This window comes from Melospiza georgiana, chromosome W (genome assembly GCF_028018845.1).
Source record: "Melospiza georgiana isolate bMelGeo1 chromosome W, bMelGeo1.pri, whole genome shotgun sequence".
In the NCBI taxonomy this organism is placed as follows: Eukaryota; Metazoa; Chordata; class Aves; order Passeriformes; family Passerellidae; genus Melospiza; species Melospiza georgiana.
In genome coordinates this window covers 9,653,787-9,797,965 of record NC_080464.1, presented here as the reverse complement: position 1 = coordinate 9,797,965, position 144,179 = coordinate 9,653,787, and the positions used below count along the sequence as shown (strand labels likewise).

The window sequence follows — 144,179 nt, the reverse complement described above, 5'->3', positions numbered from 1 at the left end:
TTACTCCTAAATCAGGAGTCTCTCTAACCCCTCTAGAAATCTCAGCTTTCATTTTATATACACTCCCGACAGTATAGAAAAGGCTTAATAAATTAAATGCCAGAAAGATGGTTTCTTTTAAACTCAGGGGAAATTCAGTATTTTCTAATAGAGATGTCAACAATTTGGAGGAGAAGAAGGAAGACAAAGGCTGAAAAGTCCCTTCCCCTTCTCCCCAAACAAACTGAGTACACAGCCATAACAACAATCCATACATTCCTGAAACAAAGTCCAGCATTTTTACAAACCTCCGACAAATCATCACACATAAGACCAGCCCAATGACTATTCTGGTTAGTGCCCCCCGCTTACAAAAGCTACTTATTAGGGACAACACCAGAAGTATTTCTGGGTAAGGAAATAACCCTAGGGACCACAAAGGTATTAAAACTTCAACAACCCCTAGGGACCAGAAATACCGGCAAACTTCCACCCCAAATGACACTATGAATTACCAATATGCCCACAAAACAACCAAAACCAAAATATTATTGTTATAGGTTTTTTTTTTCCACTGTTTTTGGCCTCCGATTCCTGGCCAATGCACCAAAAAATATACTGTCCTGGTTTAGGACAAATTAGGGGAAATCTCCAAAAGGGAGCCCCCCAAAAAAACAAACCTCCAACCACCCCTCCCCCAATACCGGGTTTGGGAAGGAATTCCTCGGAGGAGCAAAGTGGAAAACAAAACCTATTTATTAACAAGTAACAAAAGAACTCTCCCCAACACAAGAAAAGAAAAGAAACCAGGCAGTGTTGTGGAGGGCGCTGAGCTTCTCTCGCAGACTCCGGGGAGGGCGGTCCTGGACGTCTCAGGTCAGGTCCGGAGCCGGTCCAGTATCTTCAGGGGAGGGTAAGAAAGAGGGAACAAAAGAAAAGAAAAAAAAACAGCGCAGAAAGCAAAAGCAGCAAAAAAACTATCAGCTAGGGGCCAAGGCAGGAGCAAGCAAGCAGCGGCAAGCCAAGCCAAGCAGCCAGAAGCCAAAAGCGAAAGTGCCCAGTCACACTCCCTCCTCCCTTCCCCGCCCCGCCGCGGCAAGAGGCCGGGGGGGGGGGGGGAAGAGAGAAAAGGCACAGCTGCCAGACACAACACACGATATTGGGATAAAGGCTGTCACCCCACGACACTCTGGTAGATCCAATTGTCTCTTTCCTCCACTTGGATGGAGGCAGGGCCCCTCTAGTTCTGCTCATAGTACTCGTTGGTCACTTGTAAATATGAACTAGATCTCCCTTCAAAAGGATTGGAAGTAATATCACCACTTCTATTTTGTCTGAGGACTTGCCCACTGGAAACTGCAGAGGCATTTATCCTTGAAGAATTTTCTGCAGTGGTTGTTCTTCTCAACTGAGGTGCTCGTGCTGCCAGGGCAGAGGTGGATTTCCATCCCACTTCCTCATTATTTCAGGACCTTTCATCCCCAGTACAGCAAAAGCTGATGTCCTCATCACATATGGCTAAGCTAAGACAGAATGGTTTGTCATGTGATGAATTATCTTGGCTGAAAACCTCCTTAGCCAGCAATAAACATCCTGTCTTATGCGTGAGAAAGGATAAGCTAAAATTAGTGACTACAGACACAATTACCTTTACAAACTATAAAAGACCACTACAATTTTCATGAAATCAGAAGTCTCTTATATAATCTCTGTGTGGAGAGCTCTCCTTGATGACCGAGACATTGGTGTCAAGCTACTTCCCCAGGGATTGAGAGGAATTAGGAGATGGTCTGCACACCACTATCAGTCATTGCTTAGTGACATTGGCTCCTAATCTAGACTATTTATTAGCTAGCTGTAACATAGATATCTTTATTATCTTGCACTGTATTTTTATGTAGTAAGTAGTTTGTTTAAAGTTCTATGTCTGTTTTCCTTGGTCTGTTCAAATAAATAATTCATGTTGTAATAGACCTGATCAGTCATCACTAAGAACTTGTGAGCGAAAGTGGGTTTTGGGGTGCTGGCCACCTCAATAAAACTGCTATCTATTGCCAGAAACCTCTCAAAGGCAGGGACTTGTCTAAGCTCTCCCCTCCCCTCATTTATAACGCTCATGCCCTCTCTGTGGTCACACAGGAAAACCACAGGTTACCTCACGGTGTGTTCCCTCTCTCGAGCAGGGGGTGCTTGCTCCCAGTAGCAGAGACTTGTCATCTTATTGCAAAAGCTCCCATACCTTCTCAGTGATTTCTCATGGTCACCTCCTCACAACACTGACTCCTTCTTCTTCACAGCACAGCCAACAAACTCCAATTCTCTTCTCAACCACCTAACCCACTCTTTTGTAGCACTCGTCTTCTTATTGGACACAGCTGTGGCCTATGAAGGGCAGGCCTGCTCCTAATCTTTGGTGATTAGTACAGCTGCAACACCTCAGGTATGAGACTACCTTCTGCACTATCTTTATTTTCTTACATTCTATCCCTCCACAGAGACTCTGGTCCATACTGATGGGGCATGAGACATTTCCTTTCAAACTTGCTTGAGTCTTTCGAATGCCTCCACAGTCTTGGACAATTTTTCCACACCAAGGTGCAGGTTGGTAGGGAAGGAAAAGGATGATCTTCATATTGCTGGAGTTGGGTAATCAGCTGATACACTATTTGCTCTCTTTTCTGTCACTGTTGAGACCGTCGCAATACACAGAGGAACATCATGCATTTCAGAAGACTTCTTTCTGTTTACATCAACAGCATGCTGTCTTTTATACCTTCTTATAAAATTTATACCTATTCATTGGCCACCATAAATCAACATAATGTTCATTGGTGCAGGGTGGTCTCCACCACTGTTTTCCACCAATGTCCAACTACAGGCCACCTCGTTTATCTTTTCTTCCTCTTGATTTCCATGTAGACGACCTTGGTAGAACTCCTTTCAGGGGCAAAGGTGACTCTTATCAGGTTCTCTTCTTCATCTAACTCTTTCTGGCTCACAGACTAGCTGTCAGCACCTCCTACAATTCCCCCTTTTAGTATTTAAGCCACAAAGACAGCTGCTAAGGGGTTTTGCAGGGCCCTTTGCAAAAATCCCAGCAGATGGGAAACACAAAACAATGATTACAACCACCAGCGAAATTAAGAGAACACATTCCAGCAATACTCCAAGCCATTCAGCAATATCCCAACTTAGAAGGAAACCACTTAACCATTCCCATGCTTCATTCACCTGCAGACAACCAACTCCCTCCTTCAACTCTAAAATGCTCCTGTGAACTGACCCACTGTGATCTGACAAACCCATACAACACATGCCCTCAAAATCCTAACATCCATAACCAAACACCAACAGTAAAGAATACACCAACAAGGCACATAGAAAATGGATTTTTAGATATTATTACAGACTCTGCAGTCTCTTAATTACACATTTATGGCAGAATGATGCCTTTACTTTTAGTTAAATAAATTTTCCTCTACACATAGTTGCATTTTTGTGGCTAAAAGACCAAGTCATCTGTCCATTCACCAATTAGAACTGAGTAGCATCCACTTAACTTTACAACTGGCTGCTGCTATCATAATGGGCAACTAAACTAGTTGTTTATGATGTGGAGTTTTAGCTACTAATTCAACACCCTTATGTAAAAGCAACACCTCTCCCCTAGGTACATTAGATTCCTCTATTTTGGGACAGAAAGTGCTATGTAAAGGTACAAGACACATTATTCAGGGCTGACAACCTCTCTGTAGAGGAGTGCAAAGAACTAAAGTAAAGGTAAGATGCACCAATTTAAATTTGGATTTTCAGCATGAGTCAATATCCCCATTGACTTTGCCCTGAATTATATGTTATGGCTCATAAGCATGAGGTTACCAGAACATAAGAAGTCCAAGATGACAGAAAAACCTCAAAGAGCATCAACGTCTAAATAGATAACAGTGGTTTGGTTACGTCTTTCTTTGTCTGTAAAGCAATAGTCTTAACACATCTCCACAACGTATTCTTTGAGGGTCCATGCTTCAATCCACTTGGTCGCCAGTATCATCCACACATTCTGCTTCTCTTGTGGGACCATCCATCCTGTTCCTTCTAGTATACTCCAGGTACGGTTTAACACAGCAAGCAGAAACCCAACAAGAGCCATTCTTTGTCAAGACACAAGTGTGACGATGGTCACAAGGGTTTTGAGGGTGAGAGAGACGAGAATGTTGATTCCATGTTCAGAAGGCTTGATTTATTATTTTATGATATATATACTACATTATAACTATACTAAAAGGAATAGAAGGAAAAGTTCTCAGAATCCTAGCTAAGCTAAGAATAGAAAAGAATGAATAACAAAGATCTGTGTCCTGGCAGAGAGCGAGAGTAGCTCTGCCGTGAGTGGTCAGTAAATCCAAACATCCACAGGAGACCAATCATGGATCCAACCTGTTGCATTCCACAGCAGCAGATAACCATTGTTTACATTTGTTGCTGAAATTTGTCAGCTTCAGCAGGAAAATTCCTAAGAAAGGATTTTAATGAAAAGATGTCTGTGACACACAAGCATATCCCCTTCCCCAAGTAATTAATTCCACTGGACCAGACCACACTCCAGTAAGTAAATCCTTAACCCATACCTTAATGTTTCTATGAAATTTTGGTTGTTTAGAATTCAAAGAAGAAAAATTATAAAATATAGGAGACAATTGTGAATCAGGTAAAGGACACAAAACATTTAACACATAAACAGCTGTGGTAGCTAGGGAAGAGGCGCTGCGGAAGATTTCGCGATGTCACGGGAAGCTAGGACCTTCGGTTCCCCATAGATAAGACCCTCAGGTACTCATAGATAAGAAATTAACATAGGAATGTGGTCCCACTAACAATAGGAATGTTGCCCCACTGAAGCCAGTAACTTTCCATCCCTTACCCAGTACTTTTCCATCCCCTACTAACCATAGGTAAGAAGGACAAACCCCTTTTTGACGTAGAGACCCCTAAGACTATAAGACCCCATGAGAAGAAGTAATAAACGCCTTTTGACCGTCCACCACATTGGTGTCTGCGTATGTCATTGGCCCGAACGGCCCTAGAGAGAGGGCTGTCGAGCTGTACCTCAGAACCAGGTCGCCTGCCTTGGTCTAGAAGGCAACAAACAGCTTTATCTAATCTCACTTGAGGTGGTTCCCATTGCATTCCTGCTTTTTGTTTTTGAACCTGATGCTTTAAAACACCATGAGTGCGCTCAATAATTGCTTGACCTGTTGGAGTATGGGGAATACCAGTAGAATGGTCAACACCCCAGGCACGGAAAAACACCTGCAGTTTTTGTGAAACATATGCTGGGCCATTATACATCTTTATATGTGATGGAAAAGCTAAAATAGAAAAAGCATGGCAAAAATGACAAATAGCATCCTGAGCTGTTTCACCTGCAAATGCTAATGTAATCATGGCATGAGAGAAGGTATCAATTGTAACATGAACATACTTTCAACGGCCTAAATCAGGTATTTTTGCAGCATCAGTTTGCCATTCTTGCAAAGGGAGTAAACCTCTAGGATTAGTACCAGAATATTGTGAAGTATGAGTCGTGAGACAATCAAAACAAGAAGAAATATTTGATTTTGCTTCACTGTGTGATAACTTAAATTGTTGATGAAGCACCTGAGCACCTTGATGAAAAAATAGATGACAGAAAACAGCCTGCTAAAGCACATTAGGTACAGTTTTGACTTCAGTAGCAGGCACAAGGGAATCCACACAGGCATTGCCTTCAACAAAAAATCCAGGTAGCGATGTATGACTATGAATATGCATACTAAAGTAAGAATGCTTTCGATTACAAATAACAGTCCATAATTTCAGCAACATGACAAATAATGGTTTCTCCTTAACATTATATAACACAGCTTGATCAAAATGTTTTACTAAATTAGCAACATAAACAAAATCAGTAACTATATTTACAGGATTAGGAAATGAAGTAAAAACCAAAAGTACAGCACAAAGTTCAACCAGCTGAGGACACCCTTGTTGAATCATCGCTTCAAATTCCCAATGATCATCCTTTTTCCAGGCTACAGCTGCTTTTCCAGTATTCCCTGCTCCATCTATAAAAACTGTTATACCTTCCACTGGAACAGGAGAACAAATTTGTTTCCCCTGAAAAGGAATATCCATAGTCAAAGTCAAAATAGGATATGGTAAAAGATATATTATCTGGCCTATAAAATAAGATAGAGCAAATTGCAATTTATGATTATTTTGAAAACACCATTTAAAATACCACTGTTGTACAGGTATCACAATAGTTACAGGATCATGGCCCAAGATTTCATGGCAACATCTGCGACCCTTGATAATGATATCTGCAAACAGCTCATAAGTTCTGGAGCTGTTTTCTGGGATCTGAAAGATAAAAATATCCATTCTAAAATATGCAATTTATTGTAAGAATCCGTGTCTCTTGGGCTGTTGTATGAGTCCAGCCCGGCTAGCTCGGACCCTAGCCCACACGGTCTTACATGGACAAAGTAAAAGACGAGAAGCGCTCTTCTCCACGTGGGGACAAGTGTCCTATATATTGGCTTGGGAGGAGACACTTCAGGTTCTAGCTACCTTCCACATGAAAAAGAGGATGTGACCTTCTTGCAGTGGACTTTTATACCTGAGGGGATGGGGGCGTGGGAAGAGGACCGCAGCCAATGGGATACCATTGAGGAGGGGCGAGGGGAGGGGTAACCAGGGAACAGACCACCAGGGGGTATAGCAGAGGGGTGCATGAGGGAAAGACTATGTGATGGGGGAAGAAAAATAACACTCGACGTGACATAACATACTCAGTACAAATTTCCAATCACCCAGTGCAAAACAGCAACTAAATAAACTATTTAGTGCAATACAACACCTCCCCCGTTTCTTCTAACCAAAATTAAAAGGAAATGCATCGGACTATTTCTGCTGCAGATTATGAATTTGTCCACCACTCATGATTCATGGGCCTGTCAATTTGCTTTATGTCCACAAACTCTGTGGTTGATTTCTGAGGTTGTGGAGACCACCAAACCATTGATAGCCTTTAAAAGTATGCGACGCAGAATCCCAAACGCTAACAATGACTAGAAAAAGAACAGCAAAAACCAACAAAATTGTCCTAATTATAGAAGTCTGCCACCCCAAGAGTCCCCAGTCTTTGAACAGTCTGCTGAACCAGTCCTCGGATTCCTGCTTGACTTGTCCAATCAGGCTTTTAACTTCTTGGAGAGCCGCATGGACGTTGGGGGCTTTTGATGTCAGGTTCATGCAGCACAGTGCTTCAAATTCCTGGCACTCGTGTCCATGCAGCAGCAGAAGGAAATCTATGGCCACATGATTTTGGAGTGTGGCCTGCCTGGTAATCTCCTTGTCCTCTAGGAGGGAGCTGATGGCCGTGGATGTCAAGTTTGCCTGTTTGACTACCCAGCACTCCAGGTGGCCCAATTCACCTTGCGCTTTGGCTGCTGCAACCCATGGAAGGAACAGGGATACAGCAATTCTTTTTGACTTGGCCCAGTGGAAGATTTCTGCATCACAATTTGGATCCAAATTGTCAATGTTTCTCTTTTGAATTTTGCTGACTGAATTGTTCTTTCGAGTCCATTCGCCAATCGTGGTTTGGTAGGGTATCAACAGGGACAACCATCCGATGGTACATGGCCCTCCTAAAAGCCGAATGGGGATTCCTGCCCATGCCCAGTCCCCACAAATTAAAAACAAACCTTTAGGGAGGCTTTTGGGATGTGAATGGTATGGATTGTCTGCTGCAACATGGCTTAAAGCCTTACATTACCTTTTGGTAGTGAATTCCTCTCAATACTGTTTAATGTTGTTAAAAGGTTTGGTGTTGGAACGTGGGATGAAGAAGAAGTGTATGCAGTATCGTGCAGGGGAGGAGCCCAGCAGCTCTGACTCTTGAGGCTCCTGAGCAGCTCTGGGTAACTTTGGCAGCCACTCTTCTATGGGGTTTTTAATCATTATAGCTCGCCAGTGACAGATGTTGTGTGGTTGTGTGTGATGTGATTTGGGACTTGGGTGAGGTATAGTAATGAGCCTTAATTGGTCTCATCCTAGGGCAAGCTATTACAGCTCCAGAGCTCAGCCCCCAAGGGGACTGAGTGCCAGAGGCCAGCTCGCTCAGACCAAGGCCATGGGTCAGCCCCTAGCAAGCAGGGGATATTCAGCTCTTATAGTGATTATCCAGCTCTTATGATTTCAGCTTTGCTTCCTAGGTAGCTTGCCCTTGGCTTGAGGCTCCAGCAGACGGTAGAGAGAGGAGAAGGAGAAGATGCCGGCTGTTCCACGAGTATGGCTTTATTGGAGGGGTCCGTGAAGGGTCTCAGCTCTTCTTCTTCCGAGTTAGTAGGGGTACAGTATGCTACTTTTATAGCCTTGGCCCGGTTCCAATCCTGACCAATGGCAAAAGGTTAGAGGGACCATAAGTGACCAATAGTAGGGTTAACAAGATACTGCCTAATGTGGTTATAGGGATAGGTTATAGGGTGAATGTCCCTGGAGTCAGGAAACTTGTTTGCTGCTGTGTCAGCATTTCTATTATTCAGATTCTCCATGAGGCCCTGGCTAAACCTTTGGGTTTCACTACAGTATAGGCATATCTAACTTGTCTGTAAACTCTTCAGCTTGCAATGGAATCCCTACCAAGCAGGTAGACATTGGGTCTTTCACTGCTGCTGTGGACAGGCATATATTTTCCTGTTGGAGTGTCTGTGCCAGGGTCACCCAGATGTTTTGGCGTAGCTGTGTAACGATCCACGCAGCTGTCAGACTGCTCAGCGCAAACAGGATGACAACTCGGACAGGGCTCACTGTGAGGTTAGGTGGGAGGAAGATTTTCTTTTCTACAAAACAAAAATAAAAATAAAAAAACATATTCAAGTTCATGGGTCTGCCGGACTGCAGCTCTTTTAGGAAGATTCTTCCTCCTTTTTCTGGCGGAGTCTTCTCTTTGAGGCAACAGCTGCTTGCTTCTTATCCCTGTCTGCTGGAACTGGATTTTTGGGGATGAAAGGTTTTACCCACTTTTGGGCCACTGAGGGCCTGAGGGGGTGGATACACACACATAACCACACCCCTAGGTGATGAGCTCATAAGGACCCTTGGTTTCCCAAGTTTCTGGGTCCTTAATGAGAACTGGTGGACGCTGTGACAACTTAAACCAATTGTTATTACTGAAATGACGTATTACTGGAGGATTCATGTTTTCAATAAACAATTCAAAAAATTGATGGTAAAAAGGGCTTTGCAGAGCTTTTGTTGTGGAGTCATCCACGCTGCAGAACTGCCATGCCTAGCCAGGACTTCTTTGAGTGTATGGTGGGCATGCTCGATCACAGCTTGACCTGTGGGGGAGTGGGGAATGCCTGTCTTATGCTCCACTCCCCACTCCTGGACAAACTCTAGGAACTCCGTGGAGGCATACGCTGGGCCATCGTCAGTCCTAATCTCCCTAGGGATCCCCAGTACTGAAAAGGCTTGCACCAAGTGTTGTTTGGCATGCACAGCCCTTTCCCCTGCGTTGGCAGAGTCATAAACTGCACCTCAATATGTGTCTATGCTGACATGCACATATTTCATGCGACCAAAACTGGGAATGTGAGTGACATCTGTCTGCCACACTTCACAGCTTCCAAGGCCTCAGGGGTTAACTCCAACACACAGTGATGGCACTGCCTGAAGCTGGCAATTGGGACAGGTGGCCACAATGGCTTGAGTCTGACTTTGTGTTAGCTGTAACTGATGGATTAGACCTGGAATATTTTGATGGTATTGCTGGTGACTTAGCTTTGCCTGTTGGAAGACCTCCAGAAAGCGTGCCATTTCTGCTGGGGCAGCAAGGGAATCTGCTTTGCTATTACCTTCTGCGACCTCGCCTGGCAGATCGGTGTGTGACATCACGTGCATCACATAGAAAGGGTGCTCCCGCTGCCAAACTAAATAAATTAGTTTTGAGAGCAACCTGAAGAGATGCTCATTCTTGATGTCTTTGAGAACTGCCTGCTCCGCCCTGGACACTACTCCTGCAACATAGGCTGAATCGGTAACCAAATTAATTGGCTCCGAGAACTTCTCAAAGGCTCTCTCGACTGCGGCCAGTTCAGCGATCTGGGGCGACTGTTGGAGAATTTTGCTCAGAAATGGCTTAAAAGGCAGCTGTGAGGAGCAAATTCTCACAGCCTGTTTCTGTAAACAGCTAAGTTCTCAAGCCTGTCTTCAATAACATGGAGGCCTTGAGAGCTTTCATAACAGGGTGAGAAAATAAATCTTGGTTTCAATAACAAACCACAGGTATTGAAAACAAAAGGAGGGATTAATGTTTTAGCTGTAGCCTATGAGGAGTTCGGATTTTGCAATATGCATGAGTTTAATTAACACCACTCTAAAGTGTGTAAGTAAGATCAATAAATTGGAGTTCGATGCTGATCAACAAAGATGGGTCGTCTCCCTTCGCTTTCAACATAATGGTGACCCCTCCACAAACTCAACATCAGCTTCCCAATGCTGGATCTGGGGATTTCTGCAAGTTATAATCGACTTGTGGGATGCCCCGGACGTGTCAGTGAACACTGTAAGTGCCTTGAGTGGCCCACGACTCCTTTTCTCAGGAGCAATGAGGTGGAATTCCTCCTTAAACAGCTTGTGTGAGGGGGCTTGGACTGATACCTGTCCACTGTAGCTGTCCAGAGATAGCTGGAGACTGGAATTGCTTTGGAGCAGGTGTTTGAGCATCTCTTTGGTTAACCTCTCAGGAGAGTTCTTTTCCTCCTTAGAAAGGCTGACTGGAAGGTGAATACACGGAAAGTCACAACCAGCCAGCTAATGCAATCTTACCCTGGCCTTCCAGATCAGCTGAGCTATTAGCTCCTGTGGCTGTGTGATGGTCTTGGATCACTGGTGGGAGAGGAAAACCCACTCTATGATTAGAAGTGGATCCTTCTGCCCTTCTAACCACTAGAATATCAACCCGTGCATGTGTGGTAACTTCCCCAAAACAATGAATTCGAAAGGCAGCTCGGGCTAAAAACAATGAGCCTGCTTCTCAGCCAAAGCCTTCTGCACTTTTTGGAGGGTGGTTTTTGCCTCTGGGGTTAGTTCCCTGGGAGAGGCTAGCTCTCTCTCTCACTTCAGTAAGTTGAGATGGGTAGCTAGGTACTCGTTGGTGAGGCCCAGCCAAGGCCTGACCCAGTGCAAAGACCCACACAAGGAATGGAGATCTGCTAGTGTTTTGGGATCACTCTTAATTTCCAACTTCTGTGGAAAAAAGATCCGCGCAGTGATTTGCAAGCCCAGGTAATTCCAAGGTGGCATCCTCTGAACCTTATCTTCCTGCAGTTGGAATCCAGCAGAGGTTAAAACTTTAATCATTAGGTCAAGTGTGTCTTGGAGTATTATGTCATCGGGGGCACACACAAGCACATCATCCATGTAGTGCAGGATGATTGCCTCTTTTTTCTGGGTGCACACTGGGGACAGTAATGAAGCCACGTACCACTGGCAGATGGATGGACTGAATTTCATCCTTCGAGGCAATACTTTCCAGCATTTCCAGCCAATTTTGGGGGAGCATCATTGGGGAGGGCATCCCTGGTTGGAGAGATCCCATGTCCACAATTACTTAGTTTATTTCTCTTAAATCATGGAGGAGCCACCACTTCTCCTTCCCTGGCTTTTTTATTACAAAGACTAGGAAATTCCAGCAGCTAGTTGTCTCTTCAATGTGTCCTTTAGCCAATTGTTCTTCCACAAGCTCCTCGAGCGCCTCTATCTTCTCATTACTGAGTGGCCACTGTTTTACCCAGGCTGGATCATTTTTCAGCTATGTTAACTCTTTGGCAAGGCACTCCACAGTGGCTGCTTCTGAAAATCCTGGGATGTCTTAGGGATGACCCATTTGATCCCCCCACTGGGACATGCTGTCTCTACCCCACAAGGGAGCTTTGTAATTAGTAAAAAATGGGTGGACACTGGCCAGTTTTCCATCTGGTCCCTCAATTTGCATGATGCTTTTTGATATCTTAGCCAATGTGACTCCTCCTACACCTTGGATTTCACCAGCCACGGGCTGCAAATCCCAATGTGACAGCCACAACCTTTCAGGTATGATTGTCACATCTGCCCCTGTGTCAAGCAACCTTTCCACGTGGGGATGTTCTGCTCCACACATTAGGTTGCATCCCATAATGGGTTTGTCCTCACCAACCACTTCTGCCCAGTATACACCTGGTGCCTTGTCCTCTACTGAAATTTCTGCTGGAACAGGAATGGCCTGGGCGATGATTTGCCCCTTGGCCAAATAAAAGGGTGGCTGTGGACAGCACGCCAGGAGAATGAGGTTAGGTATGTTCCCCTTGATGGTCATGGGAGCCACCTCAATCTCCATGGGTGTGTGTGCAGTGTCCCCAATAACAAAGTACTCACTGTCCAATCTTGCGCGATCTTTTGTCAAGTTCTGCGAGTCCTCCGGTAGGTCCACTCCAATGAATGTCCACTGGGTAGACCTGAAAACAAAAGCTTTGGTGGTCACAATCTTGAAACTCTTGTGAGGCCACCAGATTTTATCTTGTATACAGTTATTTTGCTTTCCCACGCCCTGCTTCCCTTCCTCCCCCTTTTCTGTTCTGAGGGAGGTTTTCCCCTTTGGAAAGCCCGCTGCATTTATGTCATGGCGCGGGGAAGGTGCGCGCTCACATCGTAGCTTTTTTGGTGTGAAGGGTGTCTTTTGTTGCTGGCTTTGGTGACAGTCTTAGGCAAAGTTTCTTGTTTTTTTGCATATGAAGCAAATAACATGTTGAAGTTGCTCTGGTGACATCTGTTGCCTCCTGACTCCTGGAGATACAACTGCCACAGTCTCTGGGTTTTTTGGCCTTGACCACGCCTCCCGTGCAGTGAAGAGTTCCGCCTTCCTAGCACAGGCTTCCATCATCTCTAACAGTGTAGGTGGAGGGTTGAGAGGCAGTCCCAGGAGCACCCCGCTGCAGACTTCATTTGCATTCCTCTGTGCCATCTCTTTCACTATCTCCACTTGTGTCTTGGGGTCCGTACTTGTCTCTCAACCTGTGCACAGAGTTGGTCGACAAACTACAAGAAACTTTCTGAAGGAGACTGTTTAATGTCAAGGAAACTACCACTGGCTTCAACAGTTGGTAGCTGGTTAAAAGCCTTATTCACAGCCTTTGAAATCTTATCTAGAATGAATTTTGATAACACCCGAGCTTGGTCCTCAGGCTTAGCCCACTCCCCCTCGCCGCACAGATGTTCATAAGTAATGTTATTATTTTCTAAATCTTTGGCACCCTGGGGGGTTTGCTTAAGTTCCTCCAAGAGATCCCTGAGAGATCTCTTCCAGGAGCTTTCCCATAGATAATTCTGACTGGGTAAGCAGGCACCAGAAAATATCTAGGAGGTCAGTAGGAACAAATTCAAGGGATGTTGATGTAGCTTTCATCACGCTTCTAAAAATTTCACTATTTCTCCCAAATTCTAATTTACTTTTATATAACTCATGCTTTGTCTGATATAAAAAGGGCTGGTAGGTTCTCGGGCCGGCCCTACCACCTCTGTATTGAACAGGGGCTACCAAGAGAATTACTTCTTCCTCCTGGTTTTGAACCCCAGGGTTTTCCTTTTCAGCCCCACCCCTGTGGGACCCAGCAGGGGGACCACCCTTTCCTCCTGTACCACCCTCATGGGAACTGGGAAGGGAACCACCCCCTCCCCCACCCCCACTGCCTTGGGAAGCAGGAGGGGAAACACCCTTCACCCCACCCCCATGGGGACTGGGAGTGGGTACACCCCCTGCCTCTGCACCCCCTACCCCAGAGCCTTGGTAACTGGGAGGGGGGACATCCCCTCCTCATGCCCCACCCCCATGGGAACCAGGCAGGGGCCCATCCCCCTAGCCTTTCAGCCCCACCCTCTTGGGACCCTTGCAAGGGAGTATGGGAAACAGGAACAGGCAGGGGGGCAGGGCAACCGTGGGAACTGGGGGCAGCTACACAGGATGACGTCACAGAGGGCAGGGACATGAAGAGAGGGGGAGGAGCATCCAAGGGGAGGGGACAGGTGGACGAGATTGTGGGGAGATGAAGGCTAAGTTGAGGGCTGAAACACGTGGATGCAGCCATTTTGGGCTCCGACTATGCAGTCAGCAGTATCCTGAATGCCAACCATGTGGTCATAGCCATTTTGGGAATGGGGGGGTCAGAACACGAAATTGGGGTAACCGGAGCTAAGTTAGAGGGGTGCAGGGAAAGTGGTCCGTCAGCCTGCGCACAACTGCCAGAGCCAGGGTACTGAGAGGGAGGTGGGATGCCAGGGAAACAGTGTCAGTGCCAGGTACCCTGTGATTGCTCGGGAGCCTTGCTCATCTCTCTCAGTTCAGGGGCAGAGGGTTTGGGAGGAGGGGTAGGAGAAGCCGCAGGAGGGGAGATTTGCTCTGGATGTCCTTTCAAATCCCGCTTTAGGACTTCTTTCTGAATCACCAGGAACGTAGGAAAAAATTGAAACACTGTCTCATCTCCCTGTTCTGCTTTTGCTGTTAACAAAGCTCCAGTTTTGTCCCAGGCAGAAACAGAATTAACATTCTGCTGGGTAAACTGAGGAAAATGAAAAGATATCCAGCAAACAAACTGTTTTAAAACTGCTTTGGAAACCTTAGTGTTTCCACTACTTAGGGTATCTAAAACGAGGATATAAATGCTTCTCTGTGTTGCAGAAAACTTTGCACCCATTCTGATGTTATTTGCTCTCTGCAGCACTCAATCTACCTTCTTTACAGTCAGCACAAACAAAAAACTGAAAGCACTGAGTCCACAGCAAATCCAAGAAAGAATCCGGGCAGCCTCCCTTCCCTTCCTCTCCGGGGAAAAGACGAAACTGCTTGCGCCCAAACCGCATGGCTTTTAAAATAGCGGGCGGTAGCTGCCGGCTCCCCGCGCCACATGGCCGCCACGCAGGTGCTCAGAGCCGCCTGTGCTGGTCCGCCGCCGCCCGGGCGCAACCGCTCACTGCAAAAACACAAGCCGTAGCTACTCTGCCACCGCTTGTGCCACCGCCACGCCAAAAGCTGCCCGTGCTACCGAGTTTACCGCCAAACCTGCCCGCGCTGCAGAATTACACTGCACGCGACGGTGCCGCCGCTTCTTGGAGCTGCAAGCCTTGAGGACCCGACCAATGGAACCATGCAGCCTCAGGAACCTCACACAGGTGCTGCCACAGTGCCAAAGCCGCTCCACCCACGTTCGACCGCGCAGACCCGCAAACCCTCACTCTCGGGACTGGACCATTCCCTGCACCAGGAGCTCACCACCAACCTCTGGGGGGCCCCCCGGGGTCCCACTACCACTCGCAGGGAATACTTACCCCTCTTGGGGACTTTGGTTGGCTGGGACAGCGGTAAAGAAGTCCTCGTCCGAAATCAGTCCACCAGGTGCGCGGTGGGTTCCTGATTCAACCCTCTAGCCTTCTTGCCGACAAAAACGCGATGAAGAAGTCAGAGGAAGGTGAAAGTCCCAAAAGCTAACGTAATCCACTCATGGGAATTACCAGCTCCTTCGTGACCATCGTGGGAGATGACCATGTGGGGTGCCACCTCTAAGAATCCGTGTATCTTGGGCTGTTGTAAGGGTCCAGCCCGGCTAGCTCGGACCCTAGCCCACACGGTCTTACATGGACAAAGTAAAAGACGAGAAGCGCTCTTCTCCACGTGGGGACGAGTGTCCTATATATTGGCTTGGGAGGAGACACTTCAGGTTCTAGCTACCTTCCACATGAATAAGAGGATGTGACCGTCTTGCAGTGGACTTTTATACCTGAGGGGATGGGGGCGTGGGAAGAGGACCGCAGCCAATGGGATACCATTGAGGAGGGGCGAGGGGAGGGGTAACCAGGGAACAGACCACCAGGGGGTATAGCAGAGGGGTGCATGAGGGAAAGACTATGTGATGGGGGAAGAAAAATAACACTCGACGTTACATAACATACTCAGTAAAAATTTTCAATCACCCAGTGCAAAACAGCAACTAAATAACTATTTAGTGCAATACAACATCACTGGAAAAATCAATGCCCAGAACAAAGAAGAGGTGACTGACAAGTGGCTGCACACGTACAAAACAACTGAGGAGGACTGAGGGATTATACCCCAGAGGATCCACTGGTTATAACAATGAGGCTGGGGGAAAAAGGGAAAAGGGTGGAAATTTTAGTTGATACAGGGGCCACATATTCAATTTTAAATAAAGCTTTAGTACCTGTGGAAAATGATTATGTTGTAGTGCGGGAGGAAACCAGCCATTCTGAAAAGGCATATTTTTGAAAACCTTTGAGGTATAAATTGGGAAAACAATAGAGTATTCATAAGTTTTTGTATATGCCCAATTCGCCAAAGGCACTTTTAGCAAGAGATTTATTGGAACAGCTACAAGCAACCATTAAATTCAAAAATGAGGAGGTTACTCTGGAGATGAATGATCAAAAGAATATAGAGGTGTTAAGTTTAACCTTAACAGCCACTGAAATTAAGAAGGAAATTAATAAAAAGGTATTAAGTCAAGTATTTCCTGGGGTATGGGCCTCTAATTCACCAGGGAGGGCAAAAAATGCCTCCCTCATAGTAATTAAGCTTAAGGAAAGGACACAACCAGTGAGAATTAATCAGTACCCCCCCCAAAAAAAGAAGACAAGGAAGGAAGTAGCCCAATAATTGAAAATTTTCTGTGGTTAGGGTTATTGAAAGAATGCCAATCTGATTTCAATACTCCCATTTTACCTGTTCAGAAATCTGATGGGTCATACCAGATAGTACAGGATTTGAGGGCTGTCAATAAAGTAACAGAAGATTTAAATCCTGTGATAGCCAATCCATATACTTTATTAACTTGTCTAACACCTGAACTAACCTGGTTTACATTTTTAGACCTAAAAGATGCCTTCTTTTGCCTCCCTATCCATGAAGCAACCCAGAAAATTTTTGCATTCGAATGAGGAAGCCCTAAAAGCAGGTGCAAAACCCAGCTCACATGGGCCGTGTTGCCTCAAAGTTTCAAAAAATCCTCCACTCTGTTTGGGGAACAACTTGCAAAAGATCTGGAGTCCTGAGACGCTCCACATGAGGAAGGAAGGCTATTACAGTATGTGGATGATCTTCTAGTAGCCACTCAAATGAGGGAAGCTTGTGTGGCCTGGACGGTAAGCCTTTTGAATTTCCTAGGACTCCAAAGATATAAAGTATCAAAGAAAAAGGCACAGGTAGTGAAACGGAAAGTAATCTACATAAAGCAGGAAGTGAGTGCTGAGCAACAGACTTTAGGGCAAGCTCACAAAGAAGCCATATGCCAAACCCCAAAACCCCAAACAACAAAGAAACTCCGAACCTTCTTAGGCATGAAAGGGTAGTGCCGGCTGTGGGTTTATGATTATGGACTGCTGGTCAGACCCCTCTATTCTCTTATTGCCAATGGAAACAGATCTCCAGTGGACAAAGGAAGCCACCAGGGCCTTTCACCAGCTAAAGAGTGCCCTTATATCAGCTCCAGCTTTAGGACTTCCAAATGTAAGTAAACCATTCTATCTTCCCATGAAAGATAGGTAATTGCCCTGGGAATACTGGCTCAGGACTTAGGTCGATTCAGAGAGCAGTTGCTTGCTTCTACAAGCAACTAGATGCAATGGCCAAAGGATGGCCAGGTTACCTCAGAGATGTAGCAGCAGTCGTGCTGAATATTCAAGAGGCACGCAAGTTTACCCTGGGACAGAAAATGACTGTGCTGGTGTCCCACACAGTGTCCGCAGTACAAAAAGTAAAGGGCGGCCACTGGCTTTCACCACAGAGGTTTCTGAAATACCAGGCCATCATGGTAGAAAAAGATGGTGTAGAGATAGTGGTGACTAATATTGTCAACCCAGCTTCTTTTCTCGGTGGAAATCAAGGAGAAGCAGTACACCACGATTGCCTGGAGACCATTAAAGCTACTTACTCTGTGACAGTGTTCACTGGGGTTTTCAGATGAGGGAAGAGACGAGGATGTTGACTCCATATTTCAGAAGGCTTGATTTATTATTTTATTATATATATATATATTACATTAAAACTATACTAAAAGAATAGAAGAAAAAGTTCTCATCAGAAGGCTAGGCTAAGAATAGAAAAGAATGAATAACAAAGGTCTGTGGCTTGGACAGAGAGAGAGCCAGGTCTGCCATAATTGGCTATTAATTCCAAACATCTACAGGAGACCAATCACGGATGCACCTGTTGCATTCCACAGCAGCAGATAATAATTGTTTACATTTTGTTTCTGAGGCCTCTCAGCTTTTCAGGAGGCAAAAATCCTAAGGAAAGATTTTTAATGAAAAGATGTCTGCAACATGTCACCTTTTTTTATTTAGTTAAATTATAAAGAAAAGTGTTTGTAATTTTCTCTGCTGGGCTCATGCAGAGGAAAGAAGAAACACTTGACAGGTTATCTGTTGCCAATCAAACCTCAATCAAGTGCTGATGTGGAATGATCAGGGAAATTCTTCACCCGTAAAACATCAAATTCTATCATATCGCTAAAACAATCTTACAATATAAGAAAAACAATGCAAAGAAAGTTCAAGTCCAAACAGCTGAGTTTCAGGAAAAGTCCATGGACTGAAGATGTTCCCCTTTAACATCTCTGAAAGTCCCTTTTTGTCCTGAAACAGGCTTGCAGAATCCTGAAACAACAAATTGCTAAAGAAAAATTCATCAATAGTTATCAAAAAATCCATTGACAGTCATCAAACAATTTCAAAGAATTTTGAGAAAATTTCTGGAATGTCTTGGCCACAGCCCTTTATTGAACAACTTGAGCTGAGGCTAATTTTTGGCTCTTCAATGCTTCTGAGCTGCTACTAGCTCTTTCAACCCTTTATATTTATTTTTTTCTGGAAAAAGCAGCAGCAGAGAGCCTGAGAGGCCCTGGGGCACCCTGGCCCTCTTGGAAGGATCGGGAACCCCAGACCTGGCCCACAGAACGGTGGCCCCGTACCTGACCGGGGAAGCAAAGCCCCCAAGCCCAACATCCAGCCGGGCGGTGGCCCTGGCCCAGGGAACCAAGCCAAACAGCCCAGTCCCGGCCCATGCGGCAGGCTCTGTGTTCTCACAAACCAGCACCCTGCTGCCAATGGAATGGCAAAACGAGTGACCAAATGCTTCCTCCTCCCCTGACTCCCAGTACAGACCAGTGCCTGGGGAAGAGAAGCTTTCCCGAGAATCGTCATCTCGTATCTGGGGATGGTTCGTCCCCACAGCAAGCGAGTGATGGCCGCTTTCTGCTGTTTCCCCCGCCTCTGCAATGCAAATGAAAAAGATGTTCCCGCCTCCTGCCCCACGGCACCACACCAACCCTCTCTGGGCTCGGGACCAGAGGCCGAACTTTCGAGAGCCACCTCCCCCTCACCGCTGGGCCGCGCGAGGGATGGCAGGGACCTCTGGAACCCCCAAGGGGGAACCGCCGACAAAACATCCACCAACCCGCCAAAAATGCTGAGTTTGAAAGCAGGCAGATGGTGTGCGCCCACACTCAGCTGTCGAGCCATGCCTCCTCCACGGAAGGAGAGGCCGACGCTCCCTTCCTCTGTCCCAGCTCGCCTCGCAAGGGCAGCCCTGGGACAGCCCGAAGAACTTGGAGGGGAAGTTACGCTGGTTGCAGGAAGTGCCGCTGGGCGCAGCGGGACCGCGGGCGACTCTGATGAGGGTCCCGCGGGTTCGGCGCTGTTGTCAGCGTCATCCCAAACCAGGATCGTTTCGGCGGAAGGCGACGAGGCCGCCGGGGGGGCCGGTGGGGGCGGCACGGCCGGAGGGAGTGCATCCCCTGCTGGGCCGGAGGCAGCAGCTGCGTCTACTCCGGGTTCCAGAATCTGCAGCGCAGGCGCAGACTGCAAAAACGGCGGAGCCGACATGGAAAGCGGCAAGACAGCCGGGCGGGGCAGCGGGAGTGTTGCTGCTGCAGCCAGAGCTCACACAGGTTCTGCTGGAAGGGCGACCGCGAGAGGGGCTGCACGAGGAAGCACCCGCGGGGCAGGTTGGGGCAGGTTGGGGCAGCCCCACGGGCCCGGGAGGCGGGGTCACATGGACCGGTGCCGCCTGCGGAGCTGAGCGGGGCGGGGTCCACGGGGCTGGCCGGGGCGGTGCTCGCGGCGCTGGCTGGGGCGGTGCTCGCGGCGCTGGCTGGGGCGGCGCAGCCCACTCAGATCCCCTCCTGAGAGCAATGAGGGGAGGGAAAAGCGGCTCCGTCTGAGCATGCTCCAAAGACATAGAAAATAAGCTTCTTCGGCTGTGGACAAAACTTCGCCCCCCCGCTGCGACTCAGGGGGGCTAGGAAGCAGTAGATCGTCTTCCTACAAAGGGTCTTCTCCCGTGGGAATTGGGGGGAACAGGGCCTGCCCCCTGAAATCAGCAATCCACTGAAACGCAGCTGCTTTCCGTTTCAAGACTGGGAAAAGCGTCCTGTATGACGGATGAATCCGTGGGTACCCAAATCCAAGGTCCACGGCAGCTTCAAAAATGGATTCCATACATTCCCATATGTACATATCAAGGGCGTAGAGCACATTTGTAAGAAACCCATAGAACTTTGCCCATCAAAAAACCTCATAGAAATGTCTCTGCACCATAGGAATTCTGTCCTCTTCAGCCCATTTTTGCCAGAGGCCAATAAATTTCTCCTCTGAGGGGGAGAAAGGAACCTCTGCCTCTGTGGGGACCCTCACCCGCATGTGCAGTCACATTCTGTGAAGGTCAGCATCGTCAGGAAGGGAAGAGTTAACAGTACCTTGTGACAGTGTCCACCACGCTCTGGCAGGCTGCATGGTGCTGCTAGGCTTTCTGGACATTTTCCCTGGAAACTTTTCAAAAGGTTCTCTTTGTGGTCAGCCTTGGCTGTGAACTCTGTCCAAATCAAGATCTTCAGTTCTTCAGCTCCTGGATAGAATCCAATTCTGTGGTCACTTCTGAGGTGACCATCAAGGCCACACACTCGGGATTTACCCAGTGTAGCAGTGCTCCTCTGGAGTCTCACCAAGTGATGAATCTTCTTCAGTCACTCGAGGATCACCATCTGTGACGGTGTTCACAGGGGTTTTCAGATGAGGGAAGAGACGAGGATATTGACTCCATATTTCAGAAGGCTTGATTTATTATTTTATTATATATATATTACATTAAAACTATACTAAAGAATAGAAGAAAAAGTTCTCATCAGAAGGCTAGGCTAAGAATAGAAAAGAATGAATAACAAAGGTCTGTGGCTCGGACAGAGAGAGAGCCAGCTCTGCCGTGATTGGCCATTAATTCCAAATATCTACAGGAGACCAATCACGGATCCAACTGTTGCATTCCACAGCAGCAGATAATCATTGTTTACATTTTGTTTCTGAGGCCTCTCAGCTTCTCAGGAGGAAAAAATCCTAAGAAAAGATTTTTAATGAAAAGATGTCTACAACATTACTACAGCTGCCCAGACCTAAAGGAAACTCCTTTAGATGATGCAGAGACCTGGTTCGTGGACGGGAGTAGCTATGTTGCCAGTAGAAAGCGATATGCTGGGTACGCAGTGACTACATGCAGAGAGGTAATAGAGCCTGGACGTTTACCAACAGGCACCTCTGCGCAGAAGGCTGAGATAATTGCACTGACCCATGCCTTGGAAATAGCAAAAGGAAAGAGAATAAACATCTATACAGACTCGAGGTATGCATTCGAATTTGTGCATGCACATGGAGCCATCTGGAAAGAGAGGGGACTGCTGACCTCACAGGGAAAGAACATCAAACATGCATAAGAGATAATCCAGCAGCTGGAAGCAGTTCAGCTGCCTGAAAAAGTAGCAATTATGCATATTAAGGCACACCAAAGAGTGAGCTCAGAATTGGAAGAAGGAAATAAGCTGGTGGATAGAGAGGCAAAAGAAGCAGCAAAAGATGAGGTAACTATTGAATGAGCCCTAATTCCAGATGGACAAATTTCCCTTGAAGGTAAGCCAGAATATAATGAGGAAGATAGAGAACTAATTGAAGATCAGAAAGGGACATATAACTAAGAAGGGTGGGCTACCATTGAATGGAAGCTGGTAATCCCTTCCCATTTGTTGTGGTCACTAGTAAGGGAAGAACATCAGAAAGCACACTGGGGAATAGATACTCTAAACACCTACTTGACTGAGAGAATCGTTGCTGGGAATTTATATGCTGCTATTACTCAAGTGACCCAACAGTGTGATCTTTGCCTCCAGACTAACCCCAAAAATATGCCCAGGCTGAAACCTGGTCAGATTAAGAGGAGCCATGGGCCTGGATAGCAGTGGAAAATTGACTATTCAAAACTCCCAAGGAAAGGGGCATATTGGTATTTATTAGTACTGACAGATACATTTTCAGGGTGGCCAGAAGCATTCCCCACCAGAACTGTCAAGGCTCGAGAGGTGACCCGGGTATTATTACAAGAAATAATACCACACTTCGGAGCTCCAGCCACAGTATCTTCAGACAGAGGATCGCATTTCATTTCCAGAATAGTGCAACAGATTAGTAGCCACCTGAGCACAGATTGGGAACTTCACAGTCCATACTGCCCCCAATCGAGTGGCCAGGTAGAGAAAATGAATAATTTGATTAAGCAGCAGATTGTACGACTAAGGCAGGAAGTTAATCTACCCTGGCCCCAAGCTCTTCCACTGGCATTGTTGCGAATTCACACTAAACCTAAGGCTAAAGAAAAGCTGAGTCCCTTTGAAATGCTTTATGGAAAACCATATGAAATACAAAAGGGAACGTCCACCCACATTGAGGAGGTAACATTGGCCACCTACATGGTGGCTTTAAGCAAATAGCTCAGAGAAATTGAAAAACACGTGGCTGGAACTCAGAGCAGGGAGCTAGATGGACCAGTGCATAACATACAGCCTGAGGATTATGTATATGTTAAGCCTCTTGCAGAAAAGACTTTGGAACCACAGTGGGAAGGACTACCGCAGGCGCCTCTTACCACCTTCACTGCAATCAAGATTAAGAAGCATAAATCCCTGGATCCATCACTCTCGGGTGAAGAAGGCCCCAGAAGCCCCTTAGAGAGTGACATCAAGAGACAATGAGCTGAGACTAAAACTTACTCAGGCAAAATGAGTATATTGCGGCCGGGGGTAGTTTGTAATTTCATTTACAGAATTGTTTTGTATGTAATTATTGTTGCGGTGTGAAGCAATATCCTGTCCCAGTTCCTCCCTCAGGTGTGCCAACCTCTCCCTTCCCCTCCCCCTTGCCCCCTTCCTAAGTGCTGTCTGTCAATCTTAACATCCCAGCAAGGGTGTCATCTGGTTGGTGAAGTTCAAAAGATGCTCCTCAGCCCTGGGGTCATTGTCCCGTCTAGGTGTCATTGTCCCCTGAGACTCCCCCCCTCCCACCTGGTTGGTGGCACATCTACCCCTTCCCCTCCCCCTTTCCCCAGGCTTAAAAGGACACGGGACCATGCGGTCGGTATTCTGTTGTAGCTGTTACAAGATTCAGAGATCCGTGACCCTGGAATAAAACTCTGGATTAAACACTACGGCAGAATCCATCTCCTTTTACTCTTCACCTTACCTAAAGCCTTTCCACCAGAGGTAATACTGAGTTCCTGCTTGCCTGGACTTGTTCTAAGTGCCTAGCTGCAACATCCAGCCAGTCAAAGGTGTCTCTGAGGTGAAACACCACAGCTGCCGCCTTTGGTCAAGCAGCAAGAGCCAGACGAGCCCAGGCACATTCCATCCAGTAATATTAGGATCTTATTCCAAATTGTTGTGGTGTGCTGTGATGTCCCATTTTGGCCTTCCAGGTCACTTTCCCAGGTGTGCCTATACGTCTATCCCTTCCCCCTTGCCCCCATGCTGAGTGAGTCCTGTCAATCAGGCTAAACGTTCCAGCAAGGCGTCGTGTGGTTGGTCAAGTTTAAAGGATGCCCCTATGCCCAGAGGTCATTGGCCTGTCTGGGTGTCATCTTCCCCTGAGACCCTGCCCCTCTCACCTGGTTGGTGGGTCACCTGTACCTCCACTCCCCCTGTCCCTGAGCTTAAAAAGGTGATCAGACCATGCAGTCATGGTTCTGTTGGAGCAGCTCCTCACGTTCAGACCTCTGTAACCATGGAATAAACCTCTGGACATTAAACCCTCCAGCAGAATCCATCTCCTTTTTCTCTTCACCATCGCCTGAAGCTATCCCTCCTGAGGTAACGGGGTCCCTTACAAGCCTGGACTTGTTCAGTGCCCAGCTGCAACCACTAGCAAGCCGAGGTATCTCTGCGGTGATACACCGCAGTTGCTGCCTTTGGCCCAGCAGCGAGGGTCAGACTGGCCCAGGCACAATCTAACTGGTAATATTGGGAGCCTTTTTTTCCAATATTTGGCGTCCCTGGGGCGGGCAAAGCGACTCTGCAGCCTGAGACGGACCTGCAGTACCTTGGAGAAGCTTCTGGCAGCCATGCATCCAGCTGAAAGGGGCTTTGGTTGCAAGGCCCTCGGCTAGAGACTTAGGGAATATTCCCAGAAGAAGTTTCGTGGACTGTTCGGCGCCTCTGGAAAGCCCAGCTCCTTTCTGGTGAGCAGATTTTCCAGACGGACGACAGGGTAGCCTCTCTCGCCCAAGAGAGGTCCTGTTCCGGTGAAGAGACCTGCCTGTACCCAGCCAGCTACAGCTTCCATTTTGGGTGAGTATCTCTGCTCTCGGTAGGGCAGGAGCTCAAAAACAGACTCTGCCGTGAGTTCTGTTCCTTTTTGCCTTTGCATTTTTGGCTGCGCAGCCCCACAGACGGGAATTCATTGATTTCTAGCTATTAGCTTTCTGCCGCGTGTTTTGCTGTCTTTTGGAATTCGCGCGGGTGCTCTCTGCCCTTCCCCCCGGCTCTGCAGGCTCGGCTCTCTCCACGTGGTCGGGAGATCTTTCTCTCTCTCTCTGTGCGGGGGAGGGGGGGCTCTCGGCTCTCTTGCCGCGGGGGACTCTCTTTCTCTCTCTCTGTGGAGGAAGGGGGATTCTCTGCACACGCGGCGCAGGGGGGGCCCGGTTTCGGCTTGCCACGTGGCGTAGCTGCTCTCTCTGCTCCGCGGGGGGGTGCATTCCACGGCGGGGGGGGGAGGCTTTGTTTCTGCCTCGGCTCGGCAGGGCGTGCCCTGCTGCTGCTGCCCGGGAATTTTAAAAGCAGTATATACAGCTGCATTGTGAAGCTTTTGTCGGCTCGTTATCCCTTTCCATCTGTGGTTTTTTTTTTTTTTTGAAATCGGTAGCTGATTTTGGCTTTGTTTTTGGTCAGGCAGGATTTAGTACTTGGCTTTTTAAATCTAACATGGGTTTGAAACTCAGCATTGTACAAAAAGGAGTGTATTATAATATTGTTAGCATTTTAAATAGTGGTAATGTGAAGTTCTCAAAGGGAAAATTGAAACAGTTTATAAGATGGCTTTTCCTCCACTTCCCACAAATCTCCCCTGAAGAAATCCACAATATTCAATTCTGGGATAACGTTGGGAATGAATTGATAACCTTAGGACAATCTGGAAATGCACCCTCAGCTAAATTTGTGTTTTGGAGTTTACAAATTCGTAGAGCATTGCTCAAACAAAAGGAAATGGAGAAAAAGCCAAATGTAAAGCCATGTACCTCTACTCTCCCTGTTTCTCCCTCTCCTAGTTCTAAAACCCCTAAACCTCTTTCCCCAAAACTTAGTATTTTAAACAGATCAAACTCATTGGGAAGTCGACGCCCAAAGTCTGTTGAAATGCCTGAGTTGCCCTGTCCACAAGGCCCTGGCCAGGCTGCGTGGAACCTTTCCCAATCCCCTGTGTCCCATCCTCAGAAACCCACAGCACGTGTTAGCTTTGCAGAGAGTAGTGTTACCCAAAATGGCCCCCAGCCCCTAGGGGGTTCACAAGATGGTGGATGCCACGTGGCATCTTCCCAAACCTGGTCTTCTTCGTCCCAAAATCCTCTTAAGCATCCCGAAACTCCAGCCCCATCCCCCTCTCCTCCTGTTCCTCGTGATACCTTCCCCCCTCCCTTTCCTGCAATTCCCTCAGCTCCGCCCCTCTACTCCTCCCAGGGGGCGTCTTCTGACGTGATGTCACCAGGTGTCCCCGCCCCCTGCCTGCCCCTTGACCCCGCCCCTTGTTCCCACAAGTTCCCCGCCCCTTGCTGGCCCCCTGTCCCCGCCCCCGGTACCCGTTGCGTCCCCGCCCCCTCCCCGGGTTCCCACGGTGGGGACACACCCACTGCCATCCCCCAAACCTGTAGCTGTGATCCCAGTGCTTCCAATTCAAGGGATACAGAGCAGGGAAGAGCAGATTCAATGCATAGTCCCATGTTGTCACTGGCTCCTGTTACCTTTCAGCCTGCAGCTCAGGGGGGAGCAGCTCCAACTGCTAATTGGAGTTCTTTTGGACGACAATTGATTAAAGAGATCTGTAAATCTCATAAAGAATATGGTCCACACAGTCCGTATTTCCGTGGCCTTTTAAATTCTGAATTGAGTAGGACTGTAGTGATTCCACGTGATTTAAAACAGCTTTTTTCCTGTCTCATGACCTCCACGGAATTTAAATTATGGGAAATAGCATGGAAACAAATGCTAAAAGATGCTCTCCCAGGCTTGCATGCTGATCCAAACACAGCCAAAGACAACAGTGGTAACCCTATCACCATTGAGCACCTCTGTGGTGAGGGCCAATGGTCTTCTCCCTCGATCCAAGCTACTGCAATTCCTGCAGAAACTCTCGAGAAAGTAAAAGAAGCAGCTGAAAAAGCATTCTTTTCCCTACAACCTGAGGGGCCTTTTGAGCCCTATAGTAAAATTAAACAGCTACCATCAGAGCCTGTCGGGAGTTTAGTTCAAGCATGGCTTAAAGAAAAAGGCCATGAACATGGCTTAAAGAAAAAGGCCATGAAGCCATACAATTGAGAGAAAAGTAACAGGTAGCTGTGAAGCAGTTCCCAGCCTGACTTCTATAAACAATTAGACTCTTTCAGGCATCACTGTATAAACAATAAAGTTCTCAGGCAGTCTTCTCATAACAAGTGTAACACTCTCTCTGGGAAAAGATGGCACCCTGAGAACAGATGTGGAAGTTTTGGGAACCGTTCGCATCACAGTGAGAACACTGGTTTTGTTTTGTGTAAACAATCAACGGTGTAGTAAAACAAAAGGTGTGGTTAGAGTTTTCTCTGTTAGCCTATCATAAACCTGTATTTCGGAATATGCATGAAGTTCGTTAACACTATTATTTAAGCTGGCTGATCGATCAATAAACCGAGTTCGATGCATCACAGGATGGTCGTTCTCCCCTCATTTCAACAAGAGCCTTTTTTGAAATTTGTAGAAAGGTTAACTAGAGCTATTGAAATACAAGTTAAAAAAGAGAATGCTAGAGAAGCAATTTTAGAAGAAATGGCGTTTACAAATGCAAATGAACAGTGTCAAGCGGCAATCCTGAGCCTTCCTCTCGAACCTACCCCTACGTTAAAGGACATGCTTCTAGTCTGTAACAGGAAAGTGCCTCTGATGAGTGTGGCTGAAGACACCAGACCAAGGCTGCTGCCAAGACCACCTCAGCGTGTCGCCGTTGCCAGCCCTGCGCCTTTCCCCTCAGCACAGCAGTACCCTGGGCAGCAGCGGAGACCAGCAATGGTTGAGCCCACAAAGCCATGCCTGCTTTGTAACAGCCTTGGGCACTGGAGTAACCAGTGCCCCCTGAAAAGGGAATTTGATGAATTTAGAAATGGCAGGGGAGGAGAACTCCAAGCCCTCCCTGGGGGTCAACAACAACAAAAAAACTGAAGAGCCAGCGCCGGCCTGCCAGGCGCGTAGACACAAAAAGAGCAGGCCAAGGTAATAAGGGTAGCAAAACAAATCAAGCGCGCGATAATATTAATGTTTGTGTAAGTGAAGCAGGTGCTTCAAAGACTGTGTATGATTTAGGTGATCCTGTGTTAACCACGTCTTCTGTCAATGAGCCTTACAGGTTGCAGCTGACTGAGTCACTCCATCTGGAGGACACTGATTGGCATTTTGTGTCTGTAAATCCTGAACAGAAAGGTACTTGGAACCGGATTCATTGTAAGTACATCGTCATTGGGGACACCAAACACACACCACAAGAGATCGAAATTGCTCCGGGAATGACAACATCAGATCCTGAGCAATTCGTTCTCGGCCTGCATTGTTTCCACCCACCCCTGTTTCTTCCCAAGGGACAAATTGTTGCACAAGCTATCCCTGTGCCATCTTTACCTGAAAATATCAAAAAACAAGGGCCCACAGTCGCCCGGGTCCAAGTTATTGGAAAAGACAAACCCAAATTATGGTGTAATGTCAGTGGGGGTGGGGAGTCTAAACGCATTGAGATGCTTGTAGACACAGGTGCAGACTGCACAGTAATTCCAGTACAAGACTGGCCAGCACATTGGCCTTTGCAAAATGTTGCCGGTCACCTTCAAGGTGTAGGAGGTCTGCAATTGGCAAGACAATCCAAAAGCATTATTCAATTTGAGGGACCAAACGGACAATTGGCTAATATCCGTCCATTTGTGTTGGATTATTCAGAACCTTTGTTAGGGAGAGATTTAATGGCCCAGTGGGGTGTCACAATTGATATTCCAGACTCTCCACAGCATATTTGTACAGCAGTCACTGAACAACAGCGCCCCACCCAAAAACTGAAGTGGATAACAGACAAACCAGTTCAGGTGAAACAGTGGCCGCTAAGTAAACAAAAAATAAAGGTGCTTGAAGAACTAGTGGAAGAGCAATTAAAAAAGGGCCACATTGTGGAGACCATGTCCCCATGGAACTCTCCAGTGTTTGTCATCCAAAAAGCTGACAAAAAGAGATGGCGGCTCCTCTGCGACCTCCGACAAATTAATAATGTAATTGAAGATATAGGTTCTCCCCAACCTGGTATGCCATCCCCAACAATGCTTCCCCAAGATTGGAAATTAGCTGTTATTGATATTAAGGATTGTTTTTTCCAAATCCCCTTGCACCCTGACGATGCACCGCGTTTTGCATTCTCAGTTCCTTCTATTAATATAGAATCTCCTATGAAAAGGTACCATTGGACCGTTCTTCCTCAGGGATTAAAGGTCTCTCCAGCTATCTGCCAGTGGTATGTGTCTTCCCTGCTTTCCCCAGTACGTGCAGCCGCAGAGAAGGCCATCATCTATCATTATATGGATGATATCCTTGTGTGTGCCCCCAATGATGATTTACTCACACATGCGCTTGACCTAACGATCGATGCATTGTTTGTTGCAGGGTTCGAGCTCCAGGAAAAGAAAATTCAAAAGATGCCACCTTGGAAGTATTTGGGCTTAGAAATTGGAAATAGGACCATTGTTCCTCAAAAATTAGAAATCAATCCAAGGATCAAGACCCTTGCGGATGTCCACAAGTTGTGTGGGTCTTTGAATTGGGTAAGGCCATGGCTCGGTCTGACTAATGAAGACCTTGCCCCTCTTTTCGATTTATTGAAAGGGGGAGAGGACCCGGGTGCTTCTAGGTCTATTACCCCAGAGGCACAGAAAGCTCTAGAAAAGGTTCAGATTGCAATGTCCACAAGACAGGCCAACCGATGTCGGCCTGACCTGCCATTCAAATTTATCATCCTAGGTAAGTTGCTACACCTCCATGGAATTATTTTCCAGTGGGAGGAAAAACAAACACCTAAGGCAAAGAACACACCAAAAAAGGACCGGGACCAGAGGGACCCTCTCTTGATCATAGAATGGGTTTTCCTCAGTCACAAAAGGTCCAAGAGACTGACAAAGCCTCAGGAGCTGGTAGCAGAACTGATCTGGAAAGCAAGGACCCGGATCAGGGAGTTAGCAGGATGTGATTTTAAGTGCATTCACATTCCAGTTGAGTTAAAATCAGGTCAAAATACTATGAAAATACTGGAACAATTGTTTCAAGAAAATGAAGTGTTGCAGTTTGCTCTGGATTCCTACTCAGGACAAATTTCGGTAGTGCGGCCCGCTCACAAATTGTTCGAACAAGATGTTCAATTTACCTTAAAACTAAGAAGTGCTCTAAGTAGGAGACCTTTAAAAAGGCTCTAACTGTCTTCACAGATGCATCCGGGAGGTCCCACAAGTCCGTTATGACTTGGAAGGATCCTCAAACCCAGCAGTGGGAGACAGACATTGCTGAGGTGGAAGGTTCACCTCAGGTTGCTGAATTGGCTGCAGTTGTTAGCGCCTTTGAAAGGTTCTCAGAACCATTCAATCTGATTACAGACTCTGCATACGTGGCAGGAGTAGTATCCAGGGCAGATCAAGCAATACTGCAAGATGTGTCTAACATCGCACTTTTCGAATTGCTCTCAAAACTGGTGAAGTTAGTCACTCACCGAGAGCAACCATTTTATGTGATGCATGTCAGGTCACACACTGACTTGCCAGGGTTTATCGCTGAAGGCAACAGAAGGGCAGATGCCCTTGCTGCACCTGCAGTGATGGCCACTCTCCCAAATGTTTTTGAACAGGCAAAAATCAGCCACCAGCTTTTCCACCAAAATGCACCTGGCCTGGTTCGTCAGTTTAACATCACTCGAGAACAGGCCAAAGCGATTGTGGCCGCATGCCCAAATTGCCAACAACATGCACTCCCTACAGTGAGTACGGGAGCAAACCCAAGGGGACTGAACAGTTGTGAACTGTGGCAAACAGATGTAACACACATACAGTCTTTTGGACGGCAGAAATATGTTCATGTTAGTGTAGATACCTTTTCTGGAGCGGTCTATGCTTCTGCCCACACAGGAGAATCATCTATCGATGCTATTAAGCACCTCTTAAAGGCTTTTTCTTTCATGGGCATCCCCAAGGAGCTGAAAACTGATAATGGGCCTGCTTACAAATCCAAGGAATTCGGGAGCTTCCTGCAGCAATGGGGAGTAGAGCACAAAACTGGCATCCCCTACTCCCCTACAGGTCAAGCCATTGTAGAAAGAACTCACCGTGATATTAAAAGAGTGCTGGACCAGCAACAACAGGTTCTGAAGGTAGAACCTCCCCACATCCGGTTATCCAGGGCGCTATTCACAATAAATTTTCTGAATTGTTCTTTTGACAGCCTGAACCCACCCATCCTACACCACTTTGGGGGGAGCAGTCATAGGTTAATTAAGGAAAAACCTCCAGTTTTAGTAAAGGACCCTGAGACTTGGAAAATGATGGGACCTTACAAATTGGTTACTTGGGGACGTGGATATGCCTGTGTGTCCACCCCCTCTGGTTCAAGGTGGGTTCCTTCCAAATGGGTAAAGCCCTATGTTCCCAAGGTCTCAGAGAAATCTACAGAAGCACCCCAGGTTGCTCATGCTGCCTGGAGAAGAAAACGCCGCGCGTGTTCTCTGGAGGAAATTCCATTTAAGCCTCCTATCTGGAATAGTTTATAATATATGTTTGTTTCAAGTTTTTGTACCAGTTTAGATCCCACTGTTCGTGTGTAGCCTCGAGACACCATGAGACCGAGCCTGCTTCTCGTCCTACTCGTGATCATCCCACCTGTGACCTCCTGCATAGTTCCTCAGCCCAAACCACATATGGACTACCTTGACAACGGCTCTCAGACATCAACAGAGAAACTGACAACTGGCTGAATGAACTGTTCAAAGGCTGGGGACTCTCGGGCTGGTTGGGATCTATTCTGAAAACTGTGTTTTTAGTTGTGTTTATTTTAGTGATAGTTATTGTAGTTTATAGCATTGTTTTTGGACTAATCAAACGCATGGTGCTCAAGTTAATTTCAAGCTCATCTCCCCCTCCTGAAGTCTACCATTTGGAAGCCCTCAGTGCTCCAATGGATGACCTGGAAGCCTCAGTAGAAAACACTGACCCTCCTGTAGAGGAAGAACTGATTTACCAACCATGGTTTGGCAATCATTCTGCACCACAAACATAGTCCTCTTCTTTTTAAACAAAACTAGGGGGAGATGTTGTGGTGTGCTGTGATGTCCCATTTTGGCCTTCCAGGTCACTTTCCCAGGTGTGCCTATACGTCTATCCCTTCCCCCTTGCCCCCATGCTGAGTGAGTCCTGTCAATCAGGCTAAACGTTCCAGCAAGGCGTCGTGTGGTTGGTCAAGTTTAAAGGATGCCCCTATGCCCAGAGGTCATTGGCCTGTCTGGGTGTCATCTTCCCCTGAGACCCTGCCCCTCTCACCTGGTTGGTGGGTCACCTGTACCTCCACTCCCCCTGTCCCTGAGCTTAAAAAGGTGATCAGACCATGCGGTCATGGTTCTGTTGGAGCAGCTCCTCACGTTCAGACCTCTGTAACCATGGAATAAACCTCTGGACATTAAACCCTCCAGCAGAATCCATCTCCTTTTTCTCTTCACCATCGCCTGAAGCTATCCCTCCTGAGGTAACGGGGTCCCTTACAAGCCTGGACTTGTTCAGTGCCCAGCTGCAACCACTAGCAAGCCAAGGTATCTCTGGGGTGAGACACTGCAGTTGCTGCCTTTGGCCCAGCAGCGAGGGTCAGACTGGCCCAGGCACAATCTAACTGGTAATATTGGGAGCCTTTTTTCCAATAGTTCTAAGTGCCTAGCTGCAACATCCAGCCAGTCAAAGGTGTCTCTGAGGTGAAACACCACAGCTGCCGCCTTTGGTCAAGCAGCAAGAGCCAGACGAGCCCAGGCACATTCCATCCAGTAATATTGGGATCTTATTCCAAATTATAACTGGAATCTTAGAATTAGAGAGTACCTCTATTCAAAGCAATGCTGAATGGCCTTGGTCCCAGGCTTTTAATCAGTATACCAGATCCATGGGAGAGCTTTCTGAGATAATAGATCTAAACTTATCCACTGTAGTAATTCATGAAGATCAGCTATATAAGGAGCAGGAGTGGCAAGAACGAGAACTGTGGACGCTTCAAGATATCAGGAGAGAAGAAATCAAAATAGGGTGCTGGGTAGTCAATGGGATGGCTTATGAGAGACCAGATGCAACTAGTTGACCAGTCTGGCTGTTCGTCTCTGCCTGGTCACGCGTAGGATGGCCTTGGGACAGCCCGCGCTTCAAAGGATGAGTCTGAACTCCTCAGATTTTCAGTCTTCAATATTGTTTATTATTTCTTATCTACAAAATTTTCTTCCAACCTGACAGAGGTCTGACCAGCAAGGCAGCCAAGGGCACTCTGACCTCCCACTGGGTGGTCGTCTATTTTTATACTAAAAACTACATACATCATATTTACCTTTATTTCCCAATACCTTTCACCCATATTAGCAAGTGCACCTTCACCACGAACCAATCCCAAAGTGCCAACATCACCACAGAAAATGGATGACAAGAAGAAGAAAGAAGGACAAGACACACCCTGATTCCTCCATCTTGTCTCCATAACCCCCCTGTACCAAAATCCCAAAATATGTATTTCCACCCTGTGAATACTTAATTCTTACACTATTCATCCCCAAGTGATTCTCTTGTCCTCAAACAGGTGGCACATCCCGTGCAGGGTCAAAATCCAACCACCAAGCACTTCTGGCAACATTCCAGGATTTCCGAGCCCCCCAAGGGTTGTCTCGGTAACTCTGGACGTCCGGAGTGATGTGCTGAGTTCCCACAATTAGTGTCTCAACCTCTCCCGTATACAGGCACCAAGAAGTTTGTGATAGCCTAAGGTCATGGTTTGACGCTGGCGCAATGCCAGTGCCCCCATGAGAATACATTCTCCCTGGTGTCTGCTGTGAGATGTGACCAGGAATAAGCAAAGCAGGCTCCCACTTAGAAATAAAGAAAAAGAAAACTTTATTAACTAAGCTACAATTCTAAGTAACAAGAAACACACAGGGAAAATGAAAACTTTCCAAAAACATTTCGTCTTCCCCCCCACCAAATTTCCAATACATCTATCCCCCAAAATCACCAACTCTCCATCCATCACCACCCTTTAGGTAACCAATTCTCAGTTTATCAAGAAGAGAAGAGTCCTTCTTGTGCCATAGGTTTCCCCAGGAAACACCGTTGAAACCTCGTGTGTTTCCATGTCACTCGTGGCACCGCCCGGAGAAGATCTGCCGTCGTGACCTCTTCCTTTCATGTCCAGTGCTCTCACCACTGCACATGGACCAGAGCTGCTTCTATGGTCGTCTTTTTTAAGGATGCTTTGTCCCATTCCAAAAAGAGCAGAGTCTCACCTTTGGGACACCTTTCCCCCCCAAATTTCACCCCCTGGGGCCGAGGGGTACCAACACTTCACCCTCTTGGCTCCGAGCCATCGCCTCCCCCTGGATGCAGTCTCTGTGTCACAAGGAAACATGGTTCTGTCCATGGCTATAACAAGAAGAGCCCAGCAAAAGCTACTCCATCATCTCTTCCCATCTATCTCTCTTCTAGGAAAGGTTAATGTTTTGCAAAGTTTTCATTGTCCAACAAAAGGGTTAAAAGCTTGGGCTCTGCCCTCCCACAGCGGCCGGACACCTTCTCGCTGCACCCTCCCCCACTTTCTCTGCTGGCCGGGCTGGGGCAGCCAGCACATGATATCAGATTTCAAGGTGGCACAGGATCTCTCTCTCTCTCTCTGTCTCCGGGGGGGGGGGGGGGCGGGGAGGGGGCTGCCCGATGCCTCTCGGTGCTCTTCCACTCTTCCACCCTTCCATCCTCAGGGCCCGGCCTACCTCACAGCCGCATGGCCTCCCCTCCCCCGCCCAGCCGGGAGCTGGGCAGGGGAGGTCTGACCTACTTCCCTCGTCCCCACGGGAGTGCTCTGCTTTTTAACCCCTGTGTTCTCAGAGGCGTATCCATTGTCCCCAGTGGCCACACCAGGTGCCAATATTAAAATCTGAATACCTATTGGTGACCACAGCATATCCCAGAAAAACCTACTTCCTCTCAAACCACGACACCTAAGTGAATCAGACTGTTGGTGTAATTTCACCTTGATACAGCCTGTAGAAGTGACCTGCCTTTAGGCTCGGGATGCTATCAAGCTCTCATTTAAATTTAAAATAGACACTGCACTTTTTACAACAGCAGGACCTTATACAACCCACACTAGTAATCAAATAGTTCAGACCCAACCCTGTTGGGAATTTAGCTGACTAGAGACTGGAAAAGTATAAAGCCGTGGCTAATTCCAAGTCCTGCACCTGCAAGATAGCGTGTCCTTGGGCCTAGCTGTAGTATGATAACAAATAGTGAAAGAGACATGAGAAAAGAAAGATGTAACCCCTAAGGAATGGGGAAGAGCTGATGTTGTGGTGTGGCCCATGGATGGTGTAAATTACAGAATATTCATAAGCTTATTATTTGCTGTATAAGTGTTTGATGCTTTCTTCAATAAACTGGACCTGTGATGAACCATCTGGTGTCCTGGTCCCCTTCCTTCGACACAACCCAAACTTGAATCTGAAGTGTATGAAATAGGCTCCTACGTAGTGAGGAATGTGGGTGAACAACAACTGTTGTTCAATCCAGAATGGTCTCTCAAATGTGTTGAGTTGCTAATGCAAATTAACATCTCAAAAATCCAACCAGCCTGCTCCTCTTTCCTAAGAACATCCTTTGAGAGCTAGACAACGTGGTTACAAAGATAGGTATACCTTAGGAGCAGAATAAGAAAGGATCTAACTGAGATATTAAGGAAAAGATTGAGACTTTTAAATGGAATTGATCAGAAATACTGATTAATAAGCTGGCCACTGCAGCAGGCGGCCTAGCAAAATTGAAGCAGCCTTTACAGTCATCTCTATTGGCATTAGGAACCAGCCAGTGGCAGATTTCAAAAGTACTGCCAAAGTAGGAAAAGGCCAGGGACCAAGACCACAAGTTAATAGAAGAAGTGCTGAGTAAAGTTCAAGATAATGTGTCTTTAGCTTTTAGTTGTATACAAGCACAGTTATAGATGCAAGCAACAGCAGCTCTGATCATATGGGAAAGGGGTGAAGGTAATTTTCCAGCTGAAATTCAGAAAGTTGTCTGAGATAATGCGATTGATTTTGAAAAGAAGTTTCAATCCTGGTGGACTATGGTAAATTTCACCTATGATCCTGCTTCTAATGTGGCCACTGCCTTTGTGCTTACCATACATAATGCCACTGTTTACGTTATCCACCCCATCATTGCACTAAGATTAAATAATGAAAAAAAAGTGCTCTAACCTTCAGAACATAGAGTGTAAGCACGAAAGGTGAATGAAAAGTGGCTAACACTAAACTTAGAATCCTGCATTACTAAAGAACAACTAAGATTCATTTGTGAAAGCAATACTATTAATGCCCAAGATGTGTGTCTAGACACTGAACAGAGTATTTGCCACTTCGAAATTCATCCAGTCTCTGACCAGAAAACTGTGCTTGTATATACTGGTAAACGTTGTGTGGGCCTGAGAACTGCTTGTGCTGCTGTAAAAATTGATAACAACAATGTTATTTTGTCTAGCAGAAATCATTCTAATTTTTGTATTTGTAATTTTGTTAAGATCATTGAGTGTGATTTTTCGTACTTGGCCCCAGTGACATCCCACCAATTTATTAAAATCAATTACACAATGTATCACAGACTATCACCTACTCCTATTAGGATGGACCTCACATTGGTAAAACAATTAATTAAGCACCAAGACCTACTGGGGATCTTGAAGAAAAACCCAAGAAGGCAGAGAGAAAACCCTAATTACACTCCAATATTATACAAAAGAAATCACCAGAATTCTGGAAAGAATAAAACAAAATGCAGATCATCACTGGTAGGATGTGATCTTTGGGTGGTCACCATCTGCAAATGGAATCTTTAATAAGTTGTGTCATCCCATTTTAGTTTTGTTAATATTAGTGGGAACAAGTTTAGGATTATCTATTATATTGCTAATTTGGAATTAGAGAATACTACAGCAAGTAGCTGTGTTAACCTCCTTATGAAACGTACATAGTAAAGCACTAAAGTACGCTTATTGTCATAGGAATTTGCATGAAGTAAAAGAATTTACTTCTTCCTTTTAGGAAAGGAGGGAATGAGGCAGAGTAGAAATTTTTCAGGGTAGAAATTAATTTTGATTTAGGTGGAATTTACATCTTTAAGTATGTAGCTTGCTGTGTAGTTTGACTGCAAAAGCCTAGGCTCAGAGAAACTGCTTCAGTGAAGGACAGAGATAAGGGAGGGGGAGACAGAGAATGATAGAGAGACAGAGAGACTGCTTTGAGAGCAGGTCAACCTGATCTAATAATTCTTTCTGATGAAGAAGAACTAGTGGCAAATGTCACGCGAAATTTTCAAAAATGAATATGTATGAACCTATTGTGAAATTGTATGCATATGTATTTGAGAGGGGGATAAAAAGGGACCTGAAGTTCCCAGAAAGTACATATGTCATTTTAGGGGAATGATTCCCACATGCATCCAGCACTGTAATAAACATACCGGCTTTACAACTTGCACAAAAGTTGTGAAGTTTTGTTTATCTCCGCAAAACACTGTGACCAGAGAGCCCCCACCACAGCAACAGTGTGTTTCTTCTGCTGGCAGTTGGTTGTAAGGTGGAGCTTCCTCAGCATTGGGTACCTGTTCTTGCTCTTCTTCGTCAGTGAGATCAAAGTTTTCACCTTCTGGCCAGTTTGTAATTATTTCCAAGATCCCAGGACGATTTGGGTTTCTAATATGGGTGTGGTGTGTGATGAGGGTAATCCACTTCCTCCATGTGGCATCGGTGGTGTGGTGGGTAGAGGGAAACTTTGCTTTGAACATCCACCCCAGCACTGGTAGTCTGGGTGCCAGGAGGAGTTCGCTTCAGTGCCTATTACCTCCGAGGCAGCCTGGACTCCTTCATAGGCAGCCAAGATTTCCTTCTCTGTTGCGGTATAGTTGGCTTCAGACCCTCTATATCTTCGACTCCAGAATCCCAGTGGTCGGCCCAAGTCTTGCCAGGTACCTTCTGCCAAAGGCTCCAGGAAAGACCGTGGTTCCTGGCTGCAGAGTAGAGCATGTTCTTCACTTTGGTCCTGTCCTGACTGGGCCAAGGACTACTGCATGAGTGATTTCCTGCTTGATCTGGGCAAAAGCTTGTTGCTGCTCAGGGCCCCACTGGAAATCATTCTTCTTGCAGGCGACCAGGTAGAGAGGGCTCACAATCTGGCTGTACTCAGGAATGTGCATTCTCCAAAAACCTATGGCGCCTAGGAAAGCTTGCATTTCCTTTTTGCTGGTTGATGGAGACATTGCTGTGATCTTGTTGATGACCTCTGTGGGAATCTGTCGCCATCCATCTTGCCACTTTACCCCCAGGAACCGGATCTCTTGGGCAGGTCCCTTTACTTTGCTCTTCTTGATGGTGAAGTTGGCTTCTAGAAGAATCTGGATGATCTCTCCTTTCTCAAATACCTCCATTGCCATGTTCCCCCACACAGTAATGTCATCAACGTACTGGAGATGTTCTGGAGCCTAATCACCAGTACCAAGTTTCTGGCTGCAGGCTCTGCAGCAGCTTGGAAAAAACCAAACAGAGACCACTGCTTCTTTTAGCAGGATCCATCTTTATTAGGCATACTTCACTATTTATATGTTTCTGCTATGAGAAAGGTTTGGGAATGTGCAGAAGCAAAGACAAAACAGTCACACCACCAAGCACCCCTTAGAGCAGATGTTTCTGCCCTTATCAGTCATTTGCTCAAACATGCCATCTCCCAGTGTTTGGGTGGTAAAGGGAAACATTCACACATGGTGTTTATGGCTGTAGTCAATCCTTTTGTATGCACCTTTCCCAAGAGAACAGAGAGCCTTTATAAAAGTTGAGATAAATGTGATCGACTGCTGCTTCTACATAGAGCTCTCATCAAGGTCAGGATGGCCTGAGCAGGCTACTGCTTCTTCAGGCTCCTCTGATACAATGAGCTGGCTTAGTTGTCCTGCAGCCAAGGGATTGGTGCAGCACTACACAAGCCTTGGCCTGCTCAGATTAACTGTTATGTGGAAAGGCTTTACCTTGGAACTGGAAGATTACTTGCGCTTTAGGAGATTTAGTATCTCACAAGGACAAAGGAGTCTGGGCCAGGAAAGACAAGAGGCTTTCTGTCAAACTCCTGAGCCCCTTTCTAAAAGAGAACTGAGCCTGAATGCAGGAAATTCTTTTGGGAATTGAAACATGCTTTAATTACTGCTCCTGCATTGGGACTACTGGACTTAGAAAAACCTTCAGAATTGTTTGTGCATGAAAGGTCCCATTTGACACTGGGGGCATTGACATGACTGGGATCCTGGAAGAGCAAAGGATGGCCAGCCTGCATTAAGGCAGTAGCCTCAACAGTCCTCCAAATCCAGGAATCAAGAAAATTAACCCCTGGACAGAAATTTACTGGGTTTTGTGCCCCATATAGCTACAGTGGTGTTGTAACAAAAAGGACACTGGTTATGACCAAGCAGGATGTCAATATACCAGGCAATATTGTTAGAACAAGATGATGTGGAGTTAAAAGTAACTGCCCTTCTGAATCCAGCAGTGTTCTTAACAGCTGACCCAGGAAAAAGGGAAATTGGTCTGTGATTGTTTGCAGACTATTGAACAGGCATACTCCAGTCAAGATGATCTACAGGACATGCCCTTGGAAGAAGTGGATTGGGAACTCTTCATGAACAGGAACAGCTTTGTGAAAATGGAATCTGAAAAGCTGGGTATGCAGTAGTAACTCAGCATGAGGTAATAGAAGCCAAAACTCTAATCCCCCAAACATCGTCTCAGAAAGCAAACTGATTGCACTGATGAGAACGTTAGAGGTCTCACAGGATAAGACTGTAAATATATGGAAGTCCTAGGGGGATGTTATGATGCTTGTATCCTGAATCGTGTATTCTGTTTATATTGGATATATTCTGTGCCCTCAATACTGGCTGAGAGTGAAGGTGGGGAGAAGAAGAAGCACAGTTTTGTTACCAGGGACTGGCCTCCTCCTCCACAGTCTGCTGGAACACTGTTGATGTTTGGGCACAGACGGGGCAGAACACCATGCTCCTTTTGGTTTTTTTTGCTCCTTTTGCTTTTTGCTCCTTTGGCTTTTTAGTTAGTTAGTTTAGCTAGCTGAGGCAGTCTGAGCTTTCCCAGGACTGTTTTTCTTTCCCTCTTCTTGGAACCATTTGAACCTGCTCCAGACCGAGACCTGAGGAAATACTGAGAACACTTTGTAGCCTGCCGGGGCCCACTCTGCAGCCTTTCCCAGCGCCAGAGGAACTGATAACAGAGCAACCACCCACCGGAGAGACTTTCTGAAATTGTCATCTCTTCAGAGCAGCAAATGAGTTTTGTCATCCGGTATTGTTCATTTTGTGTGCTGAGGAGTGTGGCATTCACATTCTCTGAAAAAAATCCCTTCACCCAGGATTTTTCTCCTGGGAAGCTGAGAGGCCTTAGAGAAAAGGAAAACAATTCTTATCTCCTTTGCTTCTCCTGTATTGTTCTCATCTGGAATGTGTTTGAAGATTGTTTACCCAAAGGTGATTGCCTGATTGGATTCTGGTGTGAGTTGTTTTGACCCTTTGGCCAATTGGTACCAAGCTGTGTCCAGACTCTGGAAAGAGTCACAAGTTTTCATTATTATCTTTTTGGCATTCAGTAAGTATATTTTCTGTATTCTTTAGTATAGTATAGTATAGTATAGTATAGTATAGTATAGTATAGTATAGTATAGTATAGTATAGTATTCTTTAATATAATATAGTATAATAAAGTAATAAATTAGCCTTCTGAGAACATGGAGTCAGATGCATCATTCCTGCCTTCATCAGGGCATCCCTGCAAATACAATAGGGGAGTGCTTTGCCTGATAAATAAACAGATTCTTTCCACTTCTCTCTGAGGAATCCTTCCCAAACCGGTTGGGGGGAGGGGCCATGTGGGTTGGCGTTCTGGAGGGGCCCCCTTTGGAGGTTTTCTCCCAAATTTGCCCTAAACCAGGACAATGGACTGTCTTGAAATTTGCTTTTGGAGTGGTCCATGCCCATGAAGCCATTTGGCTGTAAACCTCTCAGGGATCCCCCGTGAAACATGGACTATAAAGAGATTGTTAGAGGGGGTATAGCTACCTCAAAAGATGGCAATAATGCATTCTAAAGCTCATCAATTAAGAGAGACCCCAGTGAATATTGGAACTAGCCTGGCTGACAAAGCAGCTTAGGAGGCTGCCAGTGGAGACATTCTGTTGGTCTTACCTGAGAAATATCGGCATTTGGACAAGGAGGCCTCCGAATATCAGGCTGAAGATGAGAAATTGGCAAATTAGTTAGATGCTGAAAAGAGTCCTGAAGGATAGTGGATTACACCCAGAAAAGAGGTAATAACTCCCCATCACCTTATGAGGAAAATTGCAGGGGAACAACATAAGGTAACTCATGGGGGAATAGAGTCTATAGTAGTAATACTGAAGACTCATGTTTTGAGCATACGAATGACTGGTGTCATTGAAAGAAATTATCCTGAGGTTTGGAGTGCCAATGGGAATGTCATCAGTGAGAGGTTCACACTTCGCTGCTGAAACAGGGCAAAGCCCAGCTAAAACGTTAGGGGTGAAATGGGACTTGTATACCCCATGGGGATCTCAGTTGAGCAGGAAAGTAGAAATAGTGAATCAGTCTAACAGAGTATGTTATATCCCTAGGGAAGGCAGTGCCTTCTCACCACAGATACATTGTACTGGCAGCACCCATGATGCTGGACATCACTGCCCATCTATACCAACCCAGAGACTGGGTGTACCTCAAAACCTTGATTGAAGAACTTCTCTGAGAATGGTGGAAACGACCACATCAAGTGATCAAGTGGAAGATGTGTTTAATTGAATAGCATAATGAATCTCAAATTTAAGTGCAATAGTAAGAAAACTGATTGGCATAATTATCATAGTTTTGATATTAATTGTTGGTTTATGTATTTTATTCCAAATTTGCAAAATAGGATGTAATAGAATGTATAGATCTAACAAAAACTATCTTTCTTTTCTAAAACTGAAAAAGATCTCAAAAAGATGGCTGGCTACTCTGTATAATGGAATTTTTTTGAAAAGTAAGGTTTTTTTAATCTAGTGTTAAGAAGCCTGATTAGTATTGTTAAGGTACTAGATAATTTAAATGTTTTGCCTAATAAGTTTTATTAATAGTGATTATTACATTTTAGTGTCTTAAGTATTGCTAAACACACAATGATTTAAGTGGAAGTAATCTTTAAAAAAGTAATTAAGATCACTTCCAAAGGGGGAAATTGTTGGAAATTATATACATTTCCTAGCTAATTTTTAATTAGTTGTTTTAATTAATTGTAAGCAGCATCCACTTTTAGCCAGCACTAGTTAAGTTTTTTCACAGACTCTTATTGTTACTTTGATCATTAAATCACTGAAACCTTAAGTTTTCTAAACTAACCCCGACAAGCTTCAATAAACAAAGCCAAAAGGATTTGAATACTGGGCATCTGGGATCTTAAATGTATGGCATTTCAAGGACATTTTAACCAAATGAAGTACTAAGGCCTGAACAACAGGCCTTGTGCCAACGTTGACCTCTGGACGAACCTTCCAACCAAATGTTATATGTATCCACTCATTAATGAAGTATTATTAGCAATATGATATATGTATCATTAGTGAAACATGTATATACCTTTCCATAAGTAGAAGCCAGACAAGGCCATGAAATCAGACATCTGGCTTTGTGTCAGGACCCAGGACATCCATCTGGCTGTCCCGAGCAGCCAAGACCCCTGCCAGGGGTCTCAGAGACCCTGGCACAGAGCCCAGAATGCCTGTGGTTTTGATTATGAACCGTGGAGCAAGTTACCAACCTTAGATGAAGATCTGCAAGCCACAACAAATTAAGTAGAATGATAGTGAATTTATCACAGGGTGAAAAAGTAGATTTTTGGGGTTTTTTTAGAATGGAGGTTCAGGGGGCAAGATGGAGGGATCTGGGCGTGTTCTGCCTTTATCCTTCTTCTTCTTCTTGGCCTCCATCTTCTGCTGTGATGTTGGCACTTTTAGATTGGTTTAGAGTAGAAGCTCACTGTCTAACATAGATGATAGGTATTGGAAAGCAATTGTAAACATTGCATATGTAGTTTTTAGTATAAAGACATAACACCACCCCGGGGGCAGGCAGAATGCCTCTGACCATCGTGCTGAGTGGACCTTGGCAGGACAGGAGAAAGAATTTTATAGATAAGATACAATAAACAACCTTGAGACTGGGAAATGAAGAGCTCTGACTCTTTCTTCAAGCACCGGGCTAGGAAAAGAGACTTTCTAACTTTTCTCGGGGTCACTCTGACCAGCTAGAGATCCAGACAGCTTTGTTTGGAGGTGTATGATCAAAGACAACTCCCTTGTTTCATCCTTGAGCCCTGGCCAGGCATTGGGAGAAACCCAAGGGGAGGATGAAACCAGATGTTCCCACGCTAGAAGTTATGGCAACTTGTTTATTCAACAATATAAAAGCTGGGCCTTCTCACAGCAAAGTTGGAAGCCTTGCTTGTGGGTGGACGAACCACACAGGATTTCCCAGTTGCTGGGAGTGGATCTCCAGTCCTTCGCTGTGACAGGAGCTTCCCCAGCTGTTGTGCAGACCTGGATGTAGGAGTTAAGTATTAGGGTAACTGGTGATGTATCTTTCCTAATCACTATAGGCAATGTTTTGTAGTAATTATCATGTGCATTGCTTAGCTTATCCTTTTGCAATTCTTTGCAGCTTTGCATTATAGTAAATTACACTTGTTCCTTAAGTTTATGTCTGCGTCTTTGATGCTGACTCTGCCTACTGGCAAAGCACCAGAAGATACAGAGGAGATTAAGGCCTGGAAAACTGAAGACTCCCCACCTGAGAAAAAGAGAGCAAAAGGATTAAAGAATGTGGACTGGATTAACATGAAGAGGGAGAAATCAATAACCAATTGAGGATAGAATACTAATTAATGAAAAGAATTATGTAACTTAGAACCAATGAATATTAATGTCTTTGTTTGCTGAAAATGCATAAATAAGTGAAAAAGTGTTGTATAGGCATCTGTGTGGAGGCCAGAACTTCGTCACCCCCACACACACCTCCTGGCCAAGAATAAAGTAATATCTTACGCACCAGCATCAAATAGACAGTGGTAGGGAGTCTCATTTATCCCAACGATTTCAGTGACACTGTCACTTGTTACATAGGAGAGAAGACCAACCCCTACCTGGCTACAACCTCCTTTCAGGCAGCTATAGAGAGAGGTCTCCCCTCAGCCTCCTCTTCTCGAGATTAAACACCCCCATCTCCTTCAGCCGTTCCTCATAGGACTTTTTCAGCCCCTTTCCCAAGCTCCATTGCCCTTCTCTGGACACACTCCAGCACCTTAATGTCTTTCTTGGAGTGAGGGACCCAAAACTGAACACAATACTCCACGTAGAGTCCCATCAGTACGGGGGCACGATCACTGCCCTCATCTTGCTGGCCACACTTATTGCTGATATAAGTCAAGATGCCCCTGGCTTTCTTGGCCACCTGGGCACACGTTGGCTCATATTCGGCTACTGTCGACCAAAAGATTCAGGATGTGATCAGGGAAAAGGGGCCTGGTGAGGGCTGGGGGAAGGCCAATTTGTCCTCACCATAGCTGCAGAGACTGTACAGTATTGTGCCCCTGAGGGGTCACCGTGGTTCCCATCCGTACCCGGACACTGAGGGAAGAGGTTTTGCCCTCCCTTATCCAAGGAACATTTAAACCTCGATTTAGTTACGGCTTTATTGGCCGCTTGAGGGCAGGAGGTCCGGATGAACGGAGCGGGGGGGTGGTGTCACCGTGCCGGGCCCACCGCGGTTCCCGAGGTAATTTCTGCCGGGAAACAGCGCATTGCTTTTTTCAGTTCCCACTTGCGCCCGGCACGGAATGTTACGGCAGCGGCGCGCGCGCGCTCATCCTCAGTGCGGCTGCGCGCCTGCGGGTAACCCAAACTTCCGCTCCGATTGTCCTGTCTTTATCAACAACCCTTAATGGGCGCGTGGAACGAGGAGTGATCAATAAGCGTCGCCCCGCCCTCGCCGCGCGGAACACACCGCCCCACCCAACCGGATCCGTCTCTCTTGGCCTCACTTCTTTTTTTTTCTCTTATTTTTTTTTCGGGTCGCGTGCATTCGATCGGCGGCTAAATGGGCCAATCGGCGGCTGGGGTCGGGCCTTGGCAACCGTTGCCCAATCCTCGCTCACTGTTTCTCAAGTGACGAATGGCCGAACCAATGCGGCGCCTCCCCGCCCACTGCTGAGGGCGGGTCTGAACGGGAGCCAATGAGTGTGGGGAGGGCAGGCGCCCAGGGGAGAGCAACGCTGAGGGAGCAGGGCGGCAGGGCTGCTTGCTGAGCAGGAGGTTGGTTTTGGGGTGGTTTCGACGAGCGGCTCGGCCGCACTGTGGGAAGGAGTGTCCCGTCGGCGGTGTATGGGCTAACTAGGTCCGGCGGGAGACGGGGGCTCCTTTCCGCGCCCTCTTCCCCGCGCACCTCTTCACTCTTTGTTGTGGTGGGGAGCTGCTGGCGCTGAGGGCGGCAAACAGGCGCGGTGGGCCTCAGTGGCGGCGGCGTTAGCTCTGGAGGCTGCCTCTCCTGGCGGAAGGAAACTGCCGCGGGGGAGGGGAGGGGGGGGCGGCGGCTCCTGCTGGATGCTCCCAGGAAGTAGGGCCGGGGGCGTCGCTGTCACCTCCTCCGCCTTTCACACGTCAGAATAGCCCTCGACGCGGGGTGTTGAAAGGTGGGAAGGGTTGGCCTGCACCCTCGGTGTGTGTATGAGGGATGAGGGGGAAAAGGAATATATGCTTTTCTCTCCTCCCTCTCTTGCTTGGACTTTTTATCTTACAGAGATTAGGTGTGCAAGACTTCGCGCCGGGGTGGTGGAGAAAGCTAGAAGCAAGTTGGAAAGAAGTGTTTAGGATTTCAAGGTTTCACTTCAGCCAGTGCTCTTCTGTGTATTCCAGAGCCGTGAATGTCAAATATACACAGTCTACATGAGACATGTACATGCAAATTTATTAGTGGTTTTCTTGATGGTATTAGGCTTAATGCTGTGGCTATCCATGCGTTGGAAGGTGGAAATAAACATCATCTGTTAAGTACGTCATCTACCTAGATAAGCACATGGGGAAAGTTGTGTTGTGATAAATGCAAGTAGTTGGTGTTACTGCAGAGTTCCTTTTTGTAAATTTGTGGAGTTCCTATTTGTAATTTTTTTGTAGGGGCTGGAGGGGAAGAGAAACAGTATGACACTAGTCTATTAGTCTTCATTCTGGGGAAATAAAAGAATGCTAAAAAGTGGGTGAGTGAAGAGCTCTTGTGATAGTCTTGGAGAGCTGTTGAATTGAACAGCTGGAATTCACACTGCAGCCTAGTCCCATGTATTTTTGTTTGTCTGTCACAGTTTTTGACTAAAAAAACCCCAACAGGGTTGTTGTGCTCTTTTCAAATCTTTTACAAACAAGTGGATAGCATTAAAAAAAAGTTTCACTTACTGAGTTTACCATCAAACTATTTCTGAGAAGAGCGCTAGTGAATGCTGCAACCTGTATAGGGCTCATGTTATCACAGTTCATGGTTATAAACGAGTCAGATTCCATATATAACAAAAAGTTTATAATAACAGCTTATTAGGAGACTGCACGTAACAGCAGGTTTGTCTTTTCTGAAGTGTTCCTCTTAGCCTGGAGTGCTGTACTTTCAGATTGATTTGTGACATTATTTTTGTGGAGACTGGACTCTCTAGTGAGACTGATTAGTCTTTGCTCTGTTCTCCAAACTGGAAAAAACCCCAAACCAACAAAACCCCCTCTTGTTAAAGTGAAAGGCTTCCCTTAGTCTATACAGCAACGTTGTTCTTCTTTCCTATGCTTCACTGCAGTGTTGGAGCTTGCATTGTGTGAGTAGATTGACTGTGTATTTGTTCTAAGGTATAGCTTTAAAACTTAAGTGTTTACAAACTAGTGAATTAGAGGAGAATGAGAATGTAAGTAAACAGGAGGTTTGTGAGGTCCCTTCCCGTTTGCTTAGCACTATCATGATGAAAGATAGCATTAGTTACAAATGCCTTTAAAAAGAGAAAGGGGAGGGTCTCATTTAAAGTGGCTTAAATTTAACTCAAAGATGAGTCTAAGCACATATTTACGACCATATTGTGATTTTAAAAGAGTAGCCTGGTAGTTGATTGTTGTTCTTCGGTGTTGTGGATCAGACTGAGACTACACTGACAGTCACCAAAAGGAATGAGAGTGTTTGAAGATCCAGTTTTCTTTATGGAAGAAGCTGGGTTTGTGTAATATAATCTTGAAGAAGAATTTGTCAACTTTCCCGAGGTTCTCCTTGATGATTAAAAAGAGGACCACAATTGGAAAAATGACGTTAAAACCATTGGTCTCTTAATTGATCTCTTCTTTTATTACACCCAGAACAAAATCAAATAATTACAGTAAATCTCCAAATGAAAGCCCCTTCTGGGTCCTCTGTTTTCCTGTTCTACTTGATGTTTCAGAAGCGTTGAGCACCAGCTGATATAATTGAGTTTATTCGAGCTCCAAAAAATTCTCTGCTACTAAACAGAACTTAAAAAACCTTCTTTCCACCTCTGTAATCCTTTTCCCACAAAAGTACTGTGAGAACAGGCCTGGATAACGACTCTGATCTCTGCTTGAGACTGAAATAAATTCCTAAGTTTTGTTTGTATAAAGAATAGTGCATAAAAGTTTTAATTATTATCAGAAGTGTTTTTGAGCTTTCAAATGTATTCAATGCTGCCTTAATGATTGTGCATATAAATACCCTGTAATTGAAAGCATCCATTTATGGGCCTGACTTGCTTAGTGAGCTGTAAATTCTGCTTTTCAGATTGGATTTAATTACTTTTATCATAGAGCCATTAACTGATTGTGAAGTGTGCTGAGAGGCAAACAATACCTAAGCTTACTTGCCAAAATATTTGTAATTGTTGATTTGTTAAACTGAATTACTGCAGGTCATGCAATGGGATTATTTTTTTTTTTTTTTGTAATAGAATGGAGAGTACAGGCAGCCCTGTGTTCAGTACTCTGGGCTACGGCAGAAAACCTTCCTAAACGTTCCTCTCCACTTTCAATAGAGAAACTGTTACGAACTATAAGGCTTCATTCCATATGACTTTTTATTATTATGATGGGTGACAGCCATAAGTGGTCAAGTAACACCAAGAGACTGAGAGAGCAGTTCCTGGGTGTCCTATCAGTTTAGTCTGGAACTCAAGCTAAATTTAATTACACTGGAGCAATATGAGCTTATGCAAAGTGAACTCTGCTTAACAAGGGAGATTGTTTGAGAAATGTTTATGTTTGGCCTGTATCTTGCATTAACTAATTGTTAAATGCAATTGTTTGGGCTTTAGTGAAGTGGAGAAGCTGCTAAACTATACAGATAAAAACTGAAACAGGTACCTAGGTACCTGATAATCCATTCTGTGAATATTCCTGTCTAATTTAGCCCAGGAGTATTTATTTTCTAAAATAATGAAGTTGACACTTTATTACACATGAAGCATTTTAGTCAAAATTAATGAGGTAGGGGCTTAAACTGTTGTGGTTTGGAGTGCTTCTTTGGTGCTTTTTGTGGGGCTATTATGGCCTTCTAGTTTTAAGGAGCAATACTGTTAGGTTGTTCATAACACAAAGTGGAAGAAGTTTGCTGCTTTGCAGAAACAGGTGAATTGGCTGACTGCAGTTGTAATTTTCCTCATTTGCAATTCTACGGGAGTTGCTAAAATACCTCAATCCTATTAGTAATTTGATGAAAGGTTAGTAAAATTAATATCTTTCTTGTGTCTCCAGTTGCATGCAATTTTAGTATACCATGAATTAATGTGTTACATAGAGTGGGATTTTCTAATAGCAATATAGCTTTTCATTGCTACATTTGGATATAATTTTTAGTAGTCCTTAGTAATTAAAAAAAATCCAATTTCTGAAGCTTTCATAATGTCACGATTGTGTTTATTTTAGCTCTGTGTATGAGAAATATGAGTTTTCTCATTTGATTCATAAACAAACTTCATGAAGAGAGTGAGAGGAAAAGTCTACTTTCAAAGTAGGTGGGTAATTCTGTTTTCAGTGAGCTAAAGGTACTACAGTTATGCAGAGTTTCAAGATGCATTGCAATATTAGAACATAGTATACTTAAAAATTGAGTATGTTGAGTCTCTGTAGACATGTTTGAAATTCTCATTCTAAAGCTGACCCAGAGCAAGAATTTTCCTTGCTCCTGTCCCCCCAGATCACAAGCAGCCAGCCTCATTGGCTCATGTCAAAGCTCAACCAGGACCATGGCTTTTTACTCCTTGGAACCTGGGGCTGTGAGCTGGCCAGATGGAGCCCCTTTGGAGGGAGCTCTTCAGAGCCACTCCCCACTGCTGGGCTAATTGGCTGAAAAGCTGAACTGGGAGTTAGATTTGAGGGCATTGCTCAGTAAGGCTGCATTCCCCTTCTTCCAAAGCAAAAAACCCTAAAACCCTAACACCCAAAAACCAGTAAGGGAATACTCTAATCTGTCCTACTATGACTAAAATATGAGGAGAGAAGATGAGTACCATCTCATTTTCTTGTGTGGTTGTTTTTCAGAAAAGTATGTATGTGGCAGTAGGCTTGAGCTTCTCCAGTATGACAAAACCAGGTGTCTAATATTCATTTGTAGAGAAAGAATTAGCCCTTATGGAATTGCGAAAGGCAGTTTTTGGAGGGATTATGGCTGCAATAGAAGTGAAATGTCTTGTCTGTTACACTGTGTAATTTAACTAGAGTGTATTCTATCTGAAAGGGAATTTGATTTTAGTTTGAAGTTCATGCAAAATTCAGGTTTCCTGCAAGTTGAGATCATTAACACAGCAGAGAACTTTCTCAGATTCCACAGAGAATAAACTGTCTCCTTGGATGGAATAACATAGCCTGAAGGATCAAGAAGCAGACAATAAATTAGTTTTGTCTTTTCTTCTGTTTAATGCAAGATGAAATACTTGTTTTATTGTTTTTCTAAGTCTTAATGACTTCTGACTTAATATAGGAGACATGGAAGTACTGCATAAACTATGCCTTTTAAAACTTCAGCTCCTACTATTGTTTAACCTAAAGTCTTGACTCTGCTTAAAATAGACTATGCTTCAATTAATGTCACTTTATTGTGAAACCGGTAATATCACAGGGGCACATGTGAAGGGAAAGGGTGGATATACCTTTGTCTTCTGAAAGATCTTAAACATTGTGCAGTTGGTGAAATTGATAAAGAATCTTGTCCGAATTCCAAGAGTAACGAAAAAAAAATTTCTTAAAAAAATCTCAGAAATGGGACTAAAATTGTGAGGAAATGAGCTTGTAGACTCTCAAATACCCCTAATTATTTTCCTTGATCTTCTTTCATTAGGAGCTTAATTTATGTACTCTTTATTTCAGAACAGCTCTTGCAAATGAAATTCCTCTAAGACAGAATGCTTCTAGTAAAACTAAGAGAGATCAGATTTCTTTATTTTCAAGTTTAAGATGAATAAGCAGACTGATATTTCATATGTTGCATAAGGTTTTAGAATAAATTAGCCAGAAAGCACTTGATACTTTTGGTAGCACCAGTATGTTTATAGTATGTTCGAGTCACTCAGGAAAGGAAAATTTCTCTTGAAGATGTTAGTCTGATAACATGCTGTCTTTAAGGTTTACTTTGTATTTTATGCTTAGTTATTGCTGGGATAATGGGCTTAATACTTGTTTCAGAGGACCACAGCAGAATGGAATAAATAGCAGACATGACTCAAGCTGTGACTTTAGAAGCTGCCAACTATGACACTGTTTGACACACTATAGAAACATGTGCATCAAGAAGCAGAGATACTATGGGGGCAGAGATTAAATAAATATCACCGGAGCTAGGCAGTTTGTAGCTTTTCCAGCATTAATCTGTTGGGAATAACAGCATGTGTTCCCTGTGTTCCATCAATCTAAAGAAACTCTTGTACCTCTCTGGGAAACAGTGAGTGCACCTTGAGTATTCAATGCTGCAGTTTTAAGGCACAATCCAGAGAATGTGGAAAGGGATAAAATAGTGGAAGTTTTCTGCTATGTATTGCACTGCTGCCTTGATACTAATAGTTCACCTATAGTTGAGTTCAGGAAGTGATCTTAAAAATCTCTCTGTAGTTACTCAGAGTCCCTTTATGTTGGTGTGTTGTAGTGGAAATTGAAAATAGTACATGGGAATTAAAAATCAGATTTGGGCTGTGGTGTTGGGCCTCAGTAGAAGAGAGAGCAAAGAAAGAGGCAGTAAAAAGAATAAGTGATTGTGAAGCACACTTAAAATCCTTAGAAGCAAAGGCTGTAAATGAGTACTCATTTTTTTGAGATGGTTGGCTGTAGGCTACAAGGAAATCACAAAAAACATATGGCAAGGAAGAGGAGATATTACATATTTAGCATGTCTTTAATTTAGCAATGTGGAAATATTTCTTGCATTGTTGGCAAAGATTGTTTTCTGGGTGTGTTTGGGGAAAAAGCATTTTATATTTTTTTTGTGAATGAAGAAAATGTACAAGGCAAAAGAACTAGAGGAATGTGTTTAGCAAGAGGCTTGTATCAACAGTGCCAGTGTATAAGAGGATGATTCTTTAGGAACGAAGATCAAAACCTATATTACTGTATCAGTTTGAAGGGAAAAGGTAATTGATTAATTGACATGGGATTTACTGGTCAAAAATGAGCTGCAACAGTGACTCCCAAACCTGTTACCATAGACATAGCATCTGAGACTGGGTAGATATTTGGAACCCAACACAGATATAGAGCTCCTCATTTTTATTTGAACTCCTGCCAGATATTCAGCATCAGATATGCACTCTGCCTTCTATGTCCAATTCCTCATGAGGTGTAGATTTCTGTCTTTGTACTTTTTATTTAAATTATAATGTTGAGAGCTTTAGGATAATATGACCAAAAAGATAAGTGAGAAGATAACCATAGACTGATACAATTTTTCTGTGGTCTTTAGGTCGGTCCTTAGGCAATGTCTTTGAGTATTTGTAATTTAATTGAAGTAGTAAAGCTTTCAGGCTTGGCATCTCTCCAGAGGAGCATCCCAAACTATACGAGCTGTGTTCAGATACTTTCTTTGTGACAAAAGGCTGATGATAGCCCTCCATTTGAGGGAGGGATGTGATTCAAATGTACAGAATCGTGAAGCTTGCAGGCAAGATGAATAAAAACAGGTCTTCAGCAAAGCTTGCAGCGGTAGTGTTGTCCACAAAAATCAGATTCGTTACCTGGCGTGCAACAAGCCAATAATTACACACTCGAGGGAGACATGGATTATTTATTTCAGAGTTGCATGAGCCTGGGTGCTCAGTGGTATTCCACAAATCAAACACATCGACTATTAAAACTTTTTACTATTTATACATTTTAGCAAACAAAGGAATTAGTGTTCATTGGCTACAAGTTACATAGTTATCTTATTAATTTTCTATCTTCTATTGATTAATGATTCCTTTGCTTCTAATGCTAATTATTTTGAATGCTCAGTCTTTCTCTTGAGTCAGTGGGTTTCTTGGGTCAGTGGCTTGTGAGTATGTGGTTGTGATCTCCCCCTGCCAGAATTACCTTTTACCCAGTTGGAGCTGATTCAGCACAGTTGCTGAGTTTGTTTTATTAGTTTCTCTATCTTGGGAGATCTGCCAAATGTCCTTGTGGCCTGTAAATTCTGCATTCTTTGTGTCCACTATTAGTGGTGCATCTTTCTTGCCAAGCTTTGTTAACCTCCCCCTAAGTCTGAGATCTTTGAAACACGTGGAGCCCTAAACCTTAACAAGGCAATTCTACCAAGAAGTAGTTTGTCTTTGTAACACCTGGACATCACTTAGAGCTCGTTAGCTACTCTGTTTCATGGATTAAATCTCCCTTCTTGTTGATAAGGCTTAAAAGTATATAAAGATCAAAGAACATCCCTTCTTAAGAGAATTTTATGTATTCCACATTTTGCAACAGTAGAACAAGAGGCACTTTTTGAAACTAAGATGCTAAAGAAAATAGCTAAAAGTAGTTCTTTAAACAGTGAACAGTTAAATTCTGGTGTAGTCTGCCACAAGGTGGTGGAGACAGGTTCAAAAAGTGGTTAGATGAATTTTTGGGCAGGAGGTCCATAAATGTCTGCTAAAGGGAATGGGTAGGCATGTAGCCTTTAATTTACTGCTGTAACAGTTTAAGATGCTGAAGAATTATGAGAACAGGCTCAGAAAAGAGCCAGGTTCTTCTGCTTTCCTTGAGTAGCATGTCCTTTTGCCACCTTTAGAAATGGAATGCTAGGCTGGATGTACCACTCCTGGTAGAGTAGGGTATTTTTTATTAATTTCTTTATTACTACTTTTTCCTTGCATAATTTGCATTTATCTAAATTGGTCATAATTCAACCTAACTATGCCTTGCACTTTGCACTCTCTTCTAGGCTTGGATCAGAGTGCTGCTCTCCTGTGAGTAGTCATCAAAATTGGCTGAAGTATTAAGATGAATCGAGTCCTGTCCTACTTGTGTCATATTTTCTCTGCTTACCCTTTGAAATATATAGGGCCACTACTGGAATAGCTTAGTGAAATTCTTTTTGATACTCCTGGCAAATCCCTGACACGGCAAAACAATAGCTAGAAAGAGGAGGCTAGTTTAAACCTTCCAGACTTAGTATGCAGCTGTGGTGTATGTTGTGGGGTTTTTTTGTGTCTTTTTAATTTTTTAAAAAATAGATGCTAAGCTGTAATAGTCATTGTAATAAAGGGTTCTTTAAGTATATTCCTTTGTGGTTTATATTTTTAAAAGCTACTTTTCACTGGGGTAGCAGATCAAACACTCAGAGCTTCTAGAGAAGCTGGATGATTACACATCTATAAGGGAACTGGTTAAAACCAAGTATAGTATCTCGAAATTTCCAATTAGTTAGGTCTGAGCTTAGAGTCCTTTGGAAGTGGGAAAAGAATGATTTATATTTTTTTTCCCCTCTGAGTATGTCAAAATAGTGTGAGAGTTCAAATACACAGAAAAACTGAAATGTATGGGACTTACAAATTCTTTCCTGCTGCAAGACTTAAATTATTCAAATGTGCATTTGAAGCAGAAAGGGAAATCTTGGTTAAAAAAAACAAACAAAACACCAGGGAATACAGAAAATGATACATAGATCAATCTTAAGGGACATAATACTGCAAAATTGGACACCTCATCACAAAAGGAGTATTGTAAAGCTGAAAAATTGGATAAAAAGCCTTGAGAATATTTAGAGGGCCTAGAAGAAGAGGCAATTTACCTTGGTGATAAATGAGACTGTACTGAAGTATTGTCCTGGGTTAACTGATGCTTGTATCCCTAATTGTTTGTTCTGTTTATGCTGAATAATAAGTTTTTCACCTTTAAGACTTGTTCCAGAGAGTGAAGGGGGGAGAGAAGATGCATGCAGTTTGTTTTTAGACACTGCACTCACTCCTCCACATTCCTGCTCCTGGACTGTGTTGTTTGTGGATGGACAGACAGCAGGACAGAGCTCTCCTTTGTTTTAGTTAGTTTAGCTAGTGGAGGCAAAGAAGTTCCCTGGACTGTGTTTGTTTTGGTTTTTTTTTTCCCTTTTCTTTGGATCTGTTTAAATCTGCTCTGGACTGAACACCCAGAAGAGCACTGGCAGCTTGCACCTGTGGCCCGCTGGGCCTGGGCTGAGACATTTCCAGCACCCGAGGGACTGATAAGAGACTGAGTGAGCCAAGCTGCAACCCAGGGAGGGGACTTTTCTGAGTTTGTCATCTCTTTTGGAGCAGCAAGAGGTTTTTTTGTTTAATATTGTTTAGGTTTCCAGGTGCGAGCTGCAAGTGCTCTTCTGGGTATTCAGTCCAGAGCAGGTTTAAACAGGTCCAAAGAAAAGGGGAGAAAAAAACCCCACAGTCCAGGGAACTTCTTTGCCTCTGCTAGCTAAAACTAACTAAAACAACGGAGAGGTCTGTCCATCCATAGACAACAACAGTCCAGGAGGAGGAATGTGGAGGAGTGCAGTGTCTGAAAACTAACTGCGCCTCTTCTCTCCCCCCTTCACTCTCTGGAACAAGTCTTAAAAGTGCAAAACTTATTATTCAGCATAAACAGAACTGATTATTGGGGATAAAAGCATCATATAGTCAACCCAGGACAAGTGTGTGTTTTATAAGACTGACAATCAAAGGAGTACTCTGGGGCAATGAAAGGTAAAAAATTTGAAGCTAAACAGGAAATACGTATATCTCAGTGAGCTCTATAGATGAGGAAAAGAAATGGTGTGTGGATAAGCAGTGATAGTGATACTTGGTTGCCCACACCTTTCAACACTGAATTTAATGTTCAAGTATTACACCATCAATTGCTAGTATTTAAAATGGGATCCTTAAAGCAAAAGAGATTATCTTCTTTGATTTGGTCTTTTTCAATTTCTTGCAAATGCCTCTGAAGCATCTAATGTTGGCCTTGCTCAAATATTGAAGTCTTTTTATAACACTCAGAGTGACTGCTATTCCCTGTTTCAGAAACCTAGTGTGAGAGTTTGTTAAAACAGAGGCCATGCAAACCTCCTGTTTAATCTCTGGAGTTACTTCATGTACTGCATTAGGGGACTAACATGTTTCACTTTGAGGCTTGTGAACAGTTCAGAACATGCGAAAAAGGGAGTGTAAGACTGCCTATTTGGCTTTGCCACCAAAATAAATTATCTAAGTTAAAAGTACGTGCCCAGATTTGCATTTCCAGCAAAGCAGTCAATGCTACAATGGCTGCTGAAGGCTGGGACTGGAGTCCTCCATACATACTCCTGTAACTCCCCTGACATCAGCTGGAGTACTTACAGTACTCTGTGTGAGCTGCTGCAACTTGTTAACCTGAAAGAAGACTAGTTCAGCAAAAAAGAAAACAAAAGCCACCCCTAAATGGGTCTGTTTTTACTTTGTTATTGTGAAAAGCGCCAATCACAACTTTTTAAAATTTTAAAAGTTTAATATTACCAGGTGGAACGTGCCTGGGCTCGTCTGACCCTTGCTGCTGGGCCAAAGGTGGCAGCGGTGGTGTTTCACCTCAGAGACACCTTTGGCTGGCTGGATGTTGCAGCCAGGCACTGGAACAAGTCCAGGCTTGTAGAAACTCAGTTTACCTCTGGTAGAAAGGCTTTTAGGCGACAGCGAAGACAAAAAGGAGAGGATTCTGACGGAGGGTTTATATCCAGAGTTTTATTCCATGGTCACGGACATCTGAATCTTGGTAACAGCTCCAACAGAATGCTGACCGCATGGTCCGGTCTCCTTTTAAGCCCAGGGACAGGGGCAGGGGAAGGCACAAGTGAGCACCAACCAGGTGCGAGGAGGAGGGTCTCAGGGGACAAATGACACTTGGCTACGCCAATGACCCCAGGCCTGAGGGGCATCTTTCGAACTTGACCAACCACAGACGGCCTTGCTGGAATGTTAAGATTGACTGACAGAACCCAGCAAGGGGGCGAGGGAGAGGGGGAAGGGAGAGGTTGGCATACCTGAGGGAGGAACTGGGAAAGGATATTGCTTCACACCGCAACAAGGGAGTAATAAATTCTTTTTCTCTGAAAGATTTACGTGTCCTGTGGCTGCTATCTCAGTGCGACTACCTCATTCTTCTCTTAAAAAAAATATCTTACATAGCATAGTTTCTATTTTAACATTATGTTATAACCTAAAACTATTTAACATACTACTTAAGAAAATTAATACAGCATAACTTTCTAACATAACACATATAATATTCATTTTAATATTTGTGAAAAGCCAATAATAAAAAATGCATTTTTCACAGTTATCTAGCTGAGTCTGTGGTAAAGTATTAGCACAGATGCAGAGGTGGTGGTGCCACAGGGTAGAAAAGGAGGGCTGTGCTTCCTGTGTCAGGAAGCTGTTGGGTTGGCTTGCCTCCCTATGAAACTGTACCCTGAGTGTCCTAGTCAGTGTTTAATTTGAAAATTTCTATGATTCGCTTATTTAGGATAGATTATTTTGAATGGCTTGCATAAAGTTCCCAGTGTAAATCTTGAGACATTGGTAATTGGAACTTATGTCTCCCAGATCCGAGAAAACTACATTTCTTGCTTCACCTGTGTTTTGAGGTGCTCTCAGAAGCTGGTTTATGGAGGTATAATTTAGTTGAAACTGAAATTTCATCCCTACTAAATGTTCTGTTTTGCAGAAGTTGAAAAGTTGATTTAAACTTTCTTGTAGAATATAATATAGTGTCTGTTGACTTGGTTCTCAGTGAAGCTGCAGATGTGACAAGGTATAAATTAGCCGTAAATACTGTAGCCTGAAGTATCCCAAATCAACCATGCTGTTTTTCTGATGGGAAACTTCAGTAACATTAAGTTGGTGTATTCTGAAAAGAAGTGAGGAATGTACCTGTACAGGATGTAGAGACATGTAAGCTGCCTTGAGAGCTCAAATTGAGTAGACTGAATCTAGTGTTAAGTTTTAGCTAAAACAAGTTTTTTTCAGCTGACTGAACTAATTTATACAGCTTGGAAATAAGGGAACTTTCTGGAGTTTGTTCCGTGGAAATAAGATTTTTTTTTTTTTTTGTTTTTTACTTCAGTGCCATACTTCTATCCATAAGACCATTATGTACTTGAACAATTTCTAACAGCTGTCTGCCTGAAATAATGTGGCTGGTTTGGGGCTTATATTTTAATACATAAAACTAGTCTAATAGAAGCTCCAAAACCAAGAATTTTTTTCTAAATGGCTATAATTTTTCTTTTAAATTATTTGAAGTGCAAGTTGTAGTGAGTGTTAAACATAGCCCAACTTTCAGCATATCTTCTAATATTTCATTTCATATAAACAACCTGGTCAGGTAATTGATACTGAAAGGCTATCAAAATTGAAAACGGACAGTTCTATTACCCATGTATCTGCAAACTAAGATTTTAACTATCCTTTAATAAATATTGAAAGACTTGATGATTTTGAGCACTGCCAGTTGAGAAGATTAATTATCTGTAAGCCACTGAACTCTAGATTGAAAGATGGAAATAAGCTTATTATCAGATTTATAAGTGAATTTTAAATTGGTGTACCAAAAATTGGTAGTTACTTAAAGCATGACAAACAAGTAGAAAAGGCTTGTGAAATGGCTGGCTCTTGAAAGACTTCTGTCAAGCTGTCATGACTAAATGACATTTCAAACACAATTTTGCTTGCTAAATTAATTTGGAGACGGGCAGAATGTGCATATCACTTGTGGAAAATTTTAATAAATTAATAGATCCAGCCAGCCTAGGTGCAAAGCTAGACTAGAGTTAACTTGTTTTTTTTTCTTGGATTTAGCCAGGAAAGACTTGAGGAAAAATTAAATGTCTAATCCAACAGTAACCTTAGTCTGTGCTAACTGCTGAAGAGTCTGCAGCAAACTTGCATTTGAATTTTATTGATGAAGTACCTAACCTTTATGCAGACTTATCTGACTTATTTTAGGATGCAGGGTCCTATGGCATTTGGTAATAAAAAGTCTGAAGCAAGGTATTTGTTTCATGTGAAACCTCAGTGCTAATGTGTCTGTTTTGGTTTGTGTTTTTAGGGATCAGACGGGAATCTCTTTAATTTATTGCTTGCTGAGTGTTCTGTCTGGTGAAAGTCATGTCATCCATATTGCCATTCACTCCACCAGTTGTGAAGAGACTTCTGGGGTGGAAAAAATCTGCTGGTGGCTCTGGAGGGGCGGCTGGTAGTGAGCAGAATGGTCAGGATGAAAAGTGGTGTGAAAAAGCCGTGAAAAGCTTGGTCAAGAAGCTAAAGAAAACAGGACAGCTGGATGAACTTGAGAAGGCAATTACCACTCAGAATTGCAGTACAAAATGTGTGACAATTCCAAGGTAAGTGCTGTTATGTTTAAAATTGTTACAACCACTATGGAAATAAGTAAATGGATGTTTAGGCTAGCTGAATAAATTACTAAAAAATCAGTTGCATGCTTTGATTCCTTACAAATTCTTTAAAACCTATTTTGGTTTTTAATAGTGCTTGCTCATAACTGAATCACATGCTTTGTAAAGTTACAATTTCTAATATCTTTGTTTCAATTTTCATTGCTGTTTAGATTCAAATTCTGTGTATTCTGGTGGCACCTAGCGCAGTTCTTAGTTTGCAGCACTGCCTTATGGTTTTATTTAATAACCCTGTCTATAGTCTGAGGAGCATACTTGGACTTTCATTTTAAAAATAAGACTAGTTTTTCCTTGGTCAACACTTCAGTCATCTATTTATTTTCTATTGTGTCTGGTAGTTTCAGTTAAATTGTACAAGCTGTATCCATTCTCCCTTTTGAAGTTTTGTCTTTGGAGGCACACTGTCTGAAGACTATGTTAATTCTTTGTTATTGGTTATTGTAAATGCTTTTTTATTGAATAACTTGAAATATTTCTAGAACTGTTCTTCCACTCTTGATATGTATATACATTTAGGTAAATAACTTGCATTCTACTGCTTTGTCTTTCTCAACTTAATTCATAGCAACTGCTGTGCGAGGGGCAAGGGTTATGTTTGTAAGTATAATGTGGTCTGTTTTCCATTCATGTTGTACAGAAATACCGCTAAGGTGCCTGTGCAAGCTCATTGTGTGCAACACAAGTATCAAATCACTTCACAGGTGTGGTTTTCTATGAAAAAGAGGATCTGGTGACATGGGAATATTTTGGGCGTTTAGTGCCTTGACACTTAAAATAATTTCTAGGGGAGAGAAACTGCATCTGGTTTATGACCCTAATTTCTGTATTAACATGTTCATCCCAACTACTTTTAAACTTTTATTAATCATAGCACAAACTAGGTTTGACTGGTGTCACTGACGATTTCCATATATCAAATGTATATAGCTCCTATAATGGTTCAAGTGTTCTTATAGATTTGACACAGCTGTTTGGGAAAATCATGAGTATGCTCTGAATAAATGACTACTTTAATTGTATTTTCTCTTTTCTATCCACCTTTTGTTTCTAATGCTGCCCTCTGCTTGTATTTTCTTCCCTAGAGCAGTTCCAAAATTATCTGGGTTTCCCTTCTGCTTTCTTCCTTTTGCTGGCTGGAAAACAATCGGAAATAAAATATTAGCTCTTTCTTGTCTTGGTGTATATCAGTAGACTAAGATTGGAACCTGTAGGGGTATGTATTTCTTGAGTTGACATAAGATGACTATGTATTTAGCAAGTCTTTACCATGATAAAGACAAAATGCTTTAATTGCAAGGTGTTTCATATAACAAGCTAAATATCCCATATAGAGATTCACTTGATATAAAATGTGTATCTATCTTCTAGAGCTCTCCTGCAAAGGTACTGGGGCAGTAAATATTCATATTTCAAAAGAACAGTTGTCTAATTTTTCTAGAGGATTTAAACAGTATGCTAATATACAATTATTTTCCTAGTCTACATTTGGTATGTCCTGCTTGCATGACCTTTTGTGTGACATACTAAAGAATTCTTTAAAACGAAATACAAAGCTCTATGATACTCTGTATAGCCTCCATGTTATGACCAGTAGTTCTTGCTGGGCTGTGATATACTGTTCTCCTCTATCCTCCAGTAAGCTGTAAAAAGTACTGGACCTCGGTTTTATTTTTCTTAACTACCTTAGGAGTAAGCTAGTAGCTAGAGAGCTCTTGAAGTGATGTTGGCAATTGTACAAGGTTTAATTTTAAACTAAGAAATGGCTTTAGTATTAAGGAGTGAGATTATTTCAGGCTTGCCAGAATTATTGAGTTTCATAGTTAGGTTTTGGATTGTTGATATTATTTCACTTTGATAGCAGGAGTCTGGGTTCCCAGGAAATAAAAAATGTCAACTCAGTACTATAATGACTTCTGGAGATTCTTGTTCTTGGATTTAGTAAGTTAATGACACTGCTGATTGAAATCAGATTAATGAATGTCTTAACGATCTGCAGATCAGCCGGGATAAATAATAAAATGCTGAATTTGGACCTTTTTTCCTTCCTAGTCAACAGAAAGTTTGAGGTGCCAAGATGCTGTGATGTAGTTCTGATGTGGCAGCTGGGCTAGCTTTTCAAACCTTGTTTTGCTTGGGGAGGGTTTTTGTGTTTGATTTTGTGTGGGTTTTTTAAACTTCCTTTAGATTTACATACTAATACTCAGTGTAGATATTGACAAATGTGAGATGTTTCTGTTTCCCACTGTTGCATTATTTCCTCAACAGAAGTTTCATTTGTGATTTCACAAATTTCTGGTCCCCTTGGAGATTTCCAGAGAGTTTGATACAGTACTTTAGTATACTTTTTCATCATAGAAACCTAAAGCAACTAAACACCTACAAGCTTTTCTCAAAACTGAAAGCAGCTTGAACAAAGGTTGTATTAAATCGCCTCTTCAGAAATCTGCATATTATATATTACTGTGTCATTGATAACCCTGTTGAATTAGGATTGCTCTGTTCCTATGCTGTTTGTCAAGATGACTACATATTGAGTGAGGCTGTTACTGTGTGTGCTGTGCAAAGGCTACTCATGATGTAATTAACAGAACTTCTTATGCAGACTAATAGAGGTTCTGAGAAAGCAGAAGCCAACAGATGGAGTGGGTGTTGGCATTGCACAGCAGGGATGCTTAACTCTTCATAAGTGGGTCAGTAATCTAGAGCAGAGGCTGAACAGAGGTCCTTTTGACACTAGCCCTCTAAGTAATTTGTAGTTATCTTGCTGAATCCTCCCAGCAAGCCAGTGGGATTTTAATCACATAATCCCTGAGTATCTTGAAACTAAATGTTGGCATGTGAATCCACCATTTATATGAGTCTTTTAATGGAGCAGTTTCTTCCTTATTATCATGGATTGCTCTGTTGAAATAGAATCACAGAATCATAGAATAGTTTGAGTTGGAAGGGACCTTAAAGATCACATAGTTTGAACCTCCGTGCCATAGGCAGGGATACCTTCCACTAACTAAGCAAGGTTGCTCAAAGCCCTGTCCATAAATACTTTGCAATTAGTGGTAGCTAAAATCCAAGCCTTTAACAAACCAAACCATGCCACATAGTCAATAGTCAAATGGCATATTCATAGTTTATCTTCATTATTTAAAAAGTTCTTTCAGTGATGACAGTATACAGTATTGGAATCCAAAGCAGAGAAACAACTAGTTTCATCATCTCAGTATTTTGGTGTGATCAGCTGTGTGGCTTTTCTGTCATTAAAAGAGTATAGATATGCTTCATGCCTTCTTCTTGCTTCTTTTAAATAGACTTGCCAAATGCTTTTGTAAAATGCCTGATAATGTACAACTAATAAGAGTTTAGTTGGGGCAGGTTTGGGATAATGTTGGCCTGGAATGTTGTAGCTACTATGTTTTTAAAACTGAAATAAAGCTAGTTGAAGGGAAGCATTGAGTTTAGACTTCTTCATGATGTCCTGTGTTCCTCTAGAGCATATGTCTGAAAGCTAGTGCAGAACTGACTGTGTCCTTCCTGAGCTGTAACTGAGTACATCCATACCATAGGTTGAGTTCTGCTTCCATGCAAACATTTGTAAAATGTGATGACTGTATTAGGGATTTATTTTGTATGAAGTATTACTACTAAAACTGCAGAATCTGGTGGAAGATCATCAAACATGTGAAAGCAAGACCATTTTACATGGTCAAATTTCTCTAAGGAAATTATGAATTTCTCTAATATACTAATGTTATTCCTTTGCTTGCTAGTCCTGCAGCCCTTTTTTACATTTCCTGTAGTGAGTTGGCACTAAGGATAAGATAAGCAGCCTAGGCATAGCTTATGGTACATGTTAAAATTGTTTCCTGAAGGCTCACTCTCTTTATTAGTTAATATGAGCCTCCATACATGGAACTTTAGTGCTGATCACAGTGTCTGCAAAGGAGTTAGCAGCAGAAGTAAACTAGGCAAAGATGGGATAACTGACTTGGAACTGCTGTTTCAGAACAAAAAAAATATTTTATAATTATGACATTTTGAGGCCTTTTCTTCTCATAACTGAATAAAAATAATTTCTAATTTAGGTCTAAAGGGCACAGTTTTTCTTGAATATAACCTGTGCTACTTGTTAGCATGTTTTCTTTAATTCCTTGGGAATATTTGTCAGGAAAGTGATCACATAGCTGCATGCAATAACCTAGTTTTAGGGATACTTTTGATCACCAGTAGGGCAGAGATGTCAAGCTAATGTGGCTTTTAGAATAAATTGTTTTCAAACTTTAACATCTTTCCCCAAAATAGGTTGCTTTAGAGTATAGCAATACAGGTTAAATCTATTGGAAATGGGTGTTTTCAACAATTACGCTTGGGGGGAAGGAAAAGTTCCTCTGGAAACTGTTTTAGGAGAGTTCCCAATATCTGCTGCTAAGCTATGAGTGCATTAGGTAAGGGGACAACAGCAGGCAGTTGGATTGACACAGTAGATCCTAAAATAACATTGCTATCCAGACAGAGGTGAAGTCTGTTTTCCCAGAAGCAGAACTTGGCACTGCTAGTTTGTAGCAGAGCTGGGATAATTCACTATTGAAGTTGGGGATGGACATTGATTCTTAATCATAGCTCACAAGTTGAGAGTTGCTATATATAAAGAACATTCTCATGGCATATACCATATCTCAGTCTGGATGCATTCACTTAGCTGTAAATTGGTTCTATGAATTTTTGAAGACTATAGTTGAACATCTTAAGCTTTCTAAAATAAGTATAGTTATTTAAACAGTGCATCAGAATATACTATTTTTATTGCTGAGGTTACAGGAAGAATGTGCTTGTAAATTGTTTGTTTATAAACTGACTCCCTTTTCTTATGACGGGATTATTGAGGGTGAAGCAGAGCTCCCTGTGATTTTTCTCTTGTTGGAATTTCAATTAAAATAATGCTTTAGAAGAAAGCCAGAGAGATCTTTCCTGGAAATATGGCAAGAGATAGTTGATATTTTGGGGAGTGTTGGCCAAATAAGCTTAAAAATCCCCTTATCATCATGATAGCTGGTACTGTGAAGACTTTGGCTGTGTTAACTGGAAAGGTATAGCAGGAAGATCAAATTGTCCTTCCTTTTCTCAGTTCTGTAATTATGGTGGGAGTTGAACATTGTCTCTATGTTCTTTGTAAAAGACTAAAGAAAGTTCTTGGTGCTTTCTAAGTGCATTGCACCAGGCTCTGGTGTCCACAGGGCAGTAAGGACAGAGTGATGGTGTGCTTTGCAGTAGCTTCCTGTTGCGTGTGACATTTCTTCATCTTGGAGTTGGCCCTATGTGTATGTACTTCTCTGGCAGCTTACTGTGTGACTTCCTCTTAGTAAATTGTCCCGGCCTCCTGCTGAGAGCAGGCTGCACAGGCCGGATAGCTCAGTCCTCTTGCGGCGACAGACTGCCCGAAACCCAAGCAGCTCTCAGCCGCTGGCAACCTTTAGCAAGCATAAGGAATATCAGCTCTTTAGTGATTATCAGCTCTTTGAGTTCAGCTCTTTTGCTTGCTAAGGCGCTGCAGGCCAGCCGGCAGATGCAGAGAGAGGAGAAGGCTGCTCTGGAGTTCCGCAGCGATGTCTTTATTGGGGGTCTATGAAGGGTTTCAGCGACGGCTCTTCTAACCAGAATGGGCTAAAGCCGCCCATTATAATAGGGTATGGAGTGATCCAAAATTGTCCAATAGCAGGGGTTAAGGGAAAGTGACCTATGGGGTTACAGAGAGATAAGCAGGGGTCTGAAAGGTGGAAGACAGGGGCTTCTTTGCTATTTCACCGTGACTTGGCATTTTCTTATCTTTAAGCCTCTTCCCTCCACGGAGTCCTAGCAGGCCCAGTGCCTTCTACAGTAAACGGTGTTGTGCAGCCTGAATTTCCAGCCTAGGAAACAGCCAGGCAGCTGCTTGTCTGGTGAATAGAGTCCACCTGCATTGCCTGAACATAAAATGTAAGGTGATCCTGTGAGACAAGCAGTCTGTTGTTTCTAAAAGTGGTAAGTGTGAAGCCGTTGACTTTAGGAGTGTTTTCTGACATTTTGTAGTGTCTTTTAATCTGTGTTAAGCATTTCTTTCAATAATTTTACAATGACCACTTTCAACTGTTCCATGTTCTGTAGTGCTGTATTGTGCAGTCTTGATTAGTGTGTAGAGAGAATGAGAGTGCTCTGAAAGATTCTAATAATTTCCTTGGAGCCTTTTGCAGAGCTGGAGTGGCAGAAGCTGGCACCTGGTTTTCCAAGACGATCTTGCACCCAAATATAAATGGTTCCAGCTCTTCTTAGTTCCTAAATTTTCAGGATTATGTGGTTATAGACGCAAGGATGCTGTCCCTAATTACATATGTGTAAAATGACATGTTCAAACTCTAGGTTGCAGAACACTTTTAGATGCTGTATGGACATACAATGGGAAATAAAAATTCATGTCAGGTTTGACTTCAAGTCTCTATGAAACCTAATTTCTAAGCTTGATGTTAGCAATCAATAAGACAGTGTTGTGAGATTCTGCTTGATTGAATGGGGCTTTGAGTAACCTGGTCTAGTGGAAGGTGTCCCTGCCCATGGTGGGGGGGGGGGGTCGGGCTAGATGGTCTTAAGGTCCTTTTCAACCCAAATCATTTTGATATCTGTATACAGAAGAACGTATGTGCATCAGTAGGGCACTGCCCAGACACTGTGTATTACAGCAGTTAGGACCTTGCAAATCAGTCATTCTTTAGAAGATGAATTTGAAGATTTAAGTTTTCTAGCCTTCTAACAGTGTTGATTGAAGTTAAGAATAGCGATTGTGTTCAAGTGTAATTGAGTTTTAATTATAAATACTAAAATATAGCTGATAACTTGGTTTGTTGCACAGCTGGTGATGAGGACTGAATTGCTATAACTAAGGTTAAGCCTTAGTGTAGACATAGTTCAGGTTAGAGCATCTTATAATGATGTCATCCTGAAAAAAGAAGTCTTAGAGTATTAAAGATACTTAGGGCTACCAGTCTGAAGCTTGCGCAATTCAGGAAGCCATGTAACTTAGCCACATAACTTGTTAGAGTTGGTGTGTCAAGCAGAAAGTATCGGCATGTCTTTTGAGGTAGGTCAACATGTAAAAATATAAATGTACAAGATACTTAGCCAGTAGCAAAATGCTGTATAGTTCAAAGGAGCTTGTCTCTCAAGTTGGGGGGGAAAAAACATTGAATTTTGGGGACTATATTGTATACTAACTGAAGCACTGGATAAAGGCTCAGGGGATGTGGATTCTGGCCTTGGCTCTGCTGCTTTTTCTCAGGTAACCTTACAAGTTTTTAGTTTGCTGTCATTTTTCAGTCTATAAATTTAGATGATTTTTTGTAAGGTGCAGGATAATGCAATTTCTTCACCTCAGTAGTATAAGCTGTATTATTTGTTTAGGGAGTAAGTTTAAGGTATTGTTCTCATTGTAGTATCAGTGATGTGGAAAGCAAGTTTATAGGTGAAAAAATGTTGGAATTTGTGCAAGTTCAAGTTACTGTTGCTCCTCATTAGGATTATCTTAATAGTAAGCAGGAAAAATCGGATTCAAAATTAAGTGTTAAAGCTTGCTTGATTTTTATTGTTTGTCAGGTTAACAACTGGTGCTAGGACTGCTGAGTTTTAAGCAAATGAAAAACAGCTACTTTTAATTACTTTAGTGACTTACCTGCTCAGTAAATCCTGGCATAAAGCTCTAACTAGTTAGAATAATATCTGTATCTGGCCCTTCATGCTGCCATTAAGAAGACATATTAGTCACTCAAGAAAAATGTTGACTGTGCTTTGTTGTCAATACTGAGCCCCAAATTATCTCATAAATAGTACTTATTTTCCCTCCGGTAATGGAATCAAGGCTTTAGTTAGCTTCAGTCAATTCTAAACTATTCCCTGGTTTACTGTGATAATTTGCCTTTATATCAGGCCAACTATTCAATGTAATGAAGATTCCTCTCCTCATTATATTTTTCTTCTGTAGAAGTTAGCTAATTTAGTTTTCTTGGTACTGTACCAAAACACGAGTGCTGTTTTTACTGGTGGGAATGTTTTATGACAACCAGAGCAATTTTACAGAAAAAAACCCCTTCCTGGTTGTGTTGCTCAGGCAGTTAGCTTACAAAGAATGTTTACGATAAACAACATACTGCAGTTCTTTTGCTTCTGCAACTTTTAACACAAATAGCTAGTTAATAGGCTCCCTACTGATTTAATCCTGCTTCAAATCTATACCTGCTGATTTAATAAAAGTAACTTCCCATGTCTTGTTTACTTTTTGTTTAATTACTCTGAGTTGCAGTGCTGATTGGTGGAAAACTAAAATTTACTGTATAAAATGCTGTAGTCTCATAATGAACAACTTTCTTTGGCTTCTGTCATGCTGTATTATTTGAAGCTGATCAGCAGGATACAACAGAACAATTGAGAGCTGGAGTAAGTTCGCATCTTGCTGCATATGCTTAAAAATTGGCAGAAGAACAATGAGGTTGGGAAAATCATCTTGAACAAATGCTGCACAATAATCTGACTTGAGCATTTGTTCAGAAAAGATTCCCCAAATTGTGGCTTTTTATTCTGAAATGTACAAGCAAATTTTAGTAGGTCAGTGAATTGCAGAATTAGGACGTGACAATGAAGATTGTAAAGCAAGTATGTTTTATTCCAGCTGGGACACATGGGGGATATTTCCACCATACATGCGTACCTGGTCAAGACAGGTTTCAGGTTTAAGTACACATTGATCCCGCAAGCCCGCACCTCCCTGTCCACCCATTCCCCGCCCACTCTCTGCCTCCTTGCACTTCATATTATACTTAGTCTTCTGTGGTGCCATGCCTTCTGGGGGTCGTGGGCAGGGGTCTTTCAATGAAGTAAGAAGTCTTCCTCAGGTGTTTGCTACTTGACCTTCGTTTCTGGGCATGCGCTGTGGAGGTTTGGCCAACTCCTAGGTCAATGTGTCCTGGCCAAAACCAGGAGCCTGGTTCCTGCTGGTTTGGGTTCTGCTTTATGGGTTTGAACAATACCTAAGTCTCGCTTTACTGAGCTTAGACAATATACATTTTATTTTTATGGCTTTTACCTATTTAAATAAATCATGCGGGACTCCATTTTCTTCGTTGTGGAAAAAGCCGAGTTTATTAAAAACCACACACTTTTATAGACAGTTACAATACAGGTGTACCTGATTGTTCCTCAATCAATATCCCTCACACCATTGGCTAATTAGACACACCACCCTTCTTGCACCTCTTTACATGTAAGCAACATGTTCAAAACACCAGCTGCAAAAATTGTTTTAATTCTTTCTCTGAGCTTTCCCAAAACTTCCCAGGACAATGCCTGGGAAAAATTATCTGACTCTCTTCTCTGACCAGTTGCCAGTAACCACATTTACCTAGCAACTAAATTCCTATGTGTTCTGTTACAAATTGTTTCTACCTAACAAGTTACATTCCTGCTACAAGCTGTGTTCTGTACTTTTTCAAACTTGCAAAATAAGCTATATTTTTCTGTTTCCCTCTACCTGTCTAAATATGTTATGTTTTTAAAACTCTGAATTTTCATAAACATAAATGTCTCCCATATCAATCCCCCCCTTTTTCTTTTAAGTAATGCAAATTCTTTTGCTTCTTAAAGTACTTAGCATATTTTCTATGATTTTTTTTGACTAGTTGATTTGATAATATAATAGACATTGTGGCCATCCTTTTTGACAGTTTTAAATTCTAAAAAATCATAACCAAAGACAAAGCAAAACTTAATCCAGCTAGAATTAGCAAAACTACTATAGGATGACACAATCAGTTTAGAAACCGTGTTGCAGTAGGGGACCATCTAAAGAGTACATCCCACCAGTGGTGAGATGTATCTTCCTTTATCCTTCTAAAGACTCTTTATTGTCTCTGTGTCATGGTGTATTGTTATCAAGGTCTTCCTCCCTATGTTTTTATTTTCTTTAAGAATTTCTTGAAGGTCTTTGTGTTTTAATAACTGCTTGACCAAAGTAAGATTCATCCCTATGGGCACAGGTGATATGTCTTGCACAGTAGTCAACTTTGCCTTTATATGTTGATGTGATATAACAGGTGCCTGATAGGAAAAAATCACATCCTTCAATTTCGATAAAGTTATAAATACACAAATTAGATTGTGTGTCATTCACAGGGAGTCTATCCACCACTATAGTGGAGCATGCTGTTCTGAGACATACACAACCCTGACCTATATACACAAGCGGAGTTGTCTGGTTGATTGAGTGCATTTCAGTGACAAATGCTTTGTTTTGTGTCTAGGCAAATATCTTGGTCATCATTTTCATTTTCCTTACATATGAACCCTAGTTGTTTTCTCATGGCACATGACTATATTAATAGTCCGCTACTTCTCTTCAGTTTCTCGTGCCCATGTTCTGTGTTCAGAAGGATGTAGCACAGCTCCTTCGTGGTTTCATCTTAAGGCGACTATTGGGTGAATCATACTCACTGTTGCATTGTGTATAGTTAAAACAAAAGCAGTCACTACACTTGTTACAGGGTCATAGGTGAAATTGACTAAAACCCACCAGGACCGGAGTTCTCTCTAAGTCAGAAGCATTGTCCCAGATGATGTTGTGAATCTTAGTGGGGAAGGTACCTTCTCAACCTTCCCTAATAATTGAGGCAGCCACTGATTGCATCCACAATTGCACTTGTATGAAACCAAGGGCTAAAGAGATATTTGCAATAGCTGTTCCCAGAGTGTTGGTTATCAATTCGTGATCTCATTCTTTTATGTTTTCCTACTCTGTTAATATCTTGGACAATTTCTACTGGCTAGTACCTAATGCTAATAAAGATGATTGTAAGGGTTGTTGCAATTTAACTATATCATTACTGTTTGCAGTCAATTTATTCATTAATAGCTCTGAATCTATTGTGTTCAAGACCCCCAGTCCTGTCTCAATATTCCTGTAAGATCTCTTTTCTGTTTGATTGTATAAGGTGCACACTTTTGCAACCAAGTGGTCCATTCCATAAGAGAAGTTTTGAGGAATGGAGTATACTCTGACCAAATAGCAGAAGCCTTTACTTGCATTGCCATCTCTACTCACTTTAGGGACTACTCTGGATTGAGCAATAGCCTTTGGATCCCTGTCTTTTTAGTAGCATAAGGTCCTATTTTGGTGATTAAAGGTTGAATTGTTTCTTTTGGGGTTTGAATTAGTGTGGCCTGGGTGACTATGGTTTCTCTTGGTGTCAGGGTTTGTGGAGTTGTTCTAGTTTCTCTATTTGATGTAATACAAATTACTACAGTCCTGGATTCAGAACAGTTGGTTAAGCATTTGTCACAGCATTGAGTACCAATTTGAATGGGTTTTATGGGTCCTCGGTGTATTCCATCCTGAACAAACTTTACCTTACATCCTGGGACATTTCTCCATCCAAATAGTTGAATTTGTGATTTGTAACACCTGCCACAGAGACTCACAAGAGTTAAAGTCATAAGCTTTCCCATGACAAACATACATGGCAGTTACATTATACACAGGTGGTCTTGCATTGACATCTGTGACAGCCATGGCTATGATCATGACAGGCATAGCTTTCCAGGTTGTACTTCCTAGATTCTCCATGGTGATTGTGAAGCCTTTTTGATCCTAGTGTGATGTATCCATGCAGCTTGCTCTCTGATCTTGATTGCGGTGAAGGAGGTGAGGAGCACTTGAAATGAGCCTTCCCACTGTGGTTCCAAAGTCTTTTCTGCAAGAGACTTTACATAGACATAATCTCCAGGTTGCACATAATGTACTGGCTCATCTAATTCCCTACACCAGGTTCCCAATACATGTTTCTTAATATTATTTAGTTGTTTCCCCAGGGCTATCATATATTCTGTTATGGTTTCTTTACTAGTGCTGATGTTTCTTTCTGCATCTCATAGGGTCGCTCATATAGGATCTTAAAGGGACTCAGTCCTTCCTTTGCCCTTGGCTTAGTTCATATGCATAAGAGAGCTAAAGGAAGAGACTGAGGCCAAGGCAGATTGACCTCTTGTCTTAATTTCACAATTTGCTGCTTGATCAGGTGGTTCATCTTTTCTACTTGTCCACTTGATTGGGGATGATATGGGGTATGTAATTGCCAATCTATACCCAGAGTGTTGCTAACCTGTTGTACCACCTTTGAAATAAAATGGGGTCCTCTGTCTGAGGAAATAACAGCTGGAACCCCAAATCCTGGTACTATTTGCTATTTCTTTGATTAATACCGTGACCATCTCCCAAGCTTTAGCGGTTCTAGTGGGAAAAGCCTCGGGCCATCCTGAAAAGCTATCAGTTAACACCAGTAAATAACAAAACCCTCTATTTTCTTGGGAGTTTCAAAAAATCAATTTGCTATTGTTGACCGGGTCCGTTTCCTCTCTCAATTTGGCCCATTTCTGGTTTTGGAGTGTTTTTAGGATTAGTCTAGAGGCAGAGATCACACTGTCGGGTTACCTGCCTTACTGTAGTGTATAAATTTCTAGCTATGATGTCCTGAGTCAAGTGCTTATACAGGGCCTCTGTTCCTCAATGCTGCTTCTTATGCTCTTCTCTTGCTATAGACCATATTAAATGGCTAGGTATGAGTACCCTTACTTCTGGAGTGTAGGCCTACCCTTCTTCATTGTATGTCCCCTCTAAATCTGTGATTAGCTTCAGATCCTCTTTGTAATAATTTGGCTTACCCTCAAGGGAAAATTTTCTGTCTGGAATGAAAGCTCTTTCCATTTTTATCTCTCTCCCTTACTGCTTCTTTTGCCTCTCTGTCCACCAGCTCGTTTCCTTTCTCTAATTCCGAGTTTGCTTTTTGATATGCTCTGATGTGCATGATTGCTATTTTCTTTGGGAGCTGTACTGCCTCTAACTTCAGAATTTCTTCTGCATGTCTAATGTTTTTCCCTTGGGAGTTCAATAGCCCCCTTTTCCTTCCAGATTGCTCCATGGGCATGCATGACTCCAAAAGCATACTTTGAATCCATACATATGTTCATGTTCTTACCTTGGGCCAATTCTAAGGCTCGGGTCCAGGCAATTATCTCTGCCTTTTGTGCAGAGGTATTAACAGGCAATGGCTCTGACTTTATTACCTCATGGCAAATGGTGATGGCATATCCTGCATGCCTTTTGCCATTTAGGATATAACTGCTTCCATCTGTGAACCAGTTCTCTGCATCTTCTATAGGAGTATCCTTCAGATCCAGGTGGCTTGAATATGTTGCTTTGATGGTTTTCAGGCAGTCATGGTGCACTGGTTCCCCTGTGTTTCCACTGAGGAAAGAAGCTGGATTGACAGTGTTATTGACCACAATCTCTATATCATCCTGTTCTACCATTATGGCTTGGTACTTCAGGAATCTCTGTGGAGAAAGCTAGTGCCCACCCTTCACTTCTAATACTGCAGACACTGTATGGGACACCAACACAGTCATTTTCTGTCCCAAGGTGAATTTTCATGCTTCCTGGTTGTTGAGCACCATGGCTGCTACCGCACACAAGTACCCTGGCCATCCTTTTGCAGTCGTGTCTAGTTACTTAGAAATGTAGGCGACTGCCCTACGGTATGGACCCAGATCTTGTGCCCGTATTCCTAGGGCAATTCCCTGTCTCTCATGAGAAAACAAAAAGAAAGGCTTATTCATGTCAGGGAGCCCCAGAGCTGGAGCTGACATCAGGGCCTTTTTCAATTGTTCGAAGGCCCGTGTGGCTTGTTTATCCCATTGAAGATGCTTCTACTTGGTGTTGATTAGTGCATACAGGGGCTTAACAAGTAGTCCATAATTATAGATCCAGAGGCAATACCACCTATAATAAAGCCTGTATTGGCCTTATCATAGGCAGAACATGAGCCCGGGATCTCTGTCCCCAGGGGGATAGAGTGCCAGATGCTAGCTCGCTCAGCCAAAGAGACTGCAGGTCAAACTTCCAACAAGCAGGGTGATACTCAGCTCTTATAGTGATTAGCCAGCTCATAAGATTTCAGCTTGCTGCTGGGTAAGTTTGCCCTTGGCTCGAGGCTCCAGCAGACAGAGAGAGAGGAGAAGGAAGAAGACGCCGGCTATTCCATGAAGATGGCTTTATTTGGGGAGTCCGTGAAGGGTCTCAGCTCTTCTTCTGAGTTAGTAGGGGTACAGTATGCTACTTTTATAGCCTTGGCCAGAATCCAAGCCCAACCAATGGCAAAGGGTTAGAGGGACCATAAGTGACCAATAGGTAAGGGTTACAAGCTTTTTCCTTAAAAGGGTATAAAGATAAGTTCTGAGTCGGGGGGTCAGGAACTTCTCTGCTGCTGTGTCAGCATTCCTATCACACCCGGTCATCTCGAGAAAAGTTTTCAGTTTTTTTACAGTCTGTGGCTTTGGTGTTTGGCATATAGCCTCCTTCCAGGCTTGTCCCAAGGTCCTTTGCCCAGCACTAATCTTATAGCCCACATAAATGACTTCTTGCCGCATTACCTGGACTTTCTTCTTAGACACTCTACTCTTGGAGCCCTGAGAAGTTTAAGAGACGTACTGTCCAAGCCATGTAAGCGTCTTCTGTCTGAGTGGCAATCAGGATGTCATCTACATATTGTAGCAATCTCCCCTTCTCGGGTGGGGTTTCCCAAGACTCAAGATCCTTGGCAAGTTGATTGCCAAATATGGTGGAGGAATTTTTGAATCCTTGAGGCAGTACAGCCCAGGTGAGTTGTTCTTTGTCTACTTTTAGGACTTTCCCGTTCAAAGGCAAATATCTCTTGAATGGCTTCATGGAGAGGAAGGCAAAAAAAAGCATCCTTCAAATCTAAAACAGTAAACCAAGTTATTTCTGGTGTTAATACTGTTAACAAAGTATATGGATTCGCTACTATGGGGTATAAATCCTCTACTATTTTATTGACAGCTTTTAATTCTTGGACCACTTTATACGTTCTATCAGGTTTCTAGACCAGTAATATGGGGATGTTGAAATCAGATTCACATTCTCTTAACAAGTCTCATTGCAAAAATCTTTCTATTACTGGCTGGATTTTTTCTCTATCTTTCTTTAAAGGATATTGTTTTATTCTTACTAGTCATTGTCCCTCTTTAAGCTTTACCTCTACCGGTGATGCACTTTTAGCTCTTCCTGGCTTCTCAGTGGCCCACACTCTAGAGTGCACTTGGGCTATGTCTTCACTGATTTCTCCTTCTATGGGAACATCAACTAAAAGTAAACTCATTATTTGAATGTATTGCTGAGCATCTACCTCCAGAGTAATCTCCCCTTTTTAAAATCTGATTATCGCATTTAATTGTTCAAGTAGATACCTTCCCAGGAGTGCCTGTGGTGAGTTAGGCCTGTACCACAATTTGTGTATGCCTATTTGCTTTCTCATTCTATATTTTAGTGGTTGACAAAAATAAGCTTTTTCAACTAGGCCAGTGGCTCTCTTAACCATTATATAATCTTCTCCCATAGGGGTTAGAGCTTTATTTAAGAGCAAATATGTTGCCCCCATATCAACTAGAGTTTTCACCTGGTTTTGCTCCTTTCCCTCCCCTAGCTCTATTATAACCAGCAGATCTGCTAGGGAAGATTCCCCTGGTTCCCATCAGTTTTCATTCCCATTTGCCACCACCTTTGCCCCTTTATTTCCTTTCCCCTAGTGCTCTGGATACTCATTTTTTCTGATGGCCTAATTTTTACAAATAGCACATTGGTCTTTCCCCAGGCGAGGAGGTGATGGCCCCTTTTTAGAACTTTTGTTCTCCTTTTTAGCTACTGCGATCACCTTTCCTTGTTTTCCTTTATTCCCTTCTTCACAGTTACTGAACACTCTCCACTCTCTCATGCAGTAACATTTCCAAGTTTCTTCCTTCCATGCATCTTAATTTCTGAAGTTTGTGTCTTATATCACTGGTAGATTGCCCTAAAAATGACGACACCAACTGTTGTATTCCTTTATCTGATTCTGGGTCTAAGGGTGCACTGTGACGCATTGTGTCTTTTAACCTATCTAGAAACTCAGATGGAGACTCAGAGGGACCTTGTTTGACAGCATACAAAGCTGACCAGTTAATGGATTTGGGGATGGCCTTTTCTATTCCCTTTGCAATCCACTCCTGATATTCTAGCAATTTTTGTCTTTTTGCTGCTCTATTCACATCTCACCTTGGATCCTGGAGGGGAAATAATTCATTCACATCCTTTCCTAGTGTTTTGTAGTGCTCCTCAGCCAAATCCCATTACCTTTAAGATCAGCTGTTTCTCTGTTTCTGTCATTGCATGTAATAGTAACTGTATATCATTCCAATCAGGGTTGTGTTGTTTTATTATTAACCGGAAATGTTCAGCTATACTTATAGGATCCTTTTGGTAGTCTTTTACATTCTTATTCCATATTTCCAAATAATTGCTATTGAAAGGAACCTTTAGTAATATCATTGTTCCATCTGGTCCCACTGCTTCTCAAAGGGGTGCTTGCAAAGCTGCTGGTTGTTCCCTAGTTCTTGTCCTTGTATGGAAGGATACTGGACTTCCCAGGGGTATTGATGCCCTCTCTGAGTTCCCACCCAACTCCAGTGATTGAGGAGGGGGTCTATATAGATCATCCAAATCAGAATCTTATTCCTTATATATCTTATCATTTCTAGTGCACTGCTGGCCAATACTACAGGCAGAACAGCATAGTTTTAATTTATGTGGGACCCCTCTGTTTTCCTTTTCCAATGCTAAAACTATAGGATCTTGCGGTGGGTTTATACCACAATCCCTTTGCCATTCTGGATGATTTTGCAAGGTGAAAAACATATCTGCATATGATGCCTCATCCCATTTTCCTTCCTGCCTCAAAAATAACATTACTATGATGCCTTATGAAGTCTGACCTAGAACAGAGACTAGGCAGAGTTAAAGAATAAAGTAGAAATTTATTAGAAGGCCTCAATGGATACAACTTGGGCAGCACAAGAGCCCAGTCAGGGCTACACCCAAGATGAACCCAAAATAGTCACAAAATGGGCAACCAGTCATGGGGTCTCACACTTTCATAAGTTCTGGTCCATTAGCATATTGGAGTTAATAGTCCAATTATAGCTTTAGGTTATGAATTCCCATCCTTGTTTCCCTCTCTTCAGTCCACCATTGTTTACGCTCTTGAGACTGAGATTTGGATCAGTTGTCCTTGGTCCGCAGCTAGAGAAGGAATTGTTTTGTCTACCTACTCTGTGAAGAGAGCTTACTATCCCCTAATATGAAGCTCAGAAGTACACACTAAAGCAGAACAGAATCTGAAAAATATAAAAGCTAAAACCTGAGGCATCAACTGCAATGTGGTATTATATTTTATATTGTCCTATTTGACAACCACTTTGCCCCAATTTATACAGAGGCTACCACTGATTACAGTATTTAATCAAAACCTTTTTACTCTCCGTTCCTCCCATCCCCACAATCTCCTTGCAATGGGCTAGTATGCATCCTGAAGGACTCTTTTAGGGACTTTCTTACTCTGCTGGCTTCCCATTGTCTCTCGCCTTATTTCTCTTTCTTTCTTTCTTTCTTTCTTTCTTTTCCACTCAAACCTCTGCTTATACTGATCTTTCACCTTTTCCCAGTCATCTTCGAAAACATCCCAAATTTCAGGGACTAAATTACTCTTTCCACAGATCAAGTTAACTATCTCACATTAGGCAAGAGCCATTTCCCAAATATAATATTGCCGCTCTGGGGTACACCTGGAGCATGTAGGCTTTCACCTGTGAGATATGCTATGCCACTTCCTTTTACGCTGTTTGGACCGGAGAAGAACCCAGGCTGAATACTACCATGATTCCCAACAAAAGATTGTCAGCCTACACACAAAACAGGGAACTACTCTTCTTTGTCCCTGTCTATTGGGATTTCTAAGTTCTCTCTCAACTGGAGATTGTTCCCAATCAAAAGCCAGGTACCTGTTGTATTCATGTTGTTGTATAATTATATTTCCTGAGTCTCATAGCTTCTTGGTGGTTTTCTCATGGCAGATCTTCACAGCAGTGGTGTTGTTGCTTCTCGGTCAGGGCTCCTCTCCAAGGCTCTCCCTGACCACCCCGCCCCCTTTTTATCTCAGCTACCTCCATGGGCTACAGCTGCTGCCCAATCAAGGACATCACAGCTGCAGCCCATTTACAATAACTAGAATCAGGGCAGGGTCACTAATACAATACAAAGATCTTTCACTGCCATACATATATTTACAATACATAAGTTAACTCAGGCCCCTACATTTCCCCCTTTTCTTTTAGCAACTTTACAATTACAATATACATATCTGTCCCAGCTCTCAGGCTGCCACAGCTCTCAGCTGTCTAGTCCCAGCTCTCAGGCTGCCACAGCTCTCAGCTGTCCTTTCTTCTAGAGTCCCAGCTCTCAGCTGTCTTTTCTTCTAGAGTCCCAGCTCTCAGGCTGCCACAGCTCTCAGCTGTCTTTTCTTCTATAGTCCCAGCTCTCAGGCTGCCACAGCTCTCGGCTGTCTTTAAACACACACACAAATCCCTAGATGTTCCCAGGCTCTTCTCCTCAAAGGCCATAGTCTTACAGCTCTCTGAAAAGCCATAATCTTATAGCTTTCTGCTGTTACAGCTCCTTGATTTAAAGGCCTTACTATATTCTAGAGTCCCAGCTCTCAGGCTGCCACAGCTCTCAGCTGTCTAGTCCCAGCTCTCAGGCTGCCACAGCTCTCAGCTGTCCTATCTTCTGTCCCAGCTCTCTGGCTGGCACAGCTCTCGGCTGTCCTATCTTCTGTCCCAGCTCTCTGGCTGCCACAGCTCTCGGCTGTCCTATCTTCTGTCCCAGCTCTCTGGCTGCCACAGCTCTCGGCTGTCCGGGGGATTCCATACCTTCATTCAATGTTCGTTGTGGCTGCAGATCTTTATCACGTCGGGGTCACCAGATGTTGTATTCATGTTGTTGTATAATTATATTTCCTGAGTCTCATAGCTTCTTGGTGGTTTTCTCATGGCAGATCTTCACAGCAGTGGTGCTGTTGCTTCTCGGTCAGGGCTCCTCTCTAAGGCTCTCCCTGACCACCCCGCCCCCTTTTTATCTCAGCTACCTCCATGGGCTACAGCTGCTGCCCAATCAAGGACATCACAGCTGCAGCCCATTTACAATAACTAGAATCAGGGCAGGGTCACTAATACAATACAAAGATCTTTCACTGCCATACATATATTTACAATACATAAGTTAACTCAGGCCCCTACAGGTACCGACCTGCTGAGTCTAAGTATATTCCTCCTAAGTATACCCGTCTCACTTTTCCATCCTCTCGCCTTACAAAGGTCCACTCCCCCCATCATTTAGAAACTCACCCGGTTTGAGCTGAAACCGTCTAAAAAGAGCCTGCCTGGATGGTCAGGCCCTTTGGGCTTGAGCTTGGGCTTCAGCCACTTTTAATAACTCAGAAAACTACTGATCTGTTGCAATTGTATCTTTTGACACAAGAGGGCAGTGTTACCACAAAAATAAATACAATGATTGCCAAAGATTACGCTTTCAAGAGACATGCTTTCAAGAGACACTATATAAGAAAATAACAAACTTAAATTACCCAGCCACCACCAAGAATTGAAGTGATGAAGTTGCAAAACACCATATATCCCAACAAACACAATTTATACAGGAGCAGTGAGGATTATAGGAGCAAACTTATACAAAATACTGATAATACCTTAGATTCTGCTTGAGCTACCCCAAAGCTCACTAGCAGCCACACTGTGCAGTCAGCAGAAACCTCCTCTCACCGACTTTCCAGTACCCTTTCCCAAAGGTCAACACATTATGTCAGATGTCTCTGACACACTACCTTCGCCAAGCGTGGGTGTCCCCAGCATCTTATAAGTATACCTTGAGCCCCCCGTAATTCCAGTAAAACATACCTTATCAGCTGTATAGAAGGGGTTCTTGTTCATCCCCGCAGCAAGCCTGGGGAGCAGAGGTCCTCCAGAAAGACCTGGGGTGCGCCTAGGATGTCCACTTCCTGGGGTTCCTGCAGCCAGACAAAGAGATCCTTCTGCCTGGCTCGCCAAAACTAAGTTGCAGAATTAGGACGTGACAATGAAGATTGTAAAGCAAGTATGTTTTATTCCAGCTGGGACACATGGGGGATATTTCCACCATACATGCGTACCTGGTCAAGACAGGTTTCAGGTTTAAGTACACATTGATCCCGCAAGCCCACACCTCCCTGTCCGCCCACTCTCTGCCTCCTTGCACTTCATATTATACTTAGTCTTCTGTGGTGCCATGCCTTCTGGGGGTCGTGGGCAGGGGTCTTTCAATGAAGTAAGAAGTCTTCCTCAGGTGTTTGCTACTTGACCTTCGTTTCTGGGCATGCGCTGTGGAGGTTTGGCCAACTCCTAGGTCAATGTGTCCTGGCCAAAACCAGGAGCCTGGTTCCTGCTGGTTTGGGTTCTGCTTTATGGGTTTGAACAATACCTAAGTCTCGCTTTACTGAGCTTAGACAATATGCATTTTATTTTTATGGCTTTTCCTTTTTGGCACCCAATTTATATGTATATATATATATATATATTGCATGCTACAGTAATAGAAGTTACCAAGTACAAGCTTCCGTGTGGAACATGGAGTTTGTCAGCTGCACAGCTTATCTTTTGCTGAGTTTGGGATTATGGTAATACAAGCAATGGTTCTGTGCTTTGTCTTTATGTTGATGGCTGGAGGAGCTATCTTGTGTGGATGATGAGGGGATTATACCTCCTTCTGCCTTCCCAAGATTGATGTGAATGGTTTTACAATGCAGACTCCTGTGGTCCATGTTCATCCTTATCTGATTTGTGTATTACTATTAATTAATATGGTTAAGAAATCATGTGGTTTGTGGAATCTGATGTTGTTCTGGTGTAAGAGAAAACACTTTAGGTGAGGAGCTATTGAAATCTGCCCTGAGCCATCCAGTTCCTGGGTATCAGGATGTGTGGAAGGATTTGGGAAGCTTCCTTGGGTGATTATCACCTGCCATTGCCTGGGACTTGACTCCTGAACAGATAAATAACCATAAGAAACTGACCTGTCAACTGATAGAAGGGTGCCTTGCCTACTCCAATGAAAACCAGAAGCTTCTCACCCTGTACTGGGGCCTGGTCTGTGCCTACAGAGCCACTCTACAGTACTCTCAGAGGACTGTAGTTGAGGCAGGAACCCAAACTGCATTTGAGGACACTATGCCTGAGAAAGGGACTCAAACCTCAGCAACTACAGTAATTGCTCAAGTAGTGAAAAGGAAATATGGATAAGGAGAGCTACAGGTCTATATAATCAATTAGAAAGGGAGGATCACACACAGAATCACTAGGTTGGAAGAGACCTTTAAGATGATCAAGTCCAACCCATGCCCTAACACCTCAAGTAAACCATGGCACTGAGTACCACATCTGGTCTTTTTTTAAACACATCCAGGGATGGTGACTCCAACTACCTCCCTGAGCAGACCATTCTGGTACTTTATCGCTCCTTACGTAAAAAACTTTTTCCTAACATCCAACCTAAATTTCTCTTGGTGCAGCTTAAGACTGTATCCTCTTGTTCTCTCAGTTGCTGCTTAGAAAAAGAGACCAACCCCCACCTGACTACAAACACCCTTCAGGAAGTTGTAGAGAGTGATACAGTCACTTCTGAGTCTCCTTTTCTCCAGGCTAAACAACCCCAGCTCCCTCAGTCATTTCTCATAGGGCTTATGTTCCAAGCCCCTCACCAGCCTTGTTGCCCTTCTCAGGGCACGTTCAAGCATCTCAAGGTCCTTCCTAAACTCAGGGGCCCAGAATTGGACACAGTACTCAAGTTGTGGCCTCACCAATGCCACGTGCAGGGGAAGAATGACCTCCCTGGTCCTGCTGGCCACCCTATTCCTGATACAGGCCAGGATGCCATTGGCCTTCTTGGCCACCAGGGCACACTGCTGGCTCATGTTCAGTTGGCTGTTGACCAGTACCCTCAGGTCCCTTTCCTCCTGGCCACTGTCCAGCCACACTGTCCCCAGCCTATAGAGTTGCAGGGGGTTATTGTGGCCAAAATGCAGGACTTGGCACTTGGACTTGTTAAACTTCATCTTACTGGACTCTGCCCATCTATCCAACCAAGGAGGAAGAAGGAGAATCAGCAAAGGAGGAGTTAGATCAAGAAGCTGTTCCTTCAACACAGAAATTGAAAGGAGTGAGGCAAATCAAACAGGAAACTGAAGTTACTCAGTCCCTGATTTCATCAGAACTTTGAGGCTTGCATAAAGATTACAGCTTCCAGCCAGGTGAGCAGATTTCTGCATGGCTGCTTTGATGCTGGGATAATGGGGCTGACAGTCAGCAGTTAGGTCATGAAGCCCAACAGCTGGGATCCCTTGCTAAAGACTGGGAAATTGAAAGAGGAATTGGGAAGGAAGGAGCAATTTGCAGCTTTTGGAAATGGCTTCTCTCAAGCGTGAGGGCAAGATATCTGTTTAAGGAAGATCTTGTGAACTCCCCAGGGAAGTGGACCACTGCAGATGAAGGTATCCAGTTATTGAGAGAATTAACAGTGCTGCAAGTTGTCTATAGTGATCTAAAGAATAATGTCCCTAAAGATCCAGATGATGTCTCTTGCTCAATGGCCCTGTGGAGGAAGGTGATTCAAAGTTCCCCTGCATCATATTCCAGAAGCTTGGTAGCAATGTATTACCTGAAAATGGATATGCCAACTGTAGAGATGGAGCCAGGAAGACACTGAAACTTACAAGAAACTCTGGGTACTTCCACATTCCTACAGGCCAGCACCTCAGCTTTTAGGGGCAGCCCAAGAGGTCAGTTCTCTCCTGCCCCAGTCAGAGGGAAACCCCAAGCACAGGCCATGTAATGAACTCTGTTTCTTTGTGACCAGAGGGAGGACATGAGGAAGTCGGATGGTGAACCCACCTCTAAGCTGGAAGCCCGTGTCAGTGAACTGAGAGGGAAGAGAGTTGTTAAGAAGGGGCTGCCTGAGAAGGCTGTCAGTGTAGTTGCTGCAGAGAGACAAGAAGACAATCAGCAATCTCCCAGACACAGGTGAAATCACTTCCTTTGACCCTGGTGAGGGGACATCTGGCATGGCATCGCAAAGGTCAGACAGCGAGTACTCTGACCAGGAACAGGAATAGAGTCCCTGCCTTTGGCCAGGAGGAGGAAATGGATGATCGGGTATACTGGACTGTGTGGGTTTGATAGCCTGGCACATCAGATCCACAGAAGTATAAAGTTTTAGTAGATACCGGTGCACAGTGTACACTGATGCCATCAGGGTACAGGGGCACAGAACCCATCTGGATCTGTGGAGTGATAGGGGGATACCAAGAATTGTCTGTGTTGGAGGCTTAGGTGAGCTTAACAGGGGGCAGATGACGAAATCACCCCATTGTGACTGGCCCAGAGGCCCCTGTCTCCTTGGCATGGACTGCCTCAGGAGAGGGTACTTACTTCAAGGATCCAAAAGGGTATTGATGGGCTTTTGGTGTAGCTACAATAAATACAGGGAAGGTCAAATAATTATCCACCCTGCCAGGCCTCTCAGAAGATCCCTTCATCTTAGGATTGCTGCAGGTTGAAGACCAGCAGGAGCCAATTGCCAGGACATTGCACTGGCAGCAGTATTGCATACACTGAGACTCCCTAGCTCGCATCCGTGAGCTGATTCGTCAACTGGAGAGTCAAGGAGTGATCGTGACTCACTTGCATTTTAATAGTCCATATGGCTAGTGCCAAAGTCTGATGCAGGGTGTAGGTTAACAGTAGGCTATCATGGCCTAAATGAAGTAATGCTACCACTGAGTGCTGCTGTAACAGACATTAGAGTTCCACTATGAACTGGAGTCGAAGACAGCCAGGCGGTGTGCTACAATTGACATTGCCAATGCATTTTTCTCAATTCCTTTGGATGCAGAGTGCAGGCCACAGTTTGCTTTCATTTGGAGAGGTGTCTAATACACCTGGAATTGACTGCCCCAAGTGTAAGAGCCATAACAAGAGATGCGGGACTTCAGGCGGCTCTTCAAAATGCAGTTTATTGTATCCAAGATGTTACAACAGTCCAGGGTCGTGGGTGACAGAGCCTGTGCCTACAGCTGTCTGCTCCAGCTGCAGAGAAGCTTGAAGACCCTTTAGTTTTGGTTACATTGCATTATATACTTTCCTTTGCTGAGCATCTTAATACATAAGAACCAGTCTATACCTTTACTTTTACCTATAGCCTATCATAACTACTATAATTACCATATTATGGTTAATACTATCCAATCACATGAGTTAGTATGTTACAGTTTAAGCCTAAAGTTGTTTTTCAGTTTTCTTGCAGTGGAAAATTCTTAGACCTTTTTTCTACTTGACGCATCGACATGTCTTGTTTGCCTGTGGTATCTTTCTGCTTGGTAAAAAACATCCTGTTGTTTGTGGTCAGCTTATCCTTTGCTCTAAGTCATAAAACCTCTTTCCAACTCGACATAACCTTTGCCTTCTTAGTTGTCCAGCAAGACTGGCTCAGCAAACCTCAATTTACACTTCTATTATTCTTCTATATCAAAACTTGCTTCTATCTCTATTTAATTCTCAGACTCTACATTCAAAGATCTTTCTGCCAAGCATACATATCTGTTAAACTTTCTTGTCAAACTGTCATCCTTCCCAACATCTCCCCTGTTCTGATGAAAAACAAAGATGCTAGAAACTGTCTTATTCATCATTCTCTACACACATTGAAGTGCACAGGCTACCACTACTGTAATTACAATTATCACCACTAAAACAATCAAGCCTATTTTACAAAGTTCCTTCAGCCAAGGTGCAAAGCTCCAGCCATCAAACAGTCTAGCCAAGATGTTTAATCTGTTGTAGTTTGGTTAGCTAAATCTCTTAAGTTTTGCAGCTGTTTATGAAGAGAAGCAGAATGATCAGACAAGTTCATACAACACAATCCTTCAAAATCTTCACAGCCATGCCCACGTGCTAGTAAAAGAAAGTCGATAGCATCTCTGTTTTGAAAAGTGGTGTCCTAGGGTGACGTTATGATGCTTGTATCCCCATTTGTGTGTTCTATTCATGCTGGATATTATGCTCTGTGCCTTCAAGACTGGCTCTGAAGAGCAAATGTATTGTTTTGTTATCAGCCTGCTCCCCCACGGCTGGTGGGACACAGAGACGGGGCAGTACATAGTGTGGCTTTTGCTTTGCTTTCTGCTTTGCTCTTGCTTCTGCTTTGCTCCTGCTTTGCTCTTGCTTTTTGCTTCTACTAATTAGTTAGTTTTGCTAAGCAGTCCAAATTTTTCCCTGGACTGTTTTTCCTTTCCCTTTTTTTTGGAACCACTCGAACCTGCTCTGGACTGCGACCTGGGAAACACCGAGTTTGCACCCTGTGGCCTGCAACAGCCATCCCCAGCACTGGAGGGACCGATAACAGAGTGACCATTCCCAAGAGAGACTCTGAATTTGTCATCTTTTTCAGAGCGGTGAAAGAGTGTTGTCATCTGGTATTGTTCATTTTGTGTGCTGTGGGGTGTTTTCCACTTCTCTCCAAGGAATCATTCCTGAGCCGGTTGAGGGGAGGGGCTGCGTGGGTTGGCTTTCTAGAGGGGCCCCCTTTGGAGGTTTTCTCCCAAATTTGTTCTAAACCAGGACAAGTGGCATGTCTAACTGCCTCTTCATGTGTTAGCAAATCACTAATCATAGCAGAGGTGGTGTTCTGGTTTGAAAGCAAAACCAGTGTGAGACTCCAAGTCAGAAATACAATTTATTAGGAAAAGGAAAAAAACCCACAAAATACATGCAATAATACAAAAGAAAAACCACTGACAGAGTCAGAATACAACCTGACACTGTTGGTCAGGGTGTTGGTAGCAGTCCAATTGGAATGATGGTTGCAGTCCTCCTGGAGTGGCAGATGTGGTTCTGTTGAAGCAGTGATCCTGTAGAAGGGTGTAGTCTTCCTCTGAAGATCCAGTGGAAGAGGCAGCTGTTCCTCTGGGAATCCAGTGGAAAGGCTGATCTGGTGTCCCAAAAATCTCAGATTATATCCAGTTAGGAATGCTTGGCAGAGCATCTCACAATGGGATGATGTAATTTTTATCAGTCATGCAGTGACATTCAATAGCCCATTAACAGCAGATGTCTCCCTGGAGGGAGGATTGGTTTGTGGAAGAGATAAAGAAAACTGCCCAAGTAACAGAAGAGAACTGCCACACCTCTAACAGATGGCAAATAGAATACATATTGCCTTGCAATCTAGGACAGGTGGCATTTACTTCTTTACTGAGCCAACACCCTAATTTGTTTAACTGTTTCAATGCAATTGAAGAACTTGGCTGAGGCCAAAAAATGCTTGTAACAATTGATTTTCCAGAGTTCCAAGGGTGAAAATCACTATCGCAGTTGCCCTCATAATGATGCCCTAAGGAAGATCTTATTTTTCTATTTTTCTTTTTGATTGCTTTTTCGAGACTGGGAGCAATTATTGTAAGTTGTCCCAGGGCACAATGGCCACCATCTAGTTTTGAGGGAATACCTTGCCAAGCCCTGTTTCCACAGATGAGCCAAATTCCTTTAGGAAATTGAATTGGAAGTTTGTTAAAATGATCTGTGTGAGGTTCATCATATGTAAGAAGCTTAATTTGATGACACCAAGAAGTCATAATAATGGACTGGGTGATAAGGAGTAACATTTAGATGAGGCCCATTTTTTCCTATGAAATGAAACAAATAACAAGTGTCCATAGTTAGTGAGCCTAAAATTTCTAATTCTTGAAGGTCAGATTTATCAACTTTAAAATTATCAATGTAAGTTTGGTGTCTCGGGCTGAGAGTTGGGGAAATGTGGTGATCATCATATGGCCAATATTTATCAAAAGTGACATTATCAAAACCTTCTGGGAAAGGCACTCCAACTAAACAAGTTGAAAAAGGTTTATCAGGGCTTGTATTGGATAAGCAGATGGTGTCAGAACCCGTGGACTTGGCTAAAGAAACCCTAACATTTGTCTTTGGTTGAGTTACAACTGAATCTTCACTGCAAAAATAAAAACAAAAGGGTAAAAGCAGCATGCATCCACACAAATAATAATACAACTCCATTCTTTTCTTGAACTGTTTCTGGCAGACAGTTTTCTCTGGGTGATTCTGTGTAGTTCACATTTGGGTGCCTGTTTCTCGGCTTCCACTCATGGGATCACTGGCTGATGTGGAAGCGTCAATGGGCTTTGATGGGTGGTATGGTTTCACGTTTTTTGCTGGCAGCCACTTGAGTCCCTTATCTGTAGAAATACATGCAAACCCCTTCCCCCCTGTTCTAAGACCATATGGTCCTTCTATTTGTCCTGATTCTAGATTTTTAATTAAAACCGGGGGGTGCTCTTTCAGTTTTGGTGTTTTGTTGTTCATGAAATGTCTGTAAATAAGAGGATCAGGCTCTTCTGCAGAACTGTTGAAAAAATTATAAACATACAAAGCCTTATTCAACCTCCTCTGAGGTGTGTCCTGGGTGCTTCCCCCTTTCTGCTGATCTAAAAATGCATTTCAGAGTTTGATGTGTTCTTTCTACCATTCCCTGACTTGTGGGAGAGTAGGGAATACCAAATGTATGGTGAACACCCCAGTCATTTAAAAATGTGGCCAATTCTTGTGAAGCATATGAGGGACCATTATCAGTTTTGATTTCTTGAGGGACACCTACTGAGGGAAGCGCTTATGAAAAATGCTGGCAAATATGCTTAGCTGTTTCTCCTGTATGTACAGATGCAAAAACTGCTTTTGAAAATGTATCAATAGAGACAGATATTTTTAAATTTACCAAAAGAAGGGTACTTTGTGGCATCTGTTTGCCACTTCTGTAAACTTTCCAACCCCCGTGGGTTGGTTGCTCCTGTAGAAGGGATAGATTGGACAAGCTGGCAGTTGGGGCAAGCACGTACAATGGCTTGTGCTTACTCTAGGGAGACGTGAAAATCTCGTTTGAGTGCCTGTGCATTTTGGTAAAAAAAAGGCATGACTCAATTTAGCTTGTTCAGTAATGTTAGGCAAGGTAGCTGCAGGAAGCACTGAAGTGGAATATTCAATGTCTGCTGCAACCCTTTCCCCAGACTCTGCTAATGCCAATGCATCAGCATGTGCATTTCCTTCTGCCATAAATCCTGGGAGACCAGAATGAGCTCTGATCTGAGAAACAAAATTTGATAAAGACAGGTAAGCCAAAGACACGACTTGTCATTGTTAACATCCTTTAAAACAGACCCTTCAATTCTCTTAAAACATTAGCAACATATGCTGAATCAGTGACTAGGTTAAAAGGTTCTGGAAAGAGCTGAAATGTTCTTACAACTGCTGCCAATTCAACAATCTGAGGAGAACCTTCAACTTTTTGAACATCTTGTTCCCAGGCTTTAGTATCTTTATTTTGCCATGTAACTACTGCCTTGTGTGTTTGTCCTGACCCATCAGTGAAAAGAGTAACTGCATCTAAACGTTCTTCACTGATCAGGGGTTTTTCTTTGTAGCATAATTTAGCTTTGATCAATTTGCGTGCTGGATAATGAATGGAACAAACACCTGGAAAATCTAACAAGGCATACAGCAAATCTTCTGACTTTTGCATGGCCCATTCAAAGTAGGTTTTAATCATAGGTAAATAGATGATTGCAAATTCGTGACCTGCTATAGAAAGAAGCCTAGATCTGCCATTGATAATAATTCAAGATATCATCTCTAAAGATGTGAAGATTGTCTTTGGTGCCCTGCAAGAAAGAAAAATCCATTTGATTATTAACAAAGGATCTTTCTGAGAGGAGTCCTCTTGGAAAATGAGGCCATACAGTCTCAGCGTTTCTCCTAAAACTGCAAGGAAAAAAGGTTTATCTGGAACATAGCGATGTGTTTGTCTATTTTGCAGAGCATCATAATTGTCTCTAAAGCCTTGCAGACTTCAGGAGTAAGAGATCTGGAGGATGATTTTTTGGCTCCCTCTGTGGTTCTTGCTGCTGGTGGCGACCTGCCTGGCAATGACATGCAGGTCCTGCTGTATTGAATTTGCAGGGACCCCCGTGGCAGGGAGGAATGATGCATCTGACTCCATCTTATCAGAAGGCTAATTAATTACTTTATTATACTATATTATTCTATACTATATTACATTACATCTAAACTGAATCTGGCAAGCACTCAACTCTGCACACAACTGCACAGAATCTTGTGACTGTTGGCCGACAGTCCTGATTCACACACACACACTTGGCCCTGATAGGCCAAGGACACAAAACACCATCACTTTGGGTAAACAATCTCCATATTGCATTCTACTTTTGCACAAACACAGGCACAGCAAATAAGATAACAATTGTTTTTCCTTTCTCTGAGGTTCAGAGAATGTGAAACCCAGAAATATTCTTGGGAAGAATTGTGCCTTGCTTTTCTCTGTGAAGAGAAATGTGGCTACATCTCACCCCTCTTCCTATAATAAAAAGAAAAGGAGACTGCGTTTGCAGTTCTTCTGCTGGGCCCCTGCAGAAGAGAGAACAAACACATCTTGAGAAGTTTATCTGTTACCAATCAGAACCTCAATCAAGTGCTGATGTAGAATGATCAAGGAGATTCCTTACCTGTAGAATATCAACTTCTATGATATCATTGAAACAAGGTTTACAATATCAGAAACCCAAACAACCATGCAGAGAAAGCTCATTGTTTCATGTCCAAATAGCTGAGTTTCAGGAGAAGGTCCACTGGCTGGAGATCTTGCTCTTTGACATCCCTGAAGGTCCTTCCTGGTTCTGAAACAGACCTGCAGAATCCTGAAACAGAGAACTGCTAAAGAAAGTCACCATCAACTATTTAGAAATCCATTGAGTTATCAAACAATATTGAGAAAATTGCTGGAATGCCCTGGCCACAGCCCTTAATTGAACCACTTGGGCCGAGGGTGACTCGTGGCTTTCCAGTACTTTGAGCTGGTAGCTCATTCCACCTTTTTTAAAGACCAGCAGCAGCAGAGGCTTTTTGGACCCTGCGCCACTGGGCGGGGCAGAATCCCTGGCCCCGATGGGGGGGGCCAAAGCACCCAAACCTGGCGGTGGGTGGGCCAGGGGCCCAGGCCCCGGTGGGAGGGCCGAGAGCCCCAGACCTGGCCTACGGGGCGGGGTCTTTCTTCTCACAGCCCGCCCCCACCATGCTGCAAGTGTCTCGGCAACAGGAGTGGCCAAACGCCTTCTCCCTCTCCCCCCAGAACCACCGGTGCATGCCGCTGGCTGGGAAGGAGAATTTTTTTCAGGAATGTGAATCCCCATGACGGATTTCGGGTCCCCACTTGCCCAGGACAAACAAGTGCCGTCCGCTACCTGCTACGCCGTTCTCCCCCGCAATACAAATGAATGTTGCCCAGCCCTCTGATCAGTGGCACCACCCCCATTCCCTCCAGGCTTGGGACCGGAAACCACCTCCCCCGTGCTGCTGGCGCGCGCGGAGGGAGTCAGGTGCCTCAAACTCCAGCGAGAACCCCCCCAACCAAACGAAAGTCGGCCCGCGAAAAATGCCATATCCCAGAAAAACACCTAGTTTCAAAGTGTTCAGCCGGTAGGCGCCTGCAAACAGCTGTCGAGCTGCACCTCCCCTGGGGGACAGGCTGGCGTCTCCTTCCGCCGTCCCAGCCGTTGCCTCAGGGGAAGACAGCTTGGGACAGTCCGAACTCGGAGGAGGGGGGCTCCGAGCCAGTCACAGGCTCCGACGTAAACGCTGATGCAGAGGACGAAGCCTCTGAAGGTGGCGGGACCACCGCCAGGCGCGGCGGGGGCACGTCCCACACCGGCGCGGCCTCTGTTGCTGTGGGAAGGGGTGGCGGGCTGGTCGCGGGCGCCGCAGCAGCCGCCGCCGGAGGTGGGGCCGCGGGCGGCACACGGGGCAGCTCTGTGGGCTGGTCACCGTCCTCAGCGTCACAGCAGGCATGCTGAACGGGAACCAGGCCGGCGGGAGGCGGTGGGGGTGATTGGGGATCGTCCCCAGCTTCCACATTCCCCTCCGGCACGGCGGGCGAGGGCAGGGCCGCCGTGGCCTGAGCCCATGATGGGCTGTGCTGGAGGCGGGGCGGCGGGCAGCGCCGGCGCAGTCTGTGCTGCTGCTGGAGCGTTGCCTAGCAACTCGGGGACAGGCTCTCGGTGCTCCAGCTGCTGTCGATTGTGTTGCCTAGCAACCCGGGCAAAGCAGCAAGGGGCGGTGTTGTGGGCGGCTCTCTCAGCCCTGGGAGGGGTGGAGGAGGCGGCTCCTTCTGCACATGCTCCAGAGGGCCAGAAAAAAACTGCTCTGCCGGCACGTTGGGCAAAGGCATCGCCCTCACTCTGTGCGGGGGGGCAAGCCAGTGGCAGGGACTGTCCTTGAACAGACTTCTCTCCCACTGGCTGTGGTGGGGGGGAGTTGGTGGCCCCCGCGCGGGGGGAGGCGTCCCCCCACGTCCCTGACGGAGGCCCCCTTGGAGTCAGAAACGCTCTTCAAGGGAACGTCCTCCCCTCTCACAAATTTGGAAAGCAGCTCCCAGATCAGCAGCTGCCAGTGGACTTCCCCAGTCCATTGGAAGTGCCTCATAAGATAAACACCCAGGGCATTCCATGCTCAGGGGTCCCAGGAGGAATTCATGCCCATGGGGAACTCACAGACTCTTGCCCAGTCAAAAAACTTGTTCTTGCTGGGACACGAGCATTCCATGGTCACGAATCTTGAGCTTCCAGAATTCCAAAGTGAGTCTGTGTACCCATGAAAATTGAATGCTGAAGTCTACAGACATCTCTTCCCAAAGTCAAAGCCCATCCCAATGGGGCAGTGCTTGCCAGAAGAGTTTTCCCCACCCCTGCCTCTAAGGCCAGTGGGCCAAACACAGCCAGAAAAGACCAGGTCTCTGCCTTGGGAGATGCAGGAAAGGGTTAATACCTCTTCGGGGAAAGCAGGCGGCAGTGTCCAGGCTCGGGGTCCATGGGGTCTTACAGGCTGCTCCCGTCCATCCCACGAAGATCTCTGGACAAGCTTTCTGGGAAGATTTGGCAGATTCTTCTGTGCTCAGCCTCAGCTACGAACTCTGCCCAATTTCAGGGTCTTGGTTCTTCAGTCCAGGCTACAGCCAACGTCGGGGTTCACCACTTATAGTTTGCAGGGAATGCCCTGACGGAGGAAGGAATGATGCATCTGACTCCATCTTATCAGAAGGCTAATTAATTACTTTATTATACTATATTATTCTATACTATATTACACTATATTACATTACATCTAAACTGAATCTGGCAAGCACTCAACTCTGCACACAACTGCACAGAATCTTGTGACTGTTGGCCGACAGTCCTGATTCACACACACACACTTGGCCCTGATAGGCCAAGGAAACAAAACACCATCACTTTGGGTAAACAATCTCCATATTGCATTCTACTTTTGCACAAACACGGGCACAGCAAATAAGATAACAATTGTTTTTCCTTTCTCTGAGGTTCAGAGAATGTGAAACCCAGAAATATTCTTGGGAAGAATTGTGCCTTGCTTTTCTCTGTGAAGAGAAATGTGGCTACACCGCTGCCCCTGCAGAGTCAACTTCCAACCCCCATGCACCTTGGCCATGGAGCCCATTCCAGCCCTGCCATACACCCAAGGGTGGAAGCACAGCTCTACTATTTGTCATGGAGTGATACAAACTGAACTGGAAAATGCCCCTGAACATCTACAATATATTGATAATGACATCATGTGGGGCAATAAGGCAGAAGAAATATTTTAGAAAAGGAAGAAAATTCAGATTCTTTGGAAAACTGTCCTATGGTGACATTATGATGCTTGTATCCCCATTCATGTGTTCTGTTTATGCTGGATACTATGTTCTGTGCCTTTAAGACTGGCTCTGAAGAGTGAAAGTTTTGTTTTGGTTTCTTATCAGCTACTCTGTCGCAGACATTTTTTCATAAAATCCTCTCTTTTAGGATTTGTCCTTTCTGGGAAGCTGGGGCCCCAGAAGAAAAATGTCAACAATAATTATCTGCTGATGTGGAATGCAATAGGTGCAGTGGTCATTGGTCTTCTGTGAGTGTTTGGATTCGCTGACCACTCACGGGAGAGTTTGTCCTTGCTTTCTGCTGGACACAGAACTTTGTTATGCATTCTTTCCTATTCAATTCTTAGCTTAGCAAGCTTCTGCAACTTCTCTCTTTATTCTTTTAGCATAGTAATAATGTATTATATATCATATATCAATAAATCTAGCCTTCTGATCATGAACCAAGATTCTCGTCCACTTCTCTCACCCTGAAGACCTTCATCAGGTCGCTGTAATACTACTCCCCCATGGCTGGCGGGATACAGAGACGGGGCAGTACATAGTGCTGCTTTTGCTTTTTTGCTTTTTGCTTTGCTCTCTCTCTCTCTTGCTTCTGCTTTGCTTCTGCTTGCTCTTGCTTCTGCTCGCTCTTGCTTCTGCTCATTAGCTAGTTTAGCTAAACAGTCCAAATTTCTTCCTGGACTGTTTCTCCTTTCCTTTTTTTGGACCAACTTGAACCTGCTCCGGACTGGGACCTGGGAACACCACGAGTTTGCACCCTGTGGCTGCAGCAGCAGCCCCAGCGCCGGAGGGACTGATAACAGAGCGACCACCCCCAAGAGAGAGACTTTCTGAATTTGTCATCTTTTTAGAGCGGTGAAAGAGTGTTGTCATCCGTTATTGTTCGTTTTGTGTGCTGAGTGGGGGAGGTGCTGTGCCTGTTAAATAAACAGGTTCTTTCCACTTCTCTCTGAGGAATTCTTCCCGAACCAGTTGGCAGGAGGGGCCGTGTGGGTTTGCTTACTGGAGGGGCCCCCCTTTGGAGATTCTCTACCAAATTTGCCCTAAACCAGGACAAAAACTGAGTTTGCCAAAAAGAAAAGAAAGATCAAGGGACCTTCGGAATAAAATGGCAGGGTGGACGCTGTCATGTGCTTACAGAGGTGATTAACAAAATAGCAACTTTTCTCACCAGCTAACAAGAAGGAAACACAAGCTTTTCTAGGCCTTGTGGGGTTCTGGAGAATGCATGTTCTAGGTTTATAGCCAGCTTCTGAGCCCCCTCTGTCAAATTATCTGAAAGAAGAACCTCTTCAAGTGGAGTCTTGAGCAATAAAAGTTCTTTCATGAGAGAGAGAAAGGGAGAGAAAGAAAGAACAGAGAGAGAAAGGGGGAGAGAGAAGGAAGTGAGAAAGAAAGGAGGAGAGAGAGAATGGGAGAGAAGGGAGGAGAGAGAGAAGAGAGACAAAGAGGGATGAATGAGGAGAGGGAGAGCAAAGTGGAAGTAGAAAGAGGGAGAGAAAAGAGGAGAGAGCAGAAGACAGTCACCACCTGTGGATCTTACAGCATCCTCTGAGTTCTCCTTCACCCTGGACTTTGTTGTGGGGATCCCAGAGTCATTCTTCTGGGGGTACCAACTTTACACAGTCCAAGTTTTGGGTATCTATGGGGTGATCACAATGGCATGCCTAAAACTTGGGATGATATGTGTATTAGCAGTTGCTTCTGTCCAGATGCATTACCCAGTATGTGCTACCCAGATCTCACCTCTGCCCAGCCTGGAATTAGCACCTTCCTATCACAAATTCCTCCCCTCTGTGCTTATCTCAAGTTCCTGTTCCTGTGGCTTTTGGCAGGTTCTCTCTGTGGCCTTGACAGTGTTTGAGATGGGCAACTGTGCCTTTTAAGTCCTTACACCACCCAGCACCATCAATGTAACCCCTAAGCTATATCTCCCAGTGCCAGATCCGGATGTCTCTTGAACACCTCCAGGGATGGTAACTCTTCCACTTCCCTGGGCAACCTATTCCAATGCCTGACCACCCTAACAGTGATTTTTTTTTTCTAATATCTAATCTGAATCTCCCCTGTCTCAGCTTAAGGCCATTTCCTCTGGTCCTCTCACTGCAGGTATGGCAGAAGAGACTGGCTCCCACCTCACTACAACCTCCTTTCACATAATTGTAGAGAGAGGTTAGGTGCCCCTGAGCCTCCTCTTCTCTAGACTAAACAACCCCAGCTCCCTCAGTCATTCCTCATAAGACATGTTTTCTAGACCCTTCATGAGACTTGTTGCCCTTCTCTAGACATGCTCCAGCACCTCAATGTCCTTTTTGAAGTGAGGGGCCCAAAACTGAACGCAGTAATCAAGGTGCAGCCTCACCAGTGCCAAGTACAGGGGGATGATCACTGCCCTAGTCCTGATGCTTACACTATTTCTGATACAGGCCAGCATGCCATAGGCCTTCTTGGCCACACCGCTGGTTCATATTGACCCATGTGTCAACCAGCACCCTCTGGTCCCTTTCTGCCAAACAGACCTCAAGCCACTCTTCCCTCAGCCTGTAGCGCTGCATGGGGTTCCTGTGACTCAGGTGCAGGACCCAGCACTTGGTCTTATTGAACTTTATGCAGTTGTCCTCTGCCCATTGATTGAGTCTATCCAGATGTCACTGCAGTCTTCCTATCCTTGAGCAGATCAGCACTCCCACCCAACTTGGTATTGTCTGCAAATTTACTGAGGATTCACTTGACCCCTTTGTCCAGATCATCAATAAACATGTTAAACAGGACCACCCCCAAAACTGAGCCCTGGGGAACACAGCTAGTGACTGGCCACCAACTGGATTTAGCTCCATATACCATAACTTTCTGGGCCTGTCCATCCAGCTGTTTTTTTACCCATCTAAGAGTCCACCCATGCAAGCCACAAGCAGCCAGTTTTTCTAAGAGGGTGCTGTGGGAGATGGTGTCAGATGCTTTATTGAACTCTAAATAGGCTACATCCACAGCCTTTCCCTCATCTACTAAGTGGGTCACTTTGTCATAGAAGGTGTCTTAGTTTAAGACAATTTAAGGTGGATGCAAATGAGTTACCTCTTTAGTTTTAATGAATCCTTTCCCACCAATAAGAAGAAACTAATACAAGTAGATATAAGTGAAAAAATAAGTTTACTAAAAACTGAAACATCAACAAGCAAAAAATAAGTTGTAGACACTAGTTACAAAGTTGCTGAAATCCCACAGACTCCCTGTGAACAGAGAAACCCAAAATGGCAAAGTGTCTCCTTCCCCAAGAGGGTGCTCGCCACGTGTGTAGAGAGACAAAGGGAAAAGACAGTGGCAGCTCTCCCTCCAAGATGGCATGCTCTTCAGGTGCCTGTGTTGTCTGTGAGACAAAAGGGAGATGGCAGACTAACCCCACTCAGTGCACCCTTTCTCCTGGAAAAGAAAAAAAACCAAACAGGAAAGTAGGAGCTTATGAAGCAGTTTAGTGGAAGATGGGAATTGCTGATGTTTGTGAGGGTCAGTGTTACTGCTTCTTGCTGCCTGCCACCTGCTGGACTTTGCTGGAGGTGGCACTGCTGTCTTGGGTCTCCACTTTCATAGGGGGGGGGGAAGAAAATGGACTCTCAGGCACTCATGCATGGCAGCCCAACCCCAGACCAGCTTAGACTTTGCACTGCTGACAGGTGTTGCAAATTTTACTCTGAAAGAGTTTTTGATCATGAAATGCAGCTTCTTGAGTTGCTACTTTTGTGAGTCCAGTAACCTGCCTGAAACAACCCCCTCCAGATGCCAGAGAGAAACAGAAAATAAACCACAAAAGGGAGCCTTTGCCTTGAGCAAAGGCAAGGTGAAAGAGAGAGAGAGAGCCAAAATGGCAAGAGAGAGAGGGCTCCCTGCATGCTCCAACTTTTAAAAGCCCTGGGCAACCCCTGCCCCACCATTGCATTGCAGGGTCTTAAAGAGACAGTAACAATTTTGGGCACAGATAGATATGGAATACAATAACATTTTGGGTTACTCAGGACAAAGGAGATCAGGTTGGTCAAGCAGAACCTTCCTTTTGTAAATCCATGTTGGCCAGGGCCTGATCCACTCATTGTCCTGCATGTGCCATGTAGTGGCACTCAGGATCATCCATAACTTTGCCTGGCACCAAAGTAAGGCTGACAGGCCTGTAGTTCCCTGGATCATCCCTCCAAGTCTTCTTGTAGATGGACATTACATTTACTAATTTCCAATTAGCTGGAACTTCTCTGGTTAACCAGGATTGCTGGTATATGATTGAGAGTGGTTTGGCAAGTTCTTTTGCCAGTTTCCTCATTACTCTGGGGTGGATCCCCTCTGGGCCCATAGACCCTTGGGTATCTAATTGGCATAGCAGGTCACTAACCATCTTCTCTTGGATTATGGGGCCTTCATCCAGCTCCTGATCTCTACCTTCCAGCTCAGGGAGCTGGTTATCCTGAGGACAACTTGTCTTGATATTAAAGACTGAGGCAAAGAAGCCATCAAATACCTCTGCCTTTTCTTCATACTGATGCACAGACATATGACTCTTCAACTAATTAAAGTTGAAAAGAAGAGTATTTATTGCAGCACACTGGACACATGTGGAATCATTTCCAAATACATGTGCAAGGAGTCGCAGACTCCTGCTCTCTATTTATGCAGAAAAGGTTTTACATATCCAAGTGGTTTCTAAGGACACATAATACATAATCATTACCTGCTCACTTTGTATTTTAATCAGCTGAAATAGACATTACTGCTGTGCAACTGTACTCCCTTAATTGGGTCTGTGGGATTTTGAAATAAGGGAGTGGGGGTATGGGAGGAAGAAAGCCATCTTCCTCATGGTGAACTCTTCACCTATGGCCAGTTGGCAGGACTTTTTGATCTGCTGGTCATGGTCCAAGCCTCTCCTAACTGTTAGATTATTCTTAAGGCAAGGTATTTCTATGGTCTCTGCTCCTTCACAATTGCTACATCTATCCCTGTCACTCCTAGCTTCTCTTTCCTAATGCATTTGTTACTCTTTAACTCAGGTACTTGATTCTTGCCACCTATATTACCAACTTAGCTTCTTAACTAATTTTAAAATCTTAACTAAAATATGCAATCTTCTACTATCTCAATTGTATTCCTAGCTGGCCCCTCGACTCATCTACAGTTTTCAATTATCCTAAATATATTTCCAGCTGACCCCTTGACTCAATACCCTGACACTACACTACACTACACTACACTACCCTCTGCATTCAATAAATGGAGATTCTCCTTGACCCTCCTTTTGCTGCAAATGTATTTATAGAAACTTTTTTGGTCTTTAACTGCAGCGGTCAAATCAAGTTCTTGTTGATCTTTTGTCCTTCTCATCTTTTCCCTATATATGTCCCTTGTGACATCCTTATAGTCCTTCCAAGTTATCTGTCTCTCCTTCCAGAGATGATAGATTTTTTTTCCCCTAAGTTCCAGCCTAAATTTTCTGTTTAACCAGGCTGGTCTTTCCCTGACAGCTTGTCTCTCTACACATGGGGACAACCTGCTCCTGAGTATTTAACAATTCCTTTTTAAAGCATATCTAGCCTTCCTGGACACCTTTGCGTTTCAGGACTGACTCCCCAGGTACTCTGTCAATAAATGTCCTAAACAGGCCAAAGACTGCCCACCAGAAGTCCAAGGTGGAATTTGGCAGACTTGTTAGGAACTGTCTGTGCTGAATACAATATTGTATGTAAGCCAGTGAACTTTTTTAATAGCTTTGTTTCATCTATATTACACCTAAGCTTGTCAAATCAGGCTTTCCTATTACTGTTGTCTTTGAGACCCTCTCTGAACTAGTTCCAAAGGTTTGGCATGTTTCCCTCCCAGCTGTTCTTGAACCTTAGGTGTATCAGAAAGAAAACTGGTATGAGAGGAAGGATTCTGTTCTTTCATCCATCAATTCATTGATCCTTTTCTCAAAGTTAGTATCAGTGGAGTGTAATGGGACAGTGTCTTCACAGGAGCTTCACCTGTGATGAACCAAAAAAAGCCCCACAAAAAACTCCAATCACACAAACAAATACTAATTTGCTATACAAGGTACAGATCTTTAATCTGCAGACTTCAACCTGTTTTCTCAGGCAAATTTTACACAAGCAGCCATGAGCAATGTTAATGCATTGGCATTTGCCCATTTGTTGTGAGAAAATAGGATTCTCTAAATCTAGTGGTCATTTCTTACTTCTCTAAGTCTTGTTTTGATAGCTTGGTGTAGCTCTCAAAGCAAATTCTGCACCTCTTTTCTACCCTCCTGGCAAAATTAGTAAGTCAAGGTAGTAAGTCCTGTAAATGTTAGGCTGGTATAAAGGTGTTTGTGTCCCTGTGCTAAGTAACTTCTCCAGTTCAAGTGAAAACCTGATCATATTTTTTGTTGCGTTTTTCTTGTTTAATCTTTCAGTGAAAATGTGAGTTAAAACAAATGTCAGGCTCATATCTATAGGGAAGATTTTGCATAACAATTCTATAATTTGAAAACTTTAATCTCCTACTTTAAAACAGATAAATGGGGTACTGTCATGGTTTACTAAAATTATTTTTTTGTTTCAGTCACAGCTCCAGCACTACAAATGCCTCAGAAAATGTAGGGGTAGACAGATTAAATGGAAGAAATGCTTGTGATTATAGGATGCAGGAAAAAAACCAAATGGAGGTGATTGCCTTGAATGTGGAGTTGGCAAACTTCTTAGTGGCTGTAGATCCTAAAAGATATGAAAGATTCAGTGGAAATGTTAGTGGCTCAATGTAATATTTCACAAATAAGCAAGTTGAATGTCCAACACCATTCTGTAATGATTTCTGTATAATGTGGGCTTTGACAAGCATTATGCTATTTGCATTTCAGGTTTTATTTGCCATTTCTCTAGTGCTACCACTTCAGATAAAGAGAAGGCTATCAACTGAACTTGGTGCTTTTTAAGCTCCTTTACAGTTCTGCTTTCTGAGACTGAAGAAGAAGAAAATTATATTTAGCAACTTCTGTATAGAGTCTGCCATGTATGTTCTGTGGTCAGATAGCCAGTTGATTGATTTGGGTTGCTGCTCAATTGCATGAACATTTCAGCCTCCCTGGAATGGCACTAAAAGTGAGGTGTTTGGGACAGGCAAGAAGGGGACAAGAACCATTAAGTCCCTTCATCAGTAGCCCACACTTATGTTTATGTCTTCTTGTTTCATAACACTACTGAATTTTCCCTGTGTAGAGAAGGGAAATAAAAATACCTACTTCTCATCCCTTAAGCACTCAATCCAAACTTGTGACTGTATCAGCTAAGTTTAGTAGTTTAAATTGCAACACCTATATTTAAAACCAGGAGTTTGGTGAACTTGGATTCTTTTCTTTCTGTTGCAACTTTTCAGAGGCTATTTATTTTAGAGACTGTAGCAGACAGTCAAACTTCAGGCTCTGTAATTAGGAAATAGAGATGTAAGTTGCTTTTGAACCAAATTATCATAATTTCTGAGGTGCGAAGTCTAGTTGTATGTCACTTGTATAAAAATAAACTGTCCATTTTTAGTGATCACAGAGCAAGTCTGTGATAGAGCTGAGCTGGATTTATGCTTCTGAGTCTGCTTTCTGTTTACAAACCCATGCTCTTTTCTTGCTTTGTTTAAATCTGATGTTGCCTTTAGTTTGTGCCTCTGACTGAAGGCTCCTTTTTCTTTACTGTTGTGATCTTGTCCTTGAACCAGTTTGGCAAAAAAATTGTTGTCTCTCTTTTCCTTCTTCTTGATTTAGCAATTAAAGGTTTGTTATCCAGTAGCTGAATCATAAAATGCTATACTGTAAAACTGTGTTAAACATTCTGTGTTTTGTATACTGTGGAAAAGAATATTTAGTTCTTTAATCAAGGAGAGTACAGAAAACAGTGAAAAGTATTAGCTATGATGTGCTTTTCTTTAAAGTCTGAATTTTCCTCTTTTGGGGAAAGCAGCAAGTTAGTATGTGCATGGAGAATGAGATTAGTGCTTAAGTGATGGTACCTGAAAGTTAGATTGTGACGTTCAGTTTCAGATATACATGGCATTTGTTTGAAGTCTTAGGGAAGCTTATGTTTAAAAACAAACAAAACCCCCCCAAGAAACAAACCCAGAAACTACCCTTTAAAACAGAATTTTTTAAGAGCTAGGCTGAAGAAATTTAGCCTGTTTTAAGTGACGTTACAACTGTACTGGCTTCTTAAAAGCAGAGAACTTGTTCAACTTTTAAAAACATTTATCATTTACCTTGAATCACTTGTTCCATTTTGATAGCCTCCTTCATATAGAAAATACAGCATGCGATGTCATTCTAAATGCAAGTCAAACAATGCTCTATCTTCTATGTGAAAGGAAGTATTCTGTATGTTTTTCCATGTTTGACACCATAGTGTTTTGAATAACCATGTTCCATATTCATATCTATTTTTTGTTTTTGTTTTTAATTTATTATGCACAGCACTTGTTCAGAAATTTGGGGACTGAGTACACCAAACACGATAGATCAGTGGGATACAACAGGCCTTTACAGCTTCTCTGAACAAACCAGGTGAATATTCTGCCCTCTTGCATCATAGAAATCTTGTGGGAGGGATTTGCTTTGGAGGGTCTGTAATGGGATGCTTTAGCTGTAAAATAGACTAAAATGCTTCCTAGGCCTCTCATGGTACAGCATTTTAAGATATTTGCTTGCCAGTGTAGAAATCCAAGTGTTATCAGCTGATGTTTTGACCAATGAAATTCTAATTCTGCAATATTGATTTTTCATGACAGTGCTATTGAAAGAATGGGATGACTTGTTAAATGCAAGCTCTAATATGATTTGGTATTTATATTAATGAAGTTGGGAAGCTTGATTCTTTAGGCCTAATCTTGCAAAGTATTTTAACTGCTTTGGATGTCAAAAGCTTTCAGTTAAATCTTGCTAATTGGCTCAGATATGAGCTACTAAAGAATTGTTTATAAATTCTTCAGTAGTTAATGGCAGGCAAATTCTAAACAGGGTCTTTATTTTTTCATGTCATATTACTTGATTTCTGTATTGAGGTTTGTCTCCCATCCCATAACAATCATAAACATCTGCATTTGTGTAAGCATATGCAGTCTGTCTTAAAACTAGCAAAATTATTTCAGTTGGTAATAAGGCAGATGAAGTCAAGAAGATAAACTGTACAGTCCTTAAAAGATGTGCATTCATGCTTTTTACATTGCAGTTATACTGCCATGTGGATCACTTGAGCAGCTGACTGCTTATAGGCTTATTTGCAGTCCTTTGGGAATTCTTAAAGCCATAAAGCATCTATGCCACAGCAAAGCTTTGAGGTTTAGTAGTGGAAGGGACTATTAAGTGTGTGATTTTTTTTTTTTTTTAACAACTCTCTTCTGCATTTAAAAAAATATATGAAGCAATCATCCTAAATACTTGGTTGGAGGTAAAGTGGCTTTTAATGAATTCTAAATTTAACTGCCAATGATTAGAGCAACCCAAATACAAGTTAAGAGACTACTGATATGATCATTTTTATCACATTTGAAGCTTTTCAACAAGAGTATAAATGTCACTAGCAGTATCAATCCACTGAATTCTGAAAATCATTAAACTACCCATCCCATGTGTGTATACTCTTGCTTAAGTGGCTAAGAGCATGCATTCTGTAAAAACTTTTTAACATCTTTTCCCTCCAGATCTCTCGATGGCCGTCTACAGGTATCTCATCGTAAAGGATTACCACATGTTATTTACTGTCGTTTGTGGCGTTGGCCAGATCTTCACAGTCACCATGAACTTAAAGCAATTGAAAACTGTGAATATGCTTTTAATCTTAAAAAAGATGAAGTATGTGTAAACCCTTACCACTACCAGAGGGTGGAGACACCAGGTAGGAAGACTATTTCTGACTTTGTATAGCATCTGTATGCGCTTGATCAGCATGTTATAAGTGAAAAAGAGAAAAATGCTTTCTCTTGCCAAAAGTTCAAGATTCTTAGAGATACAGCTTTTGCGAAAACCACCCCTGATAGTTTTTAATAGTAAAGTTACTGAAAAATCTTTATGAATGTGGAGATATCTTTACTCCGATAAACATTTCCGGGACCTCTAGTAGTTTCCAGATGGCTAAATATGGCCCAGACTTAAAAGGAGAACAGAGATGATTCACCTTTGCTACTGTGGAATAGTCTTAGTCAAGAGGCACTTCAGGAATCTGTTTCTACCACTATCAGTGCAATCATAATACTAGCAGTACAGAGATTCAGAAAATTTCAAAATATCTGAAGATATTGTTAGATGGTTTAGATAGATATTTTTTCCTTTTAGCTCACAGAAGCGTGCATTTTGAGGGTCTTACCAATGCTTTGAATTTTGCTTTTCCAGTCTTGCCTCCTGTACTAGTGCCACGGCACACTGAGATTCTAACAGAACTGCCACCTCTTGATGACTATACCCATTCCATTCCTGAAAACACTAACTTTCCAGCTGGAATTGAACCACAGAGCAATTACATACCAGGTATTTTTTTAACTTTCACTGTAAACAGTATGTTTGACACTGTGCCGCTGAAACAAAGATGATAATTTTATGCTCCTAAGTGATCAAATTAATTGCAAGATGTGCCAATAAGTTAGATCTAGTTGATTTTGTGTATTAGTTCCAATGGAAATACCTGAACATTGCTGTTTGCAGAACACAATCCTGTGTGAAATGATATTGCTTACTTGGTTTCAGTAGCTTATTTAAGATTCAGAATGCTAATGAGTGAAAAACAGACCTTTGTCTTATGCTTTTAATCTGTTTTACAAGCATATAGGGGTTGCCAAATGCTGTGTGTTGGAGATTGAGAAGCAGTTTACTACTCAGTCTCACCAGATGTAGTTTGTGGAGAAAACTTTAAGTTGCAAATGAGTGACTTAGTGTTTTGATCTGTAGTCCACAATTGATCAAGGTCTGCTTTGTGTGTTTGTTACTATGGTGTGCACAGTTTTGTCTTTTTAGTATGAAAGAGCAACCTAACAATATTGAAATCAAAAAATTCCTTCTTCCCCTTCTTTGCCCCTTCCCCATCCCAAGACTACCCTGCTACAGTGCACCCAAAACCTGGTACTGTTACTGAAACATAAAATCAGTGAACTTTGTTTCCTGCCCCAATTTTGTGTTTCCTATCCCTTTAGGAAGTTGCCTGGAGTGTAAAACCAAGTAAAGCTGAAGCTTTCTCATAAATGTTTAATGCAGCTATGTTATGAACAAGCTGAAAATTCAGATCTAGACTCTCTTGAAGAATAAAATTACTTGAAACTCAAATATGTGTAATATAGAAATTGTATCTATGTGTCTTAAACAGGTTATTGTTTGTGTTTTGTTTAAATGCATCCAAGAATTGAAATGGCATTAAAAATGTAATAAATTTGTTCTCATCTGTTTAATCTGGGCCATGTTTGTTGTCACCTAGGCACAGCAGATCTTTAAAGAGCAATTTAAGGGGATAGAAATTGATGCTGCTTTCCTAACTGATGCATGCCTTTTTTGACTCCATCTGAGGGCTTTTGATACCATTTCCTAACAACTTACTGGAAAGCTACCATTTGCAAATCCAGTGCTATGGAAATGAGCTAAAGCAGCTAGGTAGTTACTTGCAGGAAGTATGTTCAAGGTGATTGTGGGTATTCACATGATTTTCAAATGACTATGCAGCTAACCGCACCTTGCATCCTTATCTTTGTCACTGACACCCTCCTGTTATATTAATGGCATCTTACTTTATTTGACCTGGCTGACTTAATCTTGAACACTTAGCTAGGTTCTGATAAATCTTGTGTGTCTTGACAGCCTGCTTCAGAGAACCATTTTCTTTAGCAGCAGGCCAAACTAAGACTGTGGTAGCTTTGCACCACAATACTGTCTCAGTACATGGTCTACAGAGAGGTTGGTTTCACTTACAGCTGGGAAGATGGCAGTCGTGAAGGTGCAGGATGGCTCTTGGGGCTGTATGTTCCATTAATACTACTACATGGAGGAAGTCTCTATTCAGACAGAGATTAGTTATGGAAAATAATCTATGCCAAAGACTCTAGATTAGCAACTGGAAACAGGAAGTGTGAGTTGGATTAGAAATGGTAATTGACCTTTTACCATGGCTGTGGCCTTTATAATGAACGATTTGGAGAAGGGTGGAGTCCACTTTATCACAATGAATTCAATAAAAATGTTCAAAATTAGTATGATTTTTGTTATCATAATTCTTGATAGTGAAGATTTCCTTTAATCGTCCTTTTAAATTCTCGTTTGAATTTTGTCACATCTATATTTAGCTCACTAGTTTTACAGAGTGAACCAAGGATAATTCTTTTGGTTAATTTTTTTTAATCAACTGACTTAATCTAATTTCCTGTCGCTGACTTCCTTCTGACCTTAATATATTGCTGTAAATCTCAGACATGATATTTGATATAATTTGATTTTAATTCTTGGGCAAAAAGCTCTTAATTTCTGCTGTTTGGCAGTAATGTAATTAAATGTACTTAATCCCTCAGATGTCTCAGAGACAATTCTAAGGTGATTGTAGACATAGTTATCTTCAAACACTTTCACTAAAGCAATCCAGGTTTTGCCTTTAATATATAGAATCATAGAATATCCTGAGTTGGAAGGGACCAACAAGGATCATTGAAGTCCAACTCCATATAGGAAAAGATATTTGCCCAGTTCAAAGAAAATTATTTCCTGAAAGGCAGTTGGTTAACTTATCTGGATTACAAAGTATCTTTTGAATGGAGAAAAGGAACATGCATACTCTTCTGGATTTTGAAGATATTTCTGTTGAATTAGGCAAAGTTTCTAGTATCAGAATGCTTCAAACTTGTTTCTGAGTTTGCTTTGGTTACTGAAACTCCATCTTTAAAGAAAGCTAGTTAAAAGAATAGATGATTGTTTTAATAGAGCTTGGAAGTAATAATGATAATAGAGCTTGTGCAGTGTAACTAGTTAAATAATATAGTTATTATTGAGTGAAATTTTTAGATAATGAAGGAAAATGGATTTGGGAATTTAACTGAAAAGTAACCTTCAAATCTATAAGGCATGGGAGGGTATCTGACCTGATGGTTATAGTAAATTAAGACAGCTCACGTGATTTTTTTTTGTGCAAGTCACCAGATGTGGGGGGTTTTTTATTTGTAATTCTACTAAATGTGAAAGCTGTTGATCACAATTACAAAACTGTTACTTATTCTAGTGAAAGAGTCTTGTCTTAAATGGAAAAGACAAGTATTAACACATTTGAACAGTTGACTGGCATAAAAGAGATTATACATTTTGCATAGACAAGGCAAGTAATGTGTTTGAAGACCTACTGGAAGGAGAAAGGGATGGCAAAATGACATTCTAATAAAGTATTTAGGTATTGAATTAAGCTCATGAGGACTTGAGAACAAAAACTCAAAATGCTAAATTGTACAAATTTCCTCAGTCACTGAACCATTAGGTGTTTTGTTGTTTTGTTTTTTTTTGACAGAAACACCACCTCCAGGATATATCAGTGAAGATGGAGAAACAAATGACCAGCAGTTAAACCAAAGCATGGATACAGGTAACTACTTTCAAAACTTGGGATCACTAGCTGTGATCCCTCTGCATAGCAACATGAATTCAGGCTAAAAGATGATGGCAGTTTTCCTCTGTACAACCTGGTGTTTTCTGTTTAAAATATCACTTTCAGTCTTAGTGAACAAATTAATATTTTGTTAGGGGAATGCTTTTAAAACATTCTGTGCCATATTAAGTACATTACATTTGTTTTATAATAAAAACATACAGATCTAATTAAGTCATCATCAAATTTTAATAGCTGATTTGTTTTAACCATCTCCAACTTTACCTTCTGGAAACAGGTTCGTTGAAGCAACATGTCTGTTGGCCTAAACAAGTTACAGATATGTTAGCAATCTTTTTCAGTTAGTTGGAATCAACTGCACCAGTTTCCAAAAGAATTGCAATATTTCCCCACTATGTGATAATGGCTACCTTAATTTAAAAAGCCTGATATCAGCAATCATTGTAGGAATGATTCTGTGCAAAGCCTCTTAGTATTTTGTCTACAAATGCACAAATTGTGTTGAGGAGTTCATGTTTTTCTAAACTTTTTCCTTCCTCCTTCCAGGAAAGAATAATCTCAAATGAGGAAATCCAAGTTGTTCTTCTAGAGATAAACCCTCTCCTTTCAGAATAGAGGCAATATCTTGCTTGTCTCGTCCACTTTTTCTTAGCTTTTTTTCCACTGAATTTGAGAAGAAGTCACTACCTTCTTACTGGGCTGAAGCACCTCTCTTATGAAGACAGACTGAGAGAGTTGGGGTTGTCCAGCTTGGAGAAGAGAAGTCTCCAGGGAGACCTTAGGGCACCTTCCAGTACCCAAAGGGGCTACAGGAGAGCTGGAGAGGGACTTTGGACAAGGGCATGGAGTGATAGGACAAGGGGGAATGGCTTCAGACTGATAGAGAGTAGAGTTAGATGGGATATTGGGAAGAAATTCTTTCCTGTGAAGGTGGTGAGGTACTGGCACAGGTTGTCCAGAGAAGCTGTGTCTGCCCCATCCCTGGAAGTGTTCAAGGCCAGGTTGGATGGGGCTTTAAGTAACCTGGTCTAGTGGAAGGTGTCTCTGCCCATGGCAGGGGGATTGGAATTAGATGATCTTGAAGGACCCTTCCAATCCAAACCATTCTATGATTCTGTGACAAGCACATACATAAAGTTATGTTCACAGATTGTGCATGAAGTGAAAGTTCTGCCAAATACAACACTAAGATGTTAATTAGGTTTATGAGGTGGGGTAGGGTCCCATGAGTCTGGAAAATTAAATGCAATCTTAACTCACAATAAGTGTGTGATATGCTGGAAAAGTGGTCTTAGTATTTCTGAGGTTTCTTATTCTGAAGAATTTCAATGTAAAACTATATCTAGATAATGGTTATTCCTACTTATCTGAAATAATGAGAGTCATTTGCTCTCAAACAATCTGTATTGCTTCAACAGGATCTCCAGCAGAGCTGTCTCCTAGTAGTCTTTCTCCAGTTAATCATAGCCTGGGTAAGCTGGAAATTCTTGTAATTGTTTCTCTGTGTGATGACTCTTCTTTATGTATATATTACATTTAAACTGAAAACGTACTTAAAAAAATTAAGAACTGTATTAGGAGGAGACTATTGGGTTGGCTTCCTGATGATAAACATGATAGGGCTGGGTAAATAACTTCTTAACTACTACTCTATTTCTGTAACTGTTGAGTTCCTAGCAAAGAGAAAGAATAATATGGTTGTGTGTGCAGGACTAGTGTTTAAAAACTAGTTTAAAGGATGTTAGCCAATACATAGTGCTGCCCAGACTTGCTGATTCCCTTGTATATATGTTCTGCTACTCTTCTCATGTACTGTTTCACCTGTAACCGCAACACAATCATTGCTCCCACATTAGTTGTCCACCTGCTTTGATGAGGTGCCATTGCTGTGTATTTGTATAAATGCCTCAGGAAGATCAGATTCCCCTGGGTTTGTTTAAGGAATGATGACAGAAAAATGCTGTTTAGAATGCTTAGTAAGTAATGAGGGTAGGTAAAAAGGGCAAGCAGCTCAGGAAAAGTTGAAGATGCACAGGGAAGATATTGAGCTCTCGTAGGGGAGAGTAAAAGGACCTTGGAACTGCTTTTAGATAGAGATGGTATAAGATCTAGTGTAATATAAGAAAATATAATTTTCATATTAATATTTTTCCCTTTGTGTGGTTCAGTGTTTGATAGTTTAATCTTTTCTTTAACATTGTCAAAATGTTTGTAAGTTATAGAAAAGCAACAGAAATGTCTCAACATCTGGCATTCATAGCAGCATTAGATTTTTGCCAAGCAAAATGCAAGTACTGAACTAAATGGGCTGTGGTCAGATTAGATCACCCCTGTAAGAATCCGCACACTCCCTCTTCCCCTCCTTCTTCCTTTGTGTGAAAATCTAAATTCCATTATGTTTACTGGAGTAGGTAAAAATGACAGCAAGTAAAATATAATTTGCAGAGACTAACAGCTGTTGTTTCTGGGAGAGACAAATAGCAGGGCAGATAGATTTCTTTTCAGCCTCGAATTCTGCATTAAGCTTGTTTTATTTCTTTTTTTATAGACTTGCAACCAGTTACTTACTCGGAGCCTGCGTTTTGGTGTTCAATAGCATATTATGAATTGAATCAGAGAGTGGGAGAAACCTTCCACGCATCCCAGCCTTCTCTGACTGTAGATGGCTTTACAGATCCATCAAATTCAGAACGATTTTGTCTAGGTTTGCTTTCCAATGTAAACAGGAATGCTACAGTGGAAATGACAAGGCGACACATAGGTAAAGATTTCTGATCTTTAATTTCATTTTAGACGTTAAATTATCTGGAATGACCTAGGTAGGATGGGCAGATCTGTGTTTTGGGTTCCTTTCCCCCTTGTGCAGCCAGCCATAGAACTTCTCCCTTGGGGCTTGCAAAGAGGAGCTTGATCTCTCTTGCTAAGGACAGAAGTGGAAAAATAGAGAGGTCGCTGCTTCTGAAATTGAGGAGAAATATAGCTGCTTCTGTTACCACAGCCTGTTGCAATTGGGAAGAAATGTAGTGATGGCTACAGCTGAAAGGATCTCCCTTTCCTCAATCAGTAGTCACTAAGCTGATGGCAGCAGCAGTCACACAACTGTCAGGATGCAAGCAGCACAGAAGGAAGCCACTCAACTGTAGGGGTTTCTGTTGCTCATGTTGCTGTTCTCTGCCTTCTGGAAAGAGTTGACGCACCAAAGTATCCCAAGGGGCAGATTTTTGGCTTTCAGGCTCCTCATTGGACTGCTCTGCCCTAGGTAGCATTTATATTCGGAGTTGCTTATAATTGAAATTAAGCTTTAATTGCAAAATATTAGCATGTTGCTTAGTTTATTCTAATTTATAAAATGCAGCATGAACATTGGTAGTACTTGAATGCTTTTCTGAAATGAGAAAAGCTGCAGTTAAGATAACATGCTCTTTTGACATTATTAAGATTTTCTTTGTAATGGTTAGTAAAGAATATTGTTTTCTACAATGTTTCATTGATGAAGAGAGACGGGGAAGACTGGTTCGGTGATCAGAATCTGATTTATTGTGGGATACAAACACTTATATACTGTTTTAGGGAGACTAGTAATGTGAAGTACAATGATTAGGTTAAAATCACAATCACAAACTTACACATATTACAACATCTCTTGCTTGCAGAGCTTAATGAGATTTTCTTTTTCCGGTAAACCTGCCTGATTTAATCTTCTTGCAATCTAGATCTAATTTTCAAAGTGCTGTTTGCTTTTGCCAAGGAATTTTGTTTATCAAATCTCATGCTAATAAGGTCCAAAGTCCATCATCTGTCTTGTGTCCTCCAAAATTCCAACAACAATGCAGTGTCTTTGCTTTAGGTTCTTCAATAAACTAGCCTTTTTTTTCCTGAATTCTTTTATTTAGCAGTATTCATTAGGTTTTTTGGTTTGATTTGTAGTAAAAATTTCAACTTCTTTAATAGAACCTTCTGATTGCCTCTATGCCAAATCCAAAGGCTTGTCTAATAAAAATTTAGATGTGCAGAAGCCCCGGCTATACCTGTGCTAACTAATCAAAATGACCAGTGATGAGGAAAAGCAAAAATGTAAGGAACTCTTACTTTTTTTAATAAACCAATTCACATTTTGTTTGAAAAATTGTTTTAAAGGGGAAATAGGAACTATGGCCTTTAAAGAACCTGTTAATTATAAATAGCTTTCTTTGAGAGCTCAATTGTACATTACTTATCTTCTGCTAGAAATAAGCCATACAAGTTTTTTACCACTCTGAGAGAGAGAACAAAACCACAATTTAAAAGTGAACAATAATATTTCTTAGAGTTTTTGTAATAGGGCTGAATGAAGTCCTGTTGATTTTGCTCAAGTACTACAGAGAAAGGGGTATACAGTGGGTTGTGAAATTGTATGGGTGCATGTAAGCAAAGAGTGTTGAAGTGGTACACTGTGTTTTCCTTTTTTGCCATAGTGGTTTGTGCTCCTTCATATACAAAACTTTAATACTAGCACAAGTTTTAACTCTGTTAAACTTAATATTTTTGATTCTGGTATTTCTTTAACTAAAAAATTATTTGTAATCAACACTGCTTTCTAATTTTGATTGGGTTATAAGCCATTACATGGCTAGAAAATTCTATCTCACTCTTGACCAAAAATTATTCTGCTTCTCCTTCAACTATTTTGAGTTCGTGGGAGGAAAAATGCAAGTTAATTGTGTTCTGCTCCCGCTACAGCTGTCAGCTCAGCAGTGTTGTCCTGTAGATTATTTATTTCTGTTTCTGTTATAAAGAAAAACTGTGGCCTTCTCTGAAACAAAATCCTCTCTTGTTTGTTAATCTTCTTGGGTCATATCATAACTAAAGTTCTTTTGAATTTTGCTACAGGAAGGGGTGTACGTCTCTATTACATTGGTGGAGAAGTTTTTGCTGAGTGCTTAAGTGATAGCGCAATTTTTGTTCAGAGCCCCAACTGTAATCAAAGATATGGCTGGCATCCTGCAACTGTGTGCAAAATTCCACCAGGTTAGTAGCTTACCAAAGGTATTGTGTAAAACTATTCAGTGAATGTATTCATTGGACATTTGATTTCCTTTTCATAGTTTCTTCATAGTTTTGGGTTTCTGTGTAGCAAACACAAATATTCACTGATTGATTGTATTCTTTGGACTTTTTTTCTTTATAGGATGCAACCTAAAAATCTTTAATAACCAAGAATTTGCTGCTCTTCTGGCTCAATCTGTGAATCAAGGTTTTGAAGCAGTTTATCAGCTTACTAGAATGTGTACCATAAGAATGAGTTTTGTTAAAGGATGGGGAGCTGAATACAGGTAAAAAACTTTAAGTTTTCATTTGAAAGTTAATTTTTCTTCTTTTGTTAATCCACTATTTCTGTCTGGTTTGAAAGCTGTACCTACAGGCTTCTTAGTGCTACTGTAGACATGCTGTCTGCAAGTTGAACCCCATATTTTCCTTTTTCTCCCTCCTCAGCTATTGAGTTTTTAAGTTATAAAGACCAGAAATTGATTTTAGTATTATAGTCAGCTGTTGAGCAAGGAATGTTGTCAAAGTTGTTTCTTCACTTGGTTCTGCTTGCTTGCTTATTATGGTAAAATCACTGACAATATCTGGAAGTTTCACAGTTTGTGCAGAGAGATTATTTGCTGTTTGTTAGATGTACAGTAATTTTGGTCTCTGTCCTGTTCTGTGTGGAGTATAATGAGTTCATTAGGTTGTGGTGAGGGATGCAGTTGACAGTATCTTACAGAAAGAACTGAAGTAATTTGGAGTGCATTCTGCAGAATGAAACAGTTGGAGAACATGCATTTAAGGGTTGACAAATATTTTGGAACTTGGAAAAAACTTTGTGGGAGTAAGATGACTGTGTTTATGTAGTAAAACAGCTAAAACTTGTTTTGAGTGGAAAAAATAGCCTTTTATCTGCTTTTTGAATAGATTCCAATTATATTCTTTATTTAAACAAATTCCTTAAATGTCTCTAGAAATTGTTCCCTGAAAGAATGAAGTTTGACATATCAATACCCTATTGTAATACATAATGACTTTTTAAAAATCCATACAATTTCTGAAGTTCAATAATGGTGTGTCGGTTCCACTGTGAATCTTGGGGATTTGTTTCTTTTATCTGCTCTTGAAATATACACATGTAAATAGCAGCGTCATTATGTGGGGGGAGGCTTCTCAGATAAATTAAGCCAATTTTGTAGAAGTATAATTAGATGAAATGAGAAAATTGAGTAAGGGAATAAATTGGTACCTCTTTGTTAGTAAGAGATACGCAAAAAAAAAAAATGTAGTTCAAGTTTAAAGAACTATTGCATTTGTCAGGAAAATTAATCCACAAACAGCAGAGGTTTATGTCCAAAAAGGAGACAGAGGAGTCCTTTTACTTTATTCGAATAAAGGGAGAGGCCATGGGGTGTTCCCCTGGGATCTCTCAAATTTTTAGAGGACGCACCCTCCTTTTTATCCTAATTTCCCGGCCGCATTTCCCTTCTCTTTCCCCATTGGCTGAGATACTTGAGAGTTACAGACTTCCCGGAATGCCTGATACTCAAGATTTCCCTCTAATGTATAATCCTCCTTTTAAAATGTTTAATTCTTATGGAATTTAGGGGTTTTCCCCATTGTTTCTTTCATCTTTCAATATCTAATTTCATTTATCAGCAAACCTACAGTTTGTTTGTAAAGGTAAATATCTTTGTCCATTCATCAATCAGTGGAATCCTTCCCATTGTTTTTTTTATCTCTCTGTGCTAGTTTTATCTACCAGCAGACCCACAGTTCGTTTGTGAAGACAAATCTGTCATTCCTCTCAATCCCTCATCTTTTATTTTTTAAAAATAATTGTCTTTACAAACTTTAGTTATCATGGACCTAATTTCCTGTTCCTGGGTTTTTTGGTTTTACAATTATTTGCAGTGACATCAATTTCTGTCCTTTTGTAGCCATCTCTGGATCAGTAGGCATGGCTACTACCTGCATTCCTTTGATCACATATTGAATAAGTTGTACTAAGCAAAGGATCATGCATGGTAAAAAGATTAGGGTTGCTACAACACATAAGAGGAAGAAACGCATTTGTTTAACCCATAGTCCACCAGATAAGCACAAAAACATGTCCCATTTCCATCCTTTCCATGTTTGGACCGGTACATGAGCTAACTTTCGTATTCTTTTTGTTATTTTTTTCACCACCTTTCCACTGCCATCTATGTGCAAGCAGCAGTTTGAGTCATTTAAATTGCCACACACTCCCCCTTCTTCTGCTAATAAATAGTCTAATACCATCCGATGTTGAAATATTGCATTTCTCATCTGAGTAGATTGGTCAGCAAGGAGGTCAAGAGCTGTAGCTGTCTGGTTCATTATTACTTCAAAGACAGCTTGTAACCTAATTATCTGATTTAAATTATATAAGGGTTCTCTGGCACCTGATATTAATTAGGATTCCATGTGTCTGATCCAGTGTTGTATAATTCGTTCAGGTGGCCATTCATCTTCACCCCACTTTTGGGTGCTCCTTCCAGCCAGGGATACATCAATTGACTGCTTTTCTCTAATTAAATCATCATGCAACTTGATTCTTAACTGATTTCCCTGAGCTTGTGGTAACAGAAAGAACAATGGTCTAATATACCTTTGCATAACATATCCCTGACCGGTTTGGGGGTAACCTGCAGTAAGCATATTGGCCACAAATCCAGTAATGCCCTTTTAAAGCCCAGGTCCCATTGGCAAAGGGACCTTTCCAATTTTCATCATAAATTGGTGGGTCAAAATACAGCTTGCTTCCTGGGCCTAGTGGTCCCCCAACAATAGTTGCCCTGCTGTAAGAATCACAGTATTTGCATTTCCAAGCTCCCACATGAGGTTTCCACCTGCAGTTACATCCCAGATCTGTTTGTTAGATCTGGACCAGAACCTATTAAAAAGGGTTCAAGTTCCGTTCCAGTGTTGCCACTTCCACTGATAGTCACGGAAAACATGTGTCCTACTTGTGGAATTATCTTGAGGGCAGCTTAAAAATAAGGGGTCAAAAAACTTATCCTTCCCCACTGCTTTATAGACTTCAAAATCCTTCCGGTAATTATGGAAGGAACACCTTACCCAACTACCATTAGTGAGCTTAACATGCGTTTCATTCCATCTGCCTTGATATCTGGAACAATCATAAGGAGAGCAGTTGGGGGTCCAACAATCTAAACCCAAATATAAAGTCCAGTCACAAACGCTTTTTCCCACGTATGTTTCCTGTTCTATTTAGACAATAAATGCCTCTCTCAGAAGAATGAAGCTGCCATGGACTTCCTTCTTCATCCCAAAATCCTGTTCAATTATGGACCTCACTCAGGATGCTAACCCACCATTTAGGCTCGACTGGTCTGGCCACTCATGGCCAGCTTTCAGATCCCCCTGGCCCTCCACAGACCCAACAATTGCTAAGGTTAAAGGTTTTTGCTACTCCTTCTCACAAGGTTAAAAAATTATTTTCCCACTTTTGGCCCCAACCTAACTGACAATATAAGGGTAAGATTATTAAGAGAAACATTCTAATGGTGTAATCTAATCTCCTAACCTAATTTTCACTTTCACATTGTCTTCCACACCACCTGTGGCGAGAGAAGGCACAGAAACAGCTTAACATAAAGAAAACAATGACAGCAAGGATTGGCCCCCAATGACTGGAGATCCGAAAGGAGGGATGCCCACACCGATTATTTCAGCAGGCAGTCTGTGGATAGGCACACAAGGCTTCCCCCGATGTCAACGCACTGGGTACTGCTCCAGTCCACTCCTGTGGAGTGTCAGTCGCAGCTTCCTATCCTCCTCCAGCTGAGATGTCCTAATCTCCGGGCCCTCAGAGACCTTGACCCAAGTGTGATGGGTCCACCCATGTTCAGCTGTCTTGACAGCTGTTTCTGTGGTCAGCAACACCTGGAAAGGTACACGGCACTTCGCCACCAGGGGTGCTTCTTTCCACTCCTTAACTAGGACCCAATCTCCTGGCTGAATGTTGTGAACAGCAAAGTCCAAAGGCAGGGTCTGTGCCAGCTGAGCTTCCTGTCAAAGAGATTTCACAAGAGACAGTATCCAGGCTACATATTGTTTCAAATACATATCACTTATCTCTATCCCCCCACTAGGCTGAGAATTACAAGGTTAAGGAATTCCAAACATCAATTCAAAGGGAAATAATTTAATATCTCCCCTGGGTCTGGCCCTTATTCTTGCCAAAGCCAGTGGCAAGAGCCACATCTTAGTTTCTATCACCAGCTTTGGGAGGTGTTTCTTTATTTCTCTATTCATCCTTTCAACCCTGCCCAAACTCTGGGGGTGCCAGGGGGTATGGAGGGTCCATTGTATCCCTAAAGCAGTCACAACTTGTTGCTGTTGTATTTGGGATGGATGAATTAAGCGACATAGATTCCTATGGTCTCAGAAGGCAAATGCAGACTTTATTAGTCATCACATTCTTTTATAGACAGTTCTGACAAAGCTGGACCTGATTGGTCCTTAATCAACACCCCTTACATCATTGGCTAATTACGAACATCCTTCTTGTAAACATCTTACAACTAAATAACACCATCTGCAAAGATTAAGGATTGTTTTAATTCTTTCTCTGAACTCCCCAGAGTAAAAATGGGGGAATAGGATGATGGGTGCCTCTGCCTACTATCTGTTCCAAACAAACCTCTCCTGTAGGTTGGGTTAACATTCAGGCAATGCAGTCAGATTCACACACAACACTCACTACAGCTGGCTCAGTGAGAGAGGCAGAAGGCTCTTTGCAGGATTTTATTCCAGCAAGGTTAATTACATGTGGTGGCTGAAGGAAACCCAGGTGAAAGAGCGAGAGCACATGCTCTGGACAGTTTAAGAAGGGGAAGGGAGGAGGGGTGCAGAGCTAATGGCAGGGCAAAGGGGATTGGTCTCCAGGTGAGAGGGGGCAGCCACCAGGGGTACCCAACCAATGAGGAAACAGGGAAAGGAGAAACTAGGGTAGGTTGTGAAATATAGGGATCAGTGAGACAGAGGTCCATGGGGGAGTTTTTTCTTTTCCCACAGGAAGAATAAAATCTATGGTAAGTCTTTCCAAGGCAATTTGCTTGGGAATTGGCTGAGGAGAGAGAGTTCATGGGATGCTACACCAGAACAACGCCTGGGAAAGTTTATCTGACTTTGACCAGACTGTCAGCATCCACAATTCCTCCTTTTTCTTTTAAAAAAGAAGGTGGCATTTGTAAACCCCTGCAGGGCCCTTTGCAGGAAGGAGAACAAACACAGCTCAAGAGGCCCCTTTAGTAATTTGCCGGTTACCAACCAGAACCTCAATCAGACACTAAATTAGAATGGTCAGGGAGATTCTCTTGCACATGCCATCAAATTCTTCACAATCACGTCCATGCACCACCATCAAGTTTTGTTGTTCATTCTTGCAAGAAGTCAGTTACTAATTATAATACAGTAAACAAAACATTGTTAGTCTGCTCAAAGAATTGGCAGTCTAACTTGTCGACATTCACTACTCCAGAAGCAAAGAAAAAGATAGAATGCTCATTCTCTACTTGTAGAGACCATCCGATTGATGATCAGCATCCTGATCATCATTCGATGGTTGCCTGTTGGCTACACTCTGCTTTTGGTGTCACAAGTCAGGGCGAACACACCTTGCAAGTATCCACCATACCCCAGCATCTGTGGAAACGCATGCATACCCACAATCCCAAGTGATAAGCTCACACGGGCCTTCCCACTTATTAGTGGTTAGATCCCGTATCCAGACTTTCGCTCAAGGCAGGTGCATCTCACCTGAAGACTGCAATGAAAGAAAGTGATTTAAAATTACAGGATTGTTTGAATTTTGTGGCACTGTAAGGTGATTAATTGTATATAGAGCCTTTTCCAGTCAGCTGTGCGGGGTTTCTCGAGGCATTCCTCCTTTTTGTTTTTCCAGAACACGCTCTAAAGTGCCATGAGCACATTCAACAATAGCTTGACCAGTTGGAGAATGCGGAATACCAAATTCATCCGACACTCCCCATAAACGTAAAAACTGACACGTCTTCTGCAAGACGTAGGTAGGACCATTAACAGTTTTCACAGAAGAAGGTATACCTAAGATTGCAAAAGCCATCCTCCAATGGGCAATAACATCATGACCCTTTTCCCCAGTATGAGCAGATGCCCACTTAGCAGAGGAGGTGTCAATAAACACGTACACATACTTAAGTCAGCCAAATTCGGCAATATGAGTGATATCCGTTTGCCAAAGCTGCAAGGCTTTTAGGTGTCTGAAAGCCTCTGGGGTTTACCCCTGCTGGTAAAGGTGCAGTAAGTCCATGACAGTCAGTGCAAGAACTGACAATGTCAGGAGCCTCAGTTGGCATTAACTGAAGTTGTTTCTGCAATGTATGTGCACTTTGATGGAAAAAATCATGCAATGCCTTGGCTTGCACAATTTTGTCAGGCTGAGGCACTACCCACGCAGGGTTAGCCAACCTGTCAGCCCTGGCATTACCTTCTGTTATGAAACCTGGTAAATTGGTATGACTCCGAATGTGCAGGACATGATAAGGATGAATTCAGGCCTGAATTACACACCACGTTTTCAGTTAGTGAAACAAAGCTGCATTATTGACTTCTTTCAGAAGTGAACAATCCAAACATTTGGTTATGTCTGCTACACAAGCAGAATCAGTTACCAGATTCAGAGGTACCTGAGAAAATCGCTGGAATGCCATGGCAACAGCCTTCAATTCAACCAACTGGGCTGAGCCTGACTCGTGGCCTTCCAGCACCTGCCACTCAGATTTATCCTCCCAAGTAACAATGGCTTTCCCTGTTTTTCTTGAGCCATCAGTGAAGACGGTGGGTCCTTGCACTGGCACCCGACTATTTTTGGGCTGCAAAGACAGATTGGTTGATTTTGCCAACTGCAATAACTTATGACTGGGCAGATGATAAGCAATCTGCCCTGAAAAGTTTTGCAGCGCACTTTGCAAAGGAGCGCTGTTAGCAAAGCTCCATTCAAAGTCTTCCCGCTCTACTGGAAGAATAATTTTTCAGGATCAGCTGCCATTAATTGCAAACACCGTTGATGGCATTTGATTATCAAATGAGTGATCAATTCAAACAATGTGGGTGCTGTCTTTTTCGGTTGATGGGGCAAGAAGACCCATTCCAAAATGTGCAAAGGATCGGACCATTTTTCACTCAATTGGCCTATGATACCTGTAGAATGAAAATCTGGATTGGTAATGAAAACAGTGATATCAGTGGAGGGATCTACTCGATAAACCTGATGAGCAGAAATAGCTTGCTGGTCTTCCTCCAGCGCTCGTCGCGCCCCAGCAGTCAATTGCTGAGGTGAATTCAGATCAGGGTCCCCCTTTAAAACGTTAAACAGTGGGGACAATTGTGTTGTGGTTAGCCCCAAATAAGGACATAACCAACTGATGGTACCCAGCAATTTCTGGGCATCAGAGTCTTAATAGAATCCATTAATTGCACCTCTTGATGTTGAATGGTGCTATCCAAAATTTTTGCTCCTAAATATTTCCAAGGAGGATGCTGTTGAACCTTCTCTGGAGCTACTTGCAGCCCATAAGAGTGCAGAGCAGTGAACAGTTGAGTCTGTATCCTCAGCAGCTCATCCTGGGTGGATGCCGCCTCCAGGATGTTGTCCATATAGTGATAGCAATATACTTCAGGAAACTGCTTGCAGACTCCAGACAAGGCCTGAGCCACATACCATTGACAGATAGTCTGACTGTTCTTGCAGCCCTGCAGCAAAAATTTCCATTGGTACCTCTGCACAGGTTCCTCATTATTAATTGCAGGTAACATAAAGGAGAATTTTGACTTGTCATCAGAATGCAAAGGAATTGTGAAAAAACAATCCTTCAAATCAATGATCAAAATTTTCCACCCCATAGGGATCAGGGTGCATGAGGGCATACCAGGCTGCAATGCCCAGATGCTTTCCATCACTGCATTGATTTTCCAGAGGTCCTGTAACAGCCTCAATTTCCCAGATTTTTCTTAATTACAAAGACAGGAGTATTCCAGGGACTAGTAGAAGTCTCAATGTGATCCTGTTGCAATTGTTCCTGAACTAATTCACAAAGGGCGACCAACTTTTCTTTTGTCAGGGGCCACTGGTTTTGCCAGATGAGTCTGTTTACTAGCCGCCACAAAGGCAACGTAGGATACTGTGCACCCTTCAGCACAGTGGCCCCCATCAAAAATGTGTCCCAATCTGTACCCCTCAGGCTGCCAATACATCCTGCCCCCAGAGGTTGAGTGGAGCTGCAGTGACATAAGGCAGAACTGTAGCCGTCTGCCCCTCTGCATTTTTGGCCAGCACAGACCATTGGCTTATAAAGGTCTATGTAGTTCCTCCCAACCCTTTGATGACCGAACCCATGGAAGCCAAAGGCCACACAGGAGGCCACGCAGAGAAGGAGATGATTGTCACATCAGCCCCTGTGTTGATCAAACCTTGAAGCTGGATCTGAGGCGGGCTGGCACCTGGTAGAATCAGGGTACATGTCATCTGTGGTTGCTGAGTAGAAATATCTGCAGTCCAGAAAACTTGTGGCAGTCCTGTAAATCCAAAGCTGTCATCCCCATGACTCCGCTGGTCAGTCCTGGGGACACATGACTGAAAAGGCACAAGTTGAGCAATGCAAGTCCCTGCAAGGATAGTGATGAGGGGGTGGGTGTGGAAACCATGGCACAAATTTGGCCTGTAAAGTCAGCATCAATGACTCCTGGATGCACAAAGATTCCTTGAAGGGTCGCACTAGATCTCTCCACAAGCAGTGCACTCAGTCCTTGACCCAAAGGTCCAAATACATCCAGAAGAACCTTATATACACAACAAGATTCTAAGATGACTGTTGCTGCAGTGTGTACATCCACTCCATCTGCTCCTTGGGTACTACCCCTAAGCTGGCTGAGTAAGCCTGTGTCGGTACCATGCACTGGGGAATCACTTGTGTCAGAGCACAGCTCTCCTTTGCGCTCTTCCTCCTGTTTCCCGAGCCTGCCAAAAGCTGACCATTGGCATGGTATTTAGACTTACATTGGTTTGCATAAAGACCTTGCCTCGCGCATCTAGCACACAAGAAATGACCCTTCTTTCCTTTCTGCTTCTCTGTTACCTGTTTTTGCTTGCACTTATTATTCACCTGTCTCTGTTGTCCACACTCACCGGATGCCTGGGATGGCTGTATAGCAGCAGCCAAAACTGACATTTTGTAGTCTACAGAGCCCACTTTAGAGCATGCTTGGACCATATCTGTTAATGTTGGGTCACCTGGAAGAGCCTCTATGATCTTTCTGCAATCTTTTTTGGGTTATCCTTTGCTAATTGCTTGCATAAAATCTGTCTCAAGTTGTCATCCTCAATCTGCTTTTCTAAGGCCGCTGCAATTTTCTCAACAAATGGCCGAAGTGGTTCCTTTATTCCTTGAGTTATTTTCACATATTGCGGCTTGGGAGTAGCCATTTCTATAGTTTTTAACAGTGCCCCAATGCTTATCTTTTGACTCTACTCAAGAATCCGAGGGTCCCAGGTAGCCTGAACATCAGGATTAGAAAAGATACCCTTCCCCATAAGAGCATCTACTCCAACGGCATATCTGGGATCAGCCTGAGGCAGTCGCATGTTATCTGCTGCAGTCTTATCAGGCACCTGCCTCCAGTTGTCCTCAAAAACTCTAAATTGCACAAGTTGGAACAACACTTGACCCAGATGTTTAATATCAAATGGAGCAAGCAGATCAGTGTTTAACACCCTGATAACTTGCATAACTTCTGAAGAACCAAGTCCATATTTTGCTACTTTATTTTGCAAATCCTGTACGACTTTCCATGCAATGACATCATGCCTGTTGACTTGTCTCATATTTGGAACAGCCTTAAACACAGGAAGGGCTTGGACACCCCCCTGTGGGGCTACACTGACTCCCTGATTCACTATCATACTTTCTTTAGATGATGGAACAACTACTTGATGTCTACCTGTGTTTCCCCCCCCTTAATCTACGGTCTTGATAATGCCACCCCTGGGCATCGCCATCTTCTCTAGCAAGTCCCAATTCCCCATTTCCAGAGCTCGCAATTTGACCAATTCCCAAAAACATCCCAGATGCTCTGGTCGCACGGTCACCTGACATAGTGGCAATGTCCACAGGTGGCTCTGGGGCATTTTTGCAGCACTTCGGTGCCAGCTCTCAGCTGCCAGGCACTCCCCCGCCGCGGGACAAGCTGTCGGTCTCCATCCGTGTCACTGTCCACGTCCCGGGGCAGTGGCACGCGGGACAGCCTGAAGGAAGTGGAGGAGGGCGGGCAAGCTTGAAGCACCGAGGCGGGGGGGCAGCCATGGTGGACGCTGCGAGTGGTGGCGCCAATACAGCAGAAGTAGAAGGCACGGCGCCCACAGTTCCGCATGAGGCTGGTGGAGGAGATGGTGCAGACACTTGCGCTGACCTTGCAGATGGGAACGGAGGGGCCGAAGGGACAACGGCTCCAACTGCATCACCTTTCTGCAGCGGAGGCACTCCCACCGCCCCCTGCAACGCAGAGGAAGGAGGGTCCAAGGGGGGAAATGAAGCTGCGTGTCGCAAAGGCTCTGCCGCCACCACTTGAGACGCAGAGAGAGGAGGGGCCAGGCAGGGAAACAAAGCTGGCTGCAGCAAAGGCTCTGCTGCTGCCACTTTAGATGCAGAAAGAGGAGGAGGTGGGGGGGGGGGCAAAACGAGGAGGAAACTTGGCAATTTCCGACTGGGGCTCAGCGAACAAAGCGTCCGTGAGCTGCGTCATGGGTGACAGATACTTTGGCATTACAAAGTCACGGGGAGAAGGATATGTCAGGGGGACATAATCTCACGGTGAGGGATAGATTTTACTAGCAACTTCCGTGTCTCTCAGGGGTCCAGGTGGAGCTGAGGGAAAGCCGCCAGCAGCTTCCTGAGCCTCCTCGCCTTCTGGCACATAAGTGTCTATAGAGGGATCGTCTTCACCCTCTGAGTCCTCCACATCCGTTTCACCCTCCCCAGGGTCCCGTTCTGTAACGCTTTAAAAATAGTGCCCCAGATTACTGCTAATTCAAATGCATCCTTATCTCCACTGGAGATTTCTTGCCACAGCTGGTCTCCTAGCGACTGCCAAGTATCTAGGCTAAAAGCAGTCCCAGTGTCTACCAAAAATACGAGCCTTTGCCCAGCAGAACAGGACGTGCATGGAATGATCTAATATAGCAATTCCCATGTGTGCTGTTATGGGTTAGTTGCAGTGGGGGATTAATCACCGACTAATAAGTCCAAATAAAATGAAATTTATTAATTGATACAGCAAGCGATAATAGGCAAAGTCAGCGCCCCGGGCGCACTAGGCGACAGGAGAGTCCCCGCTCTACCACTGCCGCATTCTTCTGATATTTCGTGGAGTTCTTATACAGTCCTGCTTCTGGGTTCATGTGTAGTACTCTGCGTATTCTTCTTTTGTGTCTAGATGGTCATAGTCCACCTCCCGGAGGTCTGAAGATGAAGGCTGGTATTTTCCTTATTTGCTGGGTTTATCTGATTCCTGGAATTTTAGGCTCAATCTGCTGAGTTCCTGGAATCCTAGGTTTACTGAGCGGATAAGCTGATACTGTGTTATCAATCATAGCAAACCCCCCACCCATATTAACAGTTTACTAAACAGATAAACAAATGTTTGTGAAACCTATTGTCTTTGATTTCACCTTCCTTATCCTTTAAAGTCTGGAAATTTACTTAAGCAAACAACTGGAGGTGGTGCAACAGTCTTACTGGAATAACTTTGTCAGCTTTGATGAACAAACCTAAAGTTTTAACCCATTACATGTGGTAATTCATTCTTCCATACAGAAAGCACAATTTGTTCCTCTGCAGAGGTTTGATTCCCCATCTTGTAGGGAAGCTTTCCCCAGCAGCCTGCCTAAGCAGTGGTTTCCTCCAGAATACAAACTCTTGCATGCTGGGGACCTGTCCCAACCAGCTACTAGGCTGGTTCCACTACCCGTTGGTCACAAAGGACCAGCAACCTCTGGGAGGATGAAGGGAAAATCACCATATCTCTCTTATTGGAGGATGGAAGACAACTCCGAGTCATCAGTCTTGGCTGCAATGAACGTTGGAGGTTACCGGACTCCTGTTCATCAGTCTTGGCTGCGCTGAATGTAGGAGGTCCACCAGATGTCGCTGTTCTATTTGGGATGGATGAATTAAGCGACATAGACTCCTATGTTCTCAGAAGGCAAATGCGGAGTTTATTAGCCATCACATTCTTTTATAGACAGTTTCGACAAAGTTGGACCTGATCGGTCCTCAATCAACACCCCTCACATCATTGGCTAATTAGGAACAACACCCTTCTTGTAAACATCTTACAAGTAAACAACACCATCTGCAAAGATTAAGAATTGTTTTAATTCTTTCTCTGAGCTTTCTCAAAACTCCCCAGAGCAATGCCTGGGAAAATTTATCTGACTTTCTCTCTGACCAGACTGTCAGCATCTACAACTCCTTGAAGAATTTTTCCTGTGAAATGATTTCCCCTATCTGAGTCTATTGCTTCCACAATCCTATATCTTGGAATTATTTGTTTCAAAAATACTTTAATAACTGATTCTGTGGTTGCTGAAAAGGCTGGAAATGCTTCTGGCCACCCTGTTAACTGACATAATATTACCAGAAGATATTTAAATCTTGCCACTCAGAGCATTTCAGTAAAATCCACCTGGCATCTCTGGAAGGGATGTACAGCCCAAGGCCTCCCTCTCCTGGCAAGTTTCTTTGTAAGTCTGTTATTGGTTTTAGCACAAATCAAACAACCCACAATAGCTCGCTTTGCCAGAATAAAAAGACCCACAGCAGCATATGTTTTGAGGAAGGCTTCTGCCAGTCCTCGAGAGCCCCAATGACTCCCTCCATGAAGTTGTTTTAACAGCTATAAGGCCAAAGCTTTTGGTATCCACTGTTTACCATCCCTTGTAAACCAATTATCCCCTCTTTCCTCTGCCCCACTCTTTTAAATTATCTCAAGTTCCTCTAGTGGAAAAGACAGTTTCTCTGGCAGCAGTGCAGTTACTGGGAGCAAAGGGAGGCTCTTAAAGGTTTCTGGCAGCAATGCAGCTTTCCGAGCTTCTTTATCAGCCAGTCGACTTCCTATTACCTCCTCTGAGCACCCTGTCCAGTGTGCCTTGATGTGTATTATCACTAACTTTTTTTGGTAAGCTCACCACCTCCAATAGGCAAGAGATTAAGTTCTCATGAGCTAGCGTCTTTCCCCTGCAGGTTAAAAACCTCTTTCGCCCCATAGTTTCCCAAATGCATGGATCACCCCATATGCATATTTAGAATCAGTAAAAAACATTCACTGTCTTGTCCTGGTATAATTCACAGGCTCTCACAAGGGCATACAGCTCTGCTGTCTGAGCTGACCAGGTGGGCAGTAACCTCCCCCCTTCCTTTAATTGCTTTCCATTCACTAAATCGAGTATCCTGTACATCGTTTCCCTTCTACTACCCTTGAAGACCCATCACTGAACACATTTTCTCCCTCAGGCCAGGGAGCATTCTGCAAATCTTCCCTAGACTGGGTCTGTAGATCTATCACTTGAATGTAGTCATGGATTTCTTTCTGCCCCTCCCTCCCCCTTCAGGGCCATTCAAACAGGAGGCTGGGTTGGACCCTTTCCCACTTTTAAATTCTAAATCCTCTTGTTCCATTAAACAAGATTCAGACTGTAATAACTGAGTGCTGGTCATCCACTTAGAGGCTCTCTCAGTTAACAAAGCTTTAATCAGAGTTGAAATTTTCACTATCAGATACCTTTCCCTTGTCAGCTTTTTGGCCTCAGCCACCATCAGAGCTGTGGCTGCACAGTTCTGTGGATAATGGAGCCAGCCTCTGGCCACCCAGTCTAACAGTTTAGAAAAATAAGCAATAGGCCACTGTGTTCTCCCATGCTCTTGCACCAAAATTCTTTTAGCATAACCTTGTTTAACATCCACATATAGTTCAAATTCCTTTTCTGAGTCTGGAAGAGCTAAGACTGGGTCATTAATCAATTTGTCTTTTAATTTTTTTAAAGCTTTGCTCTCCTTCTGGTGTCAATACTGCGACATTAGGACTATCTTGGGTTAAAAAGTCATATAAAGGACTGGCCACAACAGAAAAGTCCTCAATCCATGCTCGGCAGTATCCCACCAACCCTAAAAACTGCCGTAACTCCTTTTTTTTCTGGAGTAATGGTACTTATAAAATCCCTCGTATTCTTTCTAGATCAATACACCGTAACCCTCTAGTCAGAATGTGTCCCAAATATTTGACATCTTTTTTTTTTTTTTTTCCCTACTAACTGCTCCTTCTTTTTGGACACTCTTAAGTCCTTTTTTAGCAAGAAAATTAAGCAGCTTTACAGTAGCCTCTTCAACCGCCTTTTCCTGTCCCCCTGATAAAAGCAAATCATCCACATACTGCAACAACCTAACTCCTGAAGGTGGAGTAAACTCTCTTAATATTTTCTGCAAAGCTTGCCCAAACAAAATCCCCAAAAGAAAATCCCAATCCTTCCATGTATAATCCACATTTCCCAAATACTCCTCTATCTTTTCCCTTACCCCTATGGGATCATTCAGATATGGGGGTAATTCTTTTTTTCAACCCTCTTATGAAATAAACAGGGCAGGAGACTTTTTCTCCTTTTAAGGCCTTTATTAAAAGTGATCAGCTCAGGACTGGGCAGCTCAGACGAGGCTGCAGCTTCCCGTCGTCTCTCCCAGGGCGACGAGGAGGAGGAGGAGGATATGTGCAGCTTTGTCCACTAGGGGTAGAGCTGGGAGGTCCAGTCCTCGTGGGAGCCCATAGGGCATGATGACGCCTTCATATGTTAGTTTTCGCCATTTCTCCCCGTCCGCTCCCGGTTTCGGGACGACTTGCGTGCTCAGGGTGAGAGGGACTACGAAGGTTTTCAGCATCTCTGCAGGCTCAGCATTCCGTTCTTCACATCCAGACATCACTCTAATCTCTCAACTCTTAGTTGGCTCGTTGTTTCGGGGTTTTCTCAGTACGTTTGGAGCAGTAGCCCCACCACAGCATGCTGGTCCTGGAGTCACTTTGCATAGCCCCCCCCCCCACGTCTCTTCACTATTTTGGGGAAAAGTACAACTTAGCCTGGGACAAAGCTCTGCTAATACAAAAGGAGCAATTAGCCACAACGACCCGTGATTACAATAACAAAACAGTCAGAACTTCAGCAGCAACAGTGATCTGGCTGATTTTTGTAACCGTTTCTCACAAAAAAAATTGGTAGAATTTTTGTTCATAACACTTATATCCTGGATAGTAAGTGGTACACACAAAAACAAACACAAACCCTCCCCCTTGACCCCCCCGAAGGAACCTGGCGGAGTGGCATATGGTGTACCCCTGTCTCTTGGGTCCGGGGGGCTTTTGATGTTCTAAATTGAGTTCCTTTTCTAGTTCTAGGGGGATATACGATATGCTGCTCCCCTCCCCCTACACTTATTATTCTCAGGTGGGGCCGTAGGAACAGCATTTCCCTGATCCCTTTACTCTGGGAGTTGAGGATATAAGGGGCCTTCAGCTGGCCCTGGGTCAGGTGGCAATACTGCAGTGAAATAAACAGGGCCAGGAGACCTCTTCTCCTTTTTAACGCCTTTATTAAAAGTGATCAGCTCAGGATTGGGCAGCTCGGCGGGGCTGCAGTCTCCTGTTGCCTCTCCCAGGGCGACTCAGAGGAGGAGGATAAGCACAGCTCTGTCCACTAGGGGCAGAGCTGGGGAATCACATCCCCTCGTGGGAGCCTTTAGGGCATGGTGTTCCCATCTGATGTTAGTTCCCTCTGTTCTCTTCTGCCTGCTCCGGGTTTTGGGACAACTCCCATGGTCAGGGCGAGAGGGGCTCCGAAAGTGTTCAGCATCTCTGCAGGCTCAGCACTCGGCTCCTCACATCCAGACATCACTCCAGTCTCTCAACTCTTATTTGGCTCGTTGTTTTGGGGGTTTTCTCAGTACATTCGGAGCGTGGGACCCACACAGCATGCTGGTCCTGGAGTCACTTTGCATAACCCCCCCCCCCCCCTCCAGGTCTCTTCTCCTCACTGTTCGGGAGGGTCTCCACCCATTACTGTCTCAGAGAAGGGCCATTACCTCGCCCTAGCCAGGGCTTTTACTAATACAAAAACAACCATTAACAACAACGACCCGTAATTACCATAATAGAGGCAGCAGCCCAGCAGTAGTGGTAACTTTTTTTCTCACAGAAAAAAATCAACTGAATTTTTGTTCATAACATGCAGGACAGGACAGGAGAAGGTGCTGAAAAACATCCCAATTCTCACCGTTTTACTTCCCTTTTGCTTCTTCTCCCTTTTTTTCTTAACACATAGATTTCTCCTGTTTCTTGTCTAATCCATATCAATCCACATGCCCTTTCAATCTATCCTTTCCAATTCTCCTTTAAATACCTCCACAAAATTCAACAAAAATTAATTATCTCTGTTCCATGAGGTGGCCATATAAGCACCTTTGGCAACTTATACTCTGGCCACACAAAATAGCAATATTTTACCATGATCTCCATAGTTACCTCTGGGTGAATGTATAATCTGTTCCAAGACCTCAGCATTCTCCCCAAGGGACTCTCTGGGGGTATTATGGGATCGTCATCCCTTTTCCAGGGCCCCTTCCCAGCTTTACCCTTGCAACCCTCAATGGGTGTCTTGATTCACCTGTGCTGCCCTCCAGGGATGCCCTCTGAGGTTTACCTGTGCTACCCTTCATGGGTGCCCTCCCAGGTTTGCTCCCCCAAAGATCCCATTTTACTCACTGGTGAGATTTTCAGTGGTCCTTCCCTGTGGACTCTTCATGGACCCCCCGGGTCCGCCACTCGTCTGTCTCCTGGACAGTCTCGGGAACCCAATCAATCTCTGGGTGCCGGCTGGCACCAAGGGGAGCTGAACACCAAAACTGGGTGAGGCACGCCTCCAGCTCCACTCACCGCCCACCACCCCAGATGGTGTAAAGATTCCGGAAAGGGGCCCCAGTTGTCAGGAAAATTAATCCACAAACATCAGAGGCTTATGTCCAAAAAGGAGACAGAGGAGTCCTTTTACTTTGTTCGAATAAAGGGAGAGGCCATGGGGTGTTCCCCTGGGATCTCTCAAATTTTTAGAGGACGCACCCTCCTTTTTATCCTAATTTCCTGGCCGCATTTCCCTTCTCTCTTTCCCCATTGGCTGAGGTACTTGAGAGGTACAGACTTCCTGGAATGCCTGATACTCAAGATTTCCCTCTAATGTATAATCCTCCTTTTAAAATGTTTAATTCTTATGGAATTTAGGGGTTTTCCCCATTGTTTCTTTCATCTTTCAATATCTAATTTCATTTATCAGCAAACCTACAGTTTGTTTGTAAAGGTAAATATCTTTGTCCATTCATCAATCAGTGGAATCCTTCCCATTGTTTTTTTTATCTCTCTGTGCTAGTTTTTGAAATAAACAGGGCCAGGAGACTTCTTCTCCTGTGTAATGCCTTTATTAAAAAGTGATCAGCTCAGGATTGGGCGGCTCGACGGGTCTGCAGCGTCCGTCGTCTCCCAGGGCGACTCAGAGGAGGAGGATATGCGCAGCTCTGTCCACCAGGGGCAGAGCTGGGGATCAGATCCTCTTGGGAGCCTTTTGGGTCTCCTGATCCCATAAGATGGTGCCTCGGTCCGGGTCTCCAGACCCCCCAGTCCTGGCTCGGGGGATCTCGAGGACAGGGTGAGGAACGATGAAGGTTTCCCGCATCTCTGCAGGCTCAGCACTTGGTTCCTCACGTCCAGACATCACTCCAGTCTCTCAACTCTTAGGTGGCTCGTTGTTTTTGGGGTTTCTCCATGAGTTTGGAGATGGGGGTCCCACAAAGCATTCTGGTCTTGCGAGTCACTTTGCATAACCCCCCCCACCCTCTCAGGTGTCTTCCCTATTCTGAGAAAGGTAAAACTTAGCTTCGGGCAAGGTCCCCACCCAGGAGAAGGGCCATTACCTCGCCCCAGCCAGGACTTTTACCAATACAAAAACAACCATTAACGACAACGACTCGTGATTACAATAACAAAGGCAGCCCAGCAGTAGTGGTAACTTCTTCTCACAGAAAAAAATATTAACCAAATTTTTGTTCATAACAGTCCCCCCTCTTTTTCTTTGATCAAGCTTAAATTCTAAGCTCGCATCAACTCCAAATTTTTTGTTTTGATTCTACTATAAATCCCTTGTGCACTTTGGTAATCATGGTTACTTAACCTTGTTACTTTCCTTGGTTTCTTCAGGTTGGTCTGCACGGCCAGTACTATTTTACTAAAACAGATAAACAAGCATAGTAAAAAGAGCAATCCTCCAAGTATACACACAGCGAGAAAAACTACCTTTTCCCACACATCCTTTTTGAAAATCTCCAGGTTCTCCCACCCACTGGGATCAAGTGTAGGAGTTTGATCTTCATTATTTACACATGCTAACCTTTTTATTTCGTTTGAAATGTTCCTAATAATTGAATTCTTAATTTTTAATACTGCCTGGAGCCGGATAACTTTGTTTAACATAGATATTGGGATCCGAATTTGGCTTTTACAATTTTGGATTTTCTCAATTTCTATTTCACTGTGCCTGTTCTGTTTAATTTCTCCCAAATCCTTATATATAGGAACTCCCAAACTTGATCCAGTTTCTTTGGGCAACAAGAAAATTGGTTTTATCACTCTAGCGGTGCAGCTGCCAGACAAGATCAAATCTAGGGGTTTAAGGCTCCCCTGAAATGTGTTCCTAAAGGGGTTTATCTCTTTTCCAGTACACTCATATAAATACTTGTAACAAACAATTTTTCTTACCATTTTCACCATTTCTTTGCTTTTCACTAGATCTGCTGAGCTTGTTTTGGCAGCATCACATTCAAAGCACAACCAGGCTTCCCCTATAGGGCACTCTCCTAGGAGTGGCTGCCTAAAAGTGGCAGTATTGTATACTATCCAATACACTCTCTTATTTTTTTTGATAAAAGACCAATTGGGAGAGGTTAACACAATCAGGGTTAGAACTGATGTGGACTCTCGACAAGGAGCTCACTTCCTCCTCACAGAGGGGTTGGTAGCATTCACTGCACGGCTCAGCTGGGCTCCCCTGAGCACCACCAGCAATCAGAGCCATCAGTACTACCCTTCCCAAGAGTCCGGTATGGGTCATCTCACACAGCCTGCCCACCCGGCCTTGCCTCTTGGGGAACTTTACTGAGGAAAAGCTTCCAAGCTCTTTAGAGTCCCTTCTACCCATTTCTCTGGTTAAACCTCTCTTGGTCTGTTCCCTACCAATTTTGGTTTCCCCTCCCAGGGGAGTGTTCTGTAGAGGATTAACCTGGAGTCTTTAGAAATAAATTGGGGAACTTAACTAGAATTACTTATTTACAGTCTTAAACTTTTTACCAACATAGTTTACACAGAACAGTCTTAAAACATTTTAAGCAATATTAGAACTCTGATACCAATTTTTTTTTTTTTTCCACACAGTTCAGTCTTTTTGACTCTTCTTTCTGAGAGTCATCTTTAAATCACAGTATACTCAGGTGATTTAACTTGTGAAGCAGATGAATCTTGTCCAGTGCCGGGGGGGTGAGAGTGGTGTGGACTCTGGTCCAATGCCAGAGGGAAAAACTGGGACTCTGGCCCAATGCCAGAAGGACAAAGCGGTGGAGTCCGGTCCAATGCCAGAGGAAGAATGGGGTGCAGTCCGGTCCAATGCCAGAATGCCAGAGGGAAAGAAACTGGTGTTGAATCCTGGTCCAATGCCAGGGGGTGAGAGTGATGTGAGTCCAACTTTTTCCTTTTGGTCTGCACAGTCGAGTTAGTAATGAAGAGTACCTGAAACGGGCTTTCAAACACACACTTCCCTCTAAGGAGATGTGGTAAAACTTATAATGCACAATCTACATTACCTCTATTCTAATTTGTCTATATTCATTCTCACACATTCCTTCACACCCTCAAGACACAAACTGGATCATTATTGCTAGAAAATCACTGTGGCTCCCCTCACCTTGGGGTTGGCCCACAGGTCTCAGCATCTCTGGGCCTCCTGGAAGGGCCCTGGCTCTGGTTGCCTCTGGTGCACATTCACCTGTGAGGCTGTCTGCGTGTCACTCACGCTCTTACAGCTACGGCTCCCTCACACACCTGAGGAGCACTAGTCTCGTTTGCAGGTCACACACACTCTTTGGCCACAGCCCCCACCCGCCTGGGGGACACAAGCCTGGTTTGCAGGTCACACATACACACACTTCCACTGCCCCCTTCCCACGTGCCCGGGAAGTTGAGGCTGACTTTGTGACTCACTCTCACGCACACAACAAGACAACAATAAGGTACCTTTTACTTTCACATCACTTATTACAAGTTAAGCATTACTGGCCAGTTTTGGTGCTATTGGATATCCTTTCTACCTAGCTGTTTTTTTCTAACTTCAGATGTTTTTCACTATACTATACTATACTACACTTTTTAGCACTTTGTTGAGACAGGACTTATCTGCTCCTGTATCTACTCAAAAATTCTAATTCTTCATTTAAGGGTCCCACTTCAAAGTTTACCAAGGGCTCTTCTAGATGTTACATCAGGTCCCCTATAGTGTAAAGCCCCTGACCCTCTAATCGTCACCTTTAAGGATCTTCCCTAAATTATCTTGTTCCCTGGCTATTGCCTCATCAAGACTGAGTTTTCTACAAAACCTCCTGACGTGTCCTGCCTTTCCACAGTAAGAGCAATGTCGCTCTCTCAAAGGGCCTTGAGGTGTCTCCATCCCTCTTGTACCTGACAGTACTGACTTATCCTTGCCTCCTCCTGGTGGTGGACCCGCCCACCCTGCACTTTCTCTAGCTACAGCAACCATGATCTTAGCATTGGCCTTTGCTTTATCTTCCTCCCTCCTTAAATACACCTTCAGTGCCTCTTTTAATAACTCATTAATGTCCTTCTCTTGCCAATCTTCCATCTTTTCCAGTTTTCTCCGTATATCAGGCCAAGATTTGGTAACAAATTGGACTTTTAGTAGCATTTGACCTTCTGGGGTGTCTGGGTCTATTCTAGAGTACAACTGAAAGTTCCACCTTAGGCGATTAAGCCAGGCAGCAGGAGCTTCATCTTTCTCCTGTGTACCCTCAAATGCCAATTGGGTATTAGTTCCTTTGGGAACTGACTCTTTGATCCCCCGTATTATCAAAGACCTATATTCCCTCATGGCCTTCCTACCCTCCACCTGATCAGGGTTCCAGTTGGGCTCCGTTAGTGGCAATTTCTGTTCACCTGATGGCACCTGGGGTCCTGGACTGTTATCTTTCTCCCAAATTTTTATGCCAGCCGCCCTTATCATCTGGACCTCTTCTGGGGAAAATAATATACTCAGGATGGAATTCATTTCCCCCCAAGTGTAGATATTTGGACCTAGAAATTGATCCACTTGTTTGGCTATGCCCACTGGGTCCTCAACTAAATGCCCCAACTTTTTCTTGAATCCCCTCACCTCAGAAGCAGTTAGGGGAGCATTCACAAAGCCAACACCTCCCGCCACTCCTCCCATAGGAACCTCTCTGAGGGGAAAGAGTCTCTCTGCCTTGGAGGTCTTGGATCTGGTGCTACAGTATGGCCCATCTTCAGATGCCAAACTACTTTGAGGGTTCTCTGGGTTACCCTGAACTTTCTGCCCATCAGCAGGTGTATTTGCTGATAGCTGTCTACTGGGCGAGGAGGCATTTGTGTCCCAGGTAGAAGGAGGTAAAGGGACAGCAATAGGAGGGGGAGAGGGACCTGAGTAGATATTAATCGGAGCTGGAGAAGGGGTGGAGAATGCAGCAGGTGGAGTAGGGCACTTGTGGTGGTGCAGAAGGAACGGGAGGAGATACTGGGTTCATCATAGCAGAAGCTGAAGAGGTGGAAGGAGGAGTTTGAGCAGGTGGTGATGAGATGGCAGCCGGGGGAGGAACCGGACCTGCCATTTGAGGTGCTTGAAGAAGAGGATTATAAGGTGGAGGGGCAGAAGGAGGCAAATAATCCAGGGGGTCCCATCTTTTACTAGTTCTATCATCCCCTCCTTCATTCCCCTCTTTCTTCCTCTGTACCTTACAAATTCGCACCCCTTCATCCCCAACAGCACTCTTTAACCAGCAAGCCACATACAATAATTGCTCAGGATCAGTATCCCCTCGAGCTGTCAGATAATTATTTAATTGTTGGCACATCCACTTATCCTTTGTCCCACACCAAGGCCATCCTCCTTGCAACTCTAATTCTGGCCATGCTTCCATACAATAATGGATCATTTTCATTTTATCTAATCCCTTCGTGGCCTCTATAGAATCCCATTTTACTAACAGTTCTCCTAAGGGACTACTAGGAGGTATATCCCTCAGTCTCTTGCCAGTCTTTTTACTACTACAACATCCCATTTTTCAAGTCTCAATAAAAAAATCCCGAAGGTGCCTCTACTGACCGGGAATTTCAAAAAAACCTTCCTTGAGGAGCTCCAGCCTCCTCCACTGAACTTCAAATTTACTGCCTGATGCTCAGGACTTTATACTGAAACAACTGCCCAATCTCTTGATTGCCCAACTTCCCAGCGTCAGGTCTTACATCTATCGGGACTTAAACACACGAAGCCACGGCCAAGAATCCGGGTCGTGCCTGACACCCTCAGTCAGGAGAAACAACTGCCTGATTTTTAGTTTGCCTAACCTGCCAATTTTTAGGCTTCACCGTATCAGGACTTAAAAGCAAACCGCAGCCTCCTTCGCTGGGGTTTGTGCCTGACTCCTTTGTCAGGACTTACTTTGCCTGCAGGGCTTGTGAACCACCCGAATCCTTCTCGGGACTGACAAATCTTACTCGAATCCTTCTCGAGACTTACAAAAGTGCCTGACCTCCCTTTGTCAGGACTTTGGGGTGCGTGCCACTCATACACAGTAATTCACTCCGCACGCCCGGAGTGGGGGGGCCCTTTATTCCCCCTTGGGAGACGACTCACTCACACTAATTCCACTTGCGTCCCCCTGTTCCTGGCCGCTTTTCTCACGAAAAGACGGAACCGCAGGAATGAGGGGTCCACTCTCGCTTCGAAGGTCCGGCTGCCGGCACTCGTCTCACTCACACACACATGCGCACGTCTCCCGCTCCCACCACCGAGTTTCTCACCAGTCCGGTGCTCCGGTGCTCCTCTGTGTCGCTGTCCTGAGCCGGTCCCTCTGGTCCTGGTAGCCAGCTGTCCTCTGAAGATCCAAGATGGCCAGTCCTGAGTCCTCTTGCGGCGTGGCTATCCCGGACGAGAGCCCCCAGCTGAAATAAACAGGGCCAGGAGACTTCTTCTCCTGTGTAATGCCTTTATTAAAAGTGATCAGCTCAGGATTGGGCGGCTCGACGGGTCTGCAGCGTCCGTCGTCTCCCAGGGCGACTCAGAGGAGGAGGATATGTGCAGCTCTGTCCACCAGGGGCAGAGCTGGGGATCAGATCCTCTTGGGAGCTTTTTGGGTCTCCTGATCCCATAAGATGGTGCCTCGGTCCGGGTCTCCAGACCCCCCAGTCCTGGCTCGGGGGATCTCGAGGACAGGGTGAGGAACGATGAAGGTTTCCCGCATCTCTGCAGGCTCAGCACTTGGTTCCTCACGTCCAGACATCACTCCAGTCTCTCAACTCTTAGGTGGCTCGTTGTTTTTGGGGTTTCTCCATGAGTTTGGAGATGGGGGTCCCACAAAGCATTCTGGTCTTGCGAGTCACTTTGCATAACCCCCCCCCACCCTCTCAGGTGTCTTCCCTATTCTGAGAAAGGTAAAACTTAGCTTCGGGCAAGGTCCCCACCCAGGAGAAGGGCCATTACCTCGCCCCAGCCAGGGCTTTTACTAATACAAAAACAACCATTAACGACAACGACTCGTGATTACAATAACAAAGGCAGCAGCCCAGCAGTAGTGGTAACTTCTTCTCACAGAAAAAAATATTAACCAAATTTTTGTTCATAACAGTTTTATCTACCAGCAGACCCACAGTTCGTTTGTGAAGACAAATCCGTCATTCCTCTCAGATTTGTCTCAAAAGAAGTATGTGTACATTTACACATACTTAAATACAATATTCAAATCAGAACAGAAGGGGCTTTATCAGTCAGATTATATGGACACAACTTGAAGTGAATGGAGTGTAAGTGCTGAGTTAAAACAGCGAGGAGCCCTTTGGTAAATTTGTTTCTAAGGAGGGAGAATGTTGATTGTTAGCAGTCTGTTGAGAGATCACAGGATTAAAAAAACTGCAGTGCAAACACTGCCAGAACACCACAGAAACTGATTACTGGCATAATGCTGAACTAATTTCTTTACATCTCTTTTTAAAATTATGCTATTAAAATATTGATGCACAAAACCTGTAAGTTATGTTGCAGTTGAGATTAAAGCAAGAGGAGGTTGCTACTGTGTTGCAGTGTGATGTAATAGCCTGTCCATCTGGGTTCTTTCCCCAGGTGTGCCAATAACCCCTCCCTTCCCCTTGCTGAGTGCTGTCTGTCAATCTTGGCATTCCAGAAAGGGCGTCGTGTGATTGGCTATTGGCGAAGTTCAAAAGATGCTTCTCAGCCCTGGGGACATTGGGCCATCCAGGTGTCATTTGTTCCCTGAGACTTCCCCCCCCTTACCTGGTTGGTGGGATCCCTACCCCTTCCCTCCCTCTCTCCCTGGGGTTAAAAGACACAGCAACCACACAGGTTTTTTTTGTTCTGTTGGAGCTGTTGCTGGATTCAGAGGCCTGTGTGCCTGGAATAAAGCTCTGGATCGAAACCCTCCAGCAGAACCCGACTCTTTTTCCTTCACCTCGCCTAAAAGCCTTTCCACCAGAGGTAAACCTGAGCTCCTGCATGCCTGGACTTTTCCCAAGTGCCCAGCTGCAGCATCCAGCTAGCCAAAGGTGTCTCTGAGGTGAAACCACCACAGCTGCCGCCTTTGGTCAAGCAGCAAGAGCCAGACGAGCCCAGGCACGTTCCATCCGGCTATACTGCTATTTAATTCCAATACTCCTGCAAACACAACCTTGAATTTAAATGAATGTAGTCTGAATTGTCAAAATATTGGGGGTTGGGTTTTCCTTTGCTTTCCTTGTTACTTGTGGATTTTTTTCCCATTGAGTTGCTAAGAAATACTGATGACTGGGTGCTTGAGATGTCAGGAGTGGAACGCCTCTGGTTTTTGGAAGTTTTCTCGGGGGTGGGGGAAGGAGGCGGGACTGGACCACAGAGATACCAAGAGAATAGAGCCAGGTAAATGATGAGGGCTGGGGAGTTGGGGATTCTCTCTCTTGCTCTTTGGCATCGGAGGAGGACAGCCAGGCTGTTGCCTACTGCGGGGAGAATTCACCGGCACTGCTGGAGCTCAGTCCTGAGGGACCTATCACCATATACGCTTGAGCCCTGGGAAATCCTGAACTTCGTCTCTCCCTGCTCTTCTCAGCGCCAGGCTGTCGCTGCCCCACCCCTGCTGTTTCTTTGGTACTGCTCTGGGTTTCTCCACGCTGTAGCCTGCGCTATCCTGAAGTTCCAGCTATCACCGCTGACCTTCTGATACATCTCGTCCACCACCCTGGAATTTTTGCTCATTCCTGCTGGCTGTGACAGTAACTGCACCAAAGGGGAAAGTGCCGGCAGCTGAGAAGGCTGTTTCTGGATCCCTGGTTCTGTTTGTTGTTAATGCCATAGTTGTTGTTCTTTTGTTTGCCTTTGTTATAAATGAATTAGCCAATTTGATTAATGAGGAGAATTTGTTCCATAATTAAAATACAATTGAAAAAAGGCCACAAGCAAAGATCAGATGGTGCTGAAGTAGGCTAACAGCGTTGGGTGAGATGGGGGGGGGGCTACTATGGCTCCTCTCCACTGTGCATCACGAAGAGACAGCTCTCACAAAGTCTTTTTTATATATTTCCAAGCTCCGAAGGTGGCCGGGGAGGGTTTCTTGCTTTTTTATCGTTGATCTTATCCTTTTAGCATATTTATGTAGTGTTTCCTTTCTTGCTGCTGCTCTTGCTGAGAGTTTCCCGAAACTGGTAAATAATTTGCCTTGTTAGAGGAAAATCTCCTGCAATATACATTCTAGGAGACACATATTTATCTTATCGATGATGCATATCGCTGGGATTTGGTCAGACGAATAATCCTCTGGAATCAACATTTCTGGAGACTAATATTCAGGCTAGGATTTTGGTGCATATCGCTGTAATCCCATCAGAGAGAATTTCCTGGAACCCTCCTTTGGTGTATGTTAGGATTTTCATCAGGCGAGATTACTGTAGCCTCAGCACGAATTTATACATATCATCTATTATACCTTGTTTTACATACTAGTAAAGAACTGTTATCCCCATCTTCATATCTTTTCCTGAGAGCCCCTTAATTTCAAAATTATAATAATTCGGAGGGAGGGGGTTTACACTCTCCATTCCAAGGGAGGCTCCTGCCTTCCTTAGCAGACACCTGTCTTTCAAACCAAAACACAAAATAGACTAGGAGACACTGTAAAATCCATCATTCTTGTTAAAATTTCTGTGCTTCATCATTATGTCAAAAACGTTTCTTATACAACAGGCCTGGGCAAAGCCAGAGCATTACTTATATTTTATGCTATGTGTGTAAATGCACAGGTATGGCAAAGTGGTTCATTTTGTTTATTTACCACGCTTATAAGCTTGGTAGACAAAATAGTTTATAGCTTTTTGCTCAACACATGTTGGCTAGAATTGAGGATGGTGGTAGAAGTTCAGATCGGCAGTCAAGTGTTCACGTTATCACAAGAACTATTCAGGTCTAGGATCATCTTCTGAAGAGAGTTCAGTAGAGATATAATTACAGCAAACAGTGATATGTGAGCTGGAAATCTGTGGGTAGAAGAGGCTGAGTTTTAGCTTTGAGACAGCTGCAAAGCAACTGTTGCTATTTTGTCAACTTCTGCCAGTGTAGTGCAAAGCTAGGGTTGTTGAACAGAACCAGTTATAAAATTCTGAGGAAGTGTGTTGTGGAACACATTGTAGAGGAGTTACCAGCATTGAAATAATGAACTTCCCTCTTTGGGAAAGGATTTGAGACTAAATGGAATTCTATTTCCTGTGATTTAAGTTGTTCTATTGGATCACTTTATTTTAGCACAGACATTTGGGGCTAAGATAAACAATGTTTTTTAGAGTGCTGAAAGTGCACAGACCCTAGCTGCTTTCTTTTTTTAGAAAATGTGAAATCACCGACAACTTTGGAAATTCATCTTCTCTCTAGCTTAATTTTTCTGCCTTTTCAGTTCCTCTGTTTATATAAATAGATTTCCTTAAAACGAAGGGTTGCAGTGCCAACAGTAAAAATTAAGGGGCTGGGTTTGTGTCTGACTAATCTGCTGCCTTTGAATCTTAATCTTGCTTTGACTTTGGGATAGCTAAAATTACTAGGAAAAACTGTTTTAGCAACAGTAGTCTTGGCAGTCAAGTTTGGGAAAATTCCCATGCTTGGAGCAGGTATAGTGAAAAAAACAAGATTTTTCAGGCACAGTATGTCTGATACTGATTTTTTTTTTACTTTGGAGATGAAAAGGAAAGTTTTTGAACAACAGGTCTCTGAAACGACAGTATATGGGAGAGTGAATGAAACTTTTTTGATTGTCAGCCCTTCAGTTTTACTGAGACTTGAGAGATGGTGTTTAATTAAGGGCTTCTATTGTGAAAAATTATAGGTAAGTTTATATTGAAGACAATGGAAACACAATTTTTACTTTGGTTGTTTTTGTGAGGATGTTGCAGTGCAAAATACATGTAGAAATGTAAGATTACAGAAAATTGGAGATAAAAGTTTACTGTTCCTTTGAGATATCATCAGTTAGCACATTATAACCACACAGTGTTTTGACAGTGTTTCTGACATCTAGCAGTTTCCTTATACATTTGTCTTGTCATTTGCTCCAAAAAAGCCAGACCTTATGATCATCATAGCATTGTGCTGTTTGACCATGCTAATAGTGCAGAGTCAAGGATTTCTAGTTTGTATTTCTCAGTAATTGTCTACAAAATTCAAACCCAGTTATGCATGCAGACTCTTTGAAGGTTGTGATGCAGCTGCACACAGCTATCTGTGACGTGAACACCACATTGGTTGGACAATCTTCAGTTTAGAATTTATTTTTAGTTGTAAAGCTCTTGGTGTGGTACTTGAAGCATACTTGAGGCAAATGCTGAAGCTTTTTTTCTCCAGAGCAGAATATTCTCAATGTATTATGGACAAGCATCTAATTATTGATGTGTCTTACAGATGTGGAGTGTTTTGGAGTTTTTGTTGGTTTTTTTTTCCTTCAAAGACTGTCTGAAACAAGTTTATTAACAGTTATGGTAATGGTTGTGGATTTTTATCTTTCTGTCTATGAGATATAGATGGAAACAGATTTGATCATATTATGGAGAACCTTATGGTAGCTAAAGCTGCTTTCTGACTTCCCTATTATTTATTTTCTAGGCGGCAAACAGTAACAAGCACTCCTTGCTGGATTGAACTTCATCTGAATGGACCTCTACAATGGTTGGACAAAGTATTGACTCAGATGGGCTCCCCTTCAGTACGCTGCTCCAGCATGTCGTAAAACTCCTTCCTCTGTTACCAGTGGGCTAAATATCAAGGCTAATCAACAGACAATATAAAACCTCGTTTGTCATAGTATTTGTGTGTGGTCCCCATGAACTGTTTACTATCTAAAAAGGTTTTTAAAAAAGAAAAAAAAAGAAAAACAGCACTTGAGGTCTCAGCAATTAAAGCACCTTGTGGATTCTGTTTCCTATACTCTGCTACTAGATGAAAATTTAGTGTATAGAAATGCCTTCTTCAGAAAGAAGATGGGACTGTTCTCAAGACTCTTAATGCTGTTTTTATTTGGTATATAATTGAGTGTCCTAATGGTTTATCAATAACATGAATAACTAAGTATACGTACAAGTAATGCATCATGATCTCAAATTTCGCAGTATTCTGCTGTTCTACATTTTAGTTCCCATACATAGTTGCTTGGGGTTTTTTGATTTGGGTAAATCTCTTATAAAATTCCAAGACTATGCCCTTATTCTTTTATACTTTTTTAAATAAGCAGATTTTTGAGTTGTCCTAAATATAAAAAGCTCAACTTTTTGCTGCCTTCTTAAAGAAAAAGAAAATCCCTCAATTGGAAAGGAAAGAAATGTCTTGAGATTCATCTGTGAAATTTTAAGACACTATATACTTAACAGGGCCTAAATCAATTAATATTATAAATTCCAAGTATCTATCACACCAAGAATCTACTTTTCCCTACCCATCTGAGTTGATGAATCTGATGCCAGCATTATTGCTGGCAATAGTGTAATTTCAGACGTTTTTGTTTATCTTGAATCATTGAAGTCAGTGGTTTTTTTCTCATCAAATGAGAATTTATCATAGCATTGGATACTGGATTAAGTACACAAGGTTACTGGCTTACCCCTTACATCTGTATTTTTCATTGAACAAATGTCACTAAAAATCATGGGTTTTAGTTTTTAGAGCTAAATACCTTGAAAAACTCTTTCCCAAGGTAAACTACTCTTTCATATAGGTTTTAAATAGATGCATCTTCTTGATATATTTCAGTAACAGATTTTAAATTTCTGATCTGTGTGGCTTTGTATAGCTTACTTGTATACCAGATCATACACATTCATTATGTCCTAATGGGTCTTGTTATTAAAAGTAGTTGCTTTTGCAAAACCTCTAGGATAGTGGTTGCTGAGGTATGACTAGCAAAGGAGGACTTCTAGGTTCTTTGTGACAGTGCATGTTATTGTGAACCCTTGGACACTACAGCTGCACCATAATAAAAATATTCTGAAATATATTCTACAAATTAGTCTGGGTTGGGGATGGGTTGGGAAGCTATATAGAAGGGTTATTCTGACTTGAAAAATATATATCTTACTAACGAGCTTTGTGATCTAGCTGTCTGTCATTCTTTTGTTATTGTGGCAGTAGCGGGATTGTCTTTGTCTCTTTCCCATTGTTTCATCCATTACACTAGTACTGTACTTTGTAAGTACAGCTAGTGATAGCTTTTAGAACAAAAATGGGGCCAGTGTTACAGCTTTTAATCTTTTAACTGAATTGACAATAGTGATGGATATTTTTATGCCAAAATGACTAGGGCATAGAAGCAATACCAAAAATCAAGCCTTGAAAAAGTGGGACGGACACCTTTCAAAAATTGGCAAAGAAGTTACCAATTTATGCTAGTTTTACCACTAGACTTATGTATTGGTAGAACTTGTGAACCTAAGAAATAAGCTTCATGTGTGTTGCATTTGCCTAACATGTGAATACACTAATAAAACTTTTAATTCCCATGATGGTTGGGTTTTTATTAATTGCTGTCTGTATTTTCTGTTGAAGGTTAGGAGTCATTCTAACCCACCCAAATAAATGGCACAACTGTCCTGCATGTTGTGGCTGGAAAGGTATAGTTTAGATGTTAAAATCACTTCTCATACAGCTGTTGTGCAGGTTCTGGATCTATGTGTGTTTAGCAGTACAGATTTCTACTCTTGATCAAATTTATTAAAGCAGTTGCTTTTTCCTACCACAATCAAATTGCATCCTACTAGCTCAGATGATTACTTTCACCTGTGAAACATATAAGAGCAACTTGTCTGGGTGAAAGACTCCCATCGCATTTATGAGCAGTTTGCAACTTGAATCAGTTGGATGGCTTATTCTGTAGTCCCCTTACTGTGGATTTCTGTATGTGTTCTTTCAGTTACAGCAAAATTACTTGCTTTGCCTTGAATATTGTAATTAATAACCTCGACTGTACTCACCCTTTTTTGGTGGGCACTTCCAAGTAGACAAGGACACCGCAGACATTATCTGTGGACCTGTGGTGCTGCCTACATGCAAGGCCATCTCAGTCTATGTAGGTAGTTTTTTTTAACTTCTGTTAGTACCACTAAGATATTGTCTCCTGCGATTGCTGTTTCAGCCATAGCTTAGTGGCACAAGGGAATTTATCTGCATTTGAAACATTTGATTGCCTGTATTTCATTTAAATTCTTTTGTCAGTTCTTGAGTAACTTTACCTACTCCTGTTTCTTAATCCAGTGCCTTTCTGACTTATCCCACTGCTGTTCTGCTCTTCAAAATCTGACCAGTGTGAGGAAAGTGAAGGGAGACGATCACATACTGATTGATGAGCATCGATCTCAGATTTATTGATCCAGCTTACACACTTTTATAGTAGTGTTAATTAAGCTCATACATATTGCAAAACCTGAGCTCATCATTGGTTACAGATTACACACCAACCCCTCCTTTGTTGTCAATACCTGTGGTTTCTTGTTGAGGCTAATAGTTGTTTTTCTCATCCTGTTGTTGACTTGTTATTGACCATTCTCAAGGCCTCCGTGTTTTCCACCATGTTTTTCTCATCACTTTACTCAAGGACATGGTGTTTATTGTTTTTAAGGAAAAAGCCTGAGAACTTGCTGCTTACAGCTGCCTTTTACTTTTTAACCAGCTGTATGTGCTCATGGCCTTTTCCTATAAGCCATGTCTGAACAAAATTCTCCAACACCAGTGCCTGCTCAAGCATCTTAATGCAGAATGCCTGTGGTACATAAGGAATGCGACTTCATCCTTCTTCTCTTCTGCCAAAGTACTGATATTCGAAGTACATATGAAAAGTGATTTTTTTTTCAGTGAGGCTGTTTTGTAAAATAAAATAGTTACCAAGCCGGAAGTACTCAAATGGAGATGCTTAAAGAATGGGTAGCCATCTGCTTATCTGTATTGTCAAGCTGGAAAAACTGTACATGTAATTCGTACCTTAAGTTTGGACTTTGATTCTGTAACCCTGGGTTCTGATCTCTCTCTTGTCACTAGCCCTGTCTGAGCTTGATTTTCATAGTATCACCAAAGCCAAGTAATCAAAAATCAGATAATTTGTGTAAAAAACAGGCCTAAAAATTAATTTTGAGTTGCCTTTTGGCAAGTTGGGTATGCTGAGCTAACATTTAAGTACCCTTTTCCCTCCAAAGAAAAACCTGATTTCATTTTGATGTTGTTTCAGGGCTGAGGCTTTGAGAACAATGTAAAATGCCTGGATTCTTCTGGTTTTAAATTGTGAGAACTGATAGTAGTACATTTTCTCTGTGTATTTCTCCCTTACTTTAGTGCATGTTTCCTATCTAGGTGGTAAGCTCTCTGCAAAATGAATTCTCCGCTGTTACTTAAGCATCTTGCAGAGTACTTTGGCTTTCAGGTGCTGTTATATAATTCTAGAGCAGTGAGAGCTGTGGTGTTTTCCTGCTCTTATTCAGGACATTTTGCTGAATCAGGACTTTTAACCTCCTTGAGACTGATTGCAGGCAAACAGCATAAATAGTTTAATTTTAGACTACCCATATAATCAGAACAGAGAGGTAAAGTCTGAATTTGGGGCTCTGAATTGCTCTCTGGTAGAGAACCTAGGCTGTTGGCTGAGGTGCCTGATTTAAATGCATAAAGTAGGAATATCTTCCTGTCCTGGTTCTGGCCAAGACAGGGTTAATTTTTGCAGTGGCCTAGAGGGGGCATGGCTAGCACACAGAGGTTATTCTTTACAACCTCATGTCATTTTCTGGGAACAGGGGAAGGGGTCCTTTTGGGGTCATGTAGTGTGGTGGGTGGGTGAGTATTGCCAGGCTCTGTGTGGTGAACAAATCCTGTGTGAATTGTTCACCTCCCTTATACACTTCTGTTATTAATATTGTTGCTATTACTGTTTGTTTCCTTATTTCACTGTTGTTTCCAGTAAATTGTTCTTATCTCAACCCGTGATCTTTACCTTTTGTGCTTCCAATTCTCCTCTCCAGCCTGCCCCAGGGGAAAGGGGGGAGTGAGCGAGCAGTGCATGGTTTCAGTGAGAACACTAAATTGGGGATATCATTCCTAAACCATGACAGCCTTATTTGGTGCCCAACTTGGGGCTCAAAGGATTGAGATAACAACAGATCTTACCAGAGTGGGTTGGAACCAAATTTGATCTAAGCATTTGTTGTATTAGGTTCAGAGCCACTGGTCACAATGTTGCTTGGTCTGCTCATGTGGTTGTGGCACCTAACCCTGTATATATTCCCATGTATGCAACATGTGCTCTGTCGCAGACATTTTTTTCACAGAAATCCTTTCTTTCAGATTTCTGCGTCTTCTGGAAGGCAGAGGCCTCAGAAGAGAATGTAAACAATTGTTATCAGCTGCTGTGGAATGTAATGGGATGCACCTTGATTGGCTCATGCTTCTGTGTTTATAATTAAGGGCCAATCACAAAGTGCAAGCTGGGGACTGAGTCCCTGGACACAACTTTGTTTGGGATTCTTTCTTTCTATTCTTAGCCTAGCAGCAGCTCTGCAAACTTCTCTCTTATTTCTATTTAGTATAGTTATAATGTATTATATATCATATATCAATAAATCCAGCCTTCTTATCTAGAAACAAGATTCACCGTCTCTCTCTCACCCTCAGCGACCCACTCAGGACGCTGTAATAGTGCTCCTCATTATGATTTTCAGAACAAGTAGAGGGATCAGGAGTGTTTTGTTGATGTACTGTGTG

At 43.3% G+C, this 144,179-nt stretch overlaps 1 protein-coding gene across 1 annotated transcript; it reads left to right on the top strand.

Annotated features, from left to right (window-relative positions):
* Window positions 1-45,328: 45,328 nt before the first annotated feature.
* LOC131095403 (mothers against decapentaplegic homolog 2-like) lies at window positions 45,329-139,321 on the top strand. Its single transcript, XM_058043097.1, has 10 exons — window positions 45,329-45,381; window positions 58,633-58,927; window positions 101,532-101,725; window positions 102,220-102,354; window positions 105,353-105,427; window positions 106,870-106,923; window positions 108,000-108,212; window positions 110,321-110,458; window positions 110,619-110,763; window positions 139,053-139,321. Exons 2-10 carry the CDS (start codon window positions 58,692-58,694, stop codon window positions 139,174-139,176), a joined length of 1,314 nt encoding a protein of 437 aa, XP_057899080.1. The 5' UTR covers window positions 45,329-45,381; window positions 58,633-58,691; the 3' UTR covers window positions 139,177-139,321.
* Window positions 139,322-144,179: the final 4,858 nt, after the last annotated feature.

Bases quoted from the DNA above. Each gene is read 5' to 3' on its own strand.
- LOC131095403 (XM_058043097.1), top strand. From the start codon at position 58,692: ATGTCATCCATATTGCCATTCACTCCACCAGTTGTGAAGAGACTTCTG. The intron at 58,928-101,531 runs GTAAGTGCTGTT...TTTTCCCTCCAG, and splicing joins AAATGTGTGACAATTCCAAG to ATCTCTCGATGGCCGTCTAC. The intron at 101,726-102,219 runs GTAGGAAGACTA...TTGCTTTTCCAG, and splicing joins CCAGAGGGTGGAGACACCAG to TCTTGCCTCCTGTACTAGTG.